Source organism: Haliotis cracherodii, unplaced genomic scaffold, assembly GCF_022045235.1.
Source record: "Haliotis cracherodii isolate W230 unplaced genomic scaffold, xgHalCrac1.p SCAF_2, whole genome shotgun sequence".
In the NCBI taxonomy this organism is placed as follows: Eukaryota; Metazoa; Mollusca; class Gastropoda; order Lepetellida; family Haliotidae; genus Haliotis; species Haliotis cracherodii.
Genome location: NW_027266275.1, coordinates 38,631,012 through 38,742,871, shown reverse-complemented (window position 1 = coordinate 38,742,871; position 111,860 = coordinate 38,631,012). Strand labels below are relative to the sequence as shown.

General features: G+C 39.4%; 3 protein-coding genes across 4 annotated transcripts; 2 read left to right on the top strand and 1 right to left on the bottom strand.

Moving 5' to 3' along the window:
- Positions 1–8,273: 8,273 nt before the first annotated feature.
- On the bottom strand, positions 8,274–91,308 carry LOC139468073 (GPI inositol-deacylase-like). Its single transcript, XM_071249780.1, has 27 exons — positions 91,165–91,308; positions 85,860–85,927; positions 85,444–85,464; positions 85,098–85,162; positions 84,207–84,295; positions 83,030–83,072; positions 82,013–82,104; positions 80,683–80,779; positions 79,430–79,587; positions 78,268–78,300; positions 77,586–77,638; positions 77,053–77,119; positions 76,127–76,291; positions 75,751–75,843; positions 75,482–75,534; positions 75,030–75,093; positions 74,047–74,121; positions 72,583–72,814; positions 71,494–71,563; positions 70,303–70,453; positions 14,958–15,048; positions 14,090–14,183; positions 12,081–12,281; positions 11,554–11,683; positions 10,758–10,903; positions 9,844–9,945; positions 8,274–9,570 (listed from the first exon to the last, which is right to left on the bottom strand). Exons 1-27 carry the CDS (start codon positions 91,297–91,299, stop codon positions 9,387–9,389), a joined length of 2,772 nt encoding a protein of 923 aa, XP_071105881.1. The 5' UTR covers positions 91,300–91,308; the 3' UTR covers positions 8,274–9,386.
- LOC139468074 (uncharacterized) lies at positions 19,329–55,483 on the top strand. 2 transcript variants are annotated; one of them, XM_071249782.1, is made up of 2 exons: positions 19,329–19,467; positions 51,356–55,483. In XM_071249782.1, exon 2 carries the CDS (start codon positions 51,501–51,503, stop codon positions 52,761–52,763), a length of 1,263 nt encoding a protein of 420 aa, XP_071105883.1. In that variant the 5' UTR covers positions 19,329–19,467; positions 51,356–51,500; the 3' UTR covers positions 52,764–55,483. The 2 variants fall into 2 exon arrangements, with proteins under 2 accessions (XP_071105883.1, XP_071105884.1); XM_071249783.1 differs by lacking the exon at positions 19,329–19,467 and adding an exon at positions 39,930–40,004.
- A 229-nt stretch (positions 91,309–91,537) lies between the features above and the next one.
- LOC139468072 (nudC domain-containing protein 3-like) lies at positions 91,538–101,863 on the top strand. The gene is made up of 8 exons (XM_071249779.1): positions 91,538–91,672; positions 92,327–92,408; positions 92,965–93,046; positions 94,192–94,387; positions 96,312–96,414; positions 96,912–97,088; positions 97,974–98,162; positions 99,032–101,863. Exons 1-8 carry the CDS (start codon positions 91,566–91,568, stop codon positions 99,158–99,160), a joined length of 1,065 nt encoding a protein of 354 aa, XP_071105880.1. The 5' UTR covers positions 91,538–91,565; the 3' UTR covers positions 99,161–101,863.
- The last annotated feature ends 9,997 nt before the right edge of the window (positions 101,864–111,860 follow it).

Here is a 111,860-nt window from a genome sequence, read left to right as displayed (position 1 = left end):
TTACGTCGTTTGAATCAGTCTGTGCAGCGGGAACGTCACATGCTTCCCACAGTTGATCACACTCTAGGTCAGTTAGCTGGTGCAAAGATCTTTTCGAAGATAGATGCTAACTCAGGATTTCATCAAGTGAAGCTGACTGAGAGATCCGCAATGTTGACAACCTTCATGACTCCTTTCGGGAGATATTGCTATAAGAGACTCCCATTCGGAATAACTTCCGCTCCAGAATACTACCAGAAGCAAGTGACGAAAACTCTTGATGGTTTGGATGGAACAGCTGGCATCATGGATGATGTGATAATATATGGTGCTTCTGGAGAGGAGCATGATAAATGTTTAAAGAACACTCTGACAGCTTTTCGTGAAGCTGGCATCACACTCAACCAGGATAAGTGTGAATTTGGAAAGTCACAGATCCAGTTCCTAGGACAAACTGTGAGTGCCAAGGGAATCGAAGTCAGTGAGGACAAAATCTCAGCAATCAAAGACATGCCAGAACCTAAGAATGTAGGCGATGTCAGGCGCTTTCTTGGAATGGTCAATCAACTTGGAAAGTTTGTCGTCAATCTAGCTGATATGACAAAGCCACTCAGAGATCTTCTCAACAAGAAATCTGTCTGGACATGGGATAAGCCTCAACAAGAATCATTCTCTCGGATCAAGCAGGCCCTCAGTAGCAGTCCAGTGCTAGCACTCTTCAATCCGAACTTACCAACCAAGGTTACAGCTGATGCATCTTCGTTTGGTCTTGGTGCAGTCCTCACTCAGAAGACCACAAGTGGCTGGAGACCAGTCATATATGCATCAAGGTCCCTCTCTGAAACCGAATCACGCTATGCCCAGATAGAAAAAGAAGCGTTGGCGCTGACTTGGGCGTGTGAACGATTTCAGGACTTTCTTGTTGGTATAGACTTTCTTCTCGAAACAGATCATAAACCTCTCGTCCCTCTGCTAGGTCTGAAGGATCTTGATCAACTCCCTCCAAGGATCCAAAGATTCAGGATGAGACTAATGAGGTTCTCCTATACCGTCGAACATGTGCCTGGTCGTGATCTCTATACAGCTGATGCTCTATCTCGAGCTCCAGTAGCATCTCAATCTAGTTCAGACAAGACTCTTGAAGCAGATGGACAAGTGTATGTTGAACACATTCTCCACTCTTTTCCAGCTTCAGATCGGAGACTGGAAGAAATCAGACTTCATCAGAAAGAGGATGACATCTGCAGGGAGATCACTCGATATTGTCTGGAAGGATGGCCTGAAAAACACATGATCAAAGGCATTGCTAAACACTATTGGCCTTATCAAGCTGAACTTACCATTCAAGATAATCTCTTGCTCTGTGGTGAAAGGCTTGTGATTCCTGAATCACTAAGGCCAACTATCCTGGAAAAGCTTCATGATGGACATCAAGGCATCACAAAGACTCGTGAACGTGCAAAGCAATGTGTTTGGTGGCCAAATTTAAGCAAACAGATCGCTGAATTTGTGTCAAAGTGTCATGTGTGCTGTAAGAAAATGGACAACCACCCTGAACCATTGATAACTTCTGAAACTCCTGAAAGACCTTGGCAAAAAGTTGCCTCTGATCTCTTTGAGTTTAAAAAGAACCAGTATGTTCTTGTGGTGGACTATTACTCCCGTTTCATAGAAATTGTCCGACTGTCAAGTACAACTTCAAAAGAAGTAATCAACTCGCTTAAAAGTATCTTTGCAAGACATGGTGTGCCAGAGACTCTAGTTTCTGACAACGGTCCTCAGTACAGTGCTTCAGAGTTTGACAACTTCAGTCGAGACTATGGTTTCTCTCATGTTACCAGCAGTCCTGGACATGCATCTGGGAATGGAGAAGCTGAACGCGCTGTGCGCACTATAAAGACTCTGTTACATTCAGCAAAAGATCCGTACTCAGCTCTTCTCAGCTACCGATCAACCCCACTCAGTTGTGGTTATAGCCCAGCTGAACTGCTGATGTCAAGGAAACTGCGCACAAAACTGCCAATCATGAAAAAGAAACTTGAAGTTCATCCACCTGTGAAAAAAAAGTTTGTAAACTTTGAGAAACATCAACAGCAAAAGCAGGAATATAACTTCAATCGTCGCCATGCTGTGCGCTCACTTCCTGTTTTGAAAAGGGGAGATAATGCATGGGTACCAGACAGGAAAGAAACAGGTATTGTGCTCAAACAGCTAAGTCCTCGGTCTTACCTCGTAAAGACTGACGATGGAACCTATAGGCGGAATAGACGTGACATTAACTTGTTACCAAGCAAGTTCCGAATGTGACTGAAAAAGAACACTCACCTGAACCAAATCCTCATCCATGTCTGAAACAAACAAATGACTCCTCAGTTTACATAACACGATCTGGCAGAGTCTCAAGAAAGCCAGATAGATACTAAGACTTTCTCTCATTTAAAGTTTGACAAGTGAGTCAGTATTCATTGTGTATGGGCGAGAGATTTATTATTCTGTAACCCTGAGGTCTTGGGTATGCTAAAGCTGTGTTCACAATGTTGTGTGAGTGAATCTTGATTTGTTTTGTTTATATGCATTATAATGTTTCATTGTCAAGGCACAGTTGAAAGTATTGTTAAGTTGCTTTCTCCTGGAAGGGGAGATGTAGTGGTATGCACAAAGGGAGACAACAACAGTTGTCATGATGTAGCCCACACGAATAAACGTGTCTCAAACACACTCCTGCGTCCGTCCTGATTTTGAAGGAATAACTAACATAACAAGTATAAGTACAGTAATGATTATAAGATGATTTTCTGATATTATGTGAATGTGCTATAATATTTTTTGTGATACAGGCGACATTAGTATTTGTGTCCACCATTTTGTCCGCCATGTTTAATATTCAATATCATTGTACATGCAATGTTTGTGCCATGAGAAATGAATCAATATCATTTTAACTCATGTGCGTTGTGTATAATTATAAGTTTATTACAGCACAGGTAATGTTGCGCTGGTTAGGCTTAGATAAGGGTATTTTTATGTAAGTTTATCTATGCCATTCAATTTGAGATGTTTTTTATAGTAGGTTTAGAATGAATTAATACGGCAGTCGATTACTATGTATATTATTTTATATTTATTTTTATCATCTGTATGTTATCACTTATAAGAAGGGTCTGCAGTGACAAACAGTTACAGTAGATTATGCCTACTGTCACCTGAGTGCCACACATTCAGTAGGCATATGAAACATTTATTGTTTATATTTCATGTATGTTTATGCCACCAATGTGTGTGGATACAATTGGTATATTTCACATCATGATTAATATTGTGATATTCTATTTATAATGTATTCATGTCCTAGTATAAGCTATATATTTGTGAACTGCATGTATGTATAATTTACATCTTGTACATACCGGTATAAGTGCATTGATGCAGTTTAAGTAATATGTATCACAGAGATGTGTATTATGAATCATTTGATATCTGTCATAGGTTCATGTGACGGGATGCAATTAATGATTTATGTGTCTTTGTCAAAACTAAGTTCTGAATATAATATATGGAGAACACCATGATTAATGTGGTGAATGCATTTAAATCATTATATCAATAACTGTGATACGTGCAATCACTCCATAACTCCATGAATGTTTTACCTATTTGTTGTTCATTATGTTACAGGGTGAATATTGATATTGGCAAACCAATTTGTGGCTTCTTGGTCACGACTCACCCCCAGCAGGCATTGGTCTTCCTTTTGAGTTGTGCACCACCCTAACCTGCTACAATTGAATAGGTTTGTTTCAGGACATTTATAATGGGAATTACGTTAGACAGGAGGATTATACTGAAGTATAAGAAAGAATGATGCAAGGCTGATTTAAATTAACAAATGAAGGTTTTCCCCTTATTAGTGTTTCATAATGATCTTTGGATAAACTTCATTCATTTGTGTTTTGATTCTATAATTGGAAAAAAATACTGCCAAGGGAGCAGAGAATGCAACACAAAGCCATCTTCAGTACACATCTTAACCTTTACCATAGATCTATTTGTTCTACTATCACTGGGCGTCATTAGAGGGTACCTATTCCAAATTTAGCGCTGAGACCAGGATCAGGGTATCTTCTTAATTCTAATAATAATCTGCTTCTGAAAAATAAATTGGTCCATTTTTCTTCAAGACTGATGATCAGTTTTTTAGTAGTGCCGATGTTAATCTGCAGGAACCATTTATCAACTTGACAAGTGAGTTGAACCACCTCAGCAAAATATGTATCCAATATCTACACTGTTTTCACCTCTACCTCAAGTTGGAAATAATGTCGGTGTAAGGGGTAGACAGACTGGTAGGGATACACATTTAAGGTCAGGTTACAATGCACCTGCACATCAGAGCAGGGACTATCGGTTGTTTGGTCACTATGTACCAGACACCATCATGACATGTGGGTGTTCTGTTCATGTCAGCACTCCAGAAGTAGAACAGAATAAGTCAAGGGTTGATTTTTGGAGTCCCCCAAGTGTTCATAGTGCAAGACCATTAAATCCAGGGACCACGTTTTTGTAAGAATTAAGGTGGTATCAATTAAAATAAATTTGTACATACTGGTTGTTTAGGTATTTTGTTTTATTCTGTCTTGGGGGAGAAACCTTCACGTTTCACTTTGTTATTCTGGGAGGTATCTGGGAGGGCACAGATTGTTACTTTCAGATGGCCAATTAGAAAGAGATGGCAGACTTCTTGGAGTCCGAACACGCCATTTGGCCCAACGAGGGCATGGCCTGCGAAGTACCAGGATGCTCTGGTCACCACTATACCAAATAAAGAGACTTGGTTAATCATTGTGTTCCGGAACACCATCCGAAACACAACCTTCAGAAGTGCTTTATTTGTTAAAGGGTTTTTCAAAGAAAACCAGATGCATAGACACTCAGCCATCCAAGTTGTGCCAGTGTTCTTTACAACCGTGCAGCGGGGGAGCATAACTTATAAGGACCGAGGAGCATGCCTCCTTCCATGACCAAGATATCCCAAGAAATACAGGGAATGCACTTTGGAGCCTCAAAGAAACAGCTTTCCCTTCAAACAGGGATATTTTACTGTGGTCATTGTTCTCACACATATTGCAAAGTTTCAGACAATTTACAACATGGACCAGGAGCCATTTGGGCTCACATGAGGCCAATTTTACAGGAGAGTAGGACAGGAATATACCACTGTGGACAACATTGAATTTTTTAGTGATTGCCCTATCACAATACAGACAAAAGGACAACTTCCATCTTCTAACTTTGAAACCACATGAGATAAGGTTCAAGAGAGCTGTTTGGAACTTTTTGAGGCGAGTCGTGGCACAGGTGCACAAGATGCTGTTTGGGGTGTAATGAAGAGGAATGAATGACACAGCTGCTTGTGTCAGATACCATGCAAGTATTGATGTTAATATCATTTCATATATACAAAGCATGACTGACACAGAAGTTTCTGCCCATTTTTCATATAACTAAATATTAACTTTAATATATTAAAATAACTATATAAGTAATGTATAAAAAATAATCAAAATCATGCAAAGTTACATTCTCACATACCAATATGATTATTTGAAATATAAGCATGATAAGTGAGTGAGTATGGTTTTACGCCGCTTTTAGCAATATTCAAGCAATATCACGGCAGGGGACATCAGAAATGGGCTTTACACATTGTACCCATGTCGGGAATCCAACCCGGGTCTTCAGCGTGACGAGCGACCGCTTTAACCACTAGGCTACCCGACCGCCCCTATCTAATATATAAAGTGTGCTTGGTTTATAATTTCAGTTGCTGTCTGTTATGAACATGAGCAGTATCACTCTCAGTAAGAGTTCCAAGTTACGATTGCTCTGCAATTTTGGCCAGTACAACCAACACAAATCTTAAATAGCTGAATGTGAGATTGGACAAAATCAACATGGGTGTTCTGAAAATGTGGTCGCTGCTATGACCACAGACATTGCCTGTCAAATTTGTCCTGAAATTATTTTCAAAGTGGGTCAAAGTTTTCAATCAACTTGCTCAAGTACTTTTATATCTTTGAGAGCAAACTTCAACTTGAAAGCTTATGGCAGTGACTGAAACGTGGTGCTATTTTTAGACAATCCCTACTATTGGTTCCATGTTATTGAGATGTGCCGTGTTGTTTGTTACTGTGTAGTCTGTATGTCTCTATTGTTGTAAAAGTGAAATGGGGCAGTAATAAGTATCTTTACTATGGTAATCTGTCATTTTGTTTGTCTGTCAGGGATGAAATCCTTGTCTGCTATGGTTGTCATCTTTGAGAGGCAATTCGAAATAATAACATCTGATCGGATATCGTGTTTTCATCACAAGGGACATAACTTATGTTCTACAACTTGTTCTGCAACGATCAAGTCAAGAAAAGTAGGCTTGAAATGGCAAGTATGGAGTCTAGGCTTTGATAAAGGCTGGTGGACACTCTTGCCTTGGAAAAATGCACAATCATGTGCTCAGTCTGAGCACATGTCAGGTCGATCACAGTAAGTGCAGTCCTGTCCCAAACAAATACAAGTTGTGTTATCTTTGCACAAACCTGGTAACAGTTACATAGTTAGAAGACAAGGCTGTAGTATGGACCTATTCTATACCCCAACTAGCACAAGTTTGTTGACCTTCCCTTTATCCAATCATGATCTTCATTTGAATTTCCTTAGAAAGAAATACTGACCTTTTCACATGAGATACTGCTTGTGTGAGGTCAAGAATACCTCCGAGCTCGAGGTTGCTGATCACCTATTGGTAAATTGACTGAGGTGTCAGCTTGTGGTTTAGATGTTCATGTGTTCATCAACCTGAATAAATTTAAGTCACTAAGACTTCCATGTTTGTTATAGAAACAATACTTTAATGAGTCACTTGGTATTTCATGTTTGCCAGCATTAATAACATATTGTCCAAACTATCTTTGAATCCCCCCCCCCCCACCCCCCCAATCTGCCTGCCACAGAAACTTATACGACTCAACATTTGCTAGGACCAAAATAGTTAAAGGTGTAGTCCTCAACAAATGTTGAGCTGTATAGTTTGAAATCAGTGATAAGTGTAAACACGAAAGATGTGACTACATGTTGTTGCCTGCTGACATCTCCACGATGACTGAATCAAAACAGGGTCCCAACTGCACCAAGGAGGAAAGAACTGTATTTGCTGACCATATTACATAATTCAAGATCGTCCGTGCAGCAAATCAAAGAGAAGGGGAATCAGAAAGAAGGAAAAATTAAAGAACAAGCTTGGGTGGAGGTAGTTAAGACCCTTTTGTAAGTCACTAGTGACAGTCAGATGTCCTACTTATACTACATTATAAATATAGGGTTATATTATCTATGAGGCCGTACTTTGAAGCAAATAAATACCAGTACATAAATTTCAAGTAACAAAAAATGGTGCTGTGCAAAGCGAAGTGTCTTAATTGCATTGCAAAGACAAAGTCTAGTGTATTCCAGCTGAAATGGCCGTTATCAACTCTGTATGGAAATACATCTGTGGCATGTAAGCAAGTTTGGAAATTAGTTATTCATCAGTACTTTAGGAAACTGGTGAAGTCTAGGCCTTGTCAGTCAGTGCACAGTCTCATCAAGCAACTCACCTGCTGTCCTCATTCCAAAGCATGCATTTATCATGCATGTGTGGAAACAGAAGGTAGGAGAGACCAAGGTTCTCAGCAGCTACATCTACTACATATTCTGCACCAGTCATGAGAGCAGCCATAAAAAGAAAGGCAGACACTACTGTAAAGCAGGAAATATTCTGAACGGCACTGCTTTCTCTCACAGGAACTTCAGAAACACAACATTGGTGAGCAACTGTCCTACATCACAGCTGATGAAATTCAAGGTGAGGAAAGAATATAATTCAAGATCAACAAACCATAAAGGTAGCACAGGATCTGCACTGAAGGCAAAGTAACACAATATGTCCAGTTGTCACGTTTATCACAGGAGGGGAAGCCCCCTACAAACAAATAGCCTTACACTGGTGACAGGTTACTGAGGATCACAACCGTTGTAGGTAAGCACCAAGGGTTTGTAGCTCACCTGGTCCTGCAGGTCACCTAGCCCTGTAGCTAACCTGGATCCATCTACACACAAGTTTGTTCCATGATTTAACGGGGATAAAAAAGGCATTGACAACTGAAATGACGATAGTACAAACCCATGGCAGTCCAGGTGCAGTAGTTCCATCATTCCTACATTACTTCATAATCCACATAAACAAGGCCTGCATGCACACCAAACTACCACATGAATCTCATGAGATTGGCTTATCAAGAACAGACACAATTGTTATTCTGTGCTCCCCTTTCTTGGTCAGAACCAAAAGCGTCACAGCCAAAAATGTTGTCAGGGTAGATTTGAACTTCCACTAAAAACACACCGGATTTCTTTGTATGATTTAAGTTCAGAAAAATACATTTTCAATCAAACAAGAACCTTAATTGTCTGTCTGAACTGATCCTTAAACAGGTAATATGGCCTTTTTTATCCCATGAGTAAAGAGAAAGAAACAATTTAATGTCTTAATTTCTAGGTAGAAATGAAAATGTTGATTCAAACTCTCAATCATTGTTACATGCGGCTTTATTCTAAAATAGCATTTAAAATACTGTGAATGATAAGATCTGTTGAACAAAAAATAAATCCATTGTAACAGGATTAGATACAAAAACAAGAAATATATATGTACTGGCACTGGAAGGAATGTTTGTTGTAATGGATTACCCATTCTGTTACAACAGCATGTTTGTTGTTTAATGCCACTCTCATCAATATTCCAGCTACATGACGTAGGCCTGTGAATAATCGAGTCTGGAGTCATGAGCATCGATCCATATTATTGGGATACGATGACAAGATTCAACCAAGTCAGCGAGCCTGACCACCCGATCCTGTTAGTCGCCTCTTACGACAAGCATAGTTGCCTTTTACGACAAGCATGGGTTGCTGAAGACCTATTCTACCCTGTATACCCTGGGTTTTGATAAAAATGAATGACAATGTTGAAATTATTATCAATATAATGATGAATTTAAATCTGTGGCCTGACCTGGTCAGCCCCTCATGATTTTAACCCTCATTAAATGTTTTTATTTCTTTTCAATTTTTCGTTTTCAAAAGAAATATAGCGCTTACATAAAAACTGATGCACAGAGTGCATACAGTTGAAGTAGGTCTAAACAGATGGCATCACACATGTGTCTGAATATCTAATATATGGTAGTATTGTCCTGGATAACACAATCTTAAGCAACACAAGCACTCTGTGATGAACAGTTCTTCACATCATCCTAAACATATCAAAATATGCGGAAATAGATGAGAATATGATGGCAGTAGTCAAAGAAAAGAGATCATTCATCTTTTGTCTTTGGTGGAAACATAGCAGCAACAGCCATGGCCTCCAGTTTTGGGACAGCGATGACGCAGAGCGCGGCGGCGATGACGTACGAGAGGCGATAGATTGAGTCCATGGCATAGAGCAGCGACGAAAACACCATCATGTACAGCAGCCACGACACAATGGTGCAGCTTGATCTGGAAATATGAAGAAAAATCATGGTACAATAAGTGGTATGCTCACATGGTATCAACCAAGTCACCGAGCCTTACCACCCGATCCAAGTCATCTCTTACGGCCAGCATAGGTTGCTGAGGTACAATTCTAACCCTGAATCACCACAAGGGACATCTATTGGACAAACACAATGACAAGATGAGCAAGGAGAGGTATGATCAAAATCCATTTTGTTTTAATAATGTGAATATGGCATGGGTTCCTGATAGAAAACAATCCTTGAGGATACTCACTTGTTAAATTCTACTTTATCATTGATGAAATACAGCAGAGATACTACACTGGTGATGACTCCAACTATCTTGCTGGGGTCGGTCGACAGTGCCACACTATACCTGCAAACAAAACAATATATATATATAACACATATAATAATCATAATTAGTAAAAACAAGGGAAGTTTTTAACAATATGAATATCACTGCAACAGGTCTAAGAACAGTTGGAGGGAGGAGAGAGATGACACAAAGGTTAAGAAAAGTCTAGAGAGTTCCGGAGTTGCTTAGATTACAACCATTAACCATCAATATTCATTGTTCAGTGCGTGAGTAAGATGTTCATTCTTTGAACACTTAGAGACAGCTTCATGTGGCAGTATAATCTTCTGTGTGTAGAGCACAGGTCATAATTTAGGAGAAGTCAAGCAGCGTTGGTTGTAGAGAGTAGTTGGATGGGTGACGGTGTTCAGCAGCTTCAGGCCTGCCCCACACTGAAGTACATGTAGTACAAGTGGGGTCTCCTTAGGCAAGTGACTTTGTTTGAAATGTGCCTCTGTTCACCCATCAGTGAATGGGTACCTGGTAGGATGATATGGTAATGTGACTGAACCTTTTAGAGCTTCACAAACAGCTTGTTTGAATACTCCCTGAGAGCTAAGAATGAAAATCTAATGCACACTGATCCATTGATTGGGGTAATAATGTAGTGCTCAGACCAATCCTTTGGGGTGTGGATCTATCGCATTATAAAATGCACATTGGTATTATTTGTGAATAAACGATAATGTCACCAAATTAGGATTTTTGTAAAGTGAACCATCTAGACACTTGTCTACCCTACTTTAATTACAGCTTTATAAATCTGAAATAAACTATAAAAGTATCCAATACTTATTATTGTGTAACAACAAAAATTGGTAGTGTCTCACCTGAAATTCTTGGCCCACACAATTAGAGATGGTGAATTGAGAACTAGCAGCCAGAGATATATCATCAGCAGTATAAAGAAGAAGTTGAACCTGGATTCATCCTCTCTCACTCTGGTGGAGGCCCACCTGTTGCACAGCCACAGCACCTGGTAGAAAACATACACTATCTTATCTTACATATTCGTTTCTTATTGCTTCCTGAATGGGAGATTTTCCTCCATGAACCACGCTGAGAGATGAGGTAGAAATTTCACATGTCCCACTAGGAAATGTCGAACTTCTTACAATGCGAGTACAGTGATTTGATTATTTCATCTTAAAATGTAGCTTGGCGAACGAGGTGAGTATATCCGATTGTCATGCAACAGCTAAAAACTTGATGTATTTACGTCATCTGCAAGCTGTCACCATGTCTGTGAAACAGTATACTAGCCAGATGGAGACATGTTAGGTATACGGGTGAAAACTAAGCCAGTATGATAAATTGTCAACCAGTCCTTTGGGGTATACAGTGTGACGTAACTATGTGCGTGTCTACGTACCCCTCCATCTACTGGCTACATCACACTACTGTATATACCCTCGCTAAGTAATATTGTCATATAATACTGTCACCCATCACGATAAGGCTTTATCTCAGTCATACTGACCATCCAGTACATGTATAATTCCATTTCTAAAGAGGCACAGGAAACATTCTATCCCAGATCCACAAAAAAGGAAAAGCAGTATTGAATGTTTTGTGTACAAGTATACAATGTTGACATGAGTTCTATGACTAGTACCAGATACTGACCTTTGCCACCATGAGGAAGTAGCAGAGAAGTATTGAAACAGATCCACACACTGTCAGGGCTGACACCAGCGCCAGGACACACACGCAAACCTCCACGTACAGACTGAGATTCAGGATAAACTCAGGAACCCTTCAAAAAATAATTGTATGTTCCCACTGGTATGTAATTAAATGAAAAATCTACACAAATGCATATTCAGTGAGTGAGTTAGTTGGGTAAAATGCTGCTTTTAACTGTAATCAGTCCTATCACAGTTTGTCAGCTTAATGTCAGAGGAAAGCCCAAAATGGTGCATGTCTCGGATGTTTAGCACTTTGGTGAAACCCATGAACACAGGGTTTGGTACCAAGAAACCAAGCAACACAATCAGGGCAAATATGGGATTTGAACCACAATCCTAGGTTCCTGGCTGATGGACAAACCTCAGCATGGTGAATTCCTGCACCTTTGATTCCTGGGCCACCCATTCCCGCAAATATTTAATGAATGAACATGTGCCAGATTTGGCTTGAGAACATCTCCTTACCATCTGAAGACAAGTCCGAGCGCCCAGCTGACAACAGCGATTACACTCTGCGTGAACCGCACGTGAACCAGCGAGATGAGGAATGTTGAGAAGAACATGAGGAATGTCAGTGCCTGGAACCACAGGTCACGTGACTCCAGAGCCTCTTTATCATCTCGCGGGAGACCGAGGCTTGTGAGCAGTTTCTCTACTTTCTTGTAGCTGAAAGTTAGGAAAAGGTAAATTGAGCATACATTAAAATCTTCAGAAAAAGACCATTTCCGGACAGTAGGCACATAAGTTTTGGCACAGACATAGTGCGTTGGCTTCAAGCCCAAACTAGCATCCCATGTCAACGATTTTGAACACCAACACAACCAAATTTGAAATATGACACAAACTGGTTTGATGACTAAAATTGTTTCAATTATAATTAAGTTCCGACCCTTTTGGTTTCTGGTTCAAAATATCCTGGAATATATTTTGTTACTTGACATACATGATCAACATTGTCTTATATATAATTCTTAATTAAGTTTCTTGGCTCCTAAATCAAGCTTTGGCTGGCATGAAAAGAACATAAGGAGACAGGCGGATAAGTGCCTGAAGATTCGCAGGATCAATTAGACTCGCAGGCTCATAAGTGTGAGTGTGGCATCGGTATGCCAGGGACTGTTACAAGGGAAGCAACTCTGTATGGCTTGCTTGCATGACTAGGATTTATCAGTGAAAGTTTCAAATATCAGTAAAAGAGTATTCATCAATGCAAAGAGCTTAAATGAAAACAATTTTAAAAGAAAAAGAAAAAAAACAGCTTTACACATTGCAATCTTGCCTGTCTGCAAATCATTCAAATCAGACAAAATGGTTAATGGCGCTGCACATAGAAACAAAAATACCCCCCAAATTTTTTTTTTTTTACAAGTTACAATTTCATCTAACATGTTGAAGATATGATATTCCCCGTGGGGTTTCCGAGTTAGAATAGGTCCCCAGCAACATGTCCACAAAACATAGAATTGCTGGGTACCTCTTCTAGCAAGGACTTTGGGGGAAAAATTCTACCAGCAAGGATTTTTGGGGACAAAACATACCAGCAAGGATTTTGGGGGACAAATCATACCAGCAAGGACTTTGGGGGATAAATTCTACCAGCAAGGATTTTTGGGGACAAATCATACCAGCAAGGACTTTGGGGGATAAATTCTACCAGCAAGGATTTTGGGGAACAAAACATAACAGCAAGGACTTTGGGGTCAACACACAGCAGCAAGGATTTTGGGGACAAATCATACCAGCAAGGATTTTGGGATACAAATCATACCAGCAAGGACTTTGGGGGACACTACATACCAGCAAGGACTTTGGGGTACAAATCATACCAACAAGGACCTTTGGGGACAAATGATACCAGCAAGGACTTTGGGGGACAAATCATACCAATAAGGACTTTGGGGTACAAAACATACCAGCAAGGATTTTGGGGGAACAATACATACCAGCAAGGACTTTGGGGGACAAATCATACCAGCAAGGATTTTTGGGGACAAATCATACCAGCAAGGACTTTGGGGGAACAATACATACCAGCAAGGACTTTTGGGGAAAAATCATACCAGCAGGGATTTTGGGGGACAAATCATACCAGCAAGGACTTTGGGGGACAATACATACCAGCAAGGACTTTGGGATACAAATCATACCAGCAAGGACTTTGGGGGACAATACATACCAGCAAGGACTTTGGGGTACAAATCATACCAGCAAGGACTTTCAGGGGACAAATCATACCAGCAAGGACTTTGGGGAACAAATCATACCAACAAGGACCTTTGGGGACAAATCATACAAGCAAGGACTTTTGGGGACAAATCATACCAACAAGGACCTTTGGGGACCAATTCTACCCACAAGGACTTGGGGGGACCAATTCTACCCACAAGGACTTGGGGGGACCAATTCTAAAAGCAAGGATTTTGATGGCACAAAGAAGAAAAAAGGTTTCAACTTTGTGTAAGTTATTCATTTACCTGGCGACATATCGGAAGGCAAGCACAAAGGGCAGCACAATAAATGGCTTACTGTACACAAACACAGCCTCAGCTCCTGGGCAGCATATGTCACCTGTAAACATAGACAGGTATTGTTTCACCTGTAAACATATACAGGTATTGTGTCACCTGTAAACATAGACAGGTATTGTGTCACCTGTAAACATAGACAGGTATTGTGTCACCTGTAAACATAGACAGGTATTGTGTCACCTGTAAACATATACAGGTATTGTGTCACCTGTAAACATAGACAGGTATTGTGTCACCTGTAAACACATACAGGTATTGTGTCACCTGTAAACATGTAAAGGTATTGTGTCAACTGTAAACACATACAGGTATTGCGTCACCTGTAAACATAGACAGGTATTGTGTCACCTGTAAACATAGACAGGTATTGTGTCACCTGTAAACATAGACAGGTATTGTGTCATCTGTAAACATAGACAGGTATTGTGTCACCACTCAGCAACAATGTATCAGCAACACTACTTTACAATGTGTGCTGGTTTGATTTTGTGTTCACTGTCAAACTGTCATGTATGGGGAACCTCTATCAAATCAATCACCAATATGAAGCAGATCTGCTGAGAATCTTAGGCTAAAAGTCCAACCTTCAAACATGTATTATGTAGTTATATATGTATATAAAGGTGAAATAATTACCATTTTACAATACACCATGATCATTCATCTCAAAACTTCAGGAATTTACATTTTACACATCAAACTTTTGACCTGCTCCCTGATTCAAGGTTACCTAAATATGAGTGATTGATAAATTTGGACAAATCACAATTACCGAAATAACCATGAAGTAGAAAGTGTATGATCTGGGACTCACCTGATGCTAGTTTCAGGAAGTGACCTCTGAGGGTCAGGAGCAGCACACACACAAAGAAGCATGGAAACAGGACTCCGTAAAATCTCACAAACTGAAACAGAAAAAATATGTGTTATCCACATTGCCCACCGTGAGAACACTTGACTATAGAGAGGAGATGGATGGGTGCCCACCCTCAGAACACTTGACTAGAGAGAGGAAGTGGATGGGTGCCCACCCTCAGAACACTCGACTATAGAGAGGAGATGGATGCGTGCCCACCCTCAGAACACTCGACTATAGAGAGGAGGTGGATGGGTGCCCACCCTCAGAACACTTGACTATAGAGAGTAGGTGGATGGGAGTCCACCCTCAGAACACTTGACTATAGAGAGGAGGTGGATGGGTGCCCACCCTCAGAACACTCGACTATAGAGAGTAGGTGGATGGGAGTCCACCCTCAGAACACTTGACTAATAGAGAGGAGATGGATGGGTGCCCACCCTCAGAACACTTGACTAATAGAGAGGAGATGGATGGGTGCCCACCCTCAGAACATTTGACTAATAGAGAGGAGATGGATGGGTGTCCACCCTCAGAACACTTGACTATAGAGAGGAGGTGGATGGGTGCCCACCCTCAGAACACTTGACTATAGAGAGGTGGATGGGAGTCCAACCTCAGAACACTTGACTATAGAGAGGAGATGGATGGGTGCCCACCCTCAGAACACTTGACTATAGAGAGGAGGTGGATGGGTTCCCACCCTCAGAACACTTGACTAATAGAGAGGAGATGGATGGGTGCCCACCCTCAGAACACTTGACTAATAGAGAGGAGATGGATGGGTGCCCACCCTCAGAACACTTGACTAATAGAGAGGAGATGGATGGGTGCCCATCCTCAGAACACTTGACTAATAGAGAGGAGATGGATGGGTGCCCACCCTCAGAACACTTGACTAATAGAGAGGAGATGGATGGGTGCCCACCCTCAGAACACTTGACTATAGAGAGGAGGTGGATGGGTGCCCACTCTCAGAACACTTGACTATAGAGAGTAGGTGGATGGGAGTCCAACCTCAGAACACTTGACTATAGAGAGGAGATGGATGGGTGCCCACCCTCAGAACACTTGACTAATAGAGAGGAGGTGGATGGGTGCCCACCCTCAGAACACTCGACAATAGAGAGGAGATGGATGGGTGCCCACCCTCAGAACACTTGACTATAGAGAGGAGGTGGGTGACCACTCTCTGAACACTTGACTATAGAGAGGAGATGGATGGGAGTCCAACCTCAGAACACTTGACTATAGAGAGGAGATGGATGGGTGCCCACCCTCAGAACACTTGATTATAGAGAGGAGGTGGATGGGTGCCCACCCTCAGAACACTCGACAATGGAGAGTTTTAGAGGCTTAGGCCTGCACAATACCGACTCAAAGGTCATAAAACATGTGATGGCTCCTTAAGCAAATGACTTTGTTTATAATAATAATCACCCAGCAGTCAATGGGTACCTGGCTGGATGTGATGGTAATATGAATGCAAAACCTCCTAGAGCCTTAGCAGCAGTTTGGGTTGTATACTCAAGCTGAGAACGTCACTTGAGTGCACACTGATCCATTAGCTTTGGTAATAATTGTATAATGCTATGAGCATGCTTTAGGGACAGATACAACATATGGTCATGATTATTATCATCAGTATCAATATTTTACTCAGTAGTCACTGTGATCACCCAATCCCCAGATTAGGTACCATCAAAGACAAATATGATGCATAAGCGGGGACCTATGCCCAGGAGATGCAATGACGTGACACATAAAAACATCAAACAGAGCTGAATGCTCTGATCATCAAAACAGGGAAACAATAATATTTCAAGCACTACAAAACACGAGACACTTTAAATTCCCATCAACATTACCTCTGTGTGACAAACAAAGATTAGACGAGTCATCTTGGCTTTCAGAAAACCGATCAGAGTATAATTCTGACAATCATGTGTTTTTCTGTTCTTATGCATAAGATCAACCAATCTCATAGCCATAAAATCATGCATACATTTCCTGAAAAGTTAACTTTTTTTCCAAAGAGGATTCTCCTTTATATCAATGATGACTCAAAATGCGGAAATCTCAAAACCAACTTCAACTATTTCTGACTTAACTGGCACATAAAATGGACGACCGTCCTAGCTTCAAAGAGTGACAAAAACATAAAATACATCCATCCACATCCTATTCTTTTGACAACGCCAGATTACGAGATAAACCAATTACAGAGAACAAGGCTATGTTTGCCAGCCCTCAGAACCAAGACACGACAAAGAGATGGAAAATTAGAAATTTTACACATGGGCACCCTTTACACTTTACCCCATCAATAAAAGATGGCCTCTGAGGAAGCTACCTTGTGTTTAGCCGATCGCGAGAGCACTCGGTACCAGTTATCTGATGAAGGAAAGCAAGGTTTAGGAACATTTCTACAGACACCAATTTTTTCCCAATTCTTGTTGAAAGGGAAGTCATTCTCTATTTCAGTGTTTGATGTTGGAACAGCAATTATTCATCATTGTCATATAAGGTCTGATAGTATTACTAAAGAGGCTGATACAAATGCTTATTGTGACCACAGGTATGAGATACACAGGCCACATCAGAGCACAAAGTAGTCTATTGTATTTACTATTTTAGAGAAGCTATTGATGGTCACGGAATACATTTGGGTGTTAAAAGGCTTGGCCTTTGAATCTCTTGGATTAAGCCTTTTAACATAAAACTTTTCTCTGAAATATTTCCGAAAGCCTGTGAATGGCATTATCACTGATCAAATGTATCCATTGTAACCAGTAGTAAATGGGTACCTGGTAGGAACAGAAAGCCAAGTGCTCACTGTTAAGCATTCTTGCTGTATCCTCCCCAGGGAGATGAGACAGATTGAAGGAAATTTGTATCCTATAAGTAACACCAGTTTTAGCAATAGTCAGGGCATTTTAAGGCACTGGTAACCAGGATTGGCCACCATTTGTGGAATCAAACCCATGATGAGCAATGACATCACCAACTGAGCTACTACACCACCTCCATAACACATGGGAGATTTACATCAACAGAAAGTTTTATCAATTTTTCCAGTTTATCACTTGCATGTCAACTTAATGCATTAGGAGGAATGGGAGGCCAGTCATCAATGGTGCTGCAGTTTGCTGTGCAGAGTTGCATCTGTTGGGGGAGCCAGAAACCCATGATTCATCCTGACAATTCGTCCCAAAATGTTCGAGGTTTGTCAGCACCATACCCATACTTGTAAACATCTGAGACCTCATCACTTGTACTGGGGCTTTCCTCCCACAACCTGACACACTGTGATATACTGAAACACTTGAAAAAGAAGCATAACAACCTCACTCACTCACTCGAAGACCCACCCATCAAACCATACATCCACTCACTCTATATTCCGGCACATATCACAAATCATGGTTTTAAGTGTCACTTTTCAAAATGAACAAATCTGTTTAGGTAACCAGAGTATCATCAAGCTCAGGGTTCAGTAACAAAATCTCAAAACAAATCTTTTATATGATGTTTAAGAATGGCCACAAACCTATTAAATAGATCTGTTTGTGTGCATTGGATAGAGTTACTGGCACAAATTCGCAAATTCCTCTCATTTCAACAACTTTTGTAACAGATCCCTAAAAAACAATCTGCTGGTTTTTTAAATTCTTGTTCCAGAGAAAACTGCATTACAAACAGATATGCAAAAACATGAACCAATCATTTATATCTCTACAGACTTAATATTGGGACAGAACTGATCACCCAAAGAATTATTCCATGCACGTTTTTGTGGAAGAAAACTGTAAACCACCATGTGATAAATCACATTAATAATCTATAAATACCAGCACCTTCATTTAAGACAGAGACACTCAAAGCCCAAATTGGAATAGGGCTTGAATCAGCTGGCTGTGGACTCGCACATATTATACAGGGGATCAGGAAAGTGTGTTCCATTTAAACAGCCATTCTGATGGTAATCTGACCAAACTCTCAGCATAGCAAGTAGGTGGTGACAAATCGGACGCAAAGCCGAGGAGAAAATCAGCATGACATTGTTGTGTATGATATTAGCCAAGTGACAGATCTCTCCTTCCATTCAACAGTCATAGCTACAGGTGGTGTCAGAGATCTGTGACTCAATGGCTGAGAGAACACCTTGCTGCCTCTGCTATGATCGCTAGAGTCAATGTCCTTCACATGTCACATAGAGGGGGCTGGCTGCTCCTAGCAACGACATATAGACCTATTGATCCGTCCATTCCATCACAGGCTTGAAACGCAACACGAGTCGTGCCGATCGCCAACCGCTGCCGAGGATTGCCGTTGTTGGAATTAATGTCCTGGAGTAGTTGACAGAATCGAGAGAGTGGGCTGACAGAAGGGCGGACAGTGCTGAGGATAGGGGGCAGCACTTTAAATGGGAGACATCTATTAAACGTATGCTTGCTTGAGAATGAAGGTGAGTGCTTTTACATGTTCAATCTTATCTCAAATCTCTGCCAAATTACTTGAAGGATTCCATACGAAGCCAATCCTCTGGTGTGTCGTCTGGAGAAGTTGAATCTTTTAAATCAATCAAACATGTACTTGGACAGCCAAAAGAGTTAGCAGCTCAACTGGGTAATCACATCAGCAACGTTGGGAACAGTGCAGATAATACTTAAGGAAAGAATTGATTACTGAAATCACTGTCCTGAAAATTAAATCTCTCAGATATTATATTCATAGCTCCAAACTAATTATTTTTCCACATATAGTATTCACCTGCATACTTATCATATTCACAAGATTACAAACTTTCACATACTTCTACTTGAGTCCTTGATAAAGTATTTGAGAAACATTTTACTAAAACAGTCATACCTAGGTAAAATCATTGTGTTACATTTGCATGAAGAATCCTTTTAACTTTCTACTGTTTTAACAGCAGATCTGTTAAAAAGAACATTATCTACAAGACATACAGCTTCTGATCAACTGTAAGCATGGTAACATAATTGGTCATATGCGAAAACCCATTTCTTATATACTTTCTTTGGATTATTGCTAAAAATCCACTTACTCTTAATATCCACATACAAATTTGTGCAAATCATATGAAGAATTTGTATGCTGTACAAAGAGATTATGTGGACATAAAATAATAATATAATACAAAAGGTCAGCTCCTACCCAATTATCATGTATATGAGCATCAAATACGTACATCGTAATATAGTGCAGCCAGCCAGCCAGAAACATCAGAAACAAGTTATGGCAAAACGACATCAAAGCAGTACCTCTGACAGAGAGACTATTGTATTTGTCAGCATTCCACATGGAACAGCTGTCATCAATGAAGCAAATACTTTAATATTGGTGTGTACCACTGTAGCTGCAGATTGTGTTTATGGAGTTCTGTCCAATGTAGATTGCCAATCTACATACTGTACACAAACATAAACATAAACACTATTCATTGCTAACGGAGCTTTAACTGTAATGGATGTTATAGAACAGAAATAAAACTTACTCTTTGAGTGAGATGTAGGTTCGTAATAGGTTGTGCTGGACCTTAGGAAACTTTAAAAGAAAATGTTTCAATTCTGAGTCCACTGGGAGAACTATTAACTAAGTTTGAAAGTCATAGCATCAAGGTATAAATTGGTTTTCAGGAAAAGATTGCAAATGACATCCAGTTTTTATTAGGGCGAAAAAAAGAAGTGTATTCTTGTGTGTGAAAAAAAATAAAAAATACTGTAAGTGGGATTGCATTTGCCTATGTAGCAGCACATGACCGCTGATATTATAGGGGTTTTTTTAGATTTTAAGACTGAAACCTGTCAGGGTTTAAATGTGGTGAGGGGTGAAATAGGGTTTTATGTCGTGTTCAAGATAATTGCATAAATGTGCATTTTGACTACTAAATGAAAAAGTTGAATCTTTTACCCAATGCTCTGAACACAGTATGGATGTAGGAAAATGCATTTGAACTGTTTTCTAGTATCACATGCCTCCCAACCTTATGTTTTTGAAGAGTGACTATGGATCTGTTACCCAATAAAAAAACTACCAATCTAAATATCTGCCCATCCAACATTAGACACCTCTTGGAAATCCGGATTAGAATTGTTCCCAAGCTACTTATGCCACTAAAAGGATTGGGTGATCAGGCTCGGTGACTTGGTTGATGCATGTCATCCTATCCCAACTGTGTAGATCGATGCTCATAATGTTAATCACTGGATTGTCTGGTCCAACTTTGATTATTTACAGACTGCCGTCATATAGGTGGAATGTTGCTGAATGAGGCAAAAACAACTAACAACAAATCAGACATAAGAAAACTCAAAATATTTAATGATGGCAAAAAAAATTCATTATGGTTGTGTAGGAGCGGTTTAACAGTATGTTTAATGTGGGAGGAAAGCCTGAAATGATGCAGGTCTCAGACATTTCCCAGTTTATTTACGAGCATTGGTATGGTGCTGTCAAACATAGAAACATAAATAGGGCAAATATGTGATTCAAAACCATGATCAAAGTATTCTGGCATGCCTAAGGGACACAACTCGGCATATCAAATTGTCCCCAACGTGAATTAAACAAAGTAGCAATATGTTGGGTAAATGCCCTCAAAAGGCAACTATTTTGAGGACGGTATTCATTTATCTGAGGTTGAAAGGTTACAAAGTAATAAAACGATTGAACTTTATTATCGATTGATCTTTGGTTAGCCAGTTGAATACAACAGACACTTGAGTGTGTGCAGGGAATATATATATATATAACATACAGACCACAGGCTAAACAGTGTTTACACTGTCGGTCACTGAAGCATGACAACATTTGGAAAATACTAAAAAGGCTAAAATCACTGATTTCATAAGCAGTACACCTCTTCTTTGTTTGAAGAGTCAGAGAGTTCAATGGTGTTTTGGTTGAAGACAGGTCTTTATTCAGATTTTCATTATTCAGGTTTTCATTTTTTTATTTTTTTTTTATTTTCGTTCCAATAAGAGGTACACAGCAGTTTTAAATTTCGATGTAATTCTCTGTTTTCCTCAAAATATGTGCATGAAATCAAGCTATTCTGGTCTGTCTGACATTGTGTTGTGACGGACTGATAAATCTGTAACGCCATAAAGTCCATTTCTTAATAATCATAATTAGTTTGTTCAATTATCAAGAAATATATATAATGTATACAGTGTATAGTTTATGTGTAATACAAAACAAATATGTTTTATTTGATAAGTACATTTACAACATGTCTTATCGCACATGAGATGAGGAAGAGTGTATATGAAACATGAAATAGTAAGTGTTAGGCTTGCAACAAACCGGATCAAACAAGATAAAACCAGATGAAACAAGAAGAAACAAACATAAAACCAGAGGAAACCAGATAGAACCAAATGAGGGGTCCATATTGTTTTAGAAAGGATGAGTGAGTGAGTAAGTGAGTGGGCTTGAATGATGTCAGCTGGTATGATTTTGTGTTCAATGCACAACTTAAAGTGTCATGTGCCAGCAGTTCTTTAATGACAATTAAACTAAATGACATACTAAACGATATGGGTGTGAGGTATTACCGGTATATATCAATAAATTGAGGTTCATCCTTGTCACATTACGTATCACAATTTCATTTTTTCATGCTTGATATTTCAAGTGATTTCAAATAAGGATTTTTATCACATGTTTAATGTTGTATACTTGCCAAATGCCTTCACTGCCAAGGAGCAAGCATCCAGAGCCCCAAGATCGCTGCGTATTTATTGACTGAGTAAACATTATATTGTACCAGCATCTTGTTTTGTTTCATTTATGAACTTCAATTCATACCTTAATATATCAGATTGCTTCTGGATTAAAAATTTAGAATTATACAATATCTGGCCTTGTGCATTGCAAAATATTGTGATACACTTTAAACCTCCAATAACCATCCCTACTAAACGACATACTTAACATCAATATATCATTAAAATGAAGCGATGAAGCTAAAATTGAATTAATTCCTATTTTAAGACAGGTTGCTTATTGCGCACAGCAAACATGAATGGCAGTAGTGCAGAAAGGATCCTGAAGCTGTTACATCACTGCATTGACACCTCGTTACGAGATGTCACAGCACTGTATGACATCATCAGTGGAACGTCGCTATACATTCGAAAATGAGGAAATTATGTAAATGTGCATATTTTAATCCATTTGCTGAATATTCCACACACTGACATGATGTTTTTTCCATCTGTGGTTAAAATATTTAATAAATATAAAAAATATTAATCACACATCTATCAAAAACTGTTCACTCACTGATTTCTCTATATGTCTCTTACATAAAATGTAAATTTGGCTCATTCGGCAGTAAGCATGCCCAAAGTAATAAATGCACACTGAAGCCCTTCTTCTTTCAATTGGAAATTTAACTACAGACCCTTGAACAGTATTCAGTATGCACAATAATCTTAATGTGCCAGGAAAGCCCAAAGTGATGCAGGTCCTTAATATTTACGATTTTGGAGAAATCCACAAGATGACTCAGTACAGTGCTGACAGACCCAGGAACATCATCAGGGCGAATCTTGGATATGAACACATGATAAGGAGTAAGGGGTGAAAATTTGGTCTTGTCTGCTACCCCAACCAGTTTTGCTTACAGTATTTTCTTGAGTATAGTGCGCACTTTTTTTCCAAAAAAACACAGCATTATACACGCCATAATGAGTTTTGATGTTTTTTGTCCCCCAACGCAAAGACATTACCATGAGCACGTAACACCGGAAATACCATGTCGACAAATCCATACTGAAGTGCGCAAATTAATCATGTAATTACACTGTCTGCCTATAAAAAGTGTTCATTATATATCTGGACTTATGTTTGTAACTTATTTCATTAATTTTACTCAAAATTCCTTTTAATATTGTTTTAATAAATTTTGGCAAAATCATGTTTGAAGCGATCGGAAGATCGCACAACTCACTGTTATTAACAGCAACCACGGCCAGATTACCACTACTGACGCCTTGAAACGAACTTTAGTTGACAGAGAATGGATACATATATCATAAATGCCATACTTTGACTCATTAAAAGTCATATTTGTTGTAGTTTGACATGTAGTTCTCGCGATCACGTGCGTGGCAGCCTCGTCGGTGACTGGTCAAAATGTTCCATGTGAAAAGAAATAACCGGCAATAGCGATCAGCTGCACCGACATGCTACACTTAGGGTTATTACAATCTTAAATATATTTAGTAAAAGCTTCAATTAAAATAACAAGATATTGGAATATATACATTTTTTCCTGATCCTTGCATCAAAATCCTTTAAAATTATATCATTGGGTAAGTTTTAACTGAATAACCGGAAGATTCCAAGAAAATGTGTGTACAGCTGATTGCTGTTTCCAGGTTAGTTTACGAGAAAATACAAAAGGTAATCTTAATCCCTAGACGTAAAACAATGCCTAGCAGAGCAAAAAATACAACTTAAACAGTTAATCAACATGTCTGGTGATTTTTTAGCTCAAATTTCAAATTTGTACTGACCAAGTTTCTTATCACGCGTTCGTTTACTGGAATTCAGTGACGGGGTACGGTATAATTTTTTTCTGCGCATAATATTCGAAAAAGTATTTTCCAAAATACTGAATCTGCTAGAGTGGGGTGCGCATTATACTTGGGTACACACTAAACTCAAGAAAATATGGTATGTTAAAGCTATCCTAACGGCTAGTAGAATTTCAAAGATTTGGAGGGGGCATTGCTGTGTTATGACTATTTGGGCTTGAAAAAGTTCTTGGTTAATTTCCATCCCTGAAGGAGACCTAACTCTCACAAGTCACTGAAATGCTAACAAATCATCTAAGCAACTGTCATTGACTAATGACGTACATATTTTCAATCCTTAACCAATTGCAGTATCGTTACTTCGGAAGTTAAAAACATATTCACCTTACAACTAAATATATTCAACATGATTCTTTGGTAGTTTTATACTGAATGGCTGCATCAAAAATATTGCCCCATCAAAACCAAGATGTTGAATTACATATAAAGTTCACCTGAGCAATCTGACAAGAAATCAATTTTGCACGACAGTGCATATATATATCGGGTTGCTGGTGACACATAGGTGTGTGTTGTTTGAGAGTCTTTGATGTAACTCCAGGCCACATAGCAGCACTGTTGGTGGTTGCATTTTGAATATTTTAATACAAATGGAGTTGTACACATAGAATACTCAGTTCATAACACAAGAATGTTGTTTGTGTATGAGTCAAAACAGTATCTCATATTCGATCTGTTACAAAACATGCATGACAAAATCAGTAATTGTTCATTCACCATACTCATGTCTTTTGCTTTTTGTAATAAGGTTTATGCACAATAATATGCCTTTGTTTCATTGGACCCAACCACTTTCATTTTACAGGACTTTTGTCTGAATTTTTTTTCAATTCAATTTCTCTCAGAAAAGAGAAGAAGAAAACCAAAACAAACAAAAAATAATTTATAGTATAGTTTACAGAGAACACAACATTATTCAATTTTCAAATTTTGCCAGATTTTGGTCAAGTTTGTCCACTCAACATCAAAAGGTACTGCCAGACCTCACAATGGTGAAGTGTTTGTATGACTGCACTCAGCCTTATTCACAGCTATATGAAGGCAAGCCGTAAATAATCAAGTCTGGGCCAGATCAGCCAGTGATTGATATTATGAACAAAAATCCATGCCATCTGGGTACACACAATCAACCTCATCTCTGCGACTGACCAACCTATCCAATAAGCCGCCTCACATGAGTGAGTGAGTGAGTGAGTGAGTTAAAAAAATTCATCACATCAGCAATATTGCTGCCATATCGCGATCCGCCTCACATGAGAAGTACAGGTCACAGGGAACACATTCTAACCTGGATGTGGCTCATTGGTAGGGTGTCAAGTGCTTTTAGCATTGTTATCAGATGAGGGGACCCCAAAATTTCAGACCTGTCAGACCCATTGAAACAATACCATCCTGGACAGTTTTGATTCCATACAAATACACTGGCTAACATATACTGATGGATATGAATAAGGGAACACTCAGTTTTAGACACAGTAACATGATATGCTATCATTGGTTCCCAGCCTTGTCTACCAAATATGTGTTGGAAACAATACACATTTCAACATTTGATTCCGACATGTGTTGAATTTGTAAACTTGGTTTTGTTTGTTTGTTGTTTAACGCCGCACTAAGCAATATTCCAGCGACATGACAGCGGTCTGTAAATAATCAAGTCTGGACCAGACAATCCAGTGATTGACATCATGAGCATCGATCTACGCAAATGGGATACAATGACATGCATCAACCAAGTCTGCAAGCCTGACCACCATATTAAATTAGTTGCCTCTTACGACAAGCATAGTCGCCTTCTACAGCAAGCATGGGTTGCTGAAGACCTATTCTACCACGGATCTTCAAGGGTTGAATTTGTATGCATGATATTTCAAATTTACTGACAGTAAAGCTTATTTTCCTATATTTTTCACTGTTCCATCATTGTTTTAATCGTTTCCATCAGTATATCTCCTTGCAGACAAGAGAATAATTTGGTCCCAAATTAAGATCATCTTGGAATAAGATCACTGGACTAACCAGGTTTCATCATGGCTGCCAGAGGAGTTTCCTCCAACAAAAACAGGCCATTAATATCAATACCCAAAGCAATGCAGTCAACTATAAAGACAACCTTAGTGTCAGACAATCGTACAGGATCTCCAGGCCTATTGCCTAGACAATGTGTTACTGAAACAAAATACAGACTCTGGTGATAACCAGACACTGAGGGTCAGGTAGAAATAATCAGTTTATGATGACATTAAAAACACATGTGACATCTTCAGTGTTGAAGGTCCGACACGACTACCATGTGTACTGCCCAGTGGCACGAGGTCTGCCATAATGGGAGACAATATCCATCAAATAGACTAAATAATCCTAGGTTTAAGTTAGGTCTAGACTTCTAATGAAAACAAGCGTGATATTCATTGTCAAGTTTGCCATATAAATGTCCAGGAATAGCTGAGGTAAATGTGGCTCCGTCATGGGTTTATTTTGACTCACTTTCCGTGCTCCATGCGTTCAGGTTGGTCAAGTTTTAATGAGGAATCTAGTATCTTTCAGTCGGCTGGTTTTCTGTGTGTTGTTTGTCATCAATATGACATTAAAACCAAAGCTGTCATATACTATTCCCAATCCAGACGATTATATTGCTCTAATGCTGCATCTAGTTCTGCCATTATTTTGAAATTGACAAGAAGTTGGGAAGTTGCTGCATGCTCTTTTTCCTTTCTGTAAAAAATATATCATGAGTTATTGTGGCATATTGAAAGCCGATCTGAAAAGGCTGAGTACAAAACAGAATTTGCTGAATGTTTTTGAGCAACTTCAATAGGATAAATCAGACTCTTTATCACCTCTGACAGTTAGGACATCAAATGAACCGATCCCAGCGAAGACATTTATTGACTGTTTAGGACAAAGATTCAGAATCTGCTGGGACATTAATGAAATGATTAGGACTGGACTCCAAATATCTCTTCACTGAAAGAGTGTAATGGATGTTTTATAAACAAATTAAATTGTTGACAGACAACATATAAGGAAAACTGCTTTGTCCACATCCTCTTTTTGGGGTAGAGTTCCCAGTACCCAATATTGGTCTCTCTGCAGGGATACTTGGCCAGAATAAGTTCTCTGTTTGTATCCACTTGAGATTCCAAGTCAGGGTAGGCCCCAGGTACCCTATATTTGTCTCCCTGTGGAAATTCCATGTCAAAATAGGTCCCAAGTACTTCATACCGTTTGTAAGCTGATCAAACTGAGGTGCTAGAGCTTACAATTCATGAACTGTTTTTGTAGCATTAAATCTGGATCATTGCTCGTGCTATCAACCACTGGTTTTTATGGCCGCATGTCTTTTGTATACAGGATAAGGCGATACAGCAGGGAAATAAAACAATACCCAACTTTTGATAGGGTTATACATTGTGTAGCAAGACACAGCAAAATGATAACTTATATGTTTATGGAAACATAATGAATTATCTCAAAATTAAGGGGCTCTTGGCATCCTTGAAGTCTTCTACTATCATATTTTAATCAAGGAACCCCCTAATTTCAAACACTGTCTATCCTTGTCAAAAGTAGAGAAGCTTAACTGGCAAACATATGATGGCTACATTGATCAAAAATGGAACATGCTACAGAAATCTACAAAGTCAACTCCTTCACCAACTTTAAAAACATAAAAAAACAATGTTTGAAACCATTGATTGGAAAACTTTGGTTAATAAAAATCAAATTCTTGCAACTTAAAGTAACGTCTATCATGTTTTAATTATAAGGATGAAAAATATTCTCTCTAACACCCAGCAATCACGTCTTCCCCACAACTTAATTCAATTAAATGTGAAAAGTTACGATGCCAGGATGATGAAATTTTAAACAGAGGGAGGGTACAAAGTTATTAGCTAGAACTAAATCACATTTAAAGCGTGTACAAAATTAAAGAGTAAAGAGCATTAAGATCAAAGGTGACACTTGACTGTTTTTCAGTCATAAATCAATGTCTTCTGCAATAAATGAGGATAAATCAATGCCTAATACCAGCATGGGAGATCGATCAAGGCTGTACATCATCACTGAGTCAACACACACATCTACTAATTTACATAATCGAGAAACTAACATTTGTGAAGACTCACAAGGTAAACCGATCAACTGAGAACTATTCAGTGAGCCTGTCAAGTGATTATACCTGTTGTGATGGAATTGAGGTAGAGCAAAATGACTATAAAAGCCATAAATTTGACTATTATGCCAAGATCAATGTTTTAAATTGTCAACACTTGGTTCGGAATAATATCCCAGGTTTATTTTGAACAAGGCAATTTGTTAGGATCACCAGCCATGAATTATCAAATTTGTTTGAAGGGAGATCTAAGCTGTGGCTTCAAAGAGTTTGAGTTGATTGAGAATGATTTCGTCTGACTAGTTCCTGTAGTTCAGACACACAGAGTGAATCGTTTATGTAATCAAAGATTCCCTTGGATATTTCCATGTATTTCTGGAACTAGGGCACTGGGGTGAGCAGGAGAGTGGTTTATTTTTGTTACATTAACCCAAATTACAGTTTACTATTGTCGTCCTGAATAATCAAGTAAGGACAAGGCAATCCATGCTGTCAGGTACGATGACAAATAGCTGGAAAGTCCGACATTGTGACCACTCAATCCTCATTCAGTTCACTGTCACAATACGCCTGGGCTAATAGGGGCCTCTCAAGTAACTCAAAGGATGGCCTCTCAAGTAACTCAAAGCATGGCCTCTCAAGTAACTCAAAGCATGACCTCTCAAGTAACTCAAAGCATGGCCTATCAAGTAACTCAAAGCATAGCCTCTCAAGTAACTCAGAGTATAGCCTCTCAAGTAACTCAAAGCATGGCCCCTCAAGTAACTAAAAGCATGGCCTCTCAAGTAACACAAAGCATGGCCTATCAAATTCAAAGCATTGCCTCTCAAGTAACTCAAAGAATGACCTCTCAAGTACGCAAAGCATTGCCTCCCAAATAACTCAAAGAATGACCTCTCAAGTACTCAAAGCATGGCCCCTCAAGTAACTAAAAGCATGACCTCTCAAGTAACTAAAAGCATGGTCTCTCAAGTAACTCAAAGCATGGTCTCTCAAGTAACTCAAAGCATAGCCTCTCAAGTAACTCAAAGCATGGCCCCTCAAGTAACTAAAAGCATGGCCTCTCAAGTAACTCAAAGCATTACCTCTCAAGTAACTCAAAGCATGACCTCTCAAGTAACTAAAAGCATGGTCTCTCAAGTAACTCAAAGCATGACCTCTCAAGTAACTAAAAGCATTGCCTTTCAAGTAACTAAAAGCATGACCTCTCAAGTAACTCAAAGGGTGGCCCCAGAAGAAAGTTCCAAAGCGTCTGACAGCTTATGGTGTCTGTAACCTTGACACATATCTGTCTTATTTGCCGACTCAAATATCAGTCAATCCCTGCACATGATGGCATGAAAGCATCAACAGTGTTGAAGAACCAAGCCCTCAAATCCATTATTTAGACTCACAGCCATATTGATTGTTTTCACCTCCAAACAAGAGACAATTACCTGGCTGTGATGGGAGGGTGTATACCTGTACGTAACGTTCTGGAGACCCAGAGTACAGCTGGTAAATAAGATAGAAAACTATTATTAATAATATTTCTTATGATCAATGATATTGTACATAGTAATCTGTTATAATTTTGATTTTTATATTGTAGGTATGATTAATATAATCCAAATAATATATACTACTCAAAAGTAGTTGAAGAACAACCCATTTTTTCATATGATTATAGCTAATCTATCATGACGATAGCTTCGTATGACTGTACTTAATCTGTCATGACAGATAACAATACTCATATGAAAACATTGGGTGTTCTTTAACTTCTTTTAAGTAGTACATTTCTATTTTCTACCCCAGAAACCTTAAATGGAAGCTTTGGTCCACTGACTGGTGGCAGATTTTCAGACTAGGTCGCGATGTTGTAATAAGTCCATATTGAAAATTGACACATTATCTGTGTAATTAGGGTATTACTTCTTGATTGATATACTTCATCAAATTTGACTAACACATTGTGTCTTTTAAGGACAGGAAACAAATCTACTAGAACTACCATTTTGTTGGGACCACATCCCCATAAAGTAAAACACCTGCTCACATGAAAATGACAACAGCGCCTCACAGGCAGCTTGGTATGTATATTCCCCAGGGAGCTGAGAATGAAAAATCGATTGCATTGTCAATCCACTATCTGACGGCTAAATAATAATATGACTTTTACTATATCAACATACAGTTATGCAGTTACTTAGTGAAAATCTTGATCATTTATCTCACAGATCTGCTACCAGTAAATGTTCACATTTACCAAATGATTCACAGTCGGCTATCGCCAAAATATCTTGACAATAATACAAGAAACAAACACCACGTCAATCATAGTCCCCAAATCTTAAGCATAATAGTTATATCTCTCCCACAATATCTTAGAATTTCCTACCATACAATATGCTTCGCATGACTTACACACTATAGACATGTGGGTAATACCTTGTAAATCTCAAATCTGCAGGAAGCAGAATGATGAGATTAAACGGGATCATGTCCCTTGCAATCTCGGGTAATCCTCTCCCCTCTTCAACCTACCCGTATGTTTACGTTCGCATCGCTGACGTAGCTTTTATTACACCCAGTCACACGGAAAGGTACATTAATCCGGTGAAACAATCGTTGGCATGTCCAAGTGATTGGGAATCTATCCAGTGCCAAATCCTCAATACTGAAGATTACCATATGATAAACAGGCTGGGAGTTACTAAACCATATGAGATTAAGTGTAGCCCGGGCTGTTGTGAGGCCATTTCAATGGGTCATTTCTGCATGTGTCAAGTTCTCTATATTGGGTTGTATTTTTTTCTGTTAAAAGGACAGACTTTGAACATGTAGCCTTCTGCAGGAAGATGGCACTTGGAAACTTTGTTATGTAAAGGATAACTCTTGGAATATTTACCACTGAAAGCATAGCTCTTATACTGTTTATCATTTAGAGGATAAATCTTTAACTAATTAAGCGGTAGCACAGTTATATCACGGTGTGTCAGCTTCATGTGGGAGGAAAGCCCGAAGTGATGCAGGTCTGACGTTAACCACTTTGGTGAAACCCACAAGCATGGGTATGGTGCTGACAAACCTAGAAAAACACTCTCATTCCTTAAAATGTAGCACTATCAATCACAAAAGCATCACTCTTGGAATGTTTATCATTTGGAGGATAGCATCTGGAATATCTATTCTTCAAAGGATAGCATTCTGAATATTCTAGCAAGAATCTTGGCTTGTAGAATCTTGTCACAATGTGCCCACTAAAACAAAAATGATAAACATTACCCAGATTTCATAGGGAACATCAACCCAAATACCAACTTATAGTATTTATCCCCTGAAACATGACATGGCCGAAACACATAGCAACATAACACCTAACTTGCTCACTGGCATCTAATACACCGAGTCCAATAATTCATCACTGCACTCTTCATAAGAAAAAGAAAATTAAACGTTTTTTCGCAAAAGCGCTGCCACTTTACCATTCATGGCAGCAACATTTAACACTACTCAGACCCTAAGGAACAACCCTGAGCCAAGCTGCACCTATTTCGGGGCCAATCAGTATAATAGCATAGTTTGCATGCAGGTCCTACCGTATCTCACTAGATCTTTACAGATCTTAATGGTCAGAAATACGGCTGATGTGCCAAGACTGTGTAAAATGAGTGACCAACACGAGCAGCGCTGTGTGGTAAAGGTTATTCTGGCATTAGTTCCTGACCCACCATTGGAGCTCTTGGAAATGACTCATTCCTGGTACTCTCAGATGCTGAGAAAGTCAACGGCACCAATTCTACTTGTAATACCATCACGTTGTTCCTGTCTGTGAGCACTGCTATCATTACCATTTTGTTGGGAATTACAGTTTATTGATTTTGATACCGTTGTAAATTATCCTTTGTAAAATGCCATAAACTGATGTGATTACTGTGTATATATATGAAACTCGGTATAATTCTTCGATCTCATTTCCAACATGCTCAGTGATTATGAACAAGACAAATGTATAATTGAACAACACAAATGTATAATTGTATTGGAAAAACAAACAGCAACAGATGTTTGTGACACAATCTGATTTGTTTAGAAGAGATGTCAGTTGCATTTAAGCCCAGCAATATGCAGTGACAAGATGTGATAAACACTGCAGCAGCAATGACAGCAAGAATACCCTTGTCAATTTTATGATAATCAACAGGAAACCTTCATTTGTATTTGAACCTAGCAATTTACAGTGACAAGATATGATAAACACTGCAGCAGCAATGACAGCAAGATATCCTTGTCCATCTTACAATAATCAACAGGAAACCTTCATTTGTATTTGAACCTAGCAATTTACAGTGACAAGATGTGATTAACACTGCAGCAGCAATGACAGCAAGATATCCTTGTCCATTTTACAATAATCAACAGGAAACCTTCATTTGTATTTGAACCCAGCAATTTGCAGTGACAAGATGTGATAAACACTGCAGCAGCAATGACAGCAAGATATCCTTGTCAATTTTACAATAATCAACAGGAAACCTTCATTTTAGCTGAATTCTACATTCTCCTAACATTGTGATTTTGAAAAAAGAAGACATGTGTAATGTTTGATGAAACAATCCAAACGTTTGATGATGTTACCCGAAGTGTGATGACATGAGCCAATGTTTGGTATCACGAATGACATAGCTCACAATGTCATCACATTACACTAAATGATAATAATAGCTTTTCACAGTTTTACAATCAGACTTCAAATTAAACAGTTACGCCATTTCTAAAAGAGAATTTATTACATTGCATCGTCTAGGTTTTATCCAGTCATTCAATTACAACAAATTAGAAAATAGTAACCCCAATTCGACTGTGAAAATAATTGCTTGAAAAAAATTGAAGGCTATTACAGAAGCTACTTGAGTGTGCCATAATGATCCTCCGCCATTAAACACCTAAATCCATATACCAGAGCAAACCACTTCATCTCATCGGCAATCTCAGCCCACACAATCGCCCTACCGTAAGATGGAACCTTTTGTCTTGGCGCATGTGAGAGATATTGATTGGCTATAATACATCCTACACCTTATTATGTTCAAGGCTGTACAATGAGTCTTCATCAGCATTGTGAATTATGCAATAAACTCTTGATTAATAGAATGCTGTCTCGGACCAGATCATTCATCAGTTCACACATCACTAGGGACACACTGAGCGACAGAAAGACATATTGGGACGAATTATGCATCATAAACTAGATAACCAAATCACAATTGAGCAATGGTTAAACCATTAGTGCATGTACGATCTCTGATTTGGTATTTTATCCCATTTAGTTGTATTAATGATCGATGAGTAATGGTGTGTGGAACGAAAGTAAATGAAATACCGGTAAGACATATGTTATGCAATGTGTCAAAACTTAATCATGGTAGAATCAATCTAGACAGGCTTGATTTGTTTATCTGAAGTAAATAAGGGACGAACTGATGATGACCTTGATAACAGTACACGTAATCACATATTTATACTCTGATTACAGCTTCAGCTTCCGTATCTTCAGAGAGGATGTCATTTCACTAATCGGCATTAAAAAAAGCTTGTACATGAATATAACATGACTACATTCATCTTCATGGAAAACAGGACTGATTAGCAAATGATTACACATATTGTCATTGATGGATGATAATTTACTGAGAAGTATTTTTAGTGTTTTCACGGGCCAATTGCGAATACACCGAACAAGACTTGGTGAATGGTGTTTAATGCCATAATAAGCAATATTAGAGCCTTATCGTGGTGGCATGCAACTGAACAAACCTTGAACAGAAATTTCAAGTTTTATTACGCTTTGAAAATTATTTAAGCTATCACTTAATGTCGACAATGTGAAATTAAAGCCCAATGTAATACAGGTCAATGCAAATTACCAGTTTGGGGGGGAGACCCTTGAACAAACAGACCAGGTAAGCCCTCAGTGGACTTTGACCACCCAATCAAAATGAAGGCTGCAGTGGCTCTTGAACCAATCAGTTATTCAGGCTATGATGACATGATTATTTCCTGTGGCCACCCATCCACTTACATTCACCATTTTGACCAGCAAATCCCCATGTATAATGACAAGCACTCGGCACAGCATACAGAGCTGTTCTGTATTACTATAAGTATGGGTGACTATCAACAAAGAGAAATGACAATGCTGTGAGTTTTTTTAACCATGCAATCCCTATTTAATGTTTTTTTCTTTCTCAAATCACATAAATATACAGTAGAATATGAAAGGTCGAGGGGAGATGAAATGGGGTTAATGTCACATTCAAGATTATTGCACTAAAATAGTAGTTAACAGGGATCCAGAATTATTTGTTTGCTTATCAGACATTTGTATGTTGGTCATGCCCACCTCATATTTGACAGTTACTGGTAGGCGTTCATCTATGAATAAAATAATATAAGAATAAAATCCAGGGTCACTTTCACAACATATACGATATTTTCTTGAACATAGTGGGCAGTTTTTGCTCCATAAAACACACCATCATGAGTTTTGATTTTTATCAAAAATTCTTGATTCAGACTGTTGAAAAAATGCTATCATTGTTGTGAGGTGTTTTTCTTCAAATAAAACAGGCTCATAGTTTTAAGTAAAAATCACTGTAGCTGAAAACATATGTGATTGAGAACCAGGCAGGGTGACAACAAGTACCATTTTTGGGGGTATTTTATGACGCAGTCGGGTATATCTAACCACTCACCTTCCGCTCTATTCACCAGACCACAGAGGCAGTCTTCTACCCAAAAAGCCTAGTAGAATACACCTACAAAGACTAAAGATTTTAAACAGACACTCGTTTGTTAGGTGATTTATGAGTTAAATTAGGATATTATTTCTTTGTCAATGTCTTTTCATTTCATCACAAGTTTCTATCAGCGCACAAATTAATGTCAAGAGTTTGCTATCAGTTGACGACACACGTTCCGGCATCGTTGAACCTAGCTGACATGCACAATGTAATAATTGCTTAGACATTAACTTGTTCAAAAAATGAATTAAACTCAACATCTATTTCCCACATATAATCCAAACTTGGCATTATCATTGATGTTTACCCAACATCAATCAAACATGGATGCTACATAATTGCCAGTTATTATCAAGGGAGTCATACTGATTATCTCTGCCTCACTGATAAGAAAACAAATAACATCTACACGTTTCATGAAGCTTGGAATAAGACATTATACAATGTCAACATTAAAGAGTTAGTTGTTATCCTTTCTATGTATGCAGTGGGTGTATTCAGTATTTGTTCTGCAAATGTGTTTCTGTGTGAGGACAAACAAATAACTACTTATCAGAAGCTTTTCAAAGAAACTAGTCTTTCAAATGCAAGAAAAAAAAAAGTGACATTTTCTCAAAGAGAATAAATTACTGACTATGTAAATGTTATTAATCTGTTCAAATGGAGATATAAATAATTAAGCTGAAAGAAAGGACAGTGGGTTACCTGATTGTGTTCAACAGCTTTAGCTATCGTTGGTATATCATTACATTGAGATTGGGGTTGAGTGGGGTTGGAGGTCGAGTTGGAAAGTTAGTGGGATGTGTTTGGGTGATTAAACAGTAAAGTAAAATTTTATTTTAAGATTGGTCAAAAGTTGAAGAAAATAGTCATGAACTATGTCAACACAGTTCCCATTTTTTTAAGCATAGTGTCTTTCGGATGCCACAGGATGATCCAGACCTAGTCAAGACACACTTTGGTTTTTTTTAATATTCCTCAATTTATTTGAGTCCTAAAATAACATATCCATTTCAAAGTCATAAATTATGTCTCCCACACTCAACTCTGAACACATACACTTTGGAAACTCCTGGATCCATCTTGAAAACATGTCCATTTAGTCTTACATGCATTTTACATATCACTTTATTAAAAAAATATACACAAATCTAAAAAAGATAATTGAAAAATTTCACATCCTTGATAGAACATTTGATTTTCTCTATCAAATAAATCAAGAATCTGCTGACCTTGCATTCAAATGTAATAATTACCTTCACCCAACTCAAGGCCAACTCTAAACATGTCTCAAAGGGTCAGGCAATGCTTGTGTCTATGGAAGGTATTGTGACCTCCACACAGGGCGCTAAGCAGCACGCAAAGGAATTACCCATGCATGTAGTTGTCTGATTAAAGATCAGTGGAGCCCTGCGATACCATCACTGAAGTATTGGCCATTTTACTTGGCTTTATTCAGCCATCAACAAATGAACCTGGCCCATATGGCCACAGATCAGATACTCAACCACATTCAATATTATTACAATCTGATAGGGAAATGACCTATTGAGGGGGTATTGTGGTATTTACCAAGAATAAGTCTTGATATATAGATGTAAAGGTAACGTGTAATTGTATACAAATAGATGGTATAAATACAAATGGGTTCGCTGATGTCTTCATTACTGGTGTTGAGATTGGCTTTGATGTAGGATTGGGAACACAGCTTGGGTTTCCCTGGGGGGAGTGAAGCTGCTTGCTTGATTTGACGCCCGACCTTCCTATAGTTCACAAGTCATGTACCAATGTAACACCATGGGCAAACCATCCTTGGTTTTGGAAGCAACGCTTTCATACTGACATCAGAGAGATTCAACATTTTGTCTGGTTGACCAGAGTGCCCTGTGATTTTGTGCACCAGAACAGTTGTTGAGAATCAATTTAGAAAGCAAAGATGACTTTACATTGACATGAGAAAGGTTCAACACCACGTAAGTTGATGAGAGTATCCTAGCATCTGTGAAATGTTGAGAATTGTTTGGAATTATAAAATCAATCATTGTTACAATCGGTTGCTCACACTGATTAATCATCAATGTATGCGAATGAATTGGGTTTAATGCTATCTAAGTAGTCTTTCATTCATATCATTGTTAAACAGCTTATTTTTTAAAAAGCCCAACATGAAAAAGTTGCAGAAGTTCACCTTTTTCATGAAACCCACAAGCAAAGGCATGGCGTGAAAAGACCAAGGGTCATAAGTGAAACTGAGACTAGATCTCACATTAAGCGGATCCTGGCACCACAAAGGAACACAAAATTGCACAGTGAGTGTTGTATATTATACCACTGGTATCCATATTTTCAATAACAATGGCCCCATAACTGAGGAACTGAAATTTGTTAAGGTTCCCTGAACAAAATGATTCAAATGGATATTGAGTGTCCACAGTGCCTGCTGTGTTCATAGTCCATGAATGATTGGCCTGCCTGACTATAGTGTCCTCATGTTGCTGATGATTCACAAACGTTCAGCCATTTCTACTTCCTCTTTCAAATTGGAATGTTAGATTGAATCATCTACATTTTAAAAATTCCAATCTTTGAAAGAATTCATTCCTCCGAATAAAGACAAGTTGACATCCTTAACACTCCACCATCTCACTGATCACAGCCCAACAGCAAGGGTCGACCATTTGATACTCTGGGGGGCCAGGGACTTTTATTGTTAAACATCTGTTCCTAAAACTGCTATAAATACAATATTTAGTCATATTTGTATAGAAGAAATAAATCATTCATTCATCATGCTGGATGCTCTAAAAACAGTGTGTGTTCTGGGTGCTACTCCACTCAACAGTTAAAACATGTATATGCTTTGAAGCAATCCCAGGCCTAAGAGTATAAAATTCTTGGATCCAAACTGCCCCTTGTTACAGCCCCCCTCCACCCACTTCCCAACTGCCCCTTGTTACAGCCCCCCTCCACCCACTTCCCAACTGCCCCTTGTTACAGGCCCCCTCCACCCACTTCCCAACTGCCCTTTGTTACAGCCCCCCTCCACCCACTTCCCAACTGCCCCTTGTTACAGCCCCCCTCCACCCACTTCACACTGTTCCTTGTTACAAACCCCCTCCACCCACTTCCCAACTGTTCCTTGTTACAGCCCCCCTCCACCCACTTCCCAACTGTTCCTTGTTACAGCCCCCTTCAACCCACTTCCCAACTGTTCCTTGTTACAGCCCCCCTCCACCCACTTCCCAACTGCCCTTTGTTACAGCCCCCCTCCACCCACTTCCCAACTGTTCTTTGTTACAGCCCCCTCCGCCCACTTCCCAACTGCCCCTTGTTACAGCCCCCCTCCACCCACTTCCCAACTGTTCCTTGTTACAGCCCCCCTCCACCCACTTCCCAACTGCCCTTTGTTACAGCCCCCCTCCACCCACTTCCCAACTGTTCTTTGTTACAGCCCCCTCCGCCCACTTCCCAACTGCCCCTTGTTACAGCCCCCCTCCACCCACTTCCCAACTGTTCCTTGTTACAGCCCCCTCCGCCCACTTCCCAACTGCCCTTTGTTACAGCCCCCCTCCACCCACTTCCCAACTGTTCTTTGTTACAGCCCCCTCCGCCCACTTCCCAACTGCCCCTTGTTACAGCCCCCCTCCACCCACTTCCCAACTGCCCTTTGTTACAGCCCCCCTCCACCCACTTCCCAACTGCCCCTTGTTACAGCCCCCTCCACCCACTTCCCAACTGTTCCTTGTTACAGCCCCCTCCACCCACTTCCCAACTGTTCCTTGTTACAGCCCCCTCCACCCACTTCCCAACTGTTCCTTGTTACAGCCCCCTCCACCCACTTCCCAACTGTTCCTTGTTACAGCCCCCTCCACCCACTTCCCAACTGCCCTTTGTTACAGCCCCCTTCCACCCACTTCCCAACTGCCCTTTGTTACAGCCCCCCTCCACCCACTTCCCAACTGTTCCTTGTTACAGCCCCCCTCCACCCACTTCCCAACTGCCCTTTGTTACAGCCCCCCTCCACCCACTTCCCAACTGTTCCTTGTTACAGCCCCCCTCCACCAACTTCCCAACTGCCCCTTGTTACAGCCCCCTCCACCCACTTCCCAACTGCCCTTTGTTACAGCCCCCCTCCACCCACTTCCCAACTGTTCCTTGTTACAGCCCCTTCCACCCACTTCCCAACTGTTCCTTGTTACAGCCCCCTCCACCCACTTCCCAACTGTTCCTTGTTACAAACCCTTGCCTCCACCCACTTCTTTACAAGCCCTTAAGATGGTGACGGGATCAGATTGACTCTTTACACATATGCGGTTGAGCATTTCCGCTGCTGTGTTAATCATTAATGAGGTGAGCTGTATGGTGGGGAATGACACAGCTCGACATAGCTTGTGTAGCATCTGACAGTGCAGGTGTCGCACTCCATGTTCTCTCTCCACACGAAGAGGTGCTATACAGAGACGAGAGCAGGGTAAGATTCATGGACATGCCAGTGACTGGCACTTTTCGGGCAAATCTATCATTAATGAATATTAATATAATGTTTGTTTGTTTGCTTTTTGTTTAACGCCGCATTCAGAAATATTCTACCTATATGACGACGGTCTGCAACTGGGATCGATGACATGCATCAACCAAGTCAGATAGCCTGACCACCCGATCCCGTTGGTCGCCTCTTACAACAAGCATAGTTGCCTTTTATGGCAAGTATGGGTTGCTGAAGACCCATTCTACCCCAGATCTTCACAGGTCTATTAACATACGATTCCTCATTATGTTATGTTCACGATTCCTCATTAACGTAATGAGGAATCATGAAAGAGGTTTTATGGTTTAGTTTTAATGAAGGAGACACAGAGAATGACAGGACACAGAAAAGGACAAGAATCAAACCAGGGACAAGAAATGACTATCACAAGACTATCCTATCAATAATTCAATAACCAACAAATGCAGTAAGCAGAGCCAGTGCAGGAGGTGTCCAATGTCAATCTGTAGGACTGACCTCTGGGGAATCATAATCACTATATCACTGTGACTGCATCACAAATTCCCTTTATAGGGCCTCACAAGCTAAAAGTCGTGTTGAACATGATATTAACCATGTATGTATTTTTGCTTTTAATGGTTTGCTGACAAAGTGAGTCCATCATCCTCTATTATTATAATATCCAACACCCATTCACCACAGCTTCATTTCCGAAATAATCTCATCTCCATCGTTCTTATCACTCTCACAGCAGAAAATTCATCTTGCCAGTAGAGTTACTGGCTATATCCATTCCTCTAGCCCATTCAAAACATCACAAGCCATGGTCAAGTAGGCTAGAATTGATTTCCAGCACAGAAATCATAACCATTTTCTAATATATGATATGTTCAAAGTTTATTGATCTTCATATGTTATGGCCAGGTTAGTGTATGTGTTTTAAGTGTTCCTAATGTCGTACCATCACACAGACTACCTACAGCCCAGACAGTTAAAAAAATATGTGACTTCTCGAGTATCCAGCTATTAGCTGTTTTGTCTGGCACCATTTGAGGAGTTTCAGGGTAAAAAAGTTAAAGCGATCTGTTTGTGAATGAGCAGTTGACTGGACCCACAGCGTGATCATAGTATATTCTTAAAGGTTCTTCAGCATTTCTCGTCAGTTACCATCAGAGTGGTACCATGAAGGCGTCTAAGGCAACTGTAATAATCAGCTGCAACAATACTCTGTGTATGGAACTACTTTTTTTTAAACAGATTTGTGTTTTTTTGCTCACAGTAAGGGACATTTTGGTATTAGGTTTCTAAAATATATTTCTTTGTTACTGTGACTTGACCCGCCCCTAAAATTGCCCCTGCTTTTAATAAAACATTTGTATCAGTTTTAAACACTTTTAAAAAACATATTTTTCAAACTGATTTTCGTTTTTCGGCCTGATTCTGACTTTTAGCACAAGAAGAAGTAGAATGAGGCCAAAATATGTCACATGATTCATTAGAATTTAAAGCTACTCATATTTACTCAATACATTTGATGAATTATCAACGCCTGCCCTCTCGCCATTTTGGTAGAGGGAGCTTCCACTAAAAATGGTCCACAGATGAACCAATCAGATGCAATCTATAAATGTCTGTTAACATGGAACTTGATACCCAAGCAATGTTAACACAATTGAGAAGAAAATTCAGTTGAAATGTGTGTTAAGCAACTGTGTTTTAATTCAGGAAAACAACACTGACAGTCAATATAACATATACAGCAATAAGTGTCCACCACCCATCATCCACCAATCCATCAATTACAATCCATCTCCTAGACTCCTACAACCATCCACCATCCACCACCCACCCTCCCTCCTTACCATCCACCACCCAACATCCACCCTTACCATCCACCACCCAACATCCACCCTTACCATCCACCACCCAACAACCACCCTTACCATCCACCACCCAACATCCACCCTTACCATCCACCACCCACCCTTACCATCCACCACCCACCCTTACCACCCACCACAAACCCTTACCATCCACCATCGACCCTCCACCCATACCATCCACCACCCACCATCCACCCTTACCATCCACCACCCACCCTTACCATCCACCACCCACCATCCACCCTTACCATCCACCACCCACCCTTACCATCCACCACCCACCCTTACCATCCACCACAAACCCTTACCATCCACCATCGACCCTCCACCCTTACCATCCACCACCCACCATCCACCCTTACCATCCACCACAACTCCTTACCATCCACCATTGACCCTCCACCCTTACCATCCACCACCCACCATCCACCCTTACCATCCTTCACCCACCCTCCCTCCTTACCATCCACCACCCACCATTACCATCCACCACCCACCATTACCATCCACCACATCCATCACACCCACACCAATTAGAAATAAACTGAAGTTCTGTGTTAGAATAGGTCTTCAGCAACCAACACTTGTTACAGGAGACGACTTGAACGGGATCGGGTGGACAGTCTCGCTGACTTGGTTGGTGCATGTTATCATATCCCAATTGTGTGGATCAATGCTCATGGTATCAATCACTGCATTGTCTGGTCCAGACTTGATTATTTACAGACCGCCATCATATAGCTGGTATATTGTTGAGTGCAGCGTCAAACAACAAACAAACAAACAAACAAACAAGCTAGCATGATATCTAGTGTGAGGATTAGTATCACCCTAATTCTCCAGATATCAATCACCAAACCACTGACAGGTAGAACAGCAATCCCTGGTTCTAGGTCGACCAACAGTATAAAACCTAGGTGAGACATGTAGATGAAAGCAATGAGTCCTATTCTCATACCTGACATCTGTATAATCCAGACCCTACCAGAAGATATAAATGACTAATCTTCCTATATCTCATGAATAAATATTGTGTGCGATTATCATGGCTTGTGCTTCAGGAAGAGGCTTAGTTATTAGTGAGAGTGTCTTCAGAGAATGTATATTATTTCACTATAATATCATCTCCAGACAACAAAGAAGCAAGTTGTTCACCATTGCCAAGAGTTAGGTGAACATTGATCAGGGAGACAAGGCTAGAGAAGATTTACACCAGCATGTTTTGTTGTTGTGTTTGGACACCAAGAGATTCTTGTGAAGCTGTTGTGTGATTTATCAGAACATATTGACAGGTTCAGACAGTACATGGAGACTGACAAAGAACAAATGTCACTCCATGTAAAAAATACAGGACTCTTTTGTATCAAGCCAGCTTGTCAACATGAACAAATTATGATCTTTCTGACATCTATCTTTGTATCAGAGATAAGATACATGTTGTACTATGTGACCACCAGTGTTGCACTTGTGTCAGGTTTTCACTTTGAAATACTGGTTGAGAAGATTGTAACTGGAATATACCTGTTTGTTTCTTGCTTTTGACACACTCAGTGTTCAGAAGGAAGATGTCAATATTCAGGAAAACACATGACTATGGTCACAAAGTATTTTACTTTGACATATTGATAATTTGTTTTTACTGGAACTATTAAGCAGTTGCCAAGATAAGACTAAGTGATGACATTATTATTGCAATATGTAAAGTTTTAGTCATTCCATTTTTGTGTTTCCATAACAGCAGTGAATGTTGATGGTTTTGATACACAGAAAGTCTGGTAAAACAAAATAGTTGCATTGATGTTAAAATAGTTGTATCATTGTATCTCTGAGTGAGATTGTGGTTATGGGGTTTTATGACTCCATTAACAATATTCAAATCATATCAGGTCAGTGACACCAAGAAATGGCTTAACACATTGTATCCATGTGGGGAATCGAACCAGAACTTTGAAGTTATGAGCAATTGCTTTAAGCATGAAGCTACTAGAACCCTGTGTCTATATTACTTGGACTATTTACAGAATACCTTTTCCTGATGAGAAACTTTGACCAGGAAGTAATAAATAAAAGATAATTATTCCTTTGGGGATTTGGGGGCAAACTTGGACTTAAAGAAAGAGATGACTAAACTTGTTTTTGCAGTTATTACATTGTGAGATCTGATCAATTGATGGTCATCATGGCAGCATGTTTCTCTAGCCCAGGCTACCGGTACAGGCTGTTGTGACACAACAGAGTACAACACAAGATAACATCACTCATTGAAATGTGCACTCCAGCATCACATGGCTGTGAGGTTAGAAATGGTTGCATTTGTTCATTGGAAGTCATTATCCTTGATTATAGTGTTGTTTAATCTTTTTTTTTCTTCTGTCTTCTTTTGAACATAACATAATCATGATAATTTATAAACCCATTAATACACTTGATTGGCATTAACTCCTACAAGCTACCCTTAAGCCACACCGGGCCAAGCCACAATTAAATGAAGAGATTCACTCGACTATGTATTTTCCTACCAGTGAATGGTGGATCATATCATTGATTTTACAATGGAGTGAGTTACCAATTGTATTGTGAGTGAGTGAGTGAGTGAGTGAGTGAGTGAGTGAGTGAGTGAGGTTAACAGTGCTTTGACGGAACCCTGCATATCATATTGCAGTACCTTAGAAGACTGGGCCACCCATGCCCCTGAGCCACAAGGAACCAGACTGTTTGCTTGATATGATACAAGGGGTCCTCATACAAGAGATTACACTCAACTCAAACACTAAACTCAACTTTCACATGTTTGCAGTGAATGGGTACACAGTAGGAGATCATTTTAACTGTCTAGCGCCTCACAGGCAGCTTGGGTTGCATACTCCCCAAGGAGCTGAGAAAGAAAATTGAGTGCACACTGATCCTTTAACCGGGGTAATAACGTAGCACCAGAAGCAATCACTTGAATGTAATTTGGCACATTATAAATGGATTTATTATAATGTTTGTGGCTTGGTTTTGTATGGCTTCATGATGTCATCTTGTCTGATCCCTTCCAAACCAGCTTAGGTATAGTCACTGTGTCTTTATACCAGTCTCTCATTGTCCAAATCCCATAAGGTCGCTATTCAGTCACTGACTCTTTTCAGCCCCTACAATTTAACATCTGGCACCAACTGACACAACATAGAGAGTAATCATTGGGACTTATTGCATATAAATCTGATATTGGTGTCACGATGCGCCAATTAATGGGTGCGCCACAATTCACAGATGTATTTATGCATGTTACTATACAATACACACCACACTTATCTATCGATTCATATTCTAATCCTGTATTGATTTGTAATAGTAATATCAATGAAGTCTGTCAACAAATACATAAACAATAGCTGCTCAGGTTAGCTTACCATACTGCCTGTCAAAAAACACATAACACCCTGATAGGAGGATAATACTATTAGAACAAGCATGAACTAACCAATCACTGGTTTATAGCAACCTTATGTCAGCAATCGCCACATGTTGCATCATGGCTGAAGTATCATGAGACAAACTGTTTCGGGGGGTATCTCAATGATACTGCAGTATATTCATACATATTGTATCAGGAGGTAACTCATTGCAACATGGCACCCCAACAATCTGACCTCTTTGGAACACTGAGGGTTACCACCTATCTTTGAAACAAACTCTCCAATACTGTCAAACCATAAGTTTCACAGATAAAACATATGATTAACCAACCTGTCCTTTCTGATCAAAACTCCATAATCAATCTGCCCTCCTTTGAACTCAACGAGATAACAATTACAAAAGAACATACCAGTAATATTCCGATCCACTCATCAATTGACTCACCAACTGACTCACCATGCTTCCATTAAGATAGATAAATACAATAACTGACCTATCCTTTGGAAACCTAATAGACAGCAATCACAAAAGGTCCACCAGTAATAAGCTTGCCTCCTCGTGCTCAACCGATAGGGAAAAGATAATCACTGACATGTCTGTCCCCTTCTGAACCCCGGTAGATGCAGACATAAAACTTCACCACTGCTCATTACTCCATCATTGTGGCTGTTGCCAAGATGACTATCTACCAAACATCCAGCACCCAATACTCCGCACGTCTGTCTGCTCCCTCTCAACCCAGGGCTTACCGATTTATATGTTGAGTCAGTATCATTCCAAAGGAGACAATACTCCACAGAGTTGCTATCTCATGTCATCAGGGTCCATCTTGCTGCTTCGTATTCAGACATTAGGTTTTGATGCTGTTCAAGTCAACAACACAAATGTTTGGAAGGAAACTTGGGACAGGCTCCAGAAATCCCTTCATCATTAAATGTCTGATGTGAGGGGACATAGTCTGATGCCTATCACTGAGTTTGTGTCTGAATAGGGCTTAAAGATAGAGTTAGAAATATGAAATTTCTGAAGAAAATGCAATGTCAGTGAAGGACTAATTATTAAGAGTTGAAAGAAATAATACTTATTTTATCTATTTCTGTTCATGACGTGACTGACATCTTGCAGTACATTGTGTGGTTGTGTCACTCTCAATACCATAACAAAACACTCCAATTGCTGTGCTCATATAAACAAATTGGGTTAAGAAATAATTAACATTTCAAACAATTTTAATCATAGTTGATTCTCTTACTGAAACACTGCATTTTCAGAGATTGTTTTGTGTGCTCCAGTATCATATATATCGTTTGCCATTTTGTTAGCTGTTTTACACTGCTGTCAGCGATATTCCAGCTATCTATATATCACAACAGTATATCAAGTCTGAACAGGACAATCCAAGGACTGATATTATGAGAACCGCCCCATGCCATCAGGGCCAGAGAAACAAGTGGGTGATATATGTATGGGGTACATCAACACATGTATCTACCCATCAAGCAATAGAGAGCTGGGGATGTATTTTAACTCTATGATGGCTGTGAGCCAGTGTTAATCTCCCAAGGTCATCACCCATGCAAGAACTGTCCACATCAAGTGGCCATTCTGTCCACATCAATCCCCATCAATCCCCATCTCATGAAAAGAAACTTATTAACTTCCCCAAACCCCAAGGGAGACCTGCGTGAGTTACTGGGGGCTTTTTCTGCATTTGGGAAGAGAAACAGAAACCAACTCAGAGATAACTGTTCGAGGGAACCACTCCACTCTGTTAATCCAAATGGTGTCCTTTCCTAGTCCTACATCTGACTAAACTCATTATTATAGTTTTTCATAGATTTAACATTAAACACACTTATGAAAACAATAACAAGCATTTAGGAGCTAGTTCCGAGATTCAATATTGCTTTAATTGAATTTTCTGAACTATACAACTCTGTGAGGGAATAAAAGTGCAAAATTATTGCCATTTACTCTGTAATGTATTTTCTACCCACATCCTGCCTGCAATTCCTTGTCCATTTCACCACACACAATGGATCACGTTAATGGCAATCTACAACTGTCCAAGCCAACATACTGATTTTGTGTTCTTGTCAGACTTACTGCTCCCATTATCATGTCATACAAGACTCCATTCTGGTTATTTTCAGAATATTTTCAATTTACTCTTCCAATCAGTGCAAGAAGGTCCAGAATAAAAAGTACATAATGGAATTGTTGACACAGCAATCTCAAGCCAGTTATCATGAACCAGTTGTATGGTGAAGTTAATTAGTTGTGAAAGAGGAAATGAAAGGAAATCCAGCCTATCTTCGTGCTGTAAAGGACAGAGCAATAATCCCATCACAGGGGTACGATGACACTCAATCAACCAAGTCACTGAGCCTTAGTCCACTCGTTTCATTTACTTGCCTCTTACGACCAACATGGGATGCTGGGGACTTTTTATAACACAGACTTCTCCAAAATTCAAATCTCATACTTACCCATAATAAACTTAAGATTAACTCATTCATAATACACATAGACTCGAAAGTTTGACTAATATCAGATTTTGATCGATACAAGGCAAAACAACTATCAAAAATATATGAATAAAACTTCATATCAATGTGAAACATATATTGTTCTTGCATTGCTGTATATAAATATTACATACTACTGAAGTATCCAAGGTCTTCTTTCACTGCCTCCACAGAAACAAGATCATTATCATGTTTACGTTCCATTTCCAAAATAAATCAACACAACACGTTCCTTACACAACTTAATCCAAAAGCAGATAACTCACTTTTTAAACCGTCCTTTTAGACAATGATTAATCCATATATACTACATTGACAAAGCTAGAGTAAATATTTCTGCTGACAAGAATAACCACTCCTCCATAGTTTCCGTAACAGCCCTGAAGTGTTCAGCATTAAGCAGCTAGGCAATCAACAAGCTGTGTCCCCCCTACTGTCATCCCTTACCCCCAGTCCGCCACACTCCACCCCCTACCTTTTCACACCTGGGACACCTGTCTGCATTAATCAGTAACAGGTACAGACACCAGGTGAGGTCATTCTTCTTTTCTGTTAATTAATTAACACAGGATTTGATACACAGACTTCACAGTTTGATTTTTTCCCTTTGTAGCCTTAGGTTTATTTCATTCTTCATTTGAATCCAGTGAAACTGTGTTGGCTCTTTAAATATTGCTTTAGCTAAGACAAAAGGACAAATCAATACTAAAAGTCAGCATTCTTAAAAGTGATTATTGCACAAATATAATTGTACAAGTTATGTTTGAAAACTCATTTGGTTTCTCACACATAGCTTTCTAAAGGTGGCAATACATATAGTGCATCTTCGTTGTTGACTAATCACAATACTATTGATAATGATCTTTTCTGTGGGACAATACTATTCATACTGACATTTGCTGTGGGACAATACTATTGATAATGATCTTTGCTGTGGGACAATACTATTGATACTGATCTTTGCTGTGGGACAACATTATTGATACTGACATTTGCTGTGTTGCAATACTATTGATACTGATCTTTGCTCTGGGACAATCCTATTGATACTGATCTTTGCTGTTGGATAATACTATTGATACTGATCTTTGCTGTGGGACAATACTGTTGATACTGACATTTGCTGTGGGACAATACTATTGATACTGATCCATCTTGGCAAGTTATATTTGAGTTATTTTGCAACCTTTCGGCAAATGGTCTGGGAATCTATTCTTCCCACAAACACTACATTGGTCATCCTATTGGAATTCAATAATGTGATTAAGGGCCTTCAAATTTCTTCCTGATCAAACAAGATCATTATAAAAAAAAATGAAAAAAAGGTATTTTGGTGAACTACGAACACTTAATAAGAGTGATATAAAATGCCTTCACTATAATCATGTAAGCATCACGTGATAACAAATCAGATAAGGTCAAACCCTTTGGATTATCAATATGAACAAGACTGACATGATTGATGAATGAAAGATAATCAATATTGATTGATATTACCATGAAAAAAATTCTCATATAAAGTATGTTGGTGTATGTTAGCATGTTATTTATGTAAAGTCAAGATACCCATTCAGAAAGTAGAATTTTATTCATTCTTTCTGTCAGACTGAAAGATTCAAATTACATATTTTAACAGATTTTGGAAGAAAACAATAGTACTGCAGTATAAATACAAATTAAGTTTGAGTGAGTGAGTGAGTGAGTGAGTGAGTGAGTGAGTGAGTGAGTGAGTGAGTGAGTGAGTGAGTGAGTGAGTGAGTGAGTGAGTGGGTGGGTGGATGGATTGATGAAAGCAGCTTTGATCATAAACCACTTTGATGAAATCAAAGAGCATGTGTATGGTGCTGACAATCAAAGAAACATTATCAGGGTGAACTGGGATCAAACAAGCCGAAGGGACACTATTCCGCAGATCGAAATGCAGTGTCGTAGGCGGCAGGGCCATGCATGCCCCCAATGGTTCCAGCAGTTTTTTAGGGAAATAGTTTGAGGAATTAAAGGCGACAGCTCTGATGATTGTCATATATCAAGTTTTGAACATGTTCAAATTAATACACATCTGTTCTGTTGTTATTCATTCAAGCCACTCATGTTAATCTCTCTCATGTATGATAATTCTTGCTATAGTTAATCCGTCACCTACATATAGTTTTGTACCATTACTAAGACTTCCTTGACAATGGTATAAGTATCTATACTAAAATGTCGCTATTACAGTAATAACAAAAAGGTTGTTATCCATATACTGTGTCTACTTTGTCATCCATCAACTTCTAAGAAATGCCTGTCACAATTGAATACACATCTCTAACAAAAATATTCTTTGAGAAGAAAGAATGGAAAAATAAGAATTATCAGTATCAAATCATCTTATTACATCTGTTGAAACTATCAGTAGTAAAGGTCATCCAATACCCACTGATAGCATTGCTTGTCATTGATGTCTTGCCAACGGGCCTAGGTGATGGCAATGTATAGATCGTTCAGTTGTTACACCCACAAACAAATCCTATACCAAACAGCTGTATCATACTTCATTGTCAAATAAACAATACTTAACATATATATATGACTAAAAAAGTTAAGGGCCACCTGATTCATTCATTCATGTTACTAGGTTACTATAGTCATGCCATGACACTTTGTTTGTTGTTTAACGCCGCACTAAGCAATATTTCAGCTGGCATTCTGTAAATAATCGAGTCTGGACCAGACAATCCAGTGATTGACATCATGAGCATCGCTCCACACAATTGGGATCGATGACATGCATCAACCAAGTCAGCAAGCCTGACCACCCGATCCCATTAGTCGCTCTTACGACAAGCATAGTTGCCTTTTACGGCAAGCATGGGTTGCTGAAGATCAATTCTACCCCGGATCTTCACTGGTCCATGCCATGACAGATTAACTATAGTAATATGAAAGAATCAGACGGTCCTTAACTTCTTAACTTAACTTAAGTCATATATTTGTTATGTATTGGATTTTTGACAGTGAAGTGTGACACTGTTGTTTGGTATAGGATTTGTCTGTGGGTGTAACAACTGAACAATTGGTGGTCCTTAACTTTTTTTGAATATTATATGTACCACATTATCAACTTTCAAACAAACTCTGTAAGAAATAACAGCACTGATATACCAGAGATAAATGCCCAGACACCAATAACGGTATATTAGTGAAAGCTTGATCTCTAACTCCATGTCACATACATATCATTAAGGTTTTTTCATTACCAAGTCCAACAAGGCAGCACTACCAATTACCACCCAATAAAAACTCCTTGCCTGTGTTAATGAAATTTGCTGTCATTATTTGCTATTCCCTTCTCTAATCTGCCTCCCAATCTACCCCCTCCCAGGCGTGTGGCTGTTTGCACCTACAGGTGGGTCAATTACCTGCTTACACACCTGAAAATCTCATTACTCAAAGCCTGTTTTGTAACAATGAATCAGATTTAAACCCTGCGTCTCTATTGCCTGTAGATTAATACCAGTCCTGTTGTTGTGTGTTGCAGATATCCCAGCAAAGTGTCCCTAGTCATGAGGGCTTCCTGGGGTAGATTGCACACCGGTTGGAAGGAACTCACCCAGCCCTGGTGATAGCAGAGTACTTCTCCATACCCAAAACAAAGGGGGTGATAACAGGTGACGGTCATCAGGATGGATGAGAACACGCTTGCCTACCACACCAAGCTTCACCAGTGGTATGAGCTCCACAGACTCAACCGCAGTGGAGACATGGCTAGTCTCAAGCTCCCAGAGGATGGGGCTCATCTCACTCCTCAGAAGGCTGTTGAGATTGACCTGTGGAGGAAGGAGGTCAATAAGATCTTCATCAAACCAAAGAAGATTGAGAAGAAGTCCGAATTCTGGAGATGTCATATGAGTGCACCAACCTCGGCTACAAAATATTACAGCAACAATGCCGACCCGAGACGGGTCAAATCAGCCCGATTCTTCTCCAACCGAGGCAAACCGGGAGTGGTTGACATCAACGCTCTTCCTTCTCACTTGGCTGAAATGTCCATCCATTACAACCGTGAACGGAGGGGTGTTTACACTTCAAGGTTCTCGGCCGAAGATCTGCTGGTGAAGGGTAAGAAGCAAGAACTTCATCTGCCGCAGTTCCTCCGGGCAATCCGAGGTCAAGGGTCAGATGAAGGAGCGAGTCACAGAGAAGGAGGCACCGATGTTTCTATTCCCCAACTTGTGCGTGACTGTGATGTCACTATCCATGAGTCAGGTGTTGGCAGAGAAACAATAGACCAGGCTCCAGTGAACCGAAAAGCTCTTGTGTGTGATCGCTCTCAATCAAACAACCTCCTGAATGTTATGTCTATCGATGACTGTAAAATGGGCCTCCGATACCGGCCACAACGTGTCATAAACACCCACGAGTTGGAAAGATGTGATGATTCGACTAACGGTGACAGTAACATAGATGAAAATGGGAATGCTTATCCCTTAAGAATCAGCCAAGGTACAGGATCTGGAATGACTCCAGTCTCTCAAACACGAATCAACTCATTACTTTCTGCTCAGAAAATAAAACACAAGCACTTGGTGATAAATGGCAACAATCTGGCTCCAGAACGACCTCAGTCGGCCATCTTGGCTCGAGCATTTGACACTATCCTGCAAGAAAACTCCATGCTATCTGCCCCACTGCACCCAAAAGAGGTCCGTTTCTTTGCTGGTAGCAAAGACATGGGGTACTCTCCCAGTGGTAAGCACATTTATCAGAGACTCAACTCAACACTTAAGAACAAAATGAACAATGTGGTAAAGGCAAGGTGTGAAGGCTTGAAGTCAAAGGACTCAATCAGCGCTCGTGTGCAATACAATGGCATGGACAGTCATAAGTTCAGTAAAAGGTCAACAGCTACAGAATCCCTCGTCTCTGATGATGCCAAACAGCTATAAATAAACCTGTTTGAAATTTGTTGCATTCTCTGAGGTGACGAGGAGGACGACAGAATCCCTCGACACCGTTGATGCCAAACAGCTATAACTAAAACTGTTTGAAATTTGTTGCATTCTCCGAGGTCGCGAGGACGACAGAATCCCTTGACTCCATGATGATGCCGAATAGTTATTACAGTGTTGTTTGACTGAAATGTGTTACTCTCGGAGGGTCGTTTTCTGAGGATAGAAATCAGTGTTGTCCATATTCTTTTCTACTGTGAGAGGGAACCTGGATTATATCATATTGGGTAGACTTATTTGTGGTAAGTTTCTTATGTACAGTATCAGAAAATTGGAGGTACTTTACAAGCAAATGGTGTTGTTGAGTTAAATGTTGATGAAATTTGTTTTGCTTTATTTACATTGAAGGGATACAAATAGGAACCATCTACATCGGTTTCATTGGTGTGTGTGAAAAACATTCTTGTGAAGTGTTTGCTGAAAGTCAGCCTAAAAATAAAATTTAACAAAACGTATGGTTACCATGGTTACTTATTTTATCAACCTATTTAAACATCTCCCACTGTCTCACCAACAGCATCACAATAATCGCAACCAAGGAAAATGTGACAATGAGAATAATATTCATAATCATTTGAATAACATAAAAATGTGAAAATGATTAATTATCACAAACATTAATTATCAAATTTTGGGTGAGTGAAAAATTTGATCAAATGTCTCAATAAAATGTTCAGTAATGTCCATTTAACACTCATGAAGCAAGACAACACTAAATCTGAATTCACATTATCATTGATTAAAGCTTAAAAAATGTTTTTTCAACATGTATTTTATACCTGGTTGATTCATCAGAAGTGATCTAGTTGCTAAAGAGTGTATTCAGTCATATCATAGCTTGAAGTAGGAGAAAAGCCCAAAGTGATGCAGGCGTGAGACATTTACCACTCTGGTGAAACCCACGAGCACGGGTATGCTGCCAAGAATCAAAGCCAGCGCAAATCTGAGATTTGAACCCCTGATGCTAGCTTCTGGCAAGCAACTCTGCCCAACTGGGCCACCTGCTATCCCAACTGATCAGCAAAATTAACAGTAAGGTATTGATCAGGCTCATTTCTATAACTTCAAATACCAACCACAATTAGATGTACCACTCAGCAAACTGAACTACTTTCATTTCCTCCAGTGAAGGACAGCAGTGGAACATTCCCTCGGGAGTTACAGAGTGATGGTTAAACGACAATCACACTTTCCCAGGTGCCCATTATGTCCTGGCAATCTCACTGGGCACATTTACTACAAACACAATCTACTCCAATTTCGGAATTAATTGACCACAAAAAAATCCTTTTCCTTCCATTTTCACAATTCCTCCTTTGAGGTGAGTCAGCGTGTGACTATTCCATCCCCAGGATATAATCCATGCACAGATCATCCTTGAAATACAGATCGATATAAAATATAATCTCAGTTACTAGGTTGATGCATAGGGTCAAGGTTCGCCTGTGAGACATTTATCAGTGTTAATTAAAATGCCTATTTCTTGTTTGGAACGGTCCCTGGTTTATCCCCAGCAACTATCTGAAGGGCTTAGCCTCAGTCTGATAAATTTTGGATTAAACTAATACCTTATCATGAGGGGATCATCTCAAAATATATCAACCATAATAAGAATAACATGCCAAAAAAACAAAACGCCAAAAGGTATTATTGGAATAAAGTTGGTTGGTTTGTTGTTTAAAGCCGCACTCAGCAATATTTCAGCTATATGACGGCAGTCTGTAAAAAATCAAATCTGGACCAGACAATCCAGTGATTAATATCATGAGCATCGATCCAAGCAATTGGGATCGATGACATTCATCAACCAAGTCAGCGAGCCTGACCACCCTATCCCGTTAGTCGCCTTTTATGACAAGCATAGTCATCTTTTACGGCAAGCATGGGTTGCTTAAGACCTATTCTATCAGGAATCTTCACAGGTCTATTACAATAAAGGAAAAATAAACCAGATATATAAAAGTTATAAAGTTCATCATATATTTGTGTTTATAAAGAGAGCAAAACACCAGCTTATGTCGGTTGATATCATGGTTTTTTTAACACATTTTGATTTGTTTTAGTAACATGTTCATTTCAAGAGCTACTTTTAGAAAATTGAACACTGAAACATTGAACATTTTCAGTTTTTCAATTTTCCAACTTGCCTCTTGGCATATTGATCAACACAGATAATTTGGTCTGGGTAATGCCATTTTCATTCCATTGAAAGCAACTGAACCCAACCAACTATTCAATTACAATCCACAGGAACAAGCTGAACAGTGATGCACAGAATATTGTTAAACATTTGACAATATGATACATAATCTAAAAGGAATCTAATGTTACAAAATGCTTTTAAAACATGTATAAAAGAACAAATTGTCTCAAATATGCTTTACATTAACTCAAACATTTTTTGTATTTGATACATATGTTTGCAAATGTTTTATGACAATACGTATTGTAGTGTAGCCATGGAAACCACTGCCTCTTTCACTTTAAGACTTATAATGGGCACAATGCGTATCAAGGAATATGTTTATCTTTGTAATTACAATCACTTGTCAGCACAGGTGAGCATGTGGAGTACATTTGTTCCATGACCTGTCATATTTCTGTGATAAATATCAATGTTTGTCGTACCATGTTTGTACATAGGGAATAAATACTGATATATGACCATGTGATCTCAGTGTGTGTGTCTGCATATTTAGTCGACAACAACACAATAAACACAACAACTCCATATCTCTAACTAACATGTCAAGATTTTTATTTGTGATGTTCAAAATATTGCTTATAGTTGAACATGTTTAATAAAGAATTCTCTTTGAAGAGTTTTTTATTTAAGAAATAAATAGCAAGTGGGAGTTGTTTATCGAACAATAAAACACTGCAGGGAGAATAAACCATGAGGGGCGCATAAACAACAACCATTAGTCGCTTATTTCTCCTATGAGATATCAACATATTGTTCCGCCATTTTTAGGGTGTCAATCAATTGTACAAGGTTCAGAAACATTTACTGTATTTAAACAATGATGACAATCCAATCTTGGCAATGTTGGACAACTCCATTTTTTGTACAGTGGGGTTAAGTTCAGAATCCTCACATCGATTATCTGTACCTTTTCTCCTAATACTGATCATTATATCTCTCCCACTTTGAAATGCAATCGCTCAGCCTAGGTGATCATCTGCACTGTCCAGCTACATCTATGGAGAACAACTCCCTAGACACTTCCCTCTCAAAAGTAACATCCTCCGAATTTACGATGTCATCAAGTTGCGAGTGCACAGCTGAATCTCCATAAATGACATCATGACAGAACAATGTTTATCGTGAAATAAACCACACTTCGTTCTTCATTGTTGTTTGCAAATTAACACGTAGCTGTCTAATATCCTAATATTTGGCAGTCTTTTAAAATGATTCTCATCATGATCAGTTGTGTTCAAAATCAACAGAAACTGTGAGCATTCACTGTGGCATGGAACTACAGTAAATATGTTTATAACGAACACACTTATGTGAACGGATGGACATAAACTGTTTTTACCGTCGGGGCCATTCACTGTATATTTTACCATATAAAACTTATGGACATAACGAACATGCTGATAACGAAATATCAGATATAGCGAACTCAGTTTGAGGTCCTGTGTGTACTCTGTCTACGACAATGCTGATGTATATAACCAACTGTTAATCTCTGAGCTGCTCATGAGTCACTAATCAGCCTATCAAAACATCAGCTGCCATATGCGGCTGTTCAAAACACCAATAAACAATTGAAGGCAAGTGATTAACTGGGTTAAGTTGTGACACATTGTCCTAAATTCATACCCTCCGTTAACAATAGTAAAACAGTGATTACAGCCTTGGAAGTGGTTATGTTCTGTCTGTAAAATTTGACGTCTGAAGTGAGGAAACTTAGTTGAAATGCTTACAACAAACTATGCTATTACTCACAAAAATTAGTGTCTCTTTGAGTTTGTTAAGACTGTAGTATACTAGTAGTATAAATCATTACCCATGGAATCTAGCTTTTTGTTGGTTCTTCCTTATCCTGAAATCAGTCATTCAAATTTTTCGCCCTCCCTATACAGAGAAATTGGTCAACATAACGATTTGTAAAAAACTATTTTTCCGAAATTAGTGAGTAAGGTTTTATGCAGCTTTAAACAATATTCCAGCAATAATATGGCGGTGGACACCAAAACTGGAATCGGCAAAATTAAATATGTTACTCAAAATAGACTCCGGATCGACCTGTCCTTCTGCTATCCCCCAAATGCTGAGCACCAAGTAACAAGTACCATCTTTTAACGAGTTTTGGTATGATGCGCCCAGGGATCGATCCACCGACATTCCGCTCTCCGGGCAGATGCTCTATCCATTATATGATGGAGGCAGTCTTCCATGTATGATTTGTTTGTTAATTTGTTGTTTAACATCATACTAAGCAATATTCCAGCTATGTGACGGCAGTCTGTAAATAATCAAGACTAGTCCAGACTATTCAGTGACTGATATCATGAGCATCGATCCACGCAATTGGGATACGATGACATGCATCAACCAAGTCAGCAAACCTGATTACCTGATTCCTTTAATGGCCTCTTACGACAAGCATAGTCACCTCTTACAAGAAGCATGGGTTGCTGAAGACCTATTCCAACCCGAACATTCACAGGTCTCCTTACATGAAGACACCCGTTACTTAATGTTAAATCAGCAGGTGTAAACATCCTATCCCAGTGGGGATTCAAGGATGGAATTGGATTTATCAACCTGTGCTTGGCAACATGGTTGTTTAGTGCAATATAACCAACGTTATGGGACATTGCTCATAATACTGATCACTGGTGTATTTACTCTTTTATTTACAGGTAAACAAATTCAAAATAATATGGCTTACCGGTATATAACCATACAGTTCACCACAGTTTATCTATGAGATAGGCTTATCTACAGCCATATACAGTATTTTTCTTTGACAGATGGAAAGACTGGATTTCAAATCTTTAACCTACAACACTGTTTAGATTGACTGACAACTCAGAAGACACAACAGGTACTTATCTAGGATTTTTAACAAGATGACCAAAAAAGGCAAATGTTAAAAACAAACAAAAGAGACATTTTCAGTCCTTACTATATTACTGCATTCAATGCCATCATGTACAATTAAGTATACAAGCCTTTTCTCTTCATTGGTCCAAATTAAGATATTCCAATTTGGGAATACAAGACCAATATTTTCTGTAGACCTGTCAAAACACAAAAATAAATCCTCATATAAAATCTGATTCCAGGATTCAAATTGGCATGTACATTTTGACCTGACATTGCCAGTCTGATGCAACAACAACAGTTATTGATCTGCAGCACATGTTGCGCTGTTTATATTGTTGTTGTGTTTACTCTAGCAACTGCCCCACCCTTCATCTCTCTGGCTGAATGGACCTTCGTTCACACATGTGCCATATTGATCATAGCATCAATAATTAATGTAATGAGAATGAATATCACATCTGTTGGCTAACCACATGCAAGATAACAAACACTATGTATTAATGGGGACACAAAGGACAATCTCAACATGCTTCATGCTTGAGGAAATGCATGTCAGCAAAATCATTTTCAAAGTTTGATTAAATGACAGCTCAATAGTTTCTTGTCATTTCTTTCGCTTCTAAGTGTGGGAGTACTGGATACATATTGGCATTCACCATAGTTTTCCTCCGGAAAAATTCTTATTATTAACAATGTTTAGCATGTGATTCATCACTAACATGAAAACAACAGCTTATTTATAAAACTATAGCACGAAGTTGTTGCTCACCAAGTACATTCAGAAGGGTTGTCAATTATATCAATACTCTGGCTTTACTTTAAAGAGTAATGTTTTATGAATCTGCCAACATTAAATGAAGAGGGCAAAAAAAAAATCAACAAAGCACTTGTTTTTTTGCCTTTCTTTTTCATCTCAACTTACTTGCTCAGCACCAACATTTATAGATACAATCAATAAAATGCAGGACCGATGAGATCAGCTCAACAAACAGCACTTATCATGCTCCTAATAGCATACTCACATCCTGAAGAACAAATAACAGAATCAAAATGTCTTCGCCAATGTTTATTTTATTATTTCCCCTACCTAACGACCAGAATGTTTCACAATAAAATCTGTAAAACAAGACCTAGTAATATCTGCCTGCAATGGACTAAGAGTTAACATGGTTATAGAAGTGATATTTGCAGTGTGTTTGTGTTGCTTTACGCCACACAAAGCAATATTCCAGCTGTATAACAAGTATCTAAAGCAATTATGCCAATTTACAAATTTTTCAAGCAGAACAAATTATATATAATTTTCTACGGCTTTGACCATGTGACTTTAACATTGCACCTTTTCTATTTCATAGATCTGAAACTTGGGGAAACAAATATGAATCCTTTGAAAAAGTTCACACTTCATCCTTGATGTGATATTTAGGTGTTGGTAAATATACTTCAAACAAGGCCATGCTCAGTAAAACTGGATGTTGTCCTTTATACATTTCTTGTCACATACAAGTTATATTGGTTGAGATTATTAAGGATCGATGTACACAGATAACTGATTCACTGTCATAAAATGTCAAAGCACATGGAGACAAGCATGGGGAACTGGGGACCTATTCTGCCCTGGAATCTCCACAAGGATACAAGCATGGGGTACTGGGGACCTATTCTTCCCTGGAATCAAAACAGGGAGACAAGCATGGGGTACTGGGGACCTATTCTGCCCTGAATCTCCACAAGGGCACAATCATAGGGTACTGGGGACCTATTCTTCCCTGGAATCAAAACAGGGAGACAAGCATGGGGAACTGGGGACCTATTCTGCCCTGGAATCAATACAAGGAGTCAATCATGGGGTACTGGGGACCTATTCTGCCCTGGAATCTCCACAAGGGCACAATCATGGGGTACTGGGGACCTATTCTTCCCTGGAATCAAAACAGGGAGACAAGCATGGGGTACTGGGGACCTATTCTGCCCTGGAATCACTACAAGGGGTCAATCATGGGGTACTGGGGACCTATTCTGCCCTGGAATCTCCACAAGGGCACAATCATGGGGTACTGGGGACCTATTCTGCCCTGGAATCAAAACAGGGAGACAATCATGGGGTACTGGGGTCCTATTCTGCCTTGGAATCACCACAAGGAATCAATCATGGGGTACTGGGGACCTATTCTGCCCTGGAATCACTACAAAGAGACAATCATGGGGTACTGGGGACCTACTCTGCCCTAGAATCACTGCAAGGAGACAATCATGGGGTACTGGGGACCTACTCTGCCCTGGAATCACTATAAGGAGACAATCATGGGGTACTGGGGACCTACTCTGCCCTGGAATCACTATAAGGAGACAATCATGGGGTACTGGGGACCTACTCTGCCCTGGAATCACTATAAGGAGACAATCATGGGGTACTGGGGACCTACTCTGCCCTAGAATCACTGCAAGGAGACAATCATGGGGTACTGGGGACCTACTCTGCCCCGGAATCACTGCAAGGAGACAATCATGGGGTACTGGGGACCTACTCTGCCCTGGAATCACTATAAGGAGTCAATCATGGGGTACTGGGGACCTACTCTGCCCTGGAATCACCACAAGGAGACAATCATGGGGTACTGGAGGCTTATTCTGCCCTGGAATCACCACAAGGAGTCAATCATGGGGTACTGGGGACCTACTCTGCCCTGGAATCAAAACAGGGAGACAAGTGTAGGGTACTGGGGACCTATTCTGCCCTGGCATCCCGAGAGGCTCCTGAAACTTGAGACAACAATAAGAGGAACGCTATTATTGGATTTCATGTACTTTGATAAACAGAATATGGTAATGCACCACTCTCCTCACGGCTGCATATTCATCCCAAGCATACACTGACCAATGTGTCATCCTTCCATTATTCTTCTGCAGGAATCTGTCATGAAAAGTCAGTCATTCTCTCTGTATTGCACAAACATATCAATACAATCTCATCAACATCAGACAGGGCCCAAGATGATTCTTACATCTAAAGCAATTTGCAGCAGTTCTTCTGCAATTACTCAATAAGCCTGCTTGAAATATTGATTGGATGAAGAAAGGGAGCTGTTGTACACTTAATTTACATGAAAACAACTTTGTGCTAGCTCCCAGGAGAGTCAACGGTATTGGTCGCATCTTTTTCACCTAGGATCGATGACTCAGCTTGGATTTATAGATTTGATAATATTTTCCTTTAAGAGCTGTAAAGTCAGTGACATTTACATCCATCCATTTGCCGACATGTTGACTTTGATGTATTCTGTCTGAAAGGATGTTATGGAACACTGGCATAATATTAGCTGTGTGAATTGAATGAGTGAGCAAGTCAGGTTTAATGCCGCTTTGAACAGTCTTTTAGTTACATCACAGCATGTCAGCTTGATGTTGGAGGAAAGCCTGAAGTGATGCAGGTGAAAATGTCCTACCATCTCAAGTCCATGAGCTCTGGTACTATTAGGGGGTTATAAATCTGGGTTTTCAAACAAGTGGATCCTAGCATTGCAAAAGAGGTTTCTAAGATGCATTTCTAAATGATCAAAGGCTCCAACTGTACTTTATCCTGCAATAAACACATTTTAAGTGACGACATAATGGGCTGACGTCACTGATGCTGTTCAAATTACCTCCCCTATGATCAAACATATTCTTGGTAAACTTGTTCCATCATTCCTGTCAATCAAGATGGTTGATCCTCATCAATTATCGATCATTGTAATAGTTTCTCCAGAAGAAACTTGTTGGATAATTGAATATCAGTACCTGGGAAGAAATATGGCAAGATGATGCCAACCATCTCTCATACCGCAGGGTTATCCCAAGCATGTACAAACAACGATGTCTGTCCATCAGCTGCTACAAAGTGTCTGAGGTGGGTGTTGGCACCCTATTATCATATGTGTGCCTGTTGCTCAGTGTAGAGAAACAGTCTTCCTCCGCCATGTTCATCCCACAACGATGCCATTTCACACCCCAAGCCGTCGATTTACATCAGTTGCAATTGCTGGTTATGGTATCATGTGGTGCAACCAACTCGTTAAGCACTCCATTTCATGGCTTGCAGTTGCTTGCAATGACCGCTCACATAAGTGATGGAAATATAAGTTGCAACTTTTACAACACAAAACACCTCAACACACAATAACCAGCAACAGTTAACTTCGGCTATGTACCGGTATACATGTGTTAGATTGTCTGAACAAAGCACTTGTGGAATGTTTTGAGTCACATGATTAAACTGGACAAAGTGTATATAAAACATTAAATTTAAATCCTATTTATTTCTGCATGGGATTTGAGATAATCATAAATCTGAACTGATAACTTGTGACTCATTTAATCCTTAACTACCCATTTTAGGGGTGCTTTAATATGCTTAAAACATATTTGTCTCCTAACACAACGTTGTAGGCAATTAGGTGGAACAGGCTGTCAGTTAGCCCCATTCAAGAATTTTCAATTTGCGGCACCACTTATTACAGATTTTATTTTAAACCCATCCCTAATAAAACACAAGACAAATTTTTAATTCAGCATCTTAAAAAATAATAATAAAGTGTCCTCAAGCTTTAACTATAATAGTTCAGCAACTATAATAGATTATTTACACTACACAGGTAGGTAGACCAAACTTTATTTCTTAATTGTGGAATACAGAGTGTGACATTTGGTAAGAACGAATAGATATTCCCCCTATCAAACAATATTAGTCATATCACAGCTTGGTATGTTAATGGTGATATTTGTATAGCTTGATACAAGTGAGTGGGTGAATTAGGACATAAACATACAGTGTAAACCTACCTGGAGAATTCTGACCCAACCAGAACTGTGCCATTTGTAACCTACACTTTTCCATATCATCATTTCATAATGCATAACGACAATGACTGGAACGAAGTATTTCCTATAAGTAATAACTTCTGCAGCGATGCAGATGTCAAACCAAATTTTTCTAAATAATAGGTGGTTATTGTGATTTGAAACCTTTGTTTGACCAATCACAGCAGTCGGTGTCAGTAAATAACAAGATGACCACATTTACAAAAAAATGAAGAGCCAAAAAATATATGCCAGCCCCTCAAATGAATTATGTTCCTAAGATACATAATATCCCAAGAAAGATAATATCACCAGAAAAAAATAGATTTTGTACAAACAAACATAGAACACAAGAAAGATAAAATAGGACCCTCATAAAAATTCTAGGCCTCAAGAAAAGAAATATAACAGTTGAAATATATCTACAGAACACCAAGAGAACTTGATCAAGCAATCGCTGTTGCACAACCTCAAACCAATGTCCTTTGAACAAGTTAATTATTTTGCAAGCTTTAACAAGACATAGGATCAATCTAGCAGCCGCCTCTGTTAGAAATTCCCAGCCGTTTATTGATCCGGCTCATTAAGTCAGGCTCATGATGATCCCCTCAGATAATGGCTGCTCCATTTATCTAAACCATCACAATGATTTCACTGGCACACAGATCAACAAATATGAACAGACAACAATCAGAAGGAGGTTTTAATTTGTCACTGAGGCATTTAAGAGCTATGCATATTTACAAGCTGAAAACCCTTTTCTGTTCTTCAATTACGGAACTCTCATCCAGTAAATACCCATATAATAAGATTGAAGCACTGAGTTTCCACTTGGACATAGCTGACATAACAGGGATATTTGTACTGTATGATTACAGCAGTTATTGAAAGAAGGATAATAAAGTTTGTGGTGATATACCATCATATATCCTAGTGAATGATAACTAGTCATTATTTCCCAATCATCTCTCATATCAACACTTGGTGAACGACGGCTGGATTTTTTTTCCTAAGCACTGATTGTAAAGATAGATCTATAGAGAGAGAAAATGGTTCCAATGGGTCTATCTCAAGACTAAGTCCCATGGCTGGAGCTATTACTTATTGTGATGTTACATAATAAGTATAACGAGGCCTTTCAGCACTGCAGCTGATACAGCTAATGATCTGTACTTAACCAACTTCTGGTAATCAAGGACGATCAGACATGTCATGACCTTATCTTGCAATACAGTGAGTGACTTGGAGTTGTGTGGTTTAACACTACAGTGAGTAAGTGTTGTGTGGTTTAACACTACAGTGAGTGAGAGTTGTGTGGTTTAACACTACAGTGAGTGAGAGTTGTGTGGTTTAACACTACAGTGAGTGAGAGTTGTGTGATTTAACACTATAGGGAGTGAGTGTGTTGTGGTTTAACACTAAAGGGGGTGAGAGTTGTGTGGTTTAACACTACAGTGAGTGAGAGTTGTGTGGTTTAACACTACAGTGAGTGAGAGTTGTGTGGTTTAACACTACAGTGAGTGAGAGTTGTGTGGTTTAACACTACAGTGAGTGAGAGTTGTGTGGTTTAACACTACAGTGAGTGAGAGTTGTGTGGTTTAACACAACAGGGAGTGAGAGTTGTGTGATTTAACACTATAGGGAGTGAGTGTGTTGTTGTTTAACACTACAGTGAGTGAGAGTCGTGTGGTTTAACACTACAGTGAGTGAGAGTTGTGTGGTTTAACACTACAGTGAGTGAGAGTTGTGTGGTTTAACACTACAGTGAGTGAGAGTTGTGTGGTTTAACACTACAGTGAGTGAGAGTTGTGTGGTTTAACACTACAGTGAGTGAGTGTTGTGTGGTTTAACACTACAGTGAGTGAGAGTTGTGTGATTTAACACTATAGGGAGTGAGTGTGTTGTGGTTTAACACTAAAGGGGGTGAGAGTTGTGTGGTTTAACACTACAGTGAGTGAGAGTTGTGTGGTTTAACACTACAGTGAGTGAGAGTTGTGTGGCATAACACTACAGTGAGTGAGAGTTGTGTGGTTTAACACTACAGTGAGTGAGAGTTGTGTGGTTTAACACTACAGTGAGTGAGAGTTGTGTGATTTAACACTATAGGGAGTGAGTGTGTGGTGGTTTAACACTAAAGTGGGTGAGAGTTGTGTGGTTTAACACTACAGTGAGTGAGAGTTGTGTGGTTTAACACTACAGTGAGTGAGAGTTGTGTGGCTTAACACTACAGTGAGTGAGAGTTGTGTGGTTTAACACTACAGTGAGTGAGAGTTGTGTGGTTTAACACTACAGTGAGTGAGAGTTGTGTGGTTTAACACTACAGTGAGTGAGAGTTGTGTGATTTAACACTATAGGGAGTGAGTGTGTTGTGGTTTAACACTAAAGGGGGTGAGAGTTGTGTGGTTTAACACTACAGTGAGTGAGAGTTGTGTGGTTTAACACTACAGTGAGTGAGAGTTGTGTGGTTTAACACTACAGTGAGTGAGAGTTGTGTGGTTTAACACTACAGTGAATGAGAGTTGTGTGGTTTAACACTACAGTGAGTGAGAGTTGTGTGATTTAACACTATAGGGAGTGAGTGTGTTGTGGTTTAACACTAAAGGGGGTGAGAGTTGTGTGGTTTAACACTACAGTGAGTGAGAGTTGTGTGGCTTAACACTACAGTGAGTGAGAGTTGTGTGGTTTAACACTACAGTGAGTGAGAGTTGTGTGGTTTAACACTACAGTGAGTGAGAGTTGTGTGGTTTAACACTACAGTGAGTGAGGTGAGGTGAAAAGGGGTTTAACGTTGCGTCCAAGATTATTGCACTTATATAGCGACGTGCCTGTACGTGTATGGCGGCTTGTACTAGTCTGGACTGGTGCCGATTTATAGTGCTAGCCCACTGAGATTTCATGCCGCAGTTTAACATGAATACCCCACTCAGACACAGTATACTGACTCCGAGCCGACCAGTCCTTGTTTTAGCCCCTTAAAGCCGAGCGCCAGACAGGGTAACAACAAGTACCATCTTTTAACGTCTTTTGGTATGACGCGGCCGGGGATCAAACCCTGGAACTTCCGCTCTCCAGGCGGACACTCTACCACTAGGCCATGGAGGCGGTCACAGTGAGTGAGAGTTGTGTGGTTTAACACTACAGTGAGTGAGAGTTGTGACGTTTAATACTACAGTGAGTGTTGGGAAGTTTAACACTACAGTGAGTGTTGAGAGCTTTAACACTACAGTGAGTGAGTGTTGTGAAGTTTAACACTACAGTGAGAGTTAACATGACAGTGAGAGAGTGTTATGAGAGATAACATGACAGTAAGTAAGAGATCAAATAAAGGCACAAACTGTAGGAATTCACTGGAACTGGATATAAGGTTTGACACAATGGTTTTCAACTGTCCTAATAATTACCCCTCCTTAAGCCCTCATACCCTCCATGTCTTATAACCTTCTTATTGTACATCTGTGGGCATACCAGGGAAGAATACAGGTCCTCTGAAACCCATGCTTATCGAAAGAGGCATCTGAATGCATCGGGTGGTCAGGCTTGGTGTCTTAGTTGACTGCATGTCATGAAACCTCATTAGTGTGGACAGCAATGCCCATGATGTCACTTTGGCATATAGCTGGGATATTGCTGAGTCCAGCATTAACCAACCAACAAAAAAACCTTGCAATCTGAAGTACTGAAATATAACTGGACAGACATGAAGGATAATGATATAGCTATTCTGGACACTTCATTCCTTTCAGCCATGCTGGAACAATCATATCACTCCTCAGACACACAACCAGTCATAGGAATCAAAATTGTATCAAGCTAGACAATTAAGACTTGAGTGTCCACCAAGTGTACAGTCCAAGAATAATCTTGCCCAATTTAAAGACAATTGAGTTTCAGCTAGATAATGTTACAAGAATCATGTTCCAATGGGTCATTAGCTGACGCTGTCCGCTTGTAACTTAGTTGGAACAGATTAGGCTCTAGGTGACCACTTGCAGACGGCACATGACCTAATCTCTTGGGAGTTGCTACACTGAATTTGGGCACTTAGAATTAGAGAAAATGAGGTTCTCTGTCAAATATCAACCTGGTCTAATATGTGAACATCTCGAGAAAAGCTAGACTGTACCCAGTCTCTTCTGAGTCAAATACCAAACTAGGTCTGTCATGGAACTATGAGGGGTGGCAGTGAAGTTCTGAGCCAAACCATGGACTGCACTGATGGAGTTGATTGCTAAATATTTTTCAGAGTCCAAAAACTGCTGACAATGCTTGATTACCCAGGTCCCACTAGTGTAGAAGGCTTCCTCCAGGTGGTGAAAAAGGTCGTCCACATCAGAAATGATGTCATCATCATGTGCATAATGCTTGTAAGACAGTTCTTTCTTCGGGTTTGGGAAAATCTGACAGTGCCATCTCAATACAGAAGTTGTTCAATGAGTTCAAAGCCACAGTACGCATTGCATCCATGGCAACAACAGACTTGTGCACAGGTGCACTGTCCTGGTGGAACAACACAGCTTTCGTGCATTTTCCTTGACATTTAGCCTTGATATTCTCACACAGTTGCCTGAGCATATTAGCATGATATTGGCTATTAATGTTTTGACTGTTTTTGAGGTAGTTCATCAGTAGGATTCCTTTGGAACACCAGAAAACCGAAGCCGTCACCTTGTCAGGTAATGGAACAGACTTTGCCTTTTTCTTCAGAGGAGGTGTTAGATGTTTCCACTGCTTTGACTGTTCTTCAATCTCTGGCTGATAGTGGTGAACCCAGGGCCCCCTTGCACCAAACGATCTTAGCACTAAGATGATCATAACTCCCATACTTTAACAAAGGCTTACGATAATCATAGTGCTCATATCGCTCTGTGCAAGTGGGTCCTGGACTCATCCTTTCTTACAAATTGCTCCCTTCTCTCAGGAAAGATGGGAGCCTATGGGATGTGTTGTCAGTTGGCGATCATCCATAATGATATGAAGTATTTTATCAACATTTTTCTTAGTGGTGACAGTTGAAGGTCTTCCTGACCTTTGATCATCTCTGAGGCTCTTTCTTGAACTCCACTGCCCATCTCTGAACAGATGTAAAGGAAGAGCATCATTCCTTAAAGTTGACACCATGTCCACTTGGGTATACTCGATGACAGCAAGGTAGTCATTTCTCCCCATTTCCATCAACAGAAGACCTAGTTACTTTGATGCCTGCAGAAATATACTGCCTGGTAATGTAGTTGGTTTAAGTGCAGCCTTATAAGCATGGAAAGTATCGACTTTATACATGCAGACTGTTAAGGATGGACTGTACATCCTTTGTAGTTAGGCTTAGAACTATTCAGCCAGACATGCTAGACTATACCCAGTCTCCTGTGAGTGAGCTTCTGTCAGTAGGGATTTCAAGGGGAGCTAGACTGTACCCTTTACTGAGTGGGTCCTCATATAATGTAAAACCAGGTCTGTAACATTGTTTTCGTAGGTTGTTACAGGCATTCATCAGCACTGTTCCAGCCATATCACTGAGACATGAGACACAAGCTAGCCTTGCTAGTATGTGTTTCCACATCCTACTTACACAAATCAAACAGATGTCCATATTATACCCACAACTCTGAAATATTGAAAACATATTATATCATATTGTCAAAGTATTGTCAAAGGCTCTTCACCTTTTCTTCAAAATGTTTTCAAAGGCCTATTATGATATTCAACATAATAAGCGCCCAGGGCGCTCTCAAAATTAGGTGAAAATTATTTTGGTGAAAAACAACAGAGTTGAAAGATCGTGAATTTGGTGGTTCATGCTGACAGCCTGAAGTGTTTATATACAACACATATATATTTTTCCAGATTTTAATTTCCAATAACTAAGAATGCATTAACACACGTATTATACACGAATAAATAAGTCTTGTGTACATTGATCAATCGGTAGGGGTGCTAATTAGGATTGTTCACTAGCCAATATATTTGCAAATATCGCCGTGGGCGGTTATTATGTCTAATACGGTACATGACATTTGCCCAGTTACCCTAACATCTTCAACTGAGTGAATCATATCATGCTACTCCAAGCAATATTCCAGCGACAGTAGGGCCCCCAAGAATGTGCATGATGAGCCTAGCACCAGGCTACCCCACCGCCCCCTCACGTTCGGGAGTGCTGCTCACAAGGTGCAAAACAACTCATTTTTATAACACCTTTTTAACAACATCAAGTAGGACAAAGAATTGATTAGGCACATCTGGCAATTATCAACAAATCCTTAATGTTCTCAATGAAACTGACATCAAAGAGTGTTGACCAAGATGTGAAGTGTATTCTCAAAGTGGCAGATTGAAGTAACATCTCAGGGCTAACTGGTCTTACACAAAATACATTTATTCAAGGGTTGGATGTACTTGCAGGTTGCAAAATTAAATCTGAATGAGGTTTGACACTGATTTTATGTGATTTTAATGTGACAGTGGGAATACACTAACCACTGACTTCACACATACTAATTATGTGCAGAAATGAACCAAGGTTCACCATGATGATCAAACAACAGGGACAAAATATTGCCTTGAAGACGTGAGCCAAATGGTAGAACATGCCTGTGTGCATGTCTGGGTTTGTAACAAGGAATTGGCGTACACATAATCATTGACACTTTCTTTGTCCTGACCCTGTGAATCTGGGAACAACACCCTCTGGATGAATACAGCTGGGAAGCATACAAAAGGTCTATAAACATGTTTATTTAATCTAGAAACTTGTTAATCTGGACGATTTCACTGGGATGGAATCTGTCCGGATTAACAGGGTTTCACTGTATTGACTACAAGACTAGAATGAAAAAGATATTTGTTTCATCTACTGTAGAATGTTTTCTCCACACAAACTACACAGACAGATGTGAGCTGTTAGAGTGGTGAAACAGTACATTCTCCACACACAAACCCAAACACACACAAACAAGACAGAGAGATTTTACAGCTGCTTCACCTGCCCTGTCACAGCTTTACCGCAGAAGTCTGCAGTGAGTGCTGTCAAACCACAAGTTCAGGTGAAGTGAAATGGGGTTTAACATCACGTCCAAGATTAGTGCACTTTAGTGCATATAGCGATGTGTGTGGCTGCAGATGCTCTACCACTAGATCACAGAGGCAGTCCACAAGTTCAGGCCTCAAGTAATATGTCATCATAAGTTCAACTAATGCAACAATTTTGTGATTTATTTGGTCATAATTAGATTCCTGGATCCTGAAAACAAAGATAAAGGCACCAAAATAATTTACTTATCTTTGTTTTTAGTCAAGATATGAGACTGAAATTTGTACGGCAGCCATGTAAAAAAATGTCCACCAGGGCTGCCAGACGTCAAATTGTTTTCGAGTCCAACCTTGAATTAAATTGTTTTGGGACGTACTGTGTGCCAAGTTTCATACTTGTATGACAAAGTGCCCAACTTTTTGCTAAGCCTAAGGACTAAGTACCATGCCAACTGGATGAGATCATCACGGCACCCTTATACAACATTCAGTATGAAGGTGCCCTATGGCAACCATCAGAGCAAGATGGAGAAGTGCAACACCTACCTGCCCCATGACGTGTACTGGTGACGTGGTCAGCTTGAGGTGGTACGAGCAGGATGGATGGAGGAACATCTCCAGGTGAACCGCCTCGTCCTCGGCATCACGTGGCTTGCCGCTCTGCACCTTCACCGGGAAATGTGCAGTCTCGCGGTACCTGAAAACAGGTCATAGGATGCACCCACATGGTTCATATTTGTTTATGATACACAGGGATTGATAACTGAGCTTATCATCCATAGATTTAGAAATAACCAAGTTTATAAAAATCCTAAGAGCACTAGTGCAAATAGCACTTCACAGGCACCAGTGTACTGTTTATGTCTTCCAGACGGCATCGTTGACCTCAATCAAATGTTACTGTGATTTAAGGTCAGAATGATGTCATACAAGAAACAACGTCATAGCTGAAGATTGTTGACATCATTCGACTATTGTGTAAGATGGTGTTCGATAAGGGAATTTTTCTAAGGGGGAGTTCCAAAGGTTTAAGACATAAAGGGTATTAAATAAAGAGTCATATGTGTGTCATATTTATTGTACAAAACCTGTGTAAGAAATCATGTATTACTTTACTCGCCCAGGAAATACAAGAGTTCTGACATTCATTTCATAAAATCAGTATGACACAGATGCTCGGATAATAATGTCTTGCTGTTTCCCATTGTAAACCCCATAAAACCCTTTGTATAATGCAACCCAGTAGCAATACATATTTATTTTTACGAAGCCTACACTTTCATTCGTTGATTTATGGATTTGACTGACCGTAGCCAAAGGCCATAATACAAATACATGAAAAAACAGTATATATTTATTTGGTATTTGTCGACCACTCAGTTGTTATGAAAGATACAAGTTCAAACAAAAGTTGTTGTTTTTTAAAATAACTTCAAAATTATACTCAATGCAATGTGTATAGTCTCTGGCCACAGCCAACATCACATAAAAAGATTACTGCATGTCGCTGACGGTACTGTTGCAAAGATATTAATAGGTTAGGAAAAAATGTAAACATCAACATTTTAAAAAGAATCGGCTTACTCGGTATATTTTTTCACAGTAAACAGACCAGACCAACAAACTAATGAAATTAAGTTGCTCATTTATGTTCATGAAAAAAAAAAACAGCTATTGTGGTTTAACATGAAACGTTGATGCTTCAAAGAAATATCCTCCTGATAATGTGGCACTTACTTGCTGAATCCGTATGTGCTTTCGTTACTCCAGGGTACATTCAGAGTGTATACAATCCCCTCATACTCAGCTGAAACACAGATATATACACAACGCTTAATGATAATAATCATAATCAAAATCACAAAGAGGCAAAAATAATTAACCTACCTTTAAGAATCCTATTCTAATCACACTGAGTGTGTATATGTACATGATGTAGTTACATGTAAAAATGAATTCGGTCGTTTTATATTTTAGACCATTTTTGATTAGGTTAAAAAAAAATTAAATAGCCCTGCATCTCAGGCACCGCCACATCCTCACAGTCTGCCGCACATTTCGTTTTCATTTCCACTTCCCCCCACCCCCCAAAAAATGGGTAAATATTCTGTGTGTCAAAAACATGACCCCGGCAGTGAAATGCTGCAATACTAAAAATAAGACAAACCAATATAGCACGCAGTTACTTCCCTTTACATAGTAAGGATAAGATATATCCCTTTAAGATGTTTACATGCGCACTGCTCATGTTATGGTTAGGACAGCAGTAGGAGTTTGTGTGCTTGTTTTGCTGTTTGCAAATTTGGTCTATAAAAACATGAAATTTATGATAAAACATCACTAGACATGATGATTTACAAATTTACATTTTCTCTACATTTTACACATTGAACACTTTCACAGCCAGATAGTGTAATAACAGGACCAACTTCCATACTTCAGTATGGATTTGTTGACATGCTACTACCAGTGTTACGTGCTCACATCAATGTCTTTGTGTTGTGAAATAACATCGAAGCTCATTGTATGCGTGTATTATGCACACACTGGTAGTCAAATACTGTATTTTACTCATCAAGGAATGCATTTATGTAGGGAGGCCCTTTCCCAGGTTGATGGTACACAGCTGTTTATTTGGTTACATACAAGTTGGAACAACAACAAATACAACACACACAAAAAAGTCGCCTGTCCAAACCATATTTTCAAAAGCCATTGCCTGAGAATCAATTCTTTTATTTTTTTTAAGCCTCAAGTAATATAAGGATATTTAACAAGTCTCGACAAGATGCCAAAGTGGCAGACTGCCCAGTGCCCAGTGCCCACCTGCATGGAGCTTGCGACACCTGCGAGGAATGATGTGTGCGGTGTAAGCCCTCAAGGGGCCTTCCAGTCCGGCCAGATGCAGGCTGTAGTACACGGAGTCGTTGCGGATCTGCAACATGGCTGCCATGTCCAGCACACTGACCGGATAGGATATGATCGTGTCGTATATCCCTGGCAGGCCGAATATGAGATGGCGTTCTATCATAGGGTACTGCTCAACTAACACTTCCACCTGCATCATCGAAAGAGAGAATATGCTTCATTAACAATTTGAGCAACCATATCTAAGGACTTTTTCAGGCCTTCTCAAGACACAGTGTGCTTTCAAAAAAATTTCTTGAGACATTCTTACTTTATTTCTATGTCAGAATGCCTCCATTTGTACATCCAACATGTCCAAATATGCTATAAAAATATTCATGTACACACAGCTTTCAGGTGAGGTGAAGTGAAATTGGGTTTAACGTCGCGTCCAAGATTTTTGGTGTTTGTGTGTGTGTGTGTGTGTGTGGCTGCTTGTACTAGTGACTAGTGCTAATGCCGATTTATAGTGCTAGCTCACTGAGATAGCATGCCACAGTTTAACATGAATACCCCACTCAGACACAGTATACTGACTCCGAGCCGACCAGTCCTTGTTTTAGCCCCTTAATGCCGAGCACCAGACAGGGTAATATGTATATGATAGTAATAAACCCAACAACCAATGTAATAAAAATGAGGTGAGGTGAAATGGGGCTTAACATCACATCAAAGATGTGATGTAACTACCATATATAGCGACGTTCATAAAGATGAAGGTGAGGTTAAATTATTGCACTTATATGGCAACCTGCATGGACGTGTGCGTGGGGCTGTTTGTACTAGTACGGACTAATGCCGACTTTATAGTGCTAGCCCACTGAGATACTATGCTGCAGTTTAACATGAATACCCCACTCAGACACAGTATACTGACACCGAATTCTCCAAGCTTGGCGTCATGATTGACATGTGGATCCATGTCTCTTGAGGAATTCAGTTCACACAGGTCGGGTTAATTTACTAATAATGGTTGGTTGGGTGGGTGGGTGGTACAGATATGGTGCCTACAAACCAACATACATAATCAGAGCAAATCTGGGATTCAAACCCACAATCACAGGTTTCTGCCATGGGCAAAGGACTCAATCCGGCACTGTGAATTGCAGCACCTGATGACTGGACAACCAATGCCCTCCAGAAACTATTGAAGACATGGGGAAATGACAATGTCTTAATATAGACTGAGTTATCATGGTGATGGTGCTTTTCTTTTGGGTATGTCACACATACATATATAGACCTTTTGTTTCATTTGTTGAAACATCTGATAGAAAGGTCATATCTCTAACAAATCTTAAACATACAATATAATTTGCTTATGAATAACAAATTAGTTCTAGAATTTTATCATAAAGGATGAGACAAACCTTCTGGACCTACCTTCTGTTTTGAGTGAGCAGCAATGACAACAATATGAGTTGCCTCCCCTAGTTCCTTCAAGTACATTTTTATAACCTGAAATGATCAATATTATAATGCATAATTTATAAGATTGAAAACATGCTAAAATCTCCAGTATATGATAGTAATAAACCAAACAACCAATGTAATAAAAATGAGGTGAGGTGAAATGGGGCTTAACACTACATCAAAGATTATTGCACTTACCGTCTATAGCGACATTAAGAAAGATGAAGGTGAGGTTAAATTATTGCACTTATATAGCAACCTGCATGGACATGTGCATGGGGCTGCTTGTACTAGTCCGGACTAATGCCGACTTTATAGCGCTAGCTCACTGAGATACTATGCCGCAGTTTAACATGAATACCCCACTCAGACACAGTATACTGACTCCGAGCCGACTAGTCCTTGTTTTAGCCCTTTATGCAGAGCGCCAGACAGGGTAACAACAAGTACCATCTTTTGTTTTTGGTATGTCACGGCCGGGTATTGAACCCTCGACCTTCTGTGAATGCCCTACCATTAGACAATGGAGGCGGTCTAAAGATGAAGGCAACAAAGTCATCACATATATTGCATTATTTTGAAGATATCCAGGCCAATGAGGTTTGAATGTTGGAGAAAATCCATCAGCATAAGAAGTGGTGAAAGTATCATCACATATGTCGCAAGTATATGCTAAAGTGCTGACAAACAAGAATCCTGTTAGTTAAGGTCAGACAACTCTGCAAAAAGGGTAACTGCACAACTGCAGAAAGTGTAACTAAAGGGACACAACTCTGCCGAAAAAGTAAAAAGGGGAAACAACTCTGCACAAAGAAAAAATAAGAGAAGACAGCTCTGCAGAAAGAGAAACTAAGAGGAAACAACAAACACCACTGAGAGGCCACCCATGCCTCTAAATAAAGGTGCAGTTGACTGAACCATTAAATAGTATACATGATATAGTCAAGGCATACCTTTTTATTGGAGTAGGTCGGAGGCAGAGATTGAGCTTTGGCTGAAAGATTGATGCAGCTTGTGCTGAAATCAGAATTTATTCTAACGATATAAACACAGATAAAATCAGACATTATTTCAGTATGACAATGCACTGGCAGATACAGATGGAGGGAAGATTGTGTGCTTGCATCCTACCTCTTTTTTTCAGAGACCTTCATATGTAAGCAAGTGTGTAACCGTTCACACAGCAGTCAGCTTTATCAAGGTGGTCGGGAAATTATGGAGGCTTGAACAGACAAGTTGATCATAGCACAAGAAACTATCAACCAGGTCACACATTGTAACCATCCGATCCCCATTAAGTCAGCTCTGGGGACAAGCGTGGAATGTCACAGGCACATAATGCCCCAGAAACTGTATCTGTGGGAAACACTGTAGCAAATATACAAGCAAAACCAACTCAACATACCATCTGTCCTGGTTCTCCTTCAAGGTACATGCACACACCCAGTCATCTCTAGTCTGGAAAGGAAAACACATTCTTACTAAGAACACACCATGTAAACAACAAAAACAACAACAACAACAACAACGACAAAAATAATAATACAAAAAGCTAAAGTTTGTACATGTAGTAGGAATTGAATAAAACACATTTTCAAAAGATCACCATGTCTGCCAATGAACATGTTTACATACAAAGATCCTCCTTCTATGGAGTCAGTTGACACAACTTACAATGTTGCTCATGATGATAACAGAGTCAATCTCCACTGCTGATTCTTCTGTCTCTCGTATCAAGGGAATAGCAAAGTACTTGGTGGATGACATCTGATCAACAGAAACATTTCTTTCTTAATTATGAAAAGACAACAAAGCTAATAAAATCACCATCAACTTTTAAAGTATGTAGACAGTTTTTCAGTAAATTTTACATTCAGTATCCTTAGTTGACAAATACCCAGCATTTACAGCCTGTGCCAAACCTTCACTAGCCCGAACTTGTCTAGTGACATGATTTTGAGTACTTAGTGAGATAAAATACTATGTCCCTACTTTAAACAATTCACAATTGAATACAGTCCCCACTGCAATTCATAATAAATAGTCTCACTTTTTCAGCACTGAATCTGAACAGTTTGTCCTGTTTGACTTCCCATGGAATCTTTGGATCAAGAGTCATCTCCCCTGGTATGTTTTCCCGGAGTTTCTGACTGCCAGAGTTAGACAGGAAGTGGTGTCGGAACACATGCATCCTCCTGTCAGCATCTGTAGTCACCTGCAACATAGTCAATCACAATTTGATTATTGCCTCAACTCTACAGCACACTTTTATATTAACTTAGAATCTACCCATAAAGAAAGTCAGTGAGTGATCTTTGAGCAGTATTTCAGCTCCATCACAGCAAGTATGCCAGCTTAATATGGGAGGAAAGTTCAAAGTGATGCATGCTGTGGATATTTACTGCTTTGGTGAAACCCATGAGCACTGGTATGGTGTGGACAAACAAAGGGACCTAATCAGGTCAAACCTGGGAATCAGACTCTGGCATGACAAAGGAAAGCAACTCTGCACATATTTGGTATGCTTCAAAAAGGGTGTGGGTACCTTTGCATACTCCTCTACACATTCTGGATACACATCTGTGCCATCCAACTGATATCAAAAACTATAACATACATTTTCTTCAATGACCCTCTATTAATTGATTCCACTTGCATAGTACAATGATCTGAATGGATGAGGGTGACGGTTATCAGAGAAATCCTGTCACAAAACAGAATTACCACCCCAACATACATTCTTGTGGTCTCTCGGTAAGCAGTTCAACAGATGAATGTGGGATATAAAATTAATTCCTTCAATTTTTTAGACATATCCTGACATAACACCTAAATGTGGACGATCCTGCAAGAAAAACATACAAAAAATAGTTCCATTACATAGACGTTATCAAACAGCACAACAGATATTGTGGAGCTACACCATACAAGGAAGGTTTGTGAAGTAGCATGACAAAGACACATTCATTGTCCCACCTGGTGTGTGTTAGGATCGATGATATCAAACATGGCTCTTTTAGTCACAAGAACCATCTGTCTACACCTGAAATACATGAAGCAGAAGAATCATCAACTTCACAAAACAAAACTTTTAACAAGACAAAAAGTGAGCTGGGCTCACTAATACTCCCGACTTCAACTCCCTACATATTTCAAAGTTCAAAACATGAAAAAAGCAATATTATTTTCAGAAAATACATGTATCAAAATTAAACTTTGCCCTGCATCTCTTCTATTAATGTGGAAACTGTTCACCAAATTTGAAAAGAATCCATGAAGTAGTTTTCTAGTTATAGGTCACACAAATATTTAAGGAAATAAGTAAAAAATTCTAAGTTAACAGCTGCAGCATATGGCTAGACTGTGTACACTTTTGATCGATAAATGGTCTGTAAGTATTGCTACCGAAACAAAATATGACAGGCGGGCAGTACCCATTTCTATATTGTGGTAGGAAATGACAAAAGGAAATGCTTCAAGAAATGCTGGAACAGAGATTGACCCCTTACCATACAGCACACAGATGATCAGTGGAAACCCAGGCTTTGGGAACCGACATTGTCTGAAAGTAGAAATAAGATTATTACCATAAGAAACACTACACAGCTACCTTATACACAATACATGTGCAGTGAGTGTATGAGTTGGGTTTGAACAGTATATCAGTATGAACAGTATTTCAGTATTGGATGAGAGCTCCAAGTACTTTGGTGTGATACATGACCTCATGTATTGTGCTCACAAAATAGAATCTTACTCAGATAAAAACTAGCAATCAAACTCTCAATCCTAGATTCCGACAATGCCTAACGATAAGAACATAGACTAATGTGTCATCTTGTTCGCTTGTTTGTTGCCTCAATCAGCAGCATTCCAGCATTTTTATGGCAGCCTATAAATATATCAAGTCTGGACAAGACAATCCAGTGACTGATATTGTTAATGAGATGACATCAACCAAGTCACAGAGCCCGACCACCTGATCCATTTAGTTGCCTCTTATGACCAGCCTCGGCTGCTGGGGACCTATTCTAACCCAGAAACCCCCCACAAATGCCCTTGCCCCCTCTTACATGTACAGATCAAGTGTCTTGATTAAAAACGACCAAAGTCCAATTGGATGGAGTGAGACAAAACAATGACCACAGTTGAAATTGTAATCACTAGCTAAACAGAGTCAAAGATACTCACAGATGTGCTGACTCCTCTATCCTGACTCACAACCTGTAAACAGAAACATAAAAACTCTTAGACAGTAACTGACACCAAAAGACGTGAACTATCACATAGACATCTACTGAGGTACAACTGAAAAGTATGAAATAAATGATCTTGCCATACATTCCTTAAAAGGTCTCTTCAATTTCAGCTGTACATGTAGAGTGAGATTATTAGCAGAGTGGTCTGTAAATAACAGTCTGGACCAGGCAAACCTGAGACAAAGTATGGGCAACAATTCCTGCCATGCAGTAAGCCTCTGGCTACACGATCCGCAGTAGTAGATTCTGACTACAAGCATTGGGTGCTGGGGACTTTGACACCTGGGGTTGTTTTCTACTGAGTCAAGCCAGAGTTATACAAACCTAAGATGGAAAAAAACACTGGCCTGAGTCACTCGTCTTAAGAAATTAACACTGCACTGAACAGTATTTCAGTCCTATTACGCCACAACAAATCTAATCCTGAGGTTTTCATCCATTTTCTCTCAACTATTTGCAACAGGAGGCATAAGGGATCTACTTTCTTTTTTCAAGGCTTCTGAAGCATAGATGTTTATGGGCACTACATATGTCGTGTATTTCGTCAAGTAGAGAAAAAACACAGTTAAAGTGGTTTTCCAAAGACCAAAGTTGCACAAGTCTTTGAAAGGCATTTAGAAGTTATACACATAAGGAAGAGAATTTATGGATGTCAACTCCTTATTATGATGAACACAATGTTTCGGAGTACATGCTTACTCCTTCATTCACTTGCTGAAGGAGCGAGCATTTACTCCAAAACCTTGTGTTCCTCATAATAAAGACGTTGACATCCATAAATTCTCTTCCCAAAGTGGCACGGTTTGTAGGCATTTACCACTCTGATGTGTGAGTGAATGAGTTAAAATTTATTGTTGCTGCATCTAAAAAGTTCCAGCCTGCAACCCACCAGCACCAGTGGATATCAAGATAAGGGCGTACTTGAGACTCAAACTTACAAGCAGAAGTCGGTGGGATATTAAACGGACACAAGTTAGCACAGCTACATAAAGATATCTCATTGATCTGTATTCAAACTAAAAACATTCTTGAGTGCAATTACCACTCTCGCTGACATTTCAGATTAATTTCTAGCCAGTAAATGTGCGTCATACCCCTTTGAGCGTTGTGAGGCCATTCCTGACGAGGATGTCTCTGTACCCACCCCCTGTACTGACAACTGTCATGTCACGGAGTGTGCTGTTGGCATGGAGTCGCCAGTATGTGTTGATCTCATCGTAGAAACTGCTCAGCACATTATCAATGGCAATAGCTGAAAATTCAGACAGGTTCATCAACCCTACCATACATTAACATCTGTGGAAAAAACACCAAAACAAACTGACTTCCAAGTTATGCCCTGATAAACAAATGCCAATAGAAAATGTAAAAGAAATAAAGAAAGAATTTTAATCATCACATTTTCCTCAAATTTAATCGAGGAATATTTCATGAATATAGACATCTTCCCGATGCAAGATAGTCAACTAGCCTTTTTATCAAAGTCTTGTTTCCACCCTTGCCACATCATGCCCACTTTCCTGTGCTAAATATGATTGGGCTAACGCACATATCAATAGTCCAATCAGAGAATGTTCCACAAAATCAACATCCACGACTGGTACACCCTCGTATGAAAACGATTTACAGCTGCCTGTCTTTGTTGACAGGAAAATGTCTTTTCCATCTTTTAAACCCCCCAACAATTGCCTACGTTTTTGTGTCCGGGATGAAATCATGAATGTTTTCGTTATCTGATCGACATGGTAGTCGTCATGTTTGTAAAGCTAGACGAGATAAGAACATTGACCTGATTGCATATCGTGTTTTCCTTACAAGGGGCTACAACTCGTGATCACAGCAAGGTGGTGCCAGGGTCGAGCCAAGAAAAGTGGCCTTGATATGGCAAGGGTAGAGACTATTCTTTGATATAGGCTAGTGCACACGCTTGCCTCGGGAAGATGAAATATAGAGAGAAAATGACATTTTCCAGCTTAAGCAGCATTATTTCATCTCCAAATGTACGGCACTTATGAGTGTGAGTTTAGAGAGATGTTTTAAATTTAAGTGATCGCGTCAATTACTTTTTCTGTAAAATGGATATCATTGTCCTTCTGTATGAAATGCAAACAAATAAATTAATATAAAATAATATTCCAGCTGATAAACCAAGGATAAGGATAATTTTGGCTCAGTTGGGATTCGAACCAACCAACAGTAGATACTAGCATGGTTAAGGACTGCAAAGGCTGTACCTTAGACCACTGAATCACCTGCGCCTGCTTGATACATGATATCAATACTCCTCCAAACATACTAATAATGAGCCAGGTGATGGCCTACAGATCCCATCACTGGGGTCACGCACCTGGGGCCTGGTGGGGTGTGGCTTGAGTGATGATGGTTGTCACAAGACTTGGGTCAAATGTAGGCAGGGTGAACAAGGCTCTAGCTAACAGCCCTCCCTGTAAAGTACAATGGGTTGAATTAGGGTGGATGATTGGATGTAGATGGGTGGATTAGTCTATTGGTAAATGATTGATTGGTAGATGGGTGGATTTGTGTTTGGATGGATTGGTGCGTGGATGGAATGTGGTTAGACAGATGGATTGGTGGGTGGATGGAATGTGGTTAGACAGATGGATTGGTGGGTGGATGGAATGTGGTTGGACAGATGGATTGGTGGGTGGATGGAATGGGGTTGGACAGATGGATTGAGTGGCAGATGGAATGTGGGTGTATGGATGGGTTGGTGGGTGGATGGAATATGGTTAGACAGATGGATTGGTGGGTGGATGGAATGGGGTTGGACAGATGGATTGAGTGGCAGATGGAATGGGGTTGGACAGATGGATTGAGTGGCAGATGGAATGTGGGTGTACGGATGGGTTGGATTGAGTGGCAGGTGGAATGTGGTTAGACGGATGGATTGGTGCGTGGATGGAATGGGGTTGGACAGATGGATTGAGTGGCAGATGGAAAGTGGGTGTTTGGGATGGGTTGGTGGGTGGATGGAATGTGGTTAGACGGATGGATTGGTGCGTGGATGGAATGGGGTTGGACAGATGGATTGAGTGGCAGATGGAAAGTGGGTGTTTGGGATGGGTTGGTGGGTGGATGGAATGTGGTTAGACGGATGGATTGGTGGGTGGATGGAATGTGGTTGGACAGATAGATTGAGTGGCAGATGGAATGGGGTTGACAGATGGATTGAGTGGCAGATGGAATGTGGTGGGATGGATTGGTGGGTGGATGAAATGTGAGTGGTGGATGGAATGGCAGATGGAATGTGGGTATGGATGGGTTGGTGGGTAGATGGAATGTGGTTGGATGGATTTGTGGATTAGTGGGGGGATGGAATTTGAGCGATGGATGGATTGGCGGACGGGATGTGGGTGTATGGATGGATTGTATGGGTGGAAGGGGATGCTGGCCACTTCATATATGATCAGATATAGTTAGTGTAAACACAATACAACACATACCAGTAACTTACCCAGTTGGTAACATGTTTTCAACAAACTTAACAAACTACCACAACCAAGTTGCTTCCTGGACTATTTGCATTCATCTTGCAATTGTACGTTTACGTGTGATCAGAAAGTGCACCTTTACCAAAGAGCTGTATTTGAGCTTGATTAATAAATCTTTAATATTCACATTACAGTAAGCATAAAGAACTGAATGGCCCCTCTTACCATGGAATGTCCCACTAGGATGACAGATGTCGGAGGTTTGGGTGCTCCAGCATAGAAAGTCAGAATCAGCTTGATGCACTCATGGACAAACTCTGTCAACAGAACACATGCTCAGCACATTCAGCTACTTGTACAACAGGCCAGTCTGCCTACAATCTGGCAACAAAACAGGAAAAAATCTTGTGATTTATTGATAATACCATCTTGTTTACAAAATCTTTTTGCAGGATGTGTTTGTTGATGCTTCAGTGGCAGAAAACTGATCTCATTTTCCAGGCTGATCAATCAGTGACAAGGCACTTTCAATTTTTAAACATTCAGTGCTTCACTTGAGTGAGTGAGTTTGGTTTTACGCTGCTTTAAGCAATATTCCAGCAATATCATGGCGAGGGACACCAGATGTGGGCTTCACACATTGTACCCATGTTGGGAACCGAACCCAGATCTTCGGCATGACATGCGAACGCTTTAACCACAAGGCTACCCGACCGCCCGCACTTGAATAATGAGTGATGCAGATACAGCAATGATATAGGGGTGTAACGATTGCTGAAAACACTGATGAATCCCCCCTGTCCATGGCCCGATGACAATACCAGATTTTCTTGAGTATAGTGCGCACCCAAGTATAATACGCAACCCCCCTCTATCGGATTCAGTATCTTGGAAAAATTATAATTTGAATATTATGCGCAGAAAATATGGTACATCGATGACAAGCTGAAGTACCGCTAGTTACCATCGATGTCATGTTAGATGCACTGATGGTATTGACAGATGAATTAAAACAACAGAAATACTGTTAATAACTTGCATTTCAGTTTGTTTTGATCCCAAATACACTTAGCTTGAATTGTTCATAACTGTGTATCGGACAAAAATCAGAGTGAATGAGTGTGTTTCTCAAAATACTACAGGATCCCACCATCCCCACCCCAAAACTAATTTCAAACACATCAATAATCACTCCTAGATACATACTAGTATTAAGGAAGCAGAGATGAGTACACATCTTACCTGTCTGATCTTGAATCAACCCCCCAAACAGGCCGACAAGCTCCTGTGGATTGCACACAACATATGAAACAATGGCCTGAATCAATAACTTAATGATCATACCTTATAATAAGTCAGCTTCATGTCGTGTATTTCATCATGTTCATCATTTCAATGTATGCCATTCACAATTAAGGCCACATCAAAATATCTTTATGTGTTATATTGTATTTTACATTGAACAAGTTTTATTTAAGAAATAAACGACAAGTGGGTGTTGTTTATCGTCCAATAAAACACTTCAAGTCAACATTCAGCAATATTCCAGCTACTGTATATGATGGTGGCCTGTAAATAACAAGGTTGAGACCAGGCAAACCAGTGAGGACAGGGTTTGATGAAGCCCAATGCATTTAGTTGCCTCTTGAAACATGTGAGGTGAGGTGAAATGGGTTTAATGTCACGTCCAAGATTATTGAACTTATATAGCAATGTGCATGCAAGTGTGTGCGTGTGGCTGCTTGTACTAGTCCGAACTGATGCCGATTTATAGTGCTAGCCCACTGAGATTTCATGCCGCAGTTTAACATGAATACCCCACTCAGACACAGTATACTGACTCCGAGCCGACAAGTCCTTGTTTTAGCCCCTTAATGCCGAGCGCCAGACAGGGTAACAACAAGTACCATCTTTTAACCACAGAGGCGGTCTCTTGAAACATGAGGCCTATGGGGCTTATTCTAAACAGGAATCTCCACAGGGATTGAGAAGAGTGAAGATTTGGGAAGACAATGATAAATCTGGACAGTTCCATTCCCTGTGAAATCACCCACATTAATTAGGAGATAAACGTCCTGTTTTCAATGTAGAGGTAGGTTACCTGTAGATTTAACTGCGCTTAATTGAATTTGGAACCGAACGCGCAGCCCTAATGAGCATCAATCTATGTAATTGGGATACAATGACAAGCGAGCGAGCGAGCCTGACCACCCGATCCCGTTAGTCACCTCTTCCCATAAACATAGTAGACTCTTAAGACAAGCATGAGTTTCCGAAGAGCTGTTGTAACCCGAATGGTTCAAAGATCCATTTGGACAAGTACGGGTTCGTCAGACAAAAAACTTGAACATGTTGAATTTTCACTAAATAATAGGTTGCACTGGTGCATGTTGTACTTTCCAAAATTTGTCACACTTACCTCATTAAGATTGACAGAGAAGTAGTTAAATTCGAACTTTGAGCGAGATGACTCTGCCTTCCTGAGTGCCACTGATGCAAGGGATCGGACTGAAAACAGAGGATGAGGGAGCGATCATTGATTGATTCTGTCATTGTTATGTTTGGGTCACTGTCTCAAAATATACAATTCATACAAGACCTGAACAATTTTATCTTCTGAACACATTGTGTTTTCAGTACATACAATATGTACAGCAAACAATGTCCATGTTTTCTGGGAAAAGAGTGAGCGAGTATGGTTTTACGCAGCTTTTAGCAATATTCAAGCAATATCACGGCTGGGGACACCAGACATGAGCTTCACACATTGTATCAATGTGGTGAACGAGCGAATGCTTTAACCACTAGGCTACCCGACCGCCCCTCTGGGAAAAGAAATCCCCATGATTGTTCCATTTCTTTTTGTATCCAAGAAAAATCATTTAAGGTATAATTAGAACTGGTCTTCAGCAACCCAAGCTGGTGGTAAGAGGCGACTAACTGAATCAGGTGATCAGGCGCCATGACTTGGTTCATACATGTCATCGCATCCGAACTGCATAGACTGACGCTCATGATGTCAATCACAGGACCGTCTGGTCCAGACTCGATTATTTACTGACAGATGTCAAATAGGACCGTCTGGTCCAGACTCGATTATTTACTGACAGATGTCATATAGGACCGTCTGGTCCAGACTCGATTATTTACTGACAGATGTCAAATAGGACCGTCTGGTCCAGACTCGATTATTTACTGACAGATGTCAAATAGCTGGAATATTGCTGAGTGCTACATTAAACAATGAATAAACAAAACAAACTTTAAGATACAAAATTGGCCTCGCCCTATGTTGAATTTGAGGTATTACCTTGGCGATAACTACCAGCATTCCCAGGAATGAAGAGCACAGGAACTCCAGTCAACTTCAAGGAACTGAGGCAAATAATAATGATAAGGGTAGAAAGGAAGCCATAGTAATCAAACATTTATTGATGTCTTTCATGTAAGAGGTTGCAATACATGCAATAGGTGGGTAAACAATCAACAGTGTTGTAGAAAACATGTGATAAACATCAGTTTATTTATTTACATTCCACAAATGCTCCAATATTTTGTTAACAAATAGAATACAACTCCAGAATGTAATGCATTACAATTTAGATTTGGTATAAATGTCACAAGCATGGTTAGAGAGCAGTAATGTAAATACTTACCTAACTTTCCTTGCATATTCACTGAAACATAAAATACCCAGAAACTAAAGAAGACTGAATAGGAAGCATTTCCTGTATCCTTCCTTCTGTCGATGCGAGGTGAGATTTATCATTTTACAGATGAGCAAATAAGTGCTTCAGCAGTAACTTTAAAGGCAGCTTTAGGATCCAGGTGATGATTTCCTGCATGTCTCTACAGTAAAGCATTTGACTCCGTAAATAGAAGTGCAAATCAAAATAGTAGGCACAGTGATACATTCCATCAAACAGTAGTCTGAAAATCTTTTTTACAGATACACAGAAAATCCTAAATCAAAGGTTTTTGTGCTCAAGTTATTGGATTTACAATAAGGTATATTTTTTAAGCTATCTTGGGACATGTAAACCACGACATAAAGGCATGTTCATTGTCTTACCCCTCTCCGTATATGTGGAGCCCATATTGTGGAAATCTGCGAGCTACTGCATCATCCATATGAACTTTCTGTGAAAAAATTGAAGTATGTCAGTGACAAATCTAGCTTGCTAAGGAGGGACAGAGTATGCTTTGGCATGATGTCAAAATTCAAACAATGCATAATTTATTTAGATATTTTTATATGGGAGAGGTGATTAGTATATTTGAATTTATTCTCCCACTAACAACATAATTCTATATTTGATTTTTTTTATTATCCCTTTTTTTCATTTCAACATCATATTTTCTAGTAATATGATGAAAGGATTCACAGCATTTCATGCCCATGGATATAGAGTCAACATGTCTACCTGGGCAGTCAAAGTGTTTAAATCTGTTGTGTCTAATTGGCAGTGCAGCTTTACGCACAAGTTTGAGGTCTGTGTCCAGCTATATTTCCAATTAAAGTTCCTATATCATACATTTTAACATTAAAATCCACTGAAATGATGGCAATTGACAAGTTCAGAGTAGAAGACTTAAATGTTTTCGGAAAATAACCGGAAAGAAAGGGTTGATGAAATTGAAAATTAGTTTTATATAGTAACTTCTTTTATATTGTGATTATCAGTTTCAATTATTGTAAGCTACTTGATTATTATAGGAAAGTGTAATTTCTTGATGCAAATAATATCGTAATAACCTAAGACTCAATTCATTATCACAACATCCACTTAAAGGTCGCCATCAAATGATATCCAAAAGGTGAAAGACATTAAGTAACATGTAACTTAAATATGTCAAAGCTGAAATCCCTTTCTGCACACGACACTACTTTTCTAGGGAAAAATAATCCTCTTATTTGTTTTAAACCTGGTCAAGGGGAGGTAATTTGTCTGGATGTCTTTTAGGGTAACCTTTAAGAAGGGGAGATAACTCTTAAATTGTGTATGCTACAAGGGGCATAGTCATTTCTATATTTGTTGCAGGTGGAACTGTGTTGATATGCACCATGTTTTCAGTTGTGAAGGACACCAAATGTGCTTGAATTAGTTAATACCACCCTCCCTTTCCCAAGGGATGATCTGTTGGTCACGTTGTCAAGTTTATCTCATTTTATATACTTGACCATGTTACCCACAAGGGCTCTTAAACATTATGTTAGTTACATTAAGTTGGTATCTATGGCTACAGTTGGCAGTCTGTAACAAAAAAGGTTAAAACTACCAGGTAGGATTACATGAAGAAAACCAAGTGATGCTAAACATAGCAGAATAATATGTAAGGAATGCACCAAAAAGGCCAGTCAAAAACTGATTAGAAACAAAATCACATTTTCATTAACCCTTTTTATTGTCCATATGCATGTATTATATATCTAGTATGGTATTTTAATATCAGAAGAAAACAACAGAAAAACTTAGAAATCTAAGTAAGCATTTTCATGTCTCCTTTGTACACAAATCTACACATATTTCATCATTATTGTGTCAATCCTGAAATAATTTCATAAAAAACAATGCACACTAAATTTACAAAAACAAAACAAATACACAAATTGAGTTTGTTATAACTGTAGTATACTGTATTTGAAATCCTGCAACAAGATTGACATATTTTGCAGATATATTTTAACCATAACTGCATGATTAATACATAATTTTCAAAATGCATTTCCCACAAACATGGTGCCATTTTGGGTGTTGATGTGTTTGGTAAAGAAGCAAAGTTGTAATCAGGGTTGTCGTTTTACACTGTTGCTGTACTCCATGTACTCAATGTTGATGTATAACTCAATAATATAAGCCTTTGCTGGGGATAAGCACAGCATGGGAATAGTGCTTGATGGCTTCCCTTAAAATGAGCATGGTGAGACAGCACCAAGTTTTTGTCATTTCAGGTGTTATGCAATATGATAATGTTTAAATCATTGTAGTATATTCACAAGGAGATAAAAAACACACAATTAAAATCAATTTAATATCAGTGTGAAAACTACCATGAATTGTTTTTAAATGTTATATACTCTGCAAAAAAAAGAAATGCAAAATATATCCATACAAAATTAATACCAAAATTGAATTGGTCATTGCTGCATGGATTGGGAATGATTCGAGTGGAAAGAAAGAATGAGGTATTGCAGAAATTTGGTGAAAGGATGGAAAATCGCAAAAACACAAACACATGAGTGCCTGGCGCCGAAACACACCAATGTGACATGCACATGCAACATCACTTTTTGGGCTATAAAAACATTGTGTTTTCATTTGCATGCCATCACAATGTTAAAGCAAGTGAACTGCAAAACATACCACAACTGATGGAAACCCAACACAACGACATCATTGGCTGACTGCAAACAGGTGAATGATCTATGGCCATAGCCAGTTTTTTCCACATAGCACCAAGCACCATTACAAACATGTAACCTTCCCAGATCCAGTCAACCATGTATCACAACTAGCGCACAGGACAGACTCATATGGTTATGTCACTAACGTGAAAGAACTCCCACAGCCATCTCTACAACTACGGCAACTAGGATATCAGCCTAGACAGTGAGGAAGCATGTATATGCTGAAGATGTTTGCGCAAGACAACCAGTTTGAGGTGTTATATTGAAGGACCTGCATCATCGGATGCGACGTCAATTATGTCAAGGTCACAGAGTATGACCACAACTGCGATGGAGACAAGATTGGTTTAGTGACAAATCGCGTTTTATGCTTCACCGTGCGGATGGTAGAAGTCGTGTTTACAGGCATCTTAATGGGGAACGTTATGCAGGAAACTGCACACAGGAAGCAGACAGATTTGGTGGTCATAGTTTGACGATGCTGGCTGCTATCTCCTACACTGGTAGAACAGATTTGGTGCAAGTTCTGGGGAATTTAACGGCACAATGTTACATGAGGTGAGATTCTTCGGCCACACATCCTACCCATTATGCAACAAGTGAACATCATTTTCCAACGCCCAACCTCACACGGTATGACTAACAACAGCCTTTAACAGGAATCCCAACATCCAGGTCCTGCCATGGTCCTCCAGGTCTCCAGATTTAAATTCAATCGAACATTTATGGGTGCAGTGGATCAACGACAGCGGGCATGTCAGCAACAACCACAGAAAATCTGACAGTAGGCACAAGCACCACAGGCAGAGTGGGTGAACATTCCCCAGGCCACAATTCAGGATCTGATTGCTTCCATGGGACAACAATGCCAGGCAGTTTTGGACTCAAATGGTGGCCATACAAGATATTGAGCACAGATAACAATTGCCTTGGAAAGCTACTGTTCCATGTGTGCCATATGGAACCTGTATCAATGACAATGATGTATGCCAATTTTGAACAATCAATTACCTTCTGTTGATTATTTATATGACATAAAATTTACATTTTAAATCAATTTTTTTCGTTTCTTTTTTTTAGCAGAGTATATAAATATCAAGATGATGCCTGCATTATGAAGAGCGATTTTCATGAGGTTGTGTTTATAATGGAATAAATCTGAAAATGTTGTATCTTACTCTTTGTGTCCAATATTTCCATATGGAGGTGGGTTAATAATTGTTTGGGGAGTACTTCCTTTACCAGGCCCACTTTTGGGGATTGTTATCCCATCATATGAAGGATCAACCTTGTGTTGCCAGGTTGATGTTAAAGGGGCACTGATCTAAAGCAATTGCCCGGGACTGGTTGTTGCCTTTGTTATTGTTTTTTCCCCGTGTGTACTCAGATAATACGCAACGCAACTGAGCATGACAAGAGACTGGGCTACCATCTGCAAGGACAGCAAAATAAACTTGGGACAATATTTGTTTTACCCGTTCTTGAACACTGATTGGTTAAACGTGATCTATAAAGATTTCGACAAAGGGCGCATGGTAATTAATTTCTTCAGCCTAAACAAACAGACAAAAAGAACGGTGGAGATCATTGGTTGTCGTCATTTGGAAATACCCGATTGTTATAGTTTTAAAAAAAGTATCCATGCAGTGAAAGCATTTTCGGATTTCAGATTGTGTCGATAATACGATTACTACTCCCTTGTTGTCATCCACGTTTTCTGGTATAGCCCTACACTTGTGTATTTAACGTCATTCACTTGATGCTCAGTTAATGAATTTATTACACTTATAATTAGTGGTAGCACCACTCCGAATACCTGACGAAGGTTCCCATTTGGCATTTATTGTGTCTGGGGTAATTATTCAATCTAAATCCAGGTTTGAAGTGATGTAAAATGTGTGTTATGTAATATGAACGTGGCAGCCCAACAAGAGATGAATGATCAGTTGATTTACTTTTTTGGTAAATCAGCGGATCGTTTGTAGTCATCAAAGGATTAACAGAAAATACACTGATTGATTAATCACTGTTATCTTGCATGGTGGATATCTCAAAAGTGAGTGTTTACATGTCTAGGTTTACTAAAACAAAGGGGAAAAACTCATATCCTTGCGTGAAGTGCCGATGTAAAAACAACATACTTTGTTCAAAGGGTGAACCGATAATATGTTGATTAATTGCTCATTGTTATCTAATTCAATGGATTTTTTTTAGGAACCGTGGACATTATGAAAATAGTTGTCACGTGGGCTTTCTTGGCCGACCTTTCAGACTTGACACTTATGTGAAACACCTGAAACAATCTAAGTGATCTGTTGAGATACGAACATGGGTTATAATATCCCGAAACGATATATATATTTTAAAATATTTGATTGTTACAGAGACACGTGACATCGAATACATTTCTTTGTACAGCTGCAGACGTTTGGGATATTGTTCCTTTGTGTGGATATTCCTTTGTGTATTACAGTCAGTTTGTAAAATGTGATTCTCTCAGGCAATTTATAAAATGTGTAAATATGCCTAAAACATCACAATAGATTATTATGTAGGATTAGAAGCCATACAATATAGAAATGTACTTTTCATCGTAACATTTTCAGTCTCTTGGTGATGATATTAAACATAAAAATGTTTGGGATTCGTTGTCATAATAATACAGATGGACATATTTTGCTATTGCTCCTATGAGACAGTAAAGTTGACACTGACAGAGCTGGGTGCCCTCAACCTTGACCCGTTCATCAGCCGGTAGTCGAGTCATGTAGCTCATCCATGTTTGGGACTAATAACAATAGGACACACAATTTTGACCGACCGCATAACTTAGGTGTCATGTCATTGGGTTGAATAATTTGGCTAATGAGCAATGGAATTTGGGATTATTTCTTCGCTTTTGAATTTCGGAGCAACTGGCGCGTCTTTTAGCCCTACACAAGAAAACTAATAGACACCAAACACGCACAATATATTTTGGATATTCAAACATCCATGTCATTTCACATCCATTTTCTTCAAAGTTCTTTAGGTAGTCGTATATGCCTGCTGACAACAATCCCAGTGATGCGACAGCAAAGATATACCGAATGGGAAGCGACATGCTAGAATCCAATGGGCGCGGCCATGAAGAATGGTGCATTCTGGTTATCCGATTATAGCGTTAATTTCACGCTTTCCTCCGTAAATACTGATCTAGATATATTCCCAAGTATAATATCTGCTGTCATCTCTGAATAAAATGCTTTTTGATTGCCTGATTTATCACAATATTCTCTTTTTACCACTCTCGTAGGTTATCGTTTCCTTGTGAGACTGAAATTTGACTTCCGCCACGCGAACGCTGTAAACAAACTGAAAAATACGGTCATGGCAAGCGTACGCGAAACATACGATTCCACACTTCTTGGAATATTGTCGAATGAAGGCGAGATTACCAATTTTCTGGATGTAGTTATCGGATTCCTATACAGAAGGTTAGTTACTAAATCACCTTGTTGTGTACCTGCTATTTTAACCGTCTGTCAAACTCGGACTTTTCAACGAGTGAACCAAGCAAGCCTCTTTCAGTGATCATTTGTGATGATAGGACCTGCCTTTCGTGTGACATGTATTCTGCCATAGCCGTAGAGTGTCTGCCTATACAGTTGTAGGTGATAAGCCTGTTTGGTATTATTTCACCTCACCAGCATTAATTTATCAATATCCGCTGATATTCCCCAGACAAATGACCAGCATGTTTCACTTACCGATCTAAAATAGCTTCGCTGGAAGTTTCAGCTAAGCCATTTTAGATCTGTTCATATTCTAGGACATTGATTGATTGTATTCCAAATTTTTTTAAAGATTTTATTCAAGTTTGGTAATTATATAGCAGAATGTCTTGTCCGCAGCTGGTACAATCAGAGCCATCCCCAAGTTGTGACCGAACACACAGTGGGCCGGGACTTGTAATAGTGTATTCTGTAAGGTGACCTTTTAGATGCTGATGGATTGATTTGTTGTTTCAAACGCATGACAAATGTAAGTCTGAAAATATTATCTTTTACTGATGTAAGTTGAAGTGCTCCATTTTATTACATTCATGATGATGATACAAATAATGATAATAACATTCTCTATTCTCACAGGACAGACTTTTTCCGCATCATGAAAAGGAAAGATGACAAGCTTGGATTTCCACCAGGAACTGCAGCTAAACTACTATTGAAGGTCAGTTTATGATAATTGACATGACTAAGCTGACATGCCATGTCACAATCAATTTCAAAGTGGTGTTACCAAGCATTTATAAGTGGATGTTAATTATATAACATGTATAATGTGATTAACATCCCATGTATTAATATTATTCTGCTGTCACAACAATCAATATTTTCCCCTGAAATTGATCTCACTTTTAACAATGGACAAGAAACTATAATTTAACTCTTTTTTTTAACTAAGTGTTTAAGTTGACCAATAATAGTGAGTGAGTTAGAATTTAACATCACATCAGCATTATTTCTGCCATATAGTGACTTGACAATAATAAATGCATGTTATTGCAGTAACATATTTATTATCAGCATCACAACATGCCAAACAGTTTAAAAGTAATATGAAACATGTCCAATAAACCATTATTTTAATTTAATTTGTGACCCTTTTTAAAATATTGTTACCTGATGTTAACATGGTTAAAATGATTTTGTTTTTATTCACAATTATCATGATCATATGAAGTGCTTTTAATTCAAATGTCTGTTCCTTTTTCAATTCTAATCAGGAATTCCAGAAGTATGAAGCATTAGCTCAGAGGGATGAGATGGAAAGAGAGAAGAAAAAGGCTGATAAGAGTTTGGCCAAAGGTAACTATTGCCCTGTCCTAGGTTGAACAAAGGGCACACACATTCACACATACATTCACACACACACTTTTTTCAGACGCCATACATGTTAACTGCACCAAAAACGCAAAGATTTGATGAAAACAGTTCTTATAAATAGATATGTGGACAATAATTAATATAAAGTCCAGTGTTCATTCTAGGCCATGCCCTTGCGCCATTGGTGCACTAAAGTTTTATATGACGCATTGTAGAAGTACAGGCGGGTCATCAGCAGTAGAAACTAACACTTTTAGTCTACTTGTCCTTATCATGATAACATGAAGCAAAAAATGGCAAATTTCTACTCGTCCTTATGATACCTTAATTATTGGGCAGTTTGGCAAGGACTATAGGACTAGTGCCAATTTCTAACACTGGTCATGTTGGCGCACTCGTGAAATTAAAAATAAATCTAAAATGCATTACGAGTTTGTTTTTACAGGTGGGCCATGGACTCACTTTTTATGAAGGTCTAGTATGAACTCTGGAAATCAGGGACATTGTTCACCACAAGAATGCAACACAAGCCCCTCCCATTTATTTATCAGGAAATAGTACCCGGTAGTCAGGTAGAAGGTGTGTCCTCATTTTTATTTTGGATTATGGAGACATAAACAAACAAAATTCCGCTCGGGTCAGGTTGGTCCTGAGTAGGACCTGTGTACACATAAAACTATGCAGTTACACTGAAAGCTGCTTACGTTTGCTTTTCATTCTGACCACCGGTATACACACATCCCTTCTGACTTTTATATGTTTGAGTAAAGATAAAAGCTTCAGTCACTTCTGTGTATGCATGATCATTCAGCGCTCCAGTAAAACAATTCCCAAGCAGCGAGTACCTGGGAAGGGTCATCTTACTGAGGCAAGGGTGTTAAGTGACTATAAAAGTATGTTTCCCATGCTTGACAAACTAGTGTCCCGGGGAGTAAATTCGGACTTGTCCCAACCCCACACAGAATCTCTTGCAATGGTTTTAGATAGTATTATGTGTATTTGCCTGGTCCATCCACAGCCAACTTTCAGGCCACTTGATATCAGTGCTTCAGACTATAGACTAAAACTGCATTTACTTACACCTCACTGTGTATCTTCACTTATTTACATATTTCTTTATCAAAAAGCTGCTCCGACACAACCACCAGTTACCCGTGAGACAACAACCACATCCAAAACTAACATTCCTGCTACTGTCTCCACACCACAAGCAACAGCACCACAAGCCACCACTACCACTGTCCCCTCCACAGGTGGTGCTGGTGATGTGAAGACTCTACCAAGCCAGAAGAAGGATGAAGATACAGGCACAGTAACTTCCAAGTAGGTTGCTGTGTTGACCATAACATGATACTGTCTGCTTGACAATAATATAAAGCAACTCCACACTACATAGGGCTATGCTAAAAGTGTTCAATTATTACACTTTTCCTATCTCACACTATGCATTTCTTCTTAGTCTTTGATCCTGGTGTGGAAACGCCCCAGAACAAAGTTTCCAGCTTTAAAAAAACACCCCAACACATCCCATACATCACCAAGTCACCACTGTGATCATGGGTTACACACCACTGCAGTCCTGGCAACATGACCCCTGCGGTCTGATCACCTGACAGCACCCTCATTCTCAATTCTGTCGGAAGTTATAGCTAACAGAGAATACTTTTTTTCTTCTTTTTTTTTAACTCGGAGCTACCACTTCTGTCTAACATTACCTCAAATATATGTTACAATATGGAGTTGTGAGCCCCCTCTGCACAGACTGCAATCGCCTGTTTTCTCCGCTTGCTCTTCCATCCTATTTGTTGTGATTGTCGTTGAGTGTGTGATACTGTTACATAATGTCAGCAGTGTGTTACCCTGTCAGAATCGGCTTTCAAAACTTACCATGCTTACCTTCGCAAGTGTTTAAAATGGGCGGCTGATTGTTGGTTCAAGCATGGGCCTTCCTCCGCGAAACAACCCAATGGATTGTGTAATTCCATGTGACTGTGCCTTCGTTCTCTTGCAAAAAGAAAAAAGAAAAGTCAGCTTTCCATCACTTTCCATTGAGAAGGACTTGCTCTCTGACTCGTTTTGGACTGCCGACCTTCCCGTCTCTGTGCAGACAATGCCTATTGCATGTGACAGCTCACTGTCTCCTACAATCGTTCCACTGACCACTGGATTGTAATGTTGTCTGCGGTTCCAGAACAGTACGTCCTGGCCCAGAAAGACGTTCAGTCATAAACATGGTTCCTTTCGCAGGAAAGGCTTTCGTGGACGCTGCAACCGTGGAGCCAAATCTTCCTATTCTAGGTCTTCTTCACTACAGGATCTGCCTCGGGTGAGTCAACCATGCCAGTTGACTCTTCCACCAAGTGACTTTGTTCCTCTGGGTTCTTCTGTTTGCTCATGGTTATGCGTTCGTTCTTTGGCTTGACGTCCTGAGTGAAACCATGGAACGCATGATTACCCAAGGTCATTCTGTATTTGTCATGGTATCACAAAGACAGCTTCTGAAGCAACCCTTACACAAGTTTCTTCTTACAACTAAACCATGTGAAATCCTTGAATTTAATCATTGTTTCGTTCCAATTTCCATGTGTATGTCTCAAGGTTGAGGCCCTTTTACAGACTAGGGTATCTGCGCCCCACCCTCCAACCATGCGATACATGCATAGTGTGAGATAGGATAAGTTTTATAATTTGTAATTTTACAATATATTGTATATTTATATACTTATCCTATCTCAAACGCCTAATGCCCACCAAACCATCCAAACCATAGTTACACCAGCCTGTATGATCTAGATTGAGAATGGAGGTGCTGGATATGTCAGGTGATCATATCACAGGGTTCGTGTTGCACGGGATTGTAGTGGTGCGTAACCCATGAACACAGTGGTGACTTGGTGATGTATGGGATGTGTAGGGGTGAGTTTGTATTTTGAAGCTGGAAACTTTGTTCTGGGGTGTTTCCACACCAGGATCAAAGAATAAGAAGAAATGCACAGTGTGAGGTAGGATAAGTATGTAAATATACATTTTTTTATAAAGTGTACAATTCTAATTGTATTCACACCTTCCTGGGGAGCATAAAACTCAAGCACAGTCTGTGTCTTCAGCCACTAGTCAGAAGCCTGAGGCTTGTAAAATGTCTTTTGGTCTAATAAGCATGATAAGCTTAAGAATATTCATTGTTATACAATTTTGAGATATTGGCCTACAGGTTTGAGTGAAATATTTCCATGTCGATCAATTATAGGGAGCAGCAGGCATTCCAGGATAACCCAATGAGTTACAATGGCGCTGTGAGGGAGAAGTATGTCTGGTCACAGTCAATAACAGATGCTGATATTCGAATCTTTGTAAGTCTAAACGTTACTCATACGGCAATTTTTAGGGTTTTTTTTAATATCAAACAGCTTTCCGGTGTTAACAAGAGCAACAATAGCTGAATACGTTTTGGAATTATTGAAGTAGAGAGAGATAAAAGTTTGTCATATTTCTAACAATAGTACTTAGAACCTCAAATTTGTCTGTCTGCCTTGAAAGACCTTAAAATTCAAAAAACGTAAATTGAGTTTGGTAACCATTGCTTACTGGGTTTTTTTTATTAATAATACATGATGGTGTCATGTAGCAGAAGGTTAGTCAATTGCTCAATTGATAAATAATATTGAAAAATTGATGTGTGGGCTATATTTTAGACTCTGAAGAGCTTGATCATTACCTTAAAAAGGCCTTTAAAAGGTCATAACTAAGATAACTTGGGCATGTTGGGTGTCTTAATTTGCATATGATCATATATTAAAAAAATGTACCTGTTAATGTGTTTAACAGGTTATCTGAATCATTATTACAGGTGCCACCGTACATTAAGAAAGGAAAGCAGGTTGAAGTAACCATTGAGAAACGGCACCTGCGAGTGTGTTATCGTGACGACAAGAATGTGTCTCAGACAGTCGTAGATGGTAATCTGACCTGGGATGTCAACAAAGAGGAATGTATGTGGAGTTTGGTTCCTGCCGAACATGTACATGTAAGTCAGATTCCGCAGATGATAAGACTAAGAGGCCCATTCTTGGTGCAAACTCATGAAAATCACATCTTTTACCCTGATATATTGCTATCTGCTTGAAGATCCGAGGACTCCTCCATAGGAGGTTGCATCAGGTGAAACCTGAGTGAACTTTGACTGCCCAATCTATATGAAGGATGTATGGGTTCTTGAGCCAATCAGATATCAGCTTCCTAAAATGGTTGACTTCCTTTCGATGAGTACAAACGAAAACCCACACAGAAGACAAATATTCCTTCGATGGTACTACCTTTTGGGTGTAGATGCCATGGTGCTCAGAAACATCAGGGTGCATACAATATCCACTACAATATAATGGCACAGCCTTATTAATTACAAACATACATTTAGAAAGTGGTGGTCAAATGTAACAAATGTTATATTTGGGATAACACTTTCTGAGTAAAGTACAGATTCTTATACTTTTTTTGGTTGAGTCCTGTCCGGGATTCGATTCAAATCCACACTGCCAGAGTGAGGCACCTAATCGCCAGCACACAAAGTCAGTGATCTGACTCAGCCACCGAGACTTCCACAAAAATGAAAGTCCGACAACTGGTAGTCTAGTCTAGTTTTATTGCAAACAAGATCATTTGATTTTAATGAAAAAACGTTTTTTTCTTAAAGGGTTCCCTTTTCCCTTTGTGTTTGTAAATGATGTCCAGTTTTGCATTTTAAATAATTCTAGTTGAAACGCTTGTGAGACCAACTTCTGCCGTGTAAAGGGAGATAAGCAGTGTCAAACTATCTTCTTCCAACATTATCCCTAAAATTCTTTTGATCTTTAAATATCTTGTTTTACTTTCTTAAATTACAAAGTCCTAATATTCCATGGATGATTTTCAGGTAAGTTTAGAAAAACGAGAAGAAAGATGGTGGGAATCAGCTTTAGAGGACGAGCCTAAGATTAATGTTCGTAACATTGACTGCAGTCGGCCTATGACGGATCTTGATGATGAAGCCCAGGCCAAGATTGGTGAGATGATGTTCAATGAGCAGCAGAAACGCCAAGGGCTTCCACAGTCACATGAACAGGTGAGGATACTTTGGATTTATCCAAGACAAGACATTTGGGGAAAATAATGCTATTTTGCTCATGAAATGCTAGTCACCTCTACAAAGCCATAACAGTGGCCTTAAAAAAAGAATTGGCTCTCAGGCAATGTTTTTTGAAAATATTAGTGCGGGCAGATGGTGTCTGTTTTTGGGGTTTTTTTTTGGGTTGTACAAACTAGTATGTAACCAATAAACAGTTGTGTAATCAATAAACAATTGGTACAATCAACCTGGGAAAGGGCCTCCCTACATAAATGAATTGTGAAATTTGTAATTCCAATTTGAGAATTGTTATGGAGGATATTATGAGCTACAAGCAGTCTATCCTGAGTGCATTAATTATAATAACCCCTTGCCTAGGGAGTGACACTCAACATTATTTCAATTTCATGAGGGAGAGTTGTTAATAGATTATTCTATATGTTACCCATAGGTTTTTTTTAGTTATAAAATGTAGAAAAAGTTGGGTTTCTTTATCAGCTCAGTCAGTCTGTTATTGTCATGAAGTTACATAAAGTCATGAATGATAAATGACATTTCAGTTAAGTGCTTTGACTCATTGCAGGGGCTTCTGACGCCTAGAGAGTTAGAATTTTTGTATTTCTGACTCAGGTTTTGTAAAATGGGGAGGATATAGAGATGTAATAATCTGTTAATTATTTACTCTTTTTTCATAATTACTCTTGTTACTATCATTAAGCTAAATTGTCAACAGTGATAAGATGTGATTTTAGATAATAGTTTAGGGTTCTTCTTTCGATTACTTTATGGTTTTGAATGTTTTACGGTATTTGAAATAGAGAATATTATAAGGACATAATATATGTCAGTGTTTTTATCATCCACAGAAACAGCATGAAATGCTTCGGAAAGCCTGGGATGCCGAAGGTTCGCCCTTCAAGGGCCAGCCTTTTGACCCTTCAGTCCTAAACATCAATTCAGAGGGTGTCATCTCGGCCAATGTCAACAAGTCCTGATATAATTACTGTTTGTGTATTATGAATGTCACATCCGAGTGATAATATTGCAATTTGAATGTGGAAATTGTGTCATGTAACTGTCATGGCCATTGTCATATTGGAAACAAGTGTTTGAACTGTGTCCCCTTGCTGTTGGTCGAGAGTGAAATGCATCTATCACTTCCATAACAGAATGATGCTCTGTATTTGCTTGGGTGAAATATATGTACAGTGAAAACACTTTAGTTCATTTGGCCCAGAAAGTGGATGATGAATACTGCTGGGAATGGACATATATGCAAAGGAACATTATTCCATGTAAGGAAAAATGTTAATTGTGGGCATTTCACAAGGAAAGTTACTGTCCAGATCAACATGGCGTCACTGTATTGAAGTGAAAGAGGACATGACTTGGAATAAAGTTCTATGGTGTGTTTTTTGGTCATAATGTCTGCAATCCTAATAATAACTGCCAGCAAATGATGAAGAAAATACATAATGAGACAGTAGCTAACTGGTCTGGTAAGATTTTCCACTTTCCACATGGACAATGATGGACTTCAAATGACATATTGAATGACAGGAGAAGGTGAATGCATGCTGCTAGATTTGCTTACTGCAATGTCTTTTACACAAGGCCTTCTTGTTTCCAGAAATGGATAGTTGTCTGACTGCTTTGAGGGTGTTGATGAGGTCTGTATGAATTTTGTTGTCTGGCTACATTGAGGGTGTTGAGGTCTGTATGAATGTTGTTGTCTGGCTACTTTGAGGGTGTTGATGAGGTCAGTATGAATGTTGTTGTCTGGCTACTTTGAAGGTGTTGATGAGGTCAGTATGAATGTTGTTGTCTGGCTACTTTGAGGGTGCTGATGAAGTCTGTATGAATGTTGTTGTCTGGCTACTTTGAGGTGCTGATGAGGTCTGTATGAATGTTGTTGTCTGGCTACTTTAAGGGTGTTGATGAGGTCAGTATGAATGTTGTTGTCTGGCTACTTTGAGGGTGCTGATGAAGTCTGTATGAATGTTGTTGTCTGGCTACTTTGAGGTGCTGATGAGGTCTGTATGAATGTTGTTGTCTGGCTACTTTAAGGGTGTTGATGAGGTCAGTATGAATGTTGTCTGGCTACTTTGAGGATGCTGATGAGGTCAGTATGAATGTTGTTGTCTGGCTACTTTGAGAGTGCTGATGAGGTCAGTATGAATGTTGTTGTCTGGCTACATTGAGGGTGTTTAGGTCTGCATGAATGTTGTATGGCTACTTTGAGGGTGTTGATGAGGTCAGTATGAATGTTGTTGTCTGGCTACTTTGAGGATGCTGATGAGGTCAGTATGAATGTTGTTGTCTGGCTACATTGAGGGTGTTGAGGCCTGTGTGAATGTTGTATTGCTACTTTGAGGGTGTTGTTCAGCTCTGTATGAATGTTGTCTGCCTACTTTGAGGGTGTTGTTCAGCTCTGTATGAATGTTGTTGGCCTACTTTGAAGGTGTTGGTGAGCTCTGTGAATGTTGTTGGCCTACTTTGAAGGTGTTGATGAGCTCTGTATGAATGTTGTTGGCCTACTTGGAAGGTGTTGATGAGCTCTGTATGAATGTTGTTGGCCTACTTTGAAGGTGTTGATGAGCTCTGTGAATGTTGTTGGCCTACTTTGAAGGTGGTGATGAGCTCTGTATGAATGTTGTTGGCCTACTTTGAAGGTGTTGATGAGCTCTGTATGAATGTTGTTGGCCTACTTTGAAGGTGTTGATGAGCTCTGTATGAATGTTGTTGGCCTACTTTGAAGGTGTTGATGAGGCCTGTGTGAATGTTGTATGGCTACTTTGAGGGTGTTGTTCAGCTCTGTGTGAATGTTGTTGGCCTACTTTGAGGGTGTTGTTCAGCTCTGTATGAATGTTGTTAGCCTACTTTGAGGGTGTTGTTCAGCTCTGTATGAATGTTGTTAGCCTACTTTGAGGGTGTTGATGAGCTCTGTGAATGTTGTTATCTTGTTGGCTTTCTCCATTGATACAGAAATTGTTATTTTGCTTCCAAAAATAAAAGAACATGTATTCATAAATTGTTATTTCATTTGATTGTGTTATCTTTGTACTTGGTCATTTACACATGGATAAAAAGATGGTAAGAGTGTTTTCATAGAGAGATGAATAAGTCATATATATAACTACGCTTTTGGCGTGTCATATAATTTAGTGTTACAAGAGAGTAGAGTATGCTATGCTGTAACAAAATACACAAGTTACGATAGAGACATTTTTGTATATCCAAAACACAGAATTAGAAGTACCTTAATGTATATTACAATTGTTCTGATATGATTTTTCAAAGCTGTTATGCATTTCAAATTAGAAAATTCCACTGTTTGAAATATGTATTTCCGAGAAAAATCTCCAGCTGGAGCAACATACTATTTCTCTGGAAATAAAAGCAACAAAACCCTTTCCATAATCATATATCTCTGCCAAAAGCAGAGTCCATGGTACAATTCTGCCCACCAGTGGCACCCATCACAAACACATGAAAAGGCAAGTCGAAATAGGGAATTGCATCAGACATCATTTTTGTCACTGATGCGTCAAATTTGGAAATTACCATTAAACATTAAACATAGATCCATTTGCAACCAAAATGTCGATTCACATTTTGTTACTGAGTAAGCTTTAGTAAGCCCTGAATGTTGTAACCCAGATCAAACAACTTTTGAGCTATAGTGATATGAAAGTACAGCCAATTCACAGAGCAGCAAAATTTGCTCAGCTGATGTGACATTGTATGGATGGTAGCATTCTTGTAATGGCCGAAGAAGTACTGATTGAAATGCATTTCCAATTTGAGTTGTCATCACAATTGTCTAAACCAACTTGGGACCTGCATAAGGTGTTGTATTTTGTCAAGAGATGTCACATTCTTGGTAGCCTTGTCTGATTTCAGATTCCACATAAATCTGTTTCATGATTTAAGACTCCATTTTGGCGGCATATGGAACACTGAATTCTGATCTCATTTAAAGTTTCACATTTTTGTAGCAGGCCTGTTTCAAGGAATGAAAAAATCTCCTTTGATGTTTAATTTCAAATGTTTTGATCAACACCAGTGAAGTTTATTCCTGAAATCAAATTTGAAAATCATTGAATAAGCATTTTTTTCTTGAAAGGAAAGCTGTTTTGTTGCAGAGTTTCAAAGTATATTTTTTATGTGTATAATTTGTGTCAAGCATGGACAGATTCTGTTGAAACCATTCTTTGATATTTCTTTTGATATTTTGTGGATCGTGTTAATGGTATTTTTTCAGAAATGTCAAGTAACTGTGATCTTGAACCAATAGAGCCTGAAATATCCAAACTGCCACACGTACCCAGCCTTCATAGATTTACAGTAAGACAATAATTATAGACTTTTTAACAAAAATAACAGTTGCACACACTGCTTTTCAGAGAATGACCGAGTTCATGAATTCGAGTTGTGACGAATAACTTTTTTTTTTCAAATAAATACACAATTTACTTGTATCACTTTATGAACTTACAAGTGGATTTAGTAATAAAAGCCTCCCGTGTGAATTCCGGCAAAAGGTAGGTGCCCCCTTTCCTGTGCATGTGGATCCACACCCATCAGGTGGTCAGGATGGTTGACTTAGCTTTTTGCATGTTGTTGTCGTTTGTTGTTTAACGCCGCACTCAGCAATATTCCAGCTATATGACGGCAGTCTAAATAATCGAGTTTGGACCAGACAATCCAGTGATTGACATCATGAGCATTGCATGTCATCATGCTAGATTGCATGAACCGTATGGCCCAGACTCAATATTTACAGGCAACGTTGAATAGCTGGAATATTGTTGACTTCAGCCATACAAAAAAAATCACTTCTACCAAAAACACACATAATTAAGTCTGGACAGGGAAATTTTAAAAAGTCAAAACATCTTGTCCAGGTTTACTGAGAGACTTTCAAATGCGGCAGTGTTGTGCCATACTTTCCTATGAACAACACCCCACAACAATACCACAACGTCCTTTCAATAATAGAGACAAACCAGTCACTGATATTTTGAGTAGGGTCCTACCCTTTAGACAGTCTCATAGACAAACATAGGTTGGTGGGGCCAATTTTAACCTGGAATCCCACAGCTCCCCATGAATGTCACAAGAGCAAGTTGACATTGAGATTGAATGGTCAGGCTCTGTGACGTGGGATTGCCAATCATCATACCTGGTTTAACTATGCTTTCAGTGACCCCTGAGGATCCCCGGTAGAATAGGTCTTCAGTAACCCATGCATGCCCAGAAAGGCGACTACGCTTGTCGTAAGAGGCGACTAAGGGGATCGGTGCTCAGACTCGCTGACTTGGTTGATTCATGTCATCCTATCCCATTTGCGTGGATCGATGCTCATGAAGTCAATCACTTGATTGTCTGGTCCTGACTCGATTATTTACAGACATAATTATAGCCGTCATATGGCTGGAATATTGCTGAGTGCGGCGTTAAACAACAAACAAAAACATGCTTTCAGTAACTAGTTTTCCTGACCCCGACTATTTAAAACGTGCAGCACAGAACAACATTCACCCGCCTGCATATTTTATGAGGAATCAATATTCGAAGAGGTATGTATATCTCGATGTGCATGGACATGGATTCCCCGAATGATATGTAACATTGTGAAGTGAAATGTTGATTGTGGAGTAGTTTCACCCAGTAAACATACGGTCAGTTCATCGTCCTGTATTAAAAATTTCCAATTTTACTCAAAATAATTCTTCGATTACTCTCATTTATCTTTTGCTAATCTTAATAGAAATGGTTATTTGACTGCAGACGTTGACGAAGTACGTTACAATTGCGTTACAAAATAAACACCAAGCAATCGCTAGTGTTACCATGTCCTCCTATGGCACAATACTTGCTCGACAGCAAATTAAACACTGAAAGTATCTCATCTCATAGATTGTACAAAACAGTGTGGTTGACAGCCAGTATTATCTGGACAGCTCGGCTATCAATGTAGCCCTCCTTGGTTCGTGGTCCCACAACCAGGCATTATTACTGGCTCAACAATGTGCATAGTGCCAACATGTTATATTCGTGATCGGCGTCCTCGATCAATACATGTCAGGAAAGAGTGGTTTTATCCAACTTGAAATCTCAACATGTATTGAGTAATCAGTTGGTGACGTGTCCTCGGGCTGGAGGGATTATCCCCTTCAGTTAGCAACATCGACGACAACAAATTGCCAGTGTTTGCCTCGTACTTTGGTTCTTTAACTTGACCAATGCACGGAGTTCCAATATTTTGATATGAATTTTAAATACCGGTCCATGTAGTAATAATAATGATAATTGTCTGACACTTTCAAAGGGTAAGGTTTCACATCACGGAGTATAATGCTCCGGTTGACGTCAGTTTGTATTTGAATGTCATTCTCAGCTCCATCGGATCTGCCTACAAACGGTTTTGCATTTATTTATAAAGCTTGTGTTCCCGTGCACCATTTCACAGCTGTGATATTTGTTGTCAAAGCCATTCGTCCTGGTGTGGAGCTATTACCCACATACCTCATTACCCAGCGTGGGCAGGTATGTGTATAGTATTAAAATTATCCGTCCAACACACAACGAACTAAATATACTGAGTCAAATTAAAAACTTCACAATTTTAAAAGTAATCCCATATATGATATACAACGAACAAATGTATCAGAGAAGGTAATTTTTAATCATTAATGTCCAAAGAAGGATTTTAATTAACGGTGGTAACCATAATTTGTTCCAAGCACCTACGGTATTCGGTAATAACATCAACAGTTTAAATCCCAAGCACGAGAATCTGATGGCACACTAGTTCAGTAGCGTGTATGGCCACCATGTGCGTTGACAACTGCCACACAACGCCTCCGCATGGACCTTGTGCTGCTTGTAAACACATGATTGGGAAGACGACGCCATTGTTGCTGCAAAATGGTGCCAAGATCTTGCAAATTCTGTGGTTGGTTCTGGAGAGTGCGCAGACTTCTGCCAAGAGCATCCCAGACGTGTTCGATGGGATTGTGGTCGGGAGACCTTGACGGCCAGTCCATGACGTTGACTCCCGCATTCTGAAGGAAATTCCTTGTCAAAACTGCTGTGTGTAGTCTGGCATTGTCGTGTTTGAAGATCAAACCGGGTCCATGTGCTGCCATAAAAGGCAGAAGTTCTGGTGCCAGTACCTGGTCGCGGTAAGCAGCAGCGTTGAGAAGACAAGAAGCCTGGAACGTGCATTGCCACAGAAAGCACCCCACACCATAACACTTCCGCCTCGAAATCTGTCAACTTCCTGTTCACAACACTGGGCGTAACGTTCATGACGGCGCCTCCACACCCTCGCCCTACCATCAGCAAATCGAAGATTAAATCCGGATTCATCACTGAAGACGACTTGATTCCAATTCCTCTGAGTCCACCGTAAGTGTCGCTGTGCCCACAATTGACGTTGACGTCTGTGTGATTAGTCAGAATCGGCTCGCAGTATGACCGTCGTGCTTGAAGGTGAGCAGTTCTCAGACGGTTTCGAACAGTTAGCGCACTCAGTCTACCCCTAAACAGTAACTGTTCATTTCTGGTTGATGTAGCCGTCAAAAATCGGTTACGGAGGTGACGTAAGACAATCTGACGATCCTCTGCATGTGACGTCACACGTGGTCGACCTGGCCGAGGGCGATTAGCGGTGGTACCCGCTGTAGACGCGTCTGTAAATCATAAACAGTCAGACGACTACAACCCATCGTCCTTGCGACTTCAGCTACGGACGTTCCCGTCTGCAACATGCCGATGGCATGTTCAAGTTGTACATTTGAAAGGCGTGGCATGACAAATGGCCGTAAAGACTTTTGTTTTCTTGTGTTTTTCTTTTTTTGTTAATGACTGCTAACAAGTATGGCTTAAAACACGTGCGGTAGTATGGCCACGTGACCAGTTGCACGTGAAAAAACACTTTTTCCACTATAGTGCTGTGCACATGATTTTGATCGATTCACCTGCACAAAAAACGGGTGTTATCCGAAGACAATACGTGGCCATTACTGTTTAAATACACAATAGGGGCCCAACTATGCCACTTGTGAGGGTGTCACGTGGTCACACAATCGGCTGGCTTCGATCCTGTACTTCACCTCGGCCAGCACTGGGAGGAATCCATGATGGAACAAGTTTCGTGACATAGATGGAATATTGTTGAATGTAGCTCGAAACAATATACACTGCTCACGTCACCTATGCTGAGTAAATGTTATTTTACGCCACAAATACTAGAAATGGACCCTTTACTAAGGCAATAAGAGACCTCTTGTGGTTTCTTAGGGGTATAATTCTGTTATGTTTCGGGGTCAATTCTTAACCTCAAGTCATAATTGTTACTATTCAAACATTTGTCTGCTTGCAGTAGGTGTCTTCATTAAGATGTTTGTTTCCAATTTAAAGCTTTCGAACGTAGATTTGATACCTGTACATTCACTTGAAACTGTGAACCACACATGTAAGTCACGTATGTGTAAACCAGAAATTATAATTGTCATATAGGCCATGTTCCCCAAATGACGGAAACAAACTTCTGTTCTATGGTTCTGCTCTGGGTTTTTTCCTGATGTGGCTCATCATCTGCTGCACTGACTTTGATTCCAACAAAGTGTGTTGAAGTGATCAAATCATTTGGTTCAATATTCTCCATTATTGATCGTGTTTCATTCTCGTATCAAAAATATCAACTTTGAAAAATAAGTTTGAGTAAGAAAATATTCATATAAATAGATGTATCCGATCAATTCGACTTCAAACTGAAGACAGCTTGAGAGTGCGAACGTCGATTTTCAAATGTCAGAGATTTAAATATAACCATTCAGTGATCATTTACTGAGCTGTTTGCCCTCGTTTTTGTTCCCGTTTCGATTCCCGGTCAGCTCCCAATTATCATGGCATCAAAATCTGTAAAGACTCTTTCAGGCTCCAGCACAGATGGCCAATTTGGATTCAGTTGCAGACAGGGTAACTAACATTTTTTGTCTCCATCAAAGTTATAGATAGGTTTCCAGCCTTCATATATATGTATATATATATATATATACGCTTCAGGCTTCTTTCTGAAAATAGCTTCTAACTAAGTTATTGATATGTCTGGGCTAAACTTGGCGAAAAGCCTCGAAGTCTTACAACCGTAAGACACCGCAGTCACTGTGTGACGTATTTTCTATTATCAAATTACGGCATGAAAATGAAACCATTTTCAGTGATTGAAACCCGTCATTGGATCCGCCAAACCACTTGCATTTGAACACCATTATCTCGGTGGTATTTGTCTTCTTCCATAAAGGTCTTCTAAAGTAGTACCGCAACCATGATGTACTTCACTTTCCTGAGCTGAATTATGTCTATTTTGTAAATATATATACTTCCTGTTTTTTCTTCAATTCAAATTGTAGACCTAATTTCATTGTGCATAAAACACCATGATGTCAAATATTCTACGCAGTCATGTTATATCACAATTTCAGTGCTGCCCGTTGTATTGTGCAGAAAGCGTAATTATTGGCTAAGTGACATCTCTATAAGGAACAGACATGTTGCAAAACCTTCAGAAGCACGGACATCGGCGGAAACCCTTCACAGATGACTGATGATCTGACTAGTGCTTACTGAACCAACCCGCATACATTACATCGCTGCAGACCCCATTCAATGGTTCCTTACATGGTTTACATACAAATATACTTAGCTTCTTTCGTTGTCTCATTGCCTCCAAGTGGAAAGTTTGTCGATAACGATGCACTTTTCGGTAATGACTTGAGCTACACGAATGAGTGCAAGCTTTAGATTCATTGGTCACATTCCGCGGGATAGAAAGGGATAGAAATATATTATAATGGCGTTCATGGTATTATGTTGTAGCATTATAAAACCAGTTCATAATGGCGTCACCATGGTTGCGTTTTCACTGAGGTCCGCGTCTTTGAAAACGCTTGAATATGAATGTTGTGTCTTAAAAGTTAGACAGTAGTGAATAGTGACAATTTTAAATTCCTTGTGATGACGTAAAACCTTGCTGTGCAATATGAAACATCATGAATAATACAAGTGTCTTGTCTTTTGACTCAGTTTTTGCTAACTCTGAATAATACAAGTGTCTTGTCTCTCAAATCTCTGAATTTCGCCAGTTCCACGATCCGTAGGTGGCATAAATTAACTATCGAGTATTGTGTATACGTCCAATTTGGGAAAAAAACACCAAATGACCATCGTTATCACAATTAAGTTTGACATCATATCAATTTCGGGGAAGACGTTCGTGTATCTTAAATATTCCGAGCCAGTATTTTCTCAGAGAGTGAATATCTCCTACATTCACTGTACACAGCTGAAAACCTGGAAGAAAAATAATTTTACCCCCGTGTACCAAAAAGAAATAATAGCACCAATATAGATTGTTTATTCAGTGCGTAAAATATATACTAATATGTATCTGAATTTTAAATTATTATTTTTTCCTAAGCATCGAAATCTAATATGTTTGAAGATTCGAGCCAAACTCTTGGTGCTGATATCAATTCTTTTTATCTGTTGTGCGTAGATATAGGTCGAATTCTGTGGGAAATAAGCTTTGAACTCCGTCGTGAATGTACATTTCCTATTACGTGTAACCTTTTGATTATTTTCGACGAAACAAGCAAACGCATAATGAAGACAACACGACCATTTACAGCTTGCCAAAGCCTCAAGTACGCGATTCAGGACTCAGGTTATGGGAAGTGTTTCTTTGCAATGACTGTCATTGTCCTCTTGATAAAACGCACATGATCATCTTGCGACGAAACTGTGCAATTGATTACTGCCTCTGTCAGTATACTTTCATGCTATTTTAGAAATATACCAAGGCATATCACCGCGGGGACATGGAGAATTATGTTCACACATTATACCTACATGGGAAATAGAATTCGAAACGTCAACGCACGTGTATTATCAGTTTTGAATATCTGCCGAAACAGATTCCAAAGGGGTAAAAGGCAAACGAGTGATGAAAATGATATGAATGGATAACTGAATATCAATGACACCAGGTGTTCATGACATGGATTGTGAATATCAATGATGACACCAGGTGTTCATGACATGGGTAGTGAATATTAATGATGACACCAGGTGTTCATGACATGGATAGTGAATATCAATGATGACACCAGGTGTTCATGATATGGATTAGTGAATATCAATGATGACACCAAGTGTTCATGATATGGATAGTGAATATCAATGATGACGCCAGTTGTTCATGACATAGATTAGTGAATATCAATGATGATACCAGGTGTTCATGACATTGATTAGTGAATATCAATGATGATACCAGGTGTTCGCGAAATAGTAAGGGTGTCCTCTACCGGTAGCACCTGCCCACCACGCAATTATATGTATGTCACAGTATGGACAGAATGGCGCATAATTTTGACAAGCGACGTGTCACATTTAGTAAATTGCTCTGAATGTTCATAAAATTTCTGGGGGCGGTCGGGTAGCCTAGTGGTTAAAGCGTTCGCTCGTCACGCCGAAGACCCGGGTTCGATTCCCGACATGGGTACAATGTGTGAAGCCCATTTCTGGTGTCCCCCGCAGTGATATTGCTGGAATATTGCTAAAAAAGCGGCGTAAAACCATACTCACTCACTATTGTAAGAGTATGTCATTAAGTCTCTGAAACAGGAATTACAAAACTAATGATGGAAACTCCATAAAATTTCTGGAATGACTCAACAAAGCCTTTGATGGTGAAACCTTGATTGAAAAGCTTGCTGTAGGTAAAATGTCTTTCCATGAAATTTGAATAAAATGTAGATATTGCAAAGTGCATAAGCAATTGAGAAATGTGGAGCCATAAGATGGAGCTGATGGTATATTGCTCGACATGAAAAGGAAATTCACGAATAATATAATCGACATGCCCCCTCTTGTCGTATAACTTGGTACAGAGGCTGCCATCATTGTGAATTAATGTGCATAGATACAGATAAGACACTGAATGTGGTTTCTCAAGGGGCAGAATAAATGGAGATGCGCATTTATCTTGGCAATGTTGAAAGGAATGAGGTCATCTGTATATTTGAGGTTGAACATTTGGCAACGCTCCTTTCTTTCATTTAACTAATGTAGTCAACAAATCCCACTAGTATGCAAAGAGAAACAGATCAGCTTGGAGAGGGGCACACATATTTCCCATGGGAATACCTAACACTTGTCTAAATATTCTATCGCCAAATTTGACAAAGATATTGTAAATACAGGAATCCAGCAACTCACATATTTGGGAATCTGAATACTTCTGAGAAGAGTCACTACTCTACTGGCCCCTTCAGTTATTGTAAGAGTAGGGGCAGTCGGGTAGCCTAGTGGTTAAAGCGTTCGCTCGTCACGCCAAAGACCCGGGTTCTATTCCCGACATGGGTACAATGTGTGAAGCCCATTTCTGGTGTCACCCGCCGTGATATTGCTGGAATATTGCTAAAAGCGGCGTAAAACCATACTCACTCACTATTGTAAGAGTATGTCATTAAGTCTCTAAAACAGGAATTACAAAACTAATGATTCCATAGAATATCTCCAAGAGAAGCTGAATGCCTTGCACGCTGGGTATTTGTAATTAAACCATTCCCGAGTTTGACACCTTCACGTATCAGCCAACTGCACACCATGACATGGCTGTCCTCCACCAACACCGAGACAGCTCGGTCTATTAATGTAAATGTAGTCCATTTACGATATTGCATTGCCTCCTTAGGCTTTCATTGCATTGCTCTCATTGTTAAACCATGATGGAAAATCCTGCATAACCCAACCGACAGTTCTAATTTACACTTGTGTTTCCAACAAGCTCCACTGTTATTACACACTTGAAAATGTGCATAAGGCCCCTAAATGTGGTCTGCACGTCGACACAATCGATATCTGTCAGGAAAGAGGGTGGTTTATCAAACCTGAACTTGGAACGTGTATCGTTTAATCTTATTGGCGACACGTGGTCTGGTTTGAGAGATTAAACCTTTCTGTGACGTCGCCTCCCTCTTCTCACAGCATCGACTCAACATACTTCTTTATCTTGCTGAAGTGAAGTGTTAACGTGAATTTATCAATGCAGTGAACCCCAATTAGATGGAAACTGATGTGAATTTCTATACATATACTCACCGCCAAAAGAAACGGGAACCAAAGAAACATAGAGAAGTATGTACGTTAAGAAGAGATGTCTCCAATGTGTACCACTTAAAGACAAAACTAACAATCAGTCAAGTGTTACCACAGTGTCTTTACTCTTATCACGGTATGCTACACGTGATTTCCAAACTTGTCATGCTAATCCTGCACAAGACAACTGGTGCATCTCGAGTCATTGATCTATGACGTCACATGTGATGCGTTCATGAGCGTCGGTTCACACATCATAATAGTATGTTCGTTTGTGGATCGAACCAATCTAAAATCTCTTGAATATGAGTACTTCTTCGTGTAATAACCCATATGTATGTTATTCCCGTTTCTTTGGTCTGTGAGTACATACAAAGTGAGAGTGATTTTCGTTCAGTGGCGCCTGGAACTGTGTTTCGGTTGTCATGGCAACTTTATGTTGGACGAAAGCCAGAAGTGATTCAGATTTTAGACATTTACCATTTGTAGAAACCCACGGACGCGGGTTTCGTGCTGACA

What these genes read in the sequence shown, in the direction of transcription:
- LOC139468074 (XM_071249782.1), top strand. Translation starts at nt 51,501, where the DNA reads ATGGATGAGAACACGCTTGCCTACCACACCAAGCTTCACCAGTGGTAT.
- LOC139468072 (XM_071249779.1), top strand. Translation starts at nt 91,566, where the DNA reads ATGGCAAGCGTACGCGAAACATACGATTCCACACTTCTTGGAATATTG. An exon ending in CAGCTAAACTACTATTGAAG is followed by an intron (nt 92,409 to 92,964) that starts GTCAGTTTATGA and finishes AATTCTAATCAG; the next exon opens with GAATTCCAGAAGTATGAAGC. An exon ending in TGATAAGAGTTTGGCCAAAG is followed by an intron (nt 93,047 to 94,191) that starts GTAACTATTGCC and finishes TTTATCAAAAAG; the next exon opens with CTGCTCCGACACAACCACCA.
- LOC139468073 (XM_071249780.1), bottom strand. Translation starts at nt 91,299, where the DNA reads ATGTCGCTTCCCATTCGGTATATCTTTGCTGTCGCATCACTGGGATTG. An exon ending in TCAGATTCAGTGCTGAAAAA is followed by an intron (nt 75,844 to 76,126) that starts GTGAGACTATTT and finishes TCTGTTGATCAG; the next exon opens with ATGTCATCCACCAAGTACTT. An exon ending in GTGTCGCAAGCTCCATGCAG is followed by an intron (nt 71,564 to 72,582) that starts GTGGGCACTGGG and finishes TCTGTGTTTCAG; the next exon opens with CTGAGTATGAGGGGATTGTA.